The following is a 139,401-nucleotide window of genomic DNA, read 5'->3' as shown; positions in this document are numbered from 1 at the left end:
CCTTCTACACCCAGGTTTTTTTGAGGGTTTTTACCATGAAGGAATATTGAATTTTCTCAAAGGCTTTTTCAGCATCAATTGAAATAATCATATGGTTTTCATCCTTCATTCTGTTGATATAATGTATCACACTGACTGATTTGCATAGTTGAACCATCCTTGCATCCAAGGGGTAAATCCCACTTGGTCATGATGAATAATCTTTCTAATGTATTGTTGAATTTGGTTTGCTAGTATTTTGTTGAGGATTTTTGCATCAACATTCATCAGAGATATTGGCCTGTAGTAGTTTTCTTTTTTGACAGTCTTTCTCTGGTTTTGGAATCAGGATAATACTGGCCTCATAGAATGAATTTGAAAGTATTCCCTCCTCCTCTATTTTTCAAAATAGCTTCTGCTCTTTTTCTTTTCTTTTTTTTTTTTAACAGAGTCTCACTCTGTTACCTCAGGCTGGAGTGCAGTGGCACAATCTCAGCTCACTGCAACCTCCACCTCCCAGGTTCAAGTGATTCTTATGCCTCAGCCTCCTGAGTAGCTGGGATTACAGGTGTGTGCCACCACATCCAGCTACTTTGCTGGGATTACAGGTGTAAGCCACAGCACCCAGCCTTGGAATAGTCTGAGTAGGATTGGTATTAATTCTTCTTTAAATGTTTGGTAGAATTCAGCAGTGAAGCCATCAGTTCCTGGGCTTTTCTTTAGTGGGAGACTTTTTATCACAGCTTCAATCTCATTACTTCTTATTGGTCTGTTCAGGTTTTGGATTTCTTCCCAGGTCAGTGTTGGTAGATTATATGTTTCTAGGAATTTATCAATTTCTTCTAGATTTTCCAATTTATCAGCATATAGTTGGTCATAGTAGACACTAATGATCCTTTGAATTTCTGCAGTATCAGTTGTAATGTCTCCTTTTACATTTCTGATTTTATTTATTTGGATCTTCTCTCTTTTTTTCTTAGTCTGGCTAAAGGTTTGCCAATTTTTTAAAACTTTTTGAAAAACCAAATTTTGGTGTCATTGATCTTTTGTATTTTTTTTCAATTCAGTTTCATTTATTTCTGCTCTGATCTTTATTTTTTTTTTCTAATTTTAGGTTTGGTTTGCTCTCGCTTTTGTAGTTCTTTAAGATGCATCATTAGATTGTTCAGTTGAAGCTTTTTCTTCTTCTTTTTTTGATAAAAACACTCATAGCTATAAAATTCCTTCTTAGTATTGCTTTTGCTGTATCCATTATCATTTGTTTCAAGAAGACACTGATAGATTAGCTATGTGTCCAGCTGTTATATTAAGAGGATGTTTAGAGAGCTAATAAATGTTTAGAAGTAAGTTATCAATAAGAACATAGGAAGGCAAGTAAGCGAAATAAAATTAAGTGATTTTCAGGAGGAGAAAGTTGTATAAGAAAGAAGATGCCATTATACTACACTATATTGTTTTGCTATGGAAGCAATATAGTGTACTACATTGCTATATTTATGCTGGCATATTAATGTAACATTCAATATATATTTGACCCAAATATGACATGATTTGAGGGAAATGGAGTGAGAGAAAGTAGAAGAGTGTATGGGGCTGGGTAAGAGGTTAGTATAAATATCCATTTTCCATGGTGGAATGTCATGTCAATAGATAATGTCTGAAATGGGAAAGCCAAGAAATAGCAGTACAAATGTGTTATTCAAAATATAGAGTTTAAAACCGGAAAAAATAGCTTAAAGAGTTGAAAGTGAATGCCTGTGGGGAATGTGAATCAGAGCATGGAGAGGTAGAAAAGAGGCCTGTGAACTTCCTCACAAGCTTTGTAGTACTATTTTACTTTATGTGATGTGTTATTTTGGTTAAAATTAATTTGAAAATAACAATGCACTCAAAAAATTTGAGCAATACAAAATGGTACTTACCCAAAATTAATTTTCTCCCTTTTCTCCGTAGTCTAAGGTGGCACATTCTCTCTAGTTGTAAACATTCTAGTGTATATTCTTCCCGACATTTTTCTCTGCACACGAAGATATAAATCTAAGAAAAACAGCAGCTTAGGGGTAAGTAGTTATGACGGTTAATTCTGTCTGTCACCTTGGCTAGGTCAAGATACCCAGAAACTTGGTTCCAACACTATTCTAGATGTTTCAGTAAAAGTATTTTTTGGATAGAATTAACATTTAAATCAGTAGACTTCGAGTAAAGAAGGTTGCCCTACCTAACATAGATAAACCTCATCCAATCAGTTGAAGGCCTTAAGAGGAAGAAGTTCCTCAGTGAAGAGGGAATTCTGCCTCCAGGCAGTCTTAGAACTCAGATAGTAACTCTTCTCTGATTCTCTAGTCTGCCAGTAGACCCTGCAGATTTTGGACTTACCAGCCATATCATGTAAGTCAATATCTTAAAATAAATCTCTCTTTCTGTACACACACACACACACACCCTATTGGTTCTGTTTCTCTGGAGAACTCTAACACAGTAGTGTTTAAGGACATACAGAGAAGGGGCTTGAAGGCTGGGAGGAATGAGTCTGAACTAAGAAATCTGGGATATACTCTAAAGTCCTTCGAGAATGGAAATATCTACTGGTTAGATATTTTCTGTGATTGGAGTACAGAAAATTGCATAATAAGGCTCATAATATGAGGTACATTTGTGGAAAATTTGAGTTTTAATAGTAATTTGAGAGATGACATACTGGTAGCTATTTTACATTAGTGCAGCCGTAATTCTTTCAGTCAAGCCAAATATTTAAGAAAAACGAGAAGCTGCAATAATAGAAAGTATTTCAAAATCAGACAAACTTGCTTTCAAATCCCTGAGGACAGAGTTACTTTCAAAGGCCTACTCTGTCTTGAATTTGCTGTATTGTCTTGAACCGGTTATTTCTGTAATCTTGTGTTACCACATTTATAAAAATGGGGGCCGGGTGTGGGCCGCCTGTAATCCCAGCACTTTGGGAGACCGAGGCAGGCAGATCATGAGGTCAGGAGTTCGAGACCAACCTGACGAACATGATGAAACCCCATCTCTACTAAAAATACAAAAATTAGCTGGGCATGGTGGTGCATGCCTGTAATCCCAGCTACCAAGGAGGCTGAGGCAGGAGAATCACTTGAACCCGGGAGGCAGAGGTTGCAGTGAGCCAAGATCATGCCATTGCACTCCAGCCTGGGTGACAGAGTGAGATTCCATCTCAAAAAAAAAAAAAAAAAAAAAAAAAAAGGATAATTATACCTCTCTCATATGGTTATGGAGGTAAAGAAGAGGATGTATATGAATGTAAAACCCACATTCAGGTGGGCAAGAAGTCGTTAAAAAGTAATGAATATTAGTTGCTTCCAAGGAGCAGTTTAAAGGACACCAAGTCTTAAGTGACTCTTCCTGACAGAGAGAGCTTAATATCCCTCTCATCGTCGCACGGGAGAGGTGGAGGGAAAAGGAGAGAGGAGAAGGGAGAGGGCAGAGAAAGAACACTGATCACCTGAAAATAATACAATGCTACTTTGAAAGAAAACGTAGATGGAGTGTTCAAGTTAGTGAGGCAGAGACCTCAGGAACAAAAGGGGATTATACTTACTTGTTACATTTGTCATTTGTCATTGTATGTGCAATGATGTTAAATTTTTAAGATTTTAATAGCCAGCACCAGAATGTCTGTTAGGAAGAAAACGGTCTTTATTTGAAAATAACTTGATTGGTTACTCCTTCCCCACTTGGAGCACAGCCTGGATGTCAGCAGTAAACAAGCCATCAGAGAAAGGGGAAGCTGTCAGGAAATGAAGGGAGGAATTTCTTGTGTGTTTGTTTGTTTTTTCTCCCTCTGGATAAAAGAAACGAAAATGAGTAAAGGTCAGAGAAAAGGAGGGAAGGAGAGAAGCCAGCAAGATAGAAAAAAAGCCTAGAAGGAGGTGACATGAATCATCAGTGAACCCTCAGATAGTAGAGTAGCTAAAAAATGTGATGCCTCATACATTGGAGTTTTGTTAGATGTCACTAAGCTAAGATGGTAAGATGGGCTCTCATTCGTGCATAGGTATTTTATTCTCAGGGGCATATATTTTAAAGACCCTAGAACAGAAGGTGTTGCCTGAACCCCATAAAGTCCCAAGGAACCTACCAGTTTTCAATGAATTCACTTTTTGAATCTGATTTATTTTTTTTCGTTATTATACTTTAAGTTATGGGATACATATGCAGAATATGCATGTTTGTTACATAAATATACGCGTGCCATGGTGGTTTGCTGCACCCATCAACCCGTCATCTACATCAGGTATTTCTCCTAATGCTATCCTTCCCCTTGCCCCCCACCACCCGACAAGCCCCAGTGTGTGATGTTCCCTTTCCTGTGCCCATATGTTCTCATTGTTCAACTCCCAGTTATGAGTGAGAACATGCGGTGTTTGGTTTTCTGTCCTTGCAATAGTTCGCTCAGAATGATGGTTTCCAGCTTCAACCATGTACCTGCAAAGGGCATAAACTCATTCTTTTTTATGGCTGCATAGTATTCCACTGTGTATATGTGCCACATTTACTTTATCCAGTTTAACATTGATGGGCATTTGGGTTGGTTCCAAATCTTTGCTTTTGTAAATAGCGCTGCAATAAACATATGTGTGCATGTGCCTTTACGGTAGAATGATTTACAAATTCTTTGGGTATATACCCAGTAATGGGATTGCTGGGTCAAATGGTATTTCTGGTTCTAGATCCTTGAGGAATTGCCACACTGTCTTCCACAATGGTTGAACTAATTTACACTCCCACCAACAGTGTAAAAGTGTTCCTGTTTCTCCACATCCTCTCCAGCATCTGTTGTTTGCTGACTTTTTAATGATTGCCATTCTAACTGGCATGAGATGGTATCTCACTGTGGTTTTGATTTACATTTATCTAACGACCAGTCATCATGAGCTTTTTTTCATATGTTTGTTGGCCGCATAAATGTCTTCTTTTGAGAAGTGTCTGTTCATATCCTTTGCCCACATTTTGATGGATTGTTTGTGTTTTTCTTGTAAATTTGTTTAAGTTCCTTGTAGATTCTGGATATTAACCCTTTGTCAGATGGGTAGATTGCAAAAATTTTCTCCCATTCTGTAGGTTACCTGTTCACTCTGATGATAGTTTCTTTTGCTGTGCAGAAGCTCTTTAATTTGATAAGATCCCATTTATCAATTTTGGCTTTTGTTGCCATTGCTTTTGGTGTTTTACTCATGAAGACTTTGCCCATGCCTATGTCCTGAGTGGTATTGCTAGGTTTTCTTCTAGGATTTTTATGGTTTTAGGTCTTATGTTTAAATCTTTAATCCATCTTAATTTTTGTATAAGGTGTAAGGAAGGGGTCCAGTTTCAGTTTTCTGCGTATGGCTAGCCAGTTTTCCCAGCACCATTTATTAAATAGGGAATCTTTTCCCCATTGCTTTTGTCAGGTTTGTCAAAGAACAGACGGTTGTAGATGTGTGATGTTATTTCTGAGGCCTCTGTTCTGTTCCATTGGTCTATATATCTGTTTTGGTACCAGTACCATGCTGTTTTAGTTAATGTAGCCTTGTAGTATAGTTTGAAGTCAGGTAGTGTGATGCTTCCAGCTTTGTTCTTTTTGCTTAGAATTGTTTTGGCTGTATGGGCTCCTTTTTAGTTCCATATGAAATTTAAAGTAGTTTTTTCCAATTCTGTGAAGAAAGTCAGTGGTAGCTTGATGGGAATAGCATCGAATCTATAAATTCCTTTTGGCAGTATGGCCATTTTCATGATATTGATTCTTCCTAACCATGAGCATGGAATGTTTTTCCATTTGTTTGTGTCTTCTCTTATTTCCCTGAGCAGTGTTTTGTAGTTCTCCTGGAAGAGGTCCTTCCCATCCATTGTAAGTTGGATTCCTAGGTATTTTATTCTCTTTGTAGCAACTGTGAGTGGGAGTTCACTCATGATTTGGTTCTCTGTTTGTCTATTATGGGTGTGTAGGAATTATTGTGATTTTTGCACATTGATTTTGTATCCTGAGACTTTGCTGAAGTTGTTTATCGGCTTAAGGAGTTTTGGGGCTGAGATGATGGGGTTTTCTAAATATACAATCATGTCATCTGCAAATAGAGATAATTTGACTTCCTCTCTTCCTATTAGAATACCTTTATTTATTTTTCTTGCCTTATTGCCCTGGCCAGAACTTCCCATACTATGCTGAATAGGAGTGGTGAGAGAAGGCATCCTTGTCTTGTGCCAGTTTTCAAAGACAATGCTTCCAACTTTTGCCAATTCAGTAAGATATTGGCTGTGGATTTGTGATAAAAAGCTCATTATTTTGAGATATGTTCAATCAATACCTAGTTTATTGAGAGTTTTTAGCATGAAAACTATCGAATTTTGTCAAAGGCCTTTTCTGCATCTATTGAGACAATCATGTGGTTTTTGTCATTGGTTCTGTTTATGTGATGGATTACATTTATTGATTTGCGTATGTTGAACCAGCCTTGCAACCCAGGGATGAAGCTGACTTGATTGTGGTGGATAAGCTTTTTGATGTGCTGCTGGATTCGGTTTGCCATTGTTTTATTGAGGATTTTTGCATTGATGTTCATCAGAGATAATGGTCTGAAATTCTCTTTTTTTTGTTGTGTCTCTGCCAGGTTTTAGTATCAGGATGATGCTTGCCCTATAAAATGAGTTAGGGAGGAGACCCTCCTTTTCTGTTGTTTGGAATCATTTCAGAAGGAATGGTACTAGCTTCTCTTTGTACCTCTGGTAGAATTCGGCTGTGAATCCGTCTCACCCTGGGCTTTTTTGGTTGGTGGGCTATTAATTACTGCCTCAATTTCAGAACTTGTTATTGGTCTATTCAGGGATTTGACTTCTTCTGGTTTAGTCTTGGGAGGGTGCATGTGTCCAGGAATTTATCCATTTCTTCTAGATTTTCTAGTTTATTTGCATAGAGGTGTTTATACTATTCTCTGATGGTGGTTTGTATTTCTATGGCATCAGTGGTGATACCCTTTTTTGTCATTTTTTATTATGTCTATTTGATTCTTCTCCCTTTTCTTATTTATTAGCCTAGTGAGTGGTCTATTTTGTTAATCTATTTTGTTAATCTTTTCAAAAAGCCAGCTCCTGGATTCATTGATTTTTTTGAAGGGTTTTTCGTGTCTCTATTGCCTTCAGTTCTGCTGTGATCTTAGTTATTTCTTGGCTTCTGCCAGCTTTTGAATTTGTTTGCTCTTGCTTCTCTAGTTCTTTTAATTGTGATGTTAGGGTGTCAATGTTAGATCTTTCTTGCTTTCTCCTGTGGGAATTTAGTGCTATAAACTTCCCTCTAAACACTGCTTTAGCCATGTCCCAGAAATTCTGGTACATTATGTCTTTTTTGTCACTGGTTTGAAAGAATTTATTTTTCTCTGCCTTAGTTTTGTTATTTACCCAGTAGTCATTCAGGAGAAGGTTTTTCAGTTTCCACATAGTTGTGCGGTTTTGAGTGAGTTTCTTAACCCTGAGTTTTAATTTGATTGCACTGTGGTCTGAGAGACTGTTATGATTTCCGTTCTTTTGCATTTGCTGAGGAGTGTTTTACTTCCAATTATGTGGTCAGTTTTAGAATAAGTGTGATGTAGTGCTGAGAAGAATGTATATTCTGTTGATTTGGGGTGGAGAGTTCTGTAGATGTCTATTAGGTGCGCTTGGTCAAGAGATGAGTTCCAGTTCTGAATATCCTTGTTAATTTTCTGTCTCGTTGATCTGTCTAATATTGACAGTGGGGTGTTGAAGTCTCCCACTATTATTATGTGGGAGTCTAAGTATCTTTGTAGGTCTCTAAGAACTTGCTTTATGAATCTGGGCGCTCCTGTATTGGGTGCATATATATTTAGGATAGTTAGCTCTTCTTGTTGCATTGATCCCTTTACCATTAGGTAATACCCTTCTTTGTCTTTTTAAATCTTTGTTGGTTTAAAGTCTGTTTCATCAGAAACTAGGATTGCTTTTTTTTTTGCTTTCCGTTTGCTTGGTAAATCTTCCTCCATCCCTTTATTTTTAGCCTATCAATGTCTTTGTATGTGAGACGGGCCTCCTGAATACAACACATCAATGGGTCTTGACTCTTTATCCAATTTGCCAGTCAGTGCCTTTTAATTGGGGCATTTAGCCCAATTACATTTAAGGTTAATATTGTTATGTGTGAATTTGATCCTGTCATTACAATGCTAGCTGGTTATTTTGCCCATTAGTTGATTCAGTTTCCTCATAGTGTCAATGGTTCTTACATTTTGGGTTGTTTTTGCAACGGCTAGTACCAGTTTTTCCTTTCCATGTTTAGTGCTTCCTTCAGGAGCTCTTGTAAGGCAGGCCTGGTGGTGACAAAGTCTCTCAGCAGTTGCTTGTCTGTAAAGGATTGTATTTCTCCTTCGCTTATGAAGCTTAGTTTGGCTGGATATGAAATTCTGGATTGAAAATTCTTTCCTTTAAGAATGTTGAATATTGGCCCCCACTCTCTTGTGGGTTGTAGGGTTTTTGCAGAGAGGTCCACTGTTAGTCTGATGGGCTTCCGTTTGTGGGTAACTAGAACTTTCTCTCTGGCTGCCCTTAACATTTTTTTCCTTCATTTCAACCTTGGTGATATGACAATTATGTGTCTTGGAGTTGCTCTTCTCAAGGAGTATCTTTGTGGCATTCTCTGTATTTCCTGAATTTGAATATTGGCCTGTCTTGCTAGGTTGAAGAAGTTTTCCTGGATAATATCCTGAAGTGTGTTTTCCAACTTGGTTCCATTATCCCCGTCACTTTCAGGTACACCAATCAAACGTAGGTTTGGTCTTTTCACATAGTCCCATATTTGTTGGAGGCTTTGTTCATTCCTTTTCATTCTTTTTTCTCTAATCTTATCTTCACACTTTATTTCATTAAGTTGGCCTTCAATCTCTGATATCCTTTCTTCTGCTTGTTTGATTTGGCTATTCATACTTGTGTATGTTTCACAAAGTTCTTGTGCTGTGTTTTTCAGCTCCATTGGGTCATTTGTGTTCTTCTCTAAATTGGTTATTCTAGTTGGCAATTCCTCTAACCTTTTATCAAGGTTCTTAGCTTCCCTGCATTGGGTTAAAACATGCTCCTTTAGCTCGGAGGAGTTTGTTATTACCCATCTTCTGAAGCCTACTTCTGTCAATTCATCAAACCCATTCTCCATACAGTTTTGTTCCCTCACTGGCGAGGAGTTGTGATCCTTTGGAAGAAGAGTCTTTCCGGTTTTTGAAATTTTCAGCCTTTTTGCGCTGGTTTTTCCTCATCTTCTTGGATTTATTTACCTTTGGTCTTTGCTGTTGGTGACCTTCAGATGAAGTTTTTGTGTTGTCATCCTTTTTGTTGATGTTGATGCTATTGCTTTCTGTTTGTTAGTTTTCCTTCTAACAGTCAGGCCCCTCTTCTGCAGGTCTGCTGGAGTTTGCTGGGGGTCCACTCCAGACCCTGTTTGCCTGGGTATCACCAGCAGAGGCTGCAGAACAGCAAAGATTGCTGCCTGCTCCTTCCTCTGGAAGCTTCGTCCCAGAGGGGCACCCAGCAGATGCCAGCCAGAGCTCTCCTGTATGAGGTGTCTGTTGATCCCTGCTGGGAGATGTCTCCCAGTCAGGAGGCATGGGGGTCAGGGACCCACTTGAGGAGGCAGTCTGTCCCTTACCACAGCTAGAGCACTGTACTGGGAGATCCGCTGCTCTCTTCAGAGTCAGCAGGCAGGAATGTTTAAGTCTCCTGAAGCTGTGCCCACAGCCGCCCGTTCCCCCAGGTGCTCTGTCCCAGGGAAATGGGAATTTTAACTATAAGCCCCTGACTGGGGCTGCTGCCTTTCTTTCAGAGATGCCCTGCCCAGAGAGGAGGAATCTAGAGAGGCAGCCTGGCTACAGTGGCTTTGTGGCATTGTGGTGGGCTCCAAGTCCAAACTTCCAGGGAGCTTTGTTTACACTGTGAGGGGAAAACCACCTACTCAAGCCTCACTAATGGCAGATGTCCCTCCCTCCACCAAGCTTGAACGTCCCAGGTCTACTTCAGACTGCTGTGCTGCCAGTGAGAATTTTAAGCCAGTGGTTCTTAGCCTGCTGGCCTCCGTGGGAGTGGGATCCACTGAGCAAGACCACTTGGCTCCCTGGCTTCAGCCCCCTTTCCAAGGGAGTGAACAGTTCTCTCTTGCTGGCATTCCAGGTGCCACTGGGATATGAAAAAAAATTCCTGCAGCTAGCTTGGTGTCTGCCCAAACAGTCACCCAGTTTTGTGCTTGAAACCCAGGGCCCTGGTGATGAAAGCACCTGATGGAATCTCCTGGTCTGTGTGTTGTGAAGATGTGGGAAAAGCATAGTATCTGGGCCAGAATGCACTGTTCCTCACACACAGTCCCTCATGGCTTCCCTTGGTTAGGGGAGGGAGTTCCCGATTCCTTGTGGTTCCTGGGTGAGGTGACGCCCCACCCTGCTTCTGCTTGCCCTCTGTGGGCTGCACCCACTGTCTAACCAGTCCCAATGAGATGAACCTGGTACCTCAGTTGGAAATGCAGAAATCATCTGCCTTCTGCATTGGTCTCACTGGGAGCTGCAGACCAGAGCTGTTCCTATTCTGACATCTTTCCCAGGATATCCAATCTGATTTCTTACTCCTTCTCAACACACATATTTTCCTACAACTACATTTAAGCACATAATCTACCAAATGCACTTTTTCATATCATGTTATTACTACCATCTTCTTCCATCTTCTGTTCCCCAATTCCTATAAAGGTTCAGCTCAATGGCCCCTTCTTCCAGGAAGCCTTCTTGATTATTCCAGCTTAGAGCTATCTCCTGGCCACCCTAATGTCTTTAGGATATATATATCACTAATTTGATTTCTTATCCCTATCTTTTCATATGTATACATTTTAGGGAAGGCGCTTGTAAATTTACTAAAAGTAACTGAAAATGTCATTGAGTTTCATTGCTTAATGTTATAGAGAAAAATGACAAGGAAGTTGCCTAAGCTTTTCCACTTTTTGGCTATGTTTTATGCAGAATTATATCTAATAATAAAATCTGGTTAATTTTCATTTCTTTGAGTTTTCAATAATTTTGTGGCACAATGCTTTGGCTAATGCTTGAAAATGGATCTTCATCATAAGCATGGGCTACAAAACATTTAATTTGCGGCAGATAAGACTCAGGCTCTACTAGTGTGTAGAGCATACCCATTGTGCTTATTTATCAAATGCTCAGTGAATTGTCTCTTTACAAAGACTCCCGATTAGCACTATGTATAGTTTCCTAGGCACAATGTACTTTTGACTGACGGTTTTCAATCAACATTGCATCCCTTTACACACAGGGAATGAATCAAATTATTCTGTTGCTGTTTCTATAAATGTAAAAATGGAATTTTGGAGCCATAAAGCTGTCTCCACAAACACTTTGTCTTCTTTTTCTTGGTTACTTTTTGTTTCACATCACTTAAGAAATCAGAGTGACCATGGCATGCTGTGCTCTGTATGGGACATATTTTTGCTTTATTTCATTGGTTGAGCACTGTATTGGAGTAGCACTAAACAGCACTATAATAGTGCACTACTTGGGAGAAACATTATTTTTTTGGCTAACTCCATTAAAAATCACTGAAAATTACAAGTACAGAAATTTTAAAAAAGAATAAAGCTATGAAAATGGAACACCAGTGTTTTATGGCATATGAAATGCCCCTCTCACACAAAGCACATAAATGTTTAACCAGCAAGAAGCATCCTTTTAGGAGGCTGTCACTATAGCAGGTATGCTATAGTGGCTGTTACCAAATAGAATGCAGTGGTTGTTACCGAATAAAAATGATGACGTTCTTTTTTGTGTGCCCCATCTCAGGATGTGGAGAAGAAAAATGAACAACAGATGGCTGTAGAGAAACTATTTCTATGGACCTGTTCTTGTCTATTACTCTGGGAGAAATACCTCTGCTGTTGAAAAGCACTATATGGCCACAATCCACATCTTGACCAGTTGTTTCAACCTATCCACATCTTGACCAGTTGTTTCAACCATTTGTATGCATAAAGATGATATTGGACATTTAGTAAAATGCACATTCCTGGGCCACTTTGCAATAATTTCTTTTAGAGATTTGGAGCAGAGCCCAGGTGCCTGGATATTAACTATCAACTAAAATGATGTGTTCTTGGACCACACTTTAAGAAACACTGCTTTGGATCTTGTACAACATAGACTCTAGGTTCTCTATGATGGGAAATGGAAGTAATGATGAGTTTCCCACAATATTGTTTAGGACCTGAACCAATCTGTATTCTATGGCAGCTTATCCTATCTGAAGCAACATGTTGAACTAGTGTAGGAGAATTTCTTTTTCCTGTTTTTTTTTTTTTTTTTTTTTTTTTTTTAGAAGTAGTCTCCCTCTGTCACCCAGGCTGGAGTGCAGTGGTGCTATCTCAGCTCACTGCAACCTCCACCTCCTAAGTTCAAGTGATTCTCCTGCCTCAGCCTCCTGAGTAGCTGGGACTACAGTTGTGTGCCACCACACCCAGCTAATTTTTTGTATTTTTAGTAGAGAAGGGGTTTCACCATGTTAGCCAGGATGGTCTCAATCTCCTTACCTCATGATCCGCCAGCTTCAGCCTCCCAAAGTGCTGGGATTACAGACGTCAGCCACCGCGGCCGGCCAGGAAAGATTTCTAATGCAAAAATTTCCAGGAACAAAGGTTCAATATAAGAACAGCTTACTAACGGCAGTTGGTTCAGTACAGGAATGTTTGATATTTAGTTTCAAGGTCTGTGGCCAATTTTACAACTAGTAAAACAGCAAAACACTGCAGCACTGTGTTTTCAGTGATTCAATTGTGTGCCCAAGAAAGTTTCTCTTTAATTAAATATTCAGCATTTGAAGCAAACTGAGAAAGTATGAATGGGCAGGTTGTTGCAGACATCGAGTCTTTACAATAACTATTACTTTCTTTTTATTGGCATAGTTCTATTCATTTGACAGGTTTGTATTATACGATTGGGGCACAACTCTAGTAGCATCCTTACCAAGATAGTGGGGCTTATGTTTCTACTCACCATGACGTTGTAACAAAAGGGCACTGGCTTTGCAGTTAAAAGGTCCTGAGCTTGAATCCTGGTCTCTTTAGCTGTGTAAACTTGGACAAATCACTTAGTCTTATTATGTCTCCTTCACTGGAATTTTCAGAGAATCATGAAATCATATATGGTGATGACCAGGCACAGTAGTAGTGAGTTCTTTCCTTTTCCTGCTCTTACTCTTTTCCTTAGTGATAACTCCTTTCTTGATTGATATAGCAAGTTACCTGAACTAAAAGACTTAGGGTCGTTTAAAAATCCACCTCCTTCTTCATACTTCTTATCCAATTAGTCACCAAGTATATCAACTCTGCTCCTAAAACCCTCACTGACTGCTATCTCCTCTAATAGGCCTCTAAATGTGATGTGTCCTTTAACTAGAATGTCCATCCTCTCTATTCCTCTACAAAGAAGACAGTGATGTTTCAGGCTCTGAGTGTCACAAAGCCTTTGATTATTCAGTGCAGCACAGTCTTCCCCAGGGTAACAAGGAAGCTGAATGACACAGTGCCACAGTCGAGACTATGCCCCGGTGCACCTTGGTTATTCCCTGTGGTTGTGTTCCTTCATCTGGATCACTGCTGTAGGAGTTACAGAGCAACCTTTTAACAAGAGCTCCCAGTAGAGTCCTGAAGAGTCACCATCTTTAATGTATATAATCAATACTTGCCCCTTCCTTCTTATGCTGCTCCTAAGGCCACCTGTGCAAAAGGAAAAAATAAAAAATAAAAGCCCACTGCCAGCTTACTCCTCGGGTAAGATAAACAAATCACTCCTTTTACAGACACTATGAGCTATAACACATTGTTTCAACTTGACTGAAAGGAGTTTTGTATGAATTTGTTTTAATTAAGGGAATCAAGATACAAAAAAATAGCTATGTTAATCAGAAATGTGGATGCTTGGAAAAAAGGAAATCAAGAGATATTTTCAGAGAAAAAAATTTATCTAAAAGTAGAAAAAAAAGAATGATGTATGTAAGAATGAATAACATCTCAAAAGATTTATCTTAAAGTGTAACTACCCTATCTTCTTACCTTGGTTCTTCCAAATCATTTCTGAAAGCTAAACAACAGAGACTACACATTAGAAAACCAGTAAACATTAAATGATTTTCAGAAATTAAGATATCTGTTGTACATGTTGAACCTAGATATTAAATAGTTATACAAAATATAAAGTAATGATCCAAAAACAAGAGTCCTGTTGCCTTATTCTTGCTGCTGTCAACTCCTAGAACTGTCTTGAAGGAGTGATGCCAATTATTGACAGCACAGTTATAAAACCAGCAGTGGCAAACTTAGAGCTAGTAGGAAAAGAAAACCAGCCTGCTTGAGACCCTGGGAGAGGTTCATTGTGTATGGCCTAGGAAATCTGCCCTCAAAAGGGATAAACACATTTAGGACTTCCCAGAGATTAACAGATTTATTCAAATATTTGCCGAATACAAGGCAGTTTGATGAGGTTATTACAAGAGTGCATTCTAGGATTCAGGCAGAGCCATGTTCCTTCTGCAACCTCATGACAATGAGGCATCATGACAATTTACTTGACTGCTCTAATCTCCCTTTTTTTGTAGGTTTTTAAAAAAGTTTATCTATGGCCAGAAATACTTATGCCCAATAAATAAATAAGCTAGCTATGACAAAGTGGAATCGTTTCAGTTAATCAGGAGATTAAAGCAAGAAAAAGAACTGGATTAGTCAGATTGTCTAGGAAATAGGGTTCCTTTTCTGAAAATGAAGACTTGAAGGAGCTGTTTGATATTGTGTTTGTTTATTTTTATTTTATTATTTATTTATTTTGTTTTTTGAGATGGAGTCTCGCTCTGTAGCCCAGGCTAGAGTGCAGTGGCTCGACCTCCGCTCACTGCAAGCTCTGCCTCCCAGGTTCACGCCATTCTCCTGCCTCAGCCTCCCAAATAGCTGGGACTACAGGCACCTGCCACCACGCCCAGCTAATTTTTTTGTATTTTAGTGGAGACACGGTTTCACCGTGTTAGCCAGGATGGTCTCGATCTCCTGACCTCGTGATCTGCCCGCCTCAGCCTCCCAAAGTGCTGGGATTACAGGCGTGAGCCACCGCACCCGGTTGTGTTTGTTTTTTTTACAGTCATTATCTCATTCAATCATTATAGCAACTCTACAAAATAAGTACTATTGACATTTGCATCTTACAGATGAAAAATTGAGACCAGAGAGTTAAGCAATGTTCCCAAGGTTAAACAGCTAGTGTGGATTGGAGAGCCCAATGCTCTGTCATGCTACATGCCCAGTCTTGTTATCAACAGTTTCCCCTCAGCAAATTGTTTGCTTCTCATAAACTGGAAACAAACAAACAAACAAAAACCCACCAAAAATCTTGTTAAAAGCTTGAAGGCAACTATCAAATCATTCATTCTCTCTACAGAGGATAAAACTAAAGATTTAATTAATACAATTAAGTGGATTACACTGTAAAAAAATACAAGGATAAAGGAATTAAATGATTAGATGAAAATGACAGGGATGGCCAGCGTTCTTGAGGTCTAAAACAAAGTTTTCCTATTAATAAAAAAAGAAATTCAAACTATACAGATGGCCCAAGATAATATGAATCCAAGACCTGGTTTACGTATCTTTTAATTTTAAACTTGTAAAAGTCTTCATGTATTTTATGTCTATAACCTCAAAGAAATAGCAACAATACTAAATGTAGAAACAAATTTGATGCAAAACATTGCCTCTGTATATTTCTTGATGTCATATTTTAAGATACGAGTTCACACGTCTGTAGTCAAAAGTCCTCTTCCTCTCTCCCACAGGAAATTATGCCAGGGAGTGGGAGACACCTGGCTGGCCAGGCAGAGGATCCAGAAGTGAAGGAGGGAGGAAACAGAGGGAGAGGGAAAGAAAATTCTTAGGCTGGGTTGAGTTGAGAACAGTCAGAAACAACTCACAAAATGACTTCAGAAGCAGTGGAAACTGTGCTTAGGTAAACCTTTCGGTGATAGGCTTTGGAGAATTTGAGTTTCCAGGAGAAGAAACAGACCTGAAAGCCCCAAGTCCCTGGACACAGAGGTAGGAAAATCTCTCTCAAATATGCTTTGTTAGCATAATTTGTTACAGGTGTAAAAATGTATGTCATCAAGTTAGACAATGAATATAGAAAAATGACAACCCTGTTTCCAAGGAGCCTATTTGTAGCCTAGGATGAGACAAATACAACATCTCAGCAGTCCCTAGCTATGGAGGGGCTGCTGGGTTTACAGGGAGTGGAAGCAGAAAAGTACGGACGTGGAGGAGAATGTTGACTCTGCAAGCATCTGACAGCTCCCAACTCCTTGGTGAAGGCAGCTTCATGTGAAGTGAGGCACCCCAGGTCCAGGGGTGGTGGGAGCTCCACCTGCTGCAGCAGCCACACCCTGTGGGTTCTCAGGGCTACTCTGAAAGTCAATCAGAGAATGTCAAAGCAACCACATTTTAACAGAAGGAATATGGCAGTTGGGAAGTTTCCAAGCAATCAGTCCTCCTTTATTTGAACTAGAAAAAGAAATTTTGGGGACTGAGGCACAAAATAACTACTAACACACATTCTGACTGGCTTCCAAGGCTTGATGGTCTAAGGAAATAATATGTTACATATGAGTATAGATAAGTCTTTAATTCCAAATAACTACTAAGTATTTATTGAGCTACTACAAAGTTAGACAATATGCGGGACTCTGGAGATGCAATGAAGAGTGAGAAGCTTTAGTGCTTGAGCTCATGTACTTCAGAAGTCCAGGCAGGGAAGACAGACAATCAAATACTCATACAAATGAGGAAATACCCTAATGACCGACTGAAGTCATTTCTATTAAGGGAAAAAGCCTGGTTATAACATATAACAAAGGAAATTGGTTAAGCAATGCTCCCAAGGTTAAACAGCTGGCAACTAATTGGGTTGATGAGGTTGAGGAGATTTCTCATTTTAAAATCTTTTATACTGATACAATAGTATGTAACTAAACTATTAACGTTGAAAGTTATCCAAGAAATCCATCCAATATAGTAGATAACCTAGAGATTTTTACTTTATGGAAGGAAAAAAATATGCTTTGGATAGATTTGTTCAGAATAGCATTGCTATTTAGACCAGCCTCTAACAAGCAATATTTGGTAAATCTTATTATTGTAGTTTTCAAATAGTACATGTTGTTATGTTATGAAACCAAGGTTGCTTAGCTATTTCCAATTGTAGTACCCAGTTGTGGCATGGAATACTTTATTAGTTCTCTCACAAACCTCCAATGGGGAAAGCTAATATTGTTAAATGCATGCCCACTGAGAGAAATTTTACAAATTACAGAACACTACAGCTCAAACAGAATAACTGTATATTAATGAAAGAAGTAAAACTTATTTTAAAAATGAAAAAAATATAATTTCCATATTGAATATGCTTTAATCTTTGAGAAAAGTTAAAATGTGATAATCCTTAAAGAGATTATTATCAAATACTGCTATGTAAATGTCAAGGAACTATAACCATATTTTCTCATAATAATACATTCAGAAACACTGAAGAAAATAAAACCGATTAAAATAAAGAGGGAACTGCTGGTTGGAAACAAAAATCAAGTAACAGTTTTGTATTTTAAGCTATTGCAATAATAATTGACTGAAATTTTCTCTCATGTTAATTTATGTGAAGTTAAAATACTTCTATATTTAGCTCCATCTTTATCCTTTAAGAATGGAATAAACATTGCTCTAAGGAGACAATAACTTTAAGAAGTTTTCCCCAGTTGCCTATGGATATTTTTTTCAATACATTTCCAAGTTCTTAAAATATTTCTATCAATTTTGGAAAGATTTTGCCAAGAAAAGTCTGCAACATTTAAAACAGTATCATTGCTAACTCTGGCTAAATGTCCTTAAGCAAGTTGTGGATTTCAAACAATGCAACACACCACAGCCAGGAAATGATGATCTACTGCCCACTGAATTTCTTTTCTTTATCCTCCCGATAACAGTATACAAGCCATCAGTACTAAATCTTATCTTCCTGTTAGTGGCTGAGCTTAAAAAGACACGAAAGACATCTTGAGAGCTTGAATGGAAAGATCTTCTGGATAATTATTATTTTGGCAAAAACGAGAATGTTGGGCTCACCTTTGCAGCATGTCACAAAACACCTATAACTTAGAACTCAAGGATATATTGGAATATCAGGTGCTCTGTCAGGATTGCACATATGGCTTGGGAATGTCTCGTCTAAAGCATTGCTACTTGAAGCCCGGCCCTAGCATCAGCAGTTAAGAATACAGATTTGTGACCCTCACCTGCTGAATTAGAATCTCTCAGATGGGGCCCAGGGATCTCTGTTTTAACAAGGTGTCCAGGTGATTCTTAGTCTCACTGAAGTGCTAGAACTTCTGGTTTAAAGGACTTCTGGGTGCTGGGTTACAAGGCTTGCCATGGACAATCAGATTATGTTTGTTCCCCCATAACAGCAACATAGACACCACATGGGAACTTGTTAGAAACGCAGACTTTTCTGCCCCAGCCCTACAGAATCAGTCTACATTTTAGGAAGGTCCCTATGGGATTTCAAGTCCAAGTTGGAAACTGAAAGGATGCTGATCTCCTGTTTTCTGAGGGAGTGTTCCCCCAGGGGCCTGTCCTGTCTAGCAGTAGCTACAGTGCCCTGGGCCTCTCTCCCCTCTCCCATACCAAAATCCTTATTTACCCAACAACGTGTTTCAGGCAGGCGCAGGGACAGGAAGTGATTTCTATGAGCTAATAAGTTTTAGTGTATAGTTACTGGTAAAATTCAATGTGCTTTGAATTCCTATAATATTGGCATTAAAAAGATCTCTGGAGATGACCATATATATATATATATATATATATATTCTATAAAAAGCCTTTATCTCATGAGGCTTTTCTTAAATTGATACAATAATTGTACATATTTATGGGGTACAGTGATATTTTGATACATGTATACAAAGTATAATTAACAGAGTAATTCAGAGTAATTAGCATATCCATCACCTCAATCATTTATCATTGTGTTGGGAGCATTCAAAGTCCTCTTTTCTAGCTATTTGAAAATATACAATAAATAGTGTTAACTATAGTCCCTCAAGAATGCTATGAAACACTACACTAGAACTGATTCTCTTATCTAGCTGTAATATTTTATGTCTGTTAAGCAACCTCTCCCTATCATCCCTTCTCTCCTGCCCTTCCCAGCCTCTAGTAACCACTATTCTACTCTCTACTTCTACCCTTAAGAGATCATGTTTTTTAGATTACATGAATGAAAATGTGTATTTCTTATGGCTAAATAGAACTGCATTGTGTATATATACCACATTTTATCCATTCACCTACTGATGGACACTTAGGATGATTGATGATTCCATTATCTTGGCTACTGTGAATAGTGCTGCAACATGGGAGTGTAGATATCTCTTTGATATACTGATTTATTTTCCTTCAGATAAATACTCAAAAGTAGGATTGCTGAATTGTATGGTAGTTCTATTTTTAGTTTTTCTGAGGAACCTCTGGACTGTTTTCCAGAATGGCTGTACTACTTCACATTCCCATCAACAGTGTGGGAGTGTTTCCCTTCCTCTAAATCCTCGCCAGCATGCATTGTTTTTCATCGGTCTGATAACAGCCATTATAACTGGGGTGAGAAGATATCTCATTATGGCTTTGATTTGCATTTCCCTGAAGATTAGTGATTTTGGGCACTTTTTCATGTAGTCATTGGCTATTTGTCTTCTTCTTGGAAAAATGTCTAGTGAGATCATCTGCCCATTTTCAAACTGGATTTTTTTTTCTGTCATTTTTCCTTGAATGACTCTCTAATGTGAGATTCTAGGCAGAGTGAGAAACTGGTGGAGTAACTCAAGGTTTTGTGGGGGCTGGATTTTTTATATTCTACAAATCAGACATGACTATATTGACTCCTTTCCTTTATAAACAAGAAATGATTGCACAAAGAATTCACCTCCAGTGACCTGTCACCTAGATTTTCTTCAACTATCTGATAACCCCAGACCAGTATGAGCCCAGTATTCTAGGTGGTCTAGCCAGTAACACTGCAGTGGTTTCAAGAGTCCAAAAATTAACTTAAATATACACCTAGGGGTTGGGGTGATTTTGAAAGTCCTATACACATCAGCACTTTACAGTACCCTGGAAAGTCCTGGAATCAAACACTCCTGCCTCCTCCATCCACCCTATGCCCAAATCTGGAAATCCAAGTTTCCAAATATTATGATTATAGGATGGAGATGGTGGCATGATTTTTAAAGTTTTTTAGCCAATTATAATACACAAGTTTTTAAGCCAATTCTGATAATCACTGACCAGTTGTGTTTCTGTTCATAAAGTTTTCATGCATAATTCAATGGTGACTATACTGTTATTACTTGAATAAGACATATAGTACAAGTTTTCTATATATGAAATGCTACCATTTTATACTTCAATCTGATGCATGCATGATTTGTTATAATACAAGTTCTGCATCTAAATATAGGTCCAAGCATGCAAAATAAATAGCAATTTTAATTTTGGTATTCTCTTGCATTTTGCTAGTAACTGTTTTAAAATTAAACCATTTAAAATGAAAACACAAGCTAAGGATGGCTTCATTTATTACAGATTTCTTCATCAAAATTTACTGAACACCAATAATGCACTAAATACTACAGCAAAGAGGCTGCTGGGATTTGGGCAATCATTTATCTTTACCTAAAGTTTGAAAATCTGACCAGGTACTTCTACTTTGATTTTTATGATTTAAACTGAAACACTGGTAAACAAACTAAGCATGAAGCCTATCTTCTTGAATTACAATTGTTTACAATGCACCTCAATGATATGAGTAAGCCCTTCTAAAGTTGAGATTGTGGCAAATTTTTACAACACGGACAATAAAGGAAAAACAATTTTTCCCTTTATATTTATAAAAACAATATTGCCAAATAAAGAGGAAATTATATTTACCCATAGTTCCTTTTTTTCTGTGTATTCTCTTAATCTTTATTTTCCAACCTTTTTTAGAAAGGTTATTCTCTAACCTTTTTTTCTATGTATTCTCTTAATCTTTATTCACAAACATACTTTTTACATAGTTGTAACCTGTGTATTCATACAATTTAGAGGAAATCACTATTTAAGGCCTAATATAAAGAATTTATGCAGACTTCTCTTTAAGGAAATTATACAGTGTAAAACTTACACCATAATCCTCATAGACCTAAGAGTTTCAACCATCAGACCAAATTACAACTTCCTTTCCTTCCTTCTCCACTTGAGTAAATGAACTAATACGAGGCTCTCTTTAGTATGAGTTCACTGTCCCTAAAAGAGTATATGTAAAATATTGTTATCTTCTTGGTTGCTTAGCATTGTTTTTATGCAATCATTATAAAATCTTAAAATTATGAATTAACGCAGATTCTCAAATCTGCATAAAACAATTTGAAGTTATTATCAAATGTCTTTTGCACAAGTAATTTTAGTACTTTTTCCTGTATACACTTTGCTTTTTAAGTTTTCTGGTATAAACATCCCCATAGTAACTTAACCAGCTATCTCATCGTTCTTATTCCACTCTTGTTGAACTTACTGAATAAGGAAGGCATTAATACAAATGACAGACTTCTTCAAAGGACATCTGCATCTAAGTACACCATAAACACCAAAGGAAAGGCAGCATTATCTAGGTAGAGTAGGGTCTGCAATTAAAGAAGTACCAGTCTGGTTCCACCATACATCGACTGTGATTCATCTTGGTCCTATAGTTTTTGCCCCATGCAATTCAGGTTAAGTCTACTGTAAAAGGAAGATCTTATTAGCATTCTAATTCTTTGTGGATGTGATGGCAAAAAAGCAAGAATATTCATAAGCATTTCAACATCCTCAGATGAAAGATACTGGATTTTTTAAGCAGAAGATTTCATTTGTTATTAATATTCATTAGGATAAATACTACTTATTACTAACTTGTCCTACTAAAACATCTCTGTATCATTCTGGTTAAAAACTATAAATGAGTTTACCTTTCCAGTATGTTTCAAGAACAAGTCTGGAGAGCATGCTAAACTGTTTTCATTTAGTGACACACTGACATCTAGTGGAGATTTATGGTGTGCAAAAGGATATCACACACCCAAAAATAACCACAGTTCTGATGGGGCAGAAAGAAAAAGCACCTTTTTGTTTTTCATGCAAGGCATCAAGAAAAAGATTTTTAAAAGATTAAATAAATGTACATTTCTTGTACACTTAAGTTTTGCTTGTTCAATTAGAAACACTGGCCAATTCACAAAACATAAAATAAAAAGACGGAATATTAGAGGTGGGAGTGGTGAAAAACTGTTTCATGTTGTGGTTTGAGAGATCCCAAAAAATATCCCACTAATTCAGAATCTAAAGGAGCAAGATGTAATTATGTGCTCACTTCCTATTTACTTTTTATAGTGAAAGCAGGCAACGGTGGAGGGAAGAAAGGAAGAAGGAAAGGGAGGGGAGGAGAAATGAGGGAAGGGGACATAGGAGGCAAGCCTTCCAGGGTTTCCACTACATCCCTTGAATTAACTTCTGCACCTCCTTGTGGTTAGAATTTTATTAATTCCAGAAGGAAAGCTCCTTTAAGCATATATGTAAGCTATTTGGCATGTCACTAAGCATTTATTTAAACCTGCTCATTTAATATACTGTATTTACTTTGGAATAAAAATATAAAACAAAATGTTTCTATTACCCTGGGCTTTCCCAATGCCTAGCACCATCAGTAAAAACATGGCTTCTGTGTTTGCTTTCTGTCCTTCCACAGGTAACAAGAAATAAATGCTAAGTGGCCCCAGGAGGAAGTCAATTTAACATCTGCATATTTTATTTAACATATAATTATTTTAATTAGGTAAGATTAACAATTATTCATTGGAAAATTATCACAATCATATCAGGTACAGTACAAATTAAATCTAAAACGGTGTCCCCTCCTCCCCTTTAGTGAACCTGGGAAGGACTCAGAGTGCCGATGGTGTATTTGATATACATCAGCCTATTTCCTTGTTTTCTATTGAACTTCAACCACTCGATGGAACTTCTTTACACCACTGTTTAATTGCTTCATTATTCCAGTGAGCAGGCAAGGCTGAAGAGGAGGAATTCTGGAAGCTGGAATAAAGAATTTATATTTGTACTGCTGTGTGCTTAGCCTCTGGTTCTGGAAGACCTTTCCACCACACCTCTTCTGAAAAAAAAAAAAAAAAAAAAAAAAAAGAAAGAAAGAAAAGTGAAAATATCTTACTGTTGGCCTGGAGGAAACATGGATCTAAAAGAAATCCTCGAGAACTAGGAAACGTATGATTTTTCTCGCGAAGAATGTGTATGACGTTGTTCCTGCCACACCCAGAATGCTAAATTCTTTAATTCACTCTTTCAATTATGTCTGGAAATAAGAATCATCATCCAGAAATCATTAGACCAGCTCATCTTCCTGCCTCAGTCTCCCAAAGTGCTGGGATTACAGGCATGGGCCACCACACCTGGCCCTAAAATAATCTTAAGGCAGCCATGTTGCTTAATTATAACCAAATGTTCTTAAATAAATATGCACCATTGATGGTGTTGTTAAATTTTTAAAAAGAAATATACTCACTTATTTCCTTCTCAGCAATTAATAAACTTCAATCTTCAGAGCCCAGAGACAAAAACAAACAAACAAAAAAACAACAAAAAAAGATGCGACACAACCTATTAGCACAAGCAAAAACAACGTTCTAACAGTGAAGCTTCATGCTGCACTCAAATGCATAATTATCCATACAATTTAAAATTGTATATTTTATTGCTTTAAGTCTTTCAGATACTTTACACTGCCCACTGTTTTACCACGAAGTAAATTTTCCTTTCACTACATTTCTGCAGCGTTGTTCATTGTTTTTAGTTCAATTACATAGTTGAGAAAATTCAGGCCCAGAGAAGTAAAAAGAAAAAAATTCCTCGTTACAGAGCAAGGCAGCAAATAAGGCATTTGAAAGCTTACTCTATTACAGGCTGGTGGTTAAATTAATTAAACTATTCTGGCTCTGGAATTCAGTATTCTAAAGAACCAGAAGTCAGATTTAAAATATCAATTATTATTGAAGTGTTTTACTCACTAAAAAACTATTGTGATATATCAATGACCTATAATTACTCCAAAAATATAACTAACATTTAAAAGTTGTGATCTCCATATTCATTTCTTTCAAGAGAAAGTGTCAAAATGTGTTAGGCCCCAACCCTTGGTAATTAGTTTTTGTATAAGTGTAATATAGATTTCATTGGGTATGCTCTACAGATGGTGATTCTAAAGATTTCCCAGCAGGATCCCAACTTTGGAACTAAGGCTGCTGTCCCTACAGTGCAGAAGCAGCAGATTCCAGTGATTCTCAGATAATTCACTAGTTGTTTGCGGGGGGGGGGGGGGGGGAGGGGGCACGTGTGTTTGTGTATCCTCCTAAATACGTCTTCTAATTCCATTTTCCCAGGACACGCTGCCAGGTCCTAGACAGGAAATGAGTCTTCCAGACATGTCCAAAGTTGCAGATTCTAAGAGGTGGCTATTCAAAGATCAGTCCATGAGCAGGTTACATAAAATGAATCTAGAGATGTGGTCAGAGTACTTGTGCACAATATATTTAATCTCGGAGAAAGAATTTACAGTAATATTATAGAATCAATATCAATATTCCCACCACCAGAATCAACCACTTTTTGTGATCTTGACTTCCCTGGAAATGTTAAGAAAATAGAGACAAGTCTGACTTACAGAATCTGAGGAAACTTTATTGATCTCTTTATCCTTCCAGCATTATGAGAGTAGGCAATACAATGTTTTAACCCAACCAAGCTCAAAGGAGTAAACCTTTTTCCTGAACCATAAATGGGCTGGATGTTTCCTCCACATTATAGTACCATCTCCTAAATCATCCTTTATTCACCTCCATGACAATAATAACCCACAACTCAGTGCAGGATGGAGATGCTTTTGCTGTTTCTCTTCAGAGGTCCTCACTGGAGTGTTCTTATCTTCTTGTGGGCTTCTGGCATCCTGTGATATTTAACACTCAGTGCCTCCCAAATGACAACAACATGGTTACATAAATCCTTCTTTGAAAATACACGAAGAGAAAAAATACATTTCTAGCTAATGACTAAGAAGCCTCTAACAAGCTGCAAGTCAAAAGAAACAAATAATTTCTAATTTTAGCTAACAATATATAGGATTTCAGAGATGCTATTCCCTAAATACAGACTTCAGAGATACTATTCATGGCAATAGTCCGGCCAGGCCTTAAATAAGAAAATGCTGTTTTAGCAAGGTGCCTGAGGAGAAGCATTAACAACATGAAACAGGAAAGGTGACCAACATGAGATTTAAAATTCTCTGATCTCTTAAACTCACTTCATTGAAAAGCCTTCCCTCTGAGCTTAACTAACATCAGCCTGTTAACTTTAAATCTGAAAAGTTTGGGCCCATGTTTAAATGTGGCCAAACAGGTGACCCTTGAAGAGCAACACAGGGGGGTGATGCCACACAGTGGAAAATCCCACACATAGCTTTTGACTCCCCAGAAGTAGTAGCCTACAGTGGACCAGGAGTCTTACTGATAACGAAGTAGGTTAACACATAAACAGACTAATATCTACATATATTTTATGCATTCATGACATAACTATTTTAAAAAATATTTCTAGGGTACATGGTTTGCAAGTTTTTTCAAATTGTTACAAATTTCCAAAAGTTTTCTGATACATTTATTGAAAAAAAATCTGCATATTAAGTGGACCTGTGCAGTTCAAACCCGTGTTGTTAAAGGGTCAAATACACTTGTAAATCTTACTGGAAACATATCACTATAATAAAAATAAAAACATGTGGCACCATATGTCAAACTGATATACAGTACTTATCCCGATTATGTACTTGCCTATGCCTGTAGTGTCATTTTTTGAAGGTACTTACATATAGCTAACATGTAAGCTGAAACACTTCCAATACTCGAATTCAGCAAAAAAAAAAAAAAAAAAAACCCTCAAAAAAGTATAAAGTTGCCCACTCATCAGTGAATTATTTTGAACTGAACAGAAGGCTCAATTTCAGCACTGCCAAATGCTCTTAGGCACAGAAGCAATGCACCATCTGTCTTGAAGCACCAAGTATATCAATTCACATTTAAAATACTGGTGTGCCTAGCCAAGTATCTTAAGCAATCCATTTTCTGATGCTTGATTGAAACTTAACATGGCTAGCAACAAGGTTACATGGATCAATACTTTCAACTGCTAGTAGTAAAATTATAAAAACGTCAGGGCATCAAAGAGTTGTAGTCCTATGAACAGAAAACCTTGAAGAAGAGTTGGTGAATTAAGGAAATGTTCTCAATGAGTCACTATCACTTTCTCTGAGGAAATATGTTTCAGTGATATACGGAACTGCTGCCCCTGGTAAGAGTGACTCTGGTATTTCACTAGGAAATGAATGCATCCGAAGCTGCTACTGAAATAGATACTGCTTCATCCAGGGAGTACACTGATGTAATGACAGAAAGTGGAGTGTGGAGTTTATTCAATAAACAACAGACAACCACTGAAGTTGAAGCAGGGACTGTCCTGACAAACAGTTTACTCTGGGAAGATTAATGTGATAGTGGTGTGAAGAATGGGTTGGTGTTGTTTGGATGAACAAGAGGATAACTTTTAAAAGATTCCTTTAGATAAGGAATAACCAAGGGCCTGAATGAGACAGTAGGAGTGGAAGGAAGAGAACAGAATCAAGACATGACTTCCTTCAGAAATAAGAAAAAAAGAAAGCAACTACCACTCTAAATGTGAAATATTCTAAAGCAAACTTGTCCAACCTGCAGCCCACGATGGCTTTAAATGCAGCCCAACACAAATTAGTAAACTTTCTTACATTATGATATTTATGCATGGGCCATTTCTTTAGCTCATCAGCTACCGTTATAGTGTTAGTGTACTTAATGTGTGGCCCAGGACAATTCTTCCAATGTGGCCTAGGGATGCCAAAAGATTAGACACCCGTGTTCTAAAGAATATTATTGTAATCTGCTTATGATAGTTAAGAGTCATATCCTATTTTTTTTTTTTTCAGATAAAAAGTACAGTTGGGCTTAAATGTGCAATAATCACAGCAAAAGTATTGTTCAGAAAGACCCAATCAGGAAAAAAAAAAAAGTTTCACTTCTAAGTATTTAACTCTTGGCTTTCTAAGTTAAGTAGTTAAACCAATTAAAATTCCAACCTCTTTGCTGACTAGTTTTTCAGAGAAAAGCAAAAAATGGCCCCACTTCTTACATATCAATCTTGGGAGGCAAGAAGTCAGGACAATAGCAGGGAAAGGTAAGCAGAAAAAAAGGTGTGAGCCTTGGTCATAAGCTGTGACTGCCTTATGGATTTTCTGGAAATGAAATCTGATCTTCAAATTCCGTACTTCCTGAGTGAGGTACAGTCCAAAGGGAGAGAAGGCCTGTAACTGAGTCTTGCCACGGGACCAATGGTGGAAGTGAGGGTCACAGAAATTGGTGTCACTATGTCCTTCTCTGACCACCACATCCATAAAACAGAACAGGGAAGAATACTCAGTTTTCTAGAGTCATTTTTCCTCTAGCAAACTCAGGGACGTCATCTGCCACACCATCCACTGAGGCTTTTCCAAAGCTCTGTGTAACTCACCTTGGACATCCCTCTTCCTGACTAGACCATGATGACCTCTTTGGGAAACACAGCGTAACTATTTTTGTGTCCAGCATTTAAAGCAGTATTAACTTTCAGCAAATAATTGAATTTCTCTAGTTAAAATTGGTGTCAAGGTAGATTCTTCAATGACTTCAGGAAAATCACTTGAATGAAACAAAAATTAAGGTGCTAAAGATTCAAACAACTGCTAAACCATACCTGATGAAAAAGAGGAGCCATTCGAGCTGATATGGATGTTTTAATTGCATGTTCATTAACATGTTAACTATGAAATAAACGAAAGGCTCATCCAGATAGACAACTCAATCATTCATTTTTACACTTGACCACAAACGACTAGTTACTCTGCTGGACATTAATGGGTCACACAGATGTATGAACTGTCGTCTCCCCATTCTCACTTTCAGCCAATAACATCTCGTTTCATGGAGGAGTAGAAGCTACCAAAGAACTTCCTACTAACCACATCTACCCTCCAATCTCACCTATGCCCATGTCCTCTGCAAATTCACAACAAGGGCCAAACACCTCACTTGTACTAGATCCTATCCCCTCTTGCTTATCTAGGGGAACTCAAGAATTTGGTGAATGACAATGCTGCTGTAAGCGCTGGATACTGCACTTCCCAAAGAGCTTCTGCTCTAGTCAGGGAGAAAGACATGTCCAAGGTAGTGCAGAGCTTTGAAAACACCCTGAATAAATTATGTAGCAGATAACTTTTTCAAGGACACTGCTCCTCCTCCCCTACACCATCCACTTCCTCCTCTCTAATCTTTCCTATCAATATACAAACATGCTGTAATTTCTCCCATCTTAAAGAAACTCCAACTACTCCCTACTTCTCTATTTCACTGCAAAATTGTCAGGAGTCTCCAAGTTCTCTATTCCTTGTTACTTTATTCTATCAAGCTTTAATTTCATTGCTCCAACAAAATTGCATATAAAAGTCACCAATGTCTAGGACTCCTGAGTTGCTAATGGCTATTTAGGTCCTTATTTTATTTGGCTTATCAGTAGTCTCTCATGGGGTAGATCATTCCCACCTCCTTGAAACTTTTTACTTCCCTTTCAGGTTATCACACTCTCCTGATTTTCCTTTCACTTCTTGAGCGTTCCTTCCTGGATTACTTTGCTGACTCATCTCTCCTCAGCCTCCTAATGCTGGGAGTGCCTAGGCTTCTTTCTTCTCTAGCAGCACTCATTCCCTTGAGTGATCATAGGTCTCACAGCTATAAATACCAACTACACACTCATGTGTCACAAATATACATCCCTGGCCCAGAACTCTTGAATTCCAAATTTGTATATCCAATCTTGCACTTCCATTTGGATGTTTAATAGGCATTTCAAACTTAACCTGTCAAAAACTAAGCTCATAATCTTTCTCCCTATCCTGCTTCACCCTCGAGTTTTTCACCTTGGTTAATGACAACTACAGCCTACTAGTTTGCTCAGGCCCTAAACTCTAACTCCTTTTTCACACCACATATTCAATCTATCAGCAAATCTTCTTAGGTCTATTTTTAACCAGAACCTGATCTTTTCTTACTACTTACACTGCCACCACCCAGGTTGAAGTCACTGGTATCTCTCACCTGGATTACTGCATTAGCCTCCTAACTGGTCCCCCTGCTCCCAATTCCTTAGCCCCACAGCAAGTTTTTCTCTGACTGATCAGATTCTAATAAATCATGTCCTGTTGCTCGTTGGCTAAAAACAGCTTCCAGTGGTGTCCCATCTTATTCAGAATACTAGCCAAACTCCTTAAAATGAAATACAAGACCCTATGTGATCTGCCCACATGTCATCTTCTTGACCTGGCCTCCTATTCCTCTCCTAGTTGCTCACCTGCTCCAGCCCTCCTAAGCACTTGCTACCTTTTGAATGCATTGGGCATGCTCTTGTTACAAGATTTTTTCAGTAGGTATTCCCTCCGCCTGTAGGACTCTTTTCCTATGTGGCTTATTCCTCACCATCTTCAGCTCTTGACTCATTTTTTAGGTGAGGTCTTCCCCGACTACCCTTGTTATAACTGTAATTCAACCTCCCCTTTCTTTCTCCCTCACTGCACACACTATTTCCCTCCCCTACTTTGTTTTTCTCCATAACACTTACCATCTAACATACATATATGTGTGTGAGAATGTGTGCGTATGCACACACACACACACACACATATATATACGCTTTTAAATTTTTTTGGTCTGTCTCCTAGCAATTGAAAGTAAACTCCATAAGGGTAGGAATTTTCGTGTGTTTTATTCACTGCTAATCCTAAGCACCCAAACCAATATTCCAGTGTACACAACTAATAACTTACTGAATGAAATAAATTGGATCCCTTATTTCTAGGGGCTCATAATTGAGATGATATACATACACAAGTAAAACATTATATATGTCCTTAAAAAAAAAATAACCATGGAAGAAAAAACATGGTCTCTCATGCATATTTAAAATGATCTTCACCATTTGAGAGTTGTGTGACCACAGCAAGAGTTTAGCAGAAGGCTAAAAAGTGCTCTTCAAACGATGATAAAGGAATCAGGTAAGGGGTGCCAGTGAAAGCCCTACAGTGTTATCCCCTCATACCCTTTATCTCATAAATTACTACTCTTCTTCATCACTTTGTAGATGAAAACTTGAAATGCTCATATGAAGACTTAACTACCCCAATCTCAATCACTAGAGAATCCCTGACTTTCCTTACAGACCTGGGCCCCTAGTTGTCAGGACTTAGTACCACACACCTCTCGGCAACCCATTCCTTCACAGATTTACCTTTTCCTTCTCTTGGACTAAGGTGGGAGCAGCCAACATATCTGAGTTTGCTAAGCTAACTTAAGAAATACTCATGGTGTGAGACAAAATAGAAGTTGTTGAAATTATACTTCTGAAACTAGGGCGCTTCTTACCCAGTTACCTTTCAATTCAGCCTACTGGCAAAGAAATAACATGGGGCAATACAGAAAAAACTGACCCTGTGACTCTTCATCCTACTCCATTTCCCTTTTCTCCCAGAAGCGAGAAGTGAAAAACACACACACACATACAGAAAACAAAAAGACTTGAAAAATATTTCAATAAACGACTTCCAACATTCCAGAATACTCCATTCCACATTACCAAATGGTATACTAGTTCCCTTTCCCTAAAATATTTATCTTAAAAGATTTTCTCAAAGGCCATCAGTTTCCATTTCTTCTATTAGATTTCCTTAAAATACTGCAAGCAGATACATGTATTTAGTTGTTTTCTTTTTACCAATAAAAAAGGGCAGGAGAAATATCCATTAAGAAGACAGTAATGATAATGAGAAATTATGTAAAGTTTGTAGGACAGAAAATATTCTGGTGAATTTAAGGAAAGTTTAAAATTACAAGATTAAGTCAGTCTCTATTTTAAACACATTGTCATTAAGTAGGTTATATGAATAACCCATTGCTATTTCCCATATTTCAATTTAACAGTTTCAAATTTAACAATTTAAATATATATGGCACCAACCACATACAAAGCACTGAATCAACATGGGGAATTAAAGGAGACATGAAAGATATGCTTTGCATGGTCTCTGGATAACCTTATGGAGAAGACTTACACCCATGATATAATTATCATTCACTCAGCAAACATAAATCATGTTACATATTGGGCTAGATACTGAAATAAGGAGACACAAAGCATAGATATTATCCTCCAAAAGCTCATTATCCAGAAATATGGATATGGAATAAAATTGAATAAAATGCCAAAACACATGCTAGAAACACAGGGTACTAAGTGTTTAGTTTAAGATAATTATTTTAAAAGCATCAAATAGTATTAAGTATATTTAATATATATAGAGTAAAACTTACTAAATATTATACTAATATTTTCATTGCTAAATCATCAGGAACATCTGTTCAGTTTGTCATTCAATAAAAATGGATATACATTAGCAAAGGGAAAAGTCTATCTGGACAGGGAAATGATAAACTGTTTAAGGATGTGAAAATGTATTCATCTCTGTATGTATCACAGTGCCAGAAAGAACCTTGTAATTAGCAAACATATAAAATTTGTAGAGCAGATAAACTCAAAGTGAAGATCAGCTAAGGAGTTATATAGCATAACCACCTTTCATCTCCCCCTACCTCCTTCCAAAGAGAAAAAAGAAAAAGGAAAAAGAATTCCTGGCTTTAGGGCACACATTGTTGAGGAAGGCACCTGGCTTGTTGTTGGCACTTGGAAATATGCATATACTTGATTCCCTTTTATTATTTCTGGTGTTTGTGAAGACGGCATCTCAGAGAAACAGACCAACAGGTATGTGAGAGCAGTGTAACAGAAAGGTTTCCATCAAAGGAACTGGACTTGAGATAAACTTTAGGGATTAGAGATTGGAGGGTTTGGGGAAAAAAGTTGCTTTTAGTGACCTGTGTTTGGAGGACTTGCATAATTGGCTTTAGCTTCACCAGATTCAACAAGGTAACCCTACAGATACGAAGATATAGTGTGAACTTAAATTTCTGTAAATACATGTCAATGATAATACCTACATTTGTCAAAAATTCCTTTTGCTATGCATTGTTCTGTTTACTTCAAAATATATCCAGGACTAGGTACCAACGCTCTGCTGCCTAATCATAGTTTAATCACTCTTTCTCATGTATAGTTAAATTAACAACAAAGACTACTAAAGACTATTTATACTGTACTTGTGCCTGAATCTGGGTAATCTATTGCTTATTTTTTTTCTTTTCAAAACTTAGCTTTTCAATATATGGTCTTATTAATATATTGGATGTTGCTATTTAAAAATCACCTTGGGCTTCCTGTTACATGAATTACCAGAACCACAGAAGCTGAGAGCCCAGCAGGTGGTAAACTGAAGTAAGAGAGATACTGCTGGAGTTCCAAGGACATTCCCTTAAGAGAAATGCTTATGAGTTTAGGAGCTCTCGTAAGAGAGTCAGGGAGAAAAAGAAGGAAGTGAGGCTTTTGTGTGTATGCCTTAGATATGATAGGTATACACCTTACAGGATCACTCCTCATTTCTAATTTAACAAGATTGATTCTGTTCGACAAAGACAAAGGCTTTAACATTACCTATTACTATCAGCAACGCAGTTATAAATGCTACTCCTAGTCATTCATTTTATAGCCATTTTGAAAGGTCTATCAGTTTACTCTGTAGAAACATCCCATTACCCATTGCAGATACACATTTAAATCACTGAAGAACTTTACAAGAAAAAATTGACAAACTAGTTAGAAAAATTTTGTTTCATTTCAAATAATGAATATCTACTAAAATGTAATTATAATTTTTACTTGGCTATTACTTGAGAAAATTTAGTAATTTATTTAAATATGAAACAAATGAATTTATTTGTATATTGTATTTACCTAAAATAAAGACCACTAACTGGAATATAAGTAGATAATGCTTATGTAGAACCATTATCTCACTCTAAGACAATTTATAAACATTTGAGAAAAATAAATGACGTTTCACATCATGCCATAATTCTGTCCAAAGAATTTACAATGTAAATGTTAACGAAATTGTGTTAATGTGGTGCACGTATATCACTATAATGTAGGTTACTATCTAAAGTCACAGGACTGAAATTGACTTAAATCTTACCATACAGTCACATTCTTATATTGTTGTAAGAACACTTAGACAAGTTAGTGGGGCAGACTCCAAGTTCTTTAAGTATGCATCAGAAAACACCACCTTATTAAATGCTTGCTTTATTTATCAATATAAATTTTCTAATGTGATTATGCAATATATGGTTAAATAAATTTGAAATAACATTATCTCATTTTCCAAATTGATAAAGTGAAATCTGTGATGTTGAAAGTATTTCTATGACAAATATCTAAGGGAGAATACAAACCTACCTACCTCATATTCATTGCAAACAGCAGTTATATTTTGTAAGGTTCCATTTGAGACTAAAATAAAATATTAAAATGAAGATTTGCTAAAATGCAATATTGTACTTTATAATTTCCAGAAGCTATAATCTATGAATATCTACTTTTATAGGGAACAGTTATAACTTGTGTGTGTGTGTGTGTGTGTGTGTTCAATATAAAGTTGTGATGTTATAAACAAAAACTCCACGGGAAAGCATGAAGGTGCAGGGGGAGAGGAAGTATCGTATTGGCTGTGTAATATAGAGCAAGTTATTTAAACTTGTCTATGCACACTGTCAGCTGTCAACTAAGATTCATCAGTGTCTGCTCTCCTAAACCTCTTTAGGTGTCTCAAATGAGATAAGGCACATCAGTGACTGAACAGTGCCCTGGCATGCAGTGGCTCTCATGTCATAGGTTGATCTACTCATTAGAACACCAAGATACTACTAGTCCACTTCAAAGAGTAGCCTGTTCCCTAAAAGAAAAAGCAGGACAAGCACAACAAAATTTACAAGATTAAAACTACTGAGCTTGAGGGTCAACAGAGAAGAGGGAAATTATCCAATCAACTCTTCTGTCTCATATATAAACAAACTAAAACTCAAAGAGTTAAAGTGTCTTATTTAAGGCCACAATGGTAGTTTGTGGAAGAGCTGCAAATATTTTAAGTAACCAATTCCCTCCACTTTATCCCACACCAGTATGGACACAGCCAACAAGTAAGCAAAATAGTTTGGCGGTGGTAATTAGGCTCATGGTAACTAAAGGAAGTCTAATCATAGCATCCCCAAACATCCCAACATTCAGTATGATTCAAGTTTTTCTAGCACCAAGAGAGAAGTTTATTACTCTAGGGTGTAGAATGTACAATTTTGGCAGTGGAGGAAAAACTACGGTTGATAAAAAACCTTACAACTTAAACGGTCTCCGCTTGCATCACATTGACTTGGACTCCATTATAAATTATTAGTTAGGTTTTCACAGAGGTAAAGTCTGAATTCTTCAAAATAGTACCTTTGTATAGTGCTCCTCTGTAATAATGTTGGGGGTGGGGAGTTTAAGTGAAAAACAGATATGTAAGTGTAATTTTAATTTTACTCTGATATAAGACTTCTACTGACAAACAGGAGTCTGCTATTCTAGTGACACACACAACTACACGTTTTACTTTATCCGGAAGCATTTTTATGTTAATATTTTCACTCTATACATTTTTAAGATGATACTTCATTTCCATATTGAGGACTGGAGAAGACATCTGCCCCATATACCACAACCTTGGTTACATGACCAGAGATGATTACCTTAGTCACAGGGAAACAAAACAAAACACCACCACCACACACAATTATACTCTGTTTAGCAAATCTAAATATTGCAAAGTAATTCTAACTTTCAAGAAATCTAACACTTCAAAATTACAACTAGAAAGAAGAAATTTAACCTTCTAAAAACCTTACAATTTGGTATTTTACCAATTGAGAAATAATATCACATCTGTACACTAACACAGTTCTAGTCTACCTTCAAGGCAGACAAAGATTTCTGTGTTCAACTCTGCCTCTGGCTGTATTTGCTGGCCACTTGCCATAGTAAGAATGGTAATACACAACATGAACATTCAAGACCAGGATTAGAAGTAAAAAGTGCATCACAGACTAGCTACCACATCAGTTACCATCTGACAATATTGCCCAGTGCTGAACAAAAATCATCAATTTGGAAGCAACATGTTCCGTAAGATATTACCAGACTCCTGAGTGAGCGAGCCAGGATTTCATATTCTTTTTGGCTTAAACATCATATTACCGAAGTACAACTTTACGTGTTTGAGACCAATGGGTCAAAATCCACTTTTGATTATTTAAGGTCATTCTTTCAATAACAAAGGAAAAAAACTCTATGCATTTAATAGGATTTTAAATGTTTTCAATTTAAGAATGGGTTTATTTGTGCTACTCTTTAGTAATCTTCATAGCCACATTTTTATTTCATCAACAATCATCTCAGATACACTTTCTAACAAGACTGACTTAAAATATTACGACAGGAAACTATGCCTTCAGGAGCATGTTTATTGTGTTTGAGATGATACATCAGGTGCTCTCTGAGCTACAAAGGGTAAAAGGAAATCCTCTCATTACAAACTGACAAAGGTAAAAGGTAAAACATTTTTCACAACAGCATGAACCACATACTCAGAAATAGATCTGGGTTTAATACAAATGACATAATTCCTAGTCATCTACAGCTACTTTTATAACTTCATACAGATAATGAATTAGGCTAAAATGCACTATAATATTTGGTAGACTTCAGGACCAGTATCCTTAGTACATCACAAAATACATTTTGATATCCCAAAGAAGCAAGACTTGCAAGTAGGCGTTTTAAACATAACTAATCTACAGCTACAAAGTTCTACTCTTGATAGCATTTACCTTTTTGGGGAGTCTCCCAGGCTCCAAAGGATAAAAGCAGAGTAGAATCAGTATAACATATACACAGAAGTCCGTATTGTAAAGGCTATAAAGATTTGCAGCACAGTGAGAAGATGCCTTCTGCTCCTTCACACTGCATACAAATTATGTGAATTATGTTGCGTATCTCTTGGTCCACTGTCTGGCTATCCTGTCGTGTTCTGCTCTGTTGGTCAAATACTGAGTGGCTATGCTTCCAACCAGAGGATCCGCTGGAAAAGCAGAAAGAACATTAAAAGCTATTTTGTGGTATCTTCTTCAAGGTATAGTTCTAATATTCTATTAAAATGAAATGCTTATTTTTCAGCAGTATCTTCATATATAATAGCTAGATTTTCAAAAGAAAAAGTTTAAAGTAACATGATCATATGTATATTTTAATATTCAAGTTAGGAAAGTCCCCTTCATAAAAAAAAATGAATTTTGAGCTATATATAAAAAGTTAGATTTGACTTTTATAAAAGATATGTCTTCAATATACAAAAACTATTTTGTAATTTTGGCCTTTCATTCAAAATGGAAGTATACTAGGTGGTTATATTTCTGCTTATGAATAGTTCAAAAATGGTTAATTTTAAAATAAAACCCCAGTCTTACAATACCATGCTATTTCAAATAAAATGCTTCCTTCATTCTGTGCCTGATATGACTCTAATCACTATCAATATTTACACTTGAAAACTTACTTGCCATTTTGTTTTAAGTAGAATTCTGAACTAGAGAGTGAACCTGATATAAATTTTTATTTTGATGTTTAAAAACAAAAAAAATGTACATATGGTACAATATTTGAATTGTACCAAACCATAGCCAGTAAAAAAAAAACTATCTTCCTTCCTGACTCCAACTGCTCAGAAGTTTCTTTCCCTGGCAAACAATTGTTACCCATTTACAACATTACTTCCCAGAGTTCTTACATGCACTGACAAGCATTTAGAATATTATGTTGTGTATATGTATTTTTTCCAGTGCCTTTTATACTTAATATATCTTGAAGATATTTCCCTATTAGTTCATATAGAGTTGTCACATTCTTTTAAAACGTTACATCTATTAATGGGCATTGAGGTTGTTTCCAATACTCTAATAAAGGATACCACAATGAATATCCATCTGTCACTGTCTATTGCATATGTATCTCTGCCGAGCATAAGGTAACAACAGTAACAGTCTTTAGTGACTTATCAAATATTTAGAAGTAAGTCAACTTAAAAAAAAAAAAAAGGTCACATAACGAAACAAAATGTGTGAAATTTCAGGTCTAAACATCACTTTATCAAGTCAGCTACCCAAGTTTCTGAAGTTCACATGTGGCAGGCATTTTTTAAAGTTATGAATTATACACAAATGATTTTATCTGAGGTTATATAATCATAATCTAGTTCAATTCTCATTGGCTATCATTTTAATATCCATTACTACTACACTTAATATAACTAATTAATTCAAAAAGGAAGGGAGAACAAGAAGCCTTCTATTATTAAAGTAGTTGCCTAAAAGCATACAGCAGCATGGAAGGAGCAGGAATAGGAGGCACTGGTTTCAGAGACATTGCTTTACTCTTGTTAGAAGTGGTCTGTGCACCTAAATACTTTTAAAAGTAGAGATTCCATTAATGATGGTGACAAAATAATTATAGAGTGGTATGCCATTAACAAATTAAATGAAGGTATTGAGAAACTTTTGGCCTAGTCTACTTCAAATGGCATTGGTAATTTCCTCACAAACTGTTTTATGGGGATCTTTCTATGAATAACATTTACCTCTCAATCTACATTTAAAGCTAACTTTAAAAAAAAAAAAAAAAAGCACTCGTTTTTGTAGCCTTACTGTACGTGTTAACAAAGATTTGCTTACCAGGGTTGCAGTCTGTCAAAAGGGAACAAATAGACAGCAAAACCTTTGAAATAGTCAAAGCGGGACTCCAGTTGTCTTTAAGGATGTCCAGACAGATGACTCCCTGACTGTTGATGTTGCAGTGATAGATTCTGGTGCGGAAAGTAACCTAAGCACAGTCACATTAAAAACAGAAGGAAAATGAATGCTGTATTACCAACTAAAACACTAAAAAAAAAATGAAGGGTAATATATCATAGATGATACTAAATTATTTGACTGGAGCTAAACTTAGATTAGGTTTAATAACAAAATTAAATGCTTTTGACTCAGTTGAAAAAAATTTTTTGTTTTTACCCTGTATAGAAAGAACTAAAGTGAGGAACTGATCAGTTATACTTAAATAACTGATACAGTAATTCCATCTATGTGTGTGGGTACGTCTGTTTGCATACACATCCACACCATATACAACTGTGTGTGTACACATACATACAGAAAGACAGAAAGTGAGGAAGAAGAGAAATGTTTTGGTGCCAAAGGTAAGAGGAACTGATGAAGATTTTTTTTTAAAACATAAAAGTTACATCAGTTTCTTAGTAGAAAAGATCAGTATCAATTCAGCTCATTTCTTACCAAACGTTAGAAAATACTGGAGGATTTAGAAGACGGTTGGTAAAATCATTCACACTACCTGCCTTTCTGTTTCTTAGCCTTTTATTTCTACAGCTGGTTCACTGTCTTGTTAGGCTAAAATATTAAAATAAAATAAACAAGGTTTTTAGCTACTGGATAAAGGAAACTAATATATCCCTGAAATGTGTGAGAAAAGAAGATAAATCATAAGAACAAACACTGCCAAGTCTCAAAACAATCACAAACACTAATTGGATAGCTAATTCACAATTGGAGTTGCCGAGAAAAAAAAAAATTTCTGATCATTTGAAAACTAGCAGTGTACTGTGAGCACAAAAGTTGAATCTGGGAGGAAAACAAATGCTCTCAAAAGTGTCTTCCTGAAAAGAATGCATGACAGGGAGGGGGTAGGGGACCAACACACTAGTTTAGTGGGGGAGGAGGAGAGTATGCCCCTCTAGAACTGCTCTGACCAATACAGCATATACTAGTTACATGTGCATATACAGCTCTTAAATTGTGGCAAGGTGAATTGAGACGAACTAAAAGTGTAAAATAAATACCAGATTTCAAAGAGTTAGTACCAAAAAGAAAATGTATAAGATTTCATTAACAATACTCTTACACTGATTACATGTTGAAATGACAATATTTTGATTATGTTGGGTTAACCAATATAGTATTAAAATTGTTTCCTTTTATGTTTTATGTGGCTATTAGAAAATTTAAAATTATACATGTAGATTTTACTATATTTCCATTAATGCTGCTCTAGAATATAGAAATAATTTATGTTCAGATCACTGACATTACTGCTCAATACATATGTGATTTACAAATATATTTTCAGCTATAACTAGTGAACAGAATAGCATTCATGAACAGATTTCTATTAAATATTTATTATCCTTCAAGAAGCTTAACTTTTCCAAACTTCAAAAAGATTTAGCATTGCAGAGAAATAATTGTTCTAAATACCAAGATTATACCAGAAATCTTATTTTTCATTTGTCCAACTATAGATCTTAATGGTTAATACTGTATATCTTAGCAACAGAGTGAACACTAAAGAATTAGATAATATATTGCAATTTCAGCAAAAAACCAACATGCTAAATTTATAATCATTATATTCATCAAAATTACTGGCAAATCATATACAGTACTATATAGTGTGAAATTCTTATATTAGTCAATTTCTGTTTTTCATTAAAAGGTGTCCAGGAAAACTTAAGAGTCTTTTTCTTCAATTAATCTTCCCCATATGCAAAAATAATTTCAAGATCTTACATGCTGATGGGACCACACGGTAAAGCACTTTAAACACTAACAGCTGTAATTGAGAGTAAATGGTGTCTGCGGTTTGGGGTAAATACCACTAGATGGCACTCCTTACCTTGTTAGACAATACGTTACTGAGAAATAACCCTCTTTTATTCACAAAATAAATCCGTTTATGTGCACATATACATATACACACAGGCTACATAAATTTTAAATGGTACAGACTGCAACATAAATTTTTTAAAGTACAGAGAACAAAAGTTACCACGTTGGAAAAGAAAAACATTTCACCATAGTTAAGGGCTATGGACTTGACAATACACTTTCCCCTGCTATGTCAGACATCTCTGTAACAACAGCATAATAATGCTCATGGTTAATTCCAGTGGTTTTTACCTGCTGACTTGACCATTGTAGAAACAGAAGTTAGCGGAGGGAGCCATTCAAGTAACTGTTATATTTAAGCTTTGCAAAGTTGACGGTCATTAGAAGGCACAACTCACCCCGTTCTCTGTTATCCATCTAATTCATACTTTAAATGAACTCAGAGCCAACAAAACTCAGGCATTGTTTCCATTACTACATCATACCCACAGAAGGTACAAAATGAGTTTACTAAATATTATTAGTTTCCCTCTTCTTGGCTATGAAGTTTTTGCTTATCTATAAAGGTATTCAGCACAAAATTCACATTGTTAAACCCTTATTTCTGGAAGCTGTCCAACAGTTTTACTTTTTATCCTAATACCTTCATTAATACCTTAATAGTTAATTAAGGTATTATTAATTAAGGTATTAATGAAGGTTCATAGGATCTTCTCCCTCATAAGCATAAAATTTATCTGCTTTATTGATGTGCAAGGTATAGTTTTATTTACAATTAAGAATTAAACTCTTTCTGTTTATTACAAGTTATTTGTGAAAGGAGTCAATTACTGTTTTAAAATTCTTGATTATGTGAAAATTTCCATATCAATCCATGAAAAGCAATGAAATCAAAATAACTGCATCAATACACATTTAAGTTCTAGAATAACCGATTTTAGAGGAGAAGGATTAAATACTAAAGAATGCACTTCAAGCTTCTTACCTTTGGTGGCTTAAATGGATAATCTGATGAAAATGTGATATCCAGAAAAAACACACCACCTTCATATACAGAACCCGGTGGACCAAGTATAGTTGATCTCCATTCATAAATGTTATCTCCTTTAGGCCCAGCACTATTTAAAAGAAATTAAAAATCAGTATGTACATATATTAGCAATGAATGTTAATATCCTAAAACCAGGGAAGTATTAAAGGTAAATTAGCAATCTAGAGCAATAAGAAGTAAAATAAGTATAAAAGAAATAAGCCCCAATGTGTTTGCATGTGCATGTGTGTATGAACTTATTTGGAAATATTATAAACTTACAGAGGAAATTCAAGAAAAGTACAAAGAAAATTGGTATAACTTTACCCAGTCTCCATTAGCATTCTGCTCTGCCCCATTTGCTCCTCTCTCTCCCCGAAACACACACCCCTCTAAACCTGCAAGCATGCATAGAGACATACTTTTTTCTGAGTCATCTGAAAGTTGCACACGGCCTTTTCCCCATAAACATGTCAGTGTGCATTTCCTAAAAATAATCTCCTATAAATCACAATACAGTTACAATTTCAGTAAATACATTAATACAATTCTTTAAACTACAATTTGTATTATAATGTTGTCAACTGGTTCGGTAATACTCTTTTAAAAAATTAATTTTTCTCCGATGCAGGACCCAGTCTTGGAACCATGTTATTTCCTGTGTCCTTATTCTCCTTTAATATGGGTCCTTTCCGCCTTTCTTTAACTCTTATAACATTAACGTTTTTTGCAGAATCTAGTCTTCTTTTTTAAAAAATGCTCATCATTTTGAGCTTGCCATGTTTCCTCATGATTTGATTCATGTAACGCATTTCTGGCTGAAATAGTATGTAAGTGATGTGTCCTTCTCATGGTATCACATTTGGAGGCACAAAGCATCTACCTGTACCTCATTGGTGATGTTAAGTTTCATCGTCCAGACAAACTGCTATCCAATTTTCCTACTGCTTAGTTACTATCTTTTCCCTGCAACCAATAAGCAATCTTTGGACAGACACTTCAAGACCAGGCAAATATCCTGCTTCTTATCAAAATTTCTTCCCAAGATTTAGCATCCATTTGTGATTGCTATGGTTTGATTTGTCCCTGCTAAAACTCAAGTTGAAATCTGACCCCCAAACGTGGCAATGTTGGGAAGTGTCGGGGTCAGAGGGGTAGATCCCTCATGAATAAATTAATGCCCTCCCTCAGGGGTGAGTCCTCACTCTAGCAAGAATGAATTAGTTCCCAAGAGAACTCATTGTTAAAAAGAGTGGCTTTCCTTGGTTTCTCTCTCTTGCTTCCTCTTGCTTTGTGATCTCTTTGCACTTGATGCCTGCCTTTCCACTGTGAGTTGAAGCAGCCTGAGGCCCTCAACAGATGCAGATGCCCATCAGGTGAACCAAATAAACCTCTTTTCCTTATAACCTACTCAGTCTCAGGTATTCTGTTACAGCAATAAAATCATGATTTTCCAATTCTAGAACTTTCTCTACACTTAACAATTACCCCTTAGCCTCTTCTCCTGCCTGTACGTATGTACAGAAGTATTACTGGTATGGTCTCATTTTTTCCCAATGCTTTATAAGTCATTACTGAGTTTAATTATTTTGATACCCAAATTATTGCAGATTTGGCCGATGGGGAACCCTTTCAAAATGACTCCTATATCCCTGCAACATGTTAGCATCTTTTTTTTTTTTTTTTAAGCATTTCCTTCCTTTGGCATAAGGAATCCCATCCTTGGAATCAGCCATTTTTCCAAAGAGCCAGGATTCCTTTCAGTGCGAATGTTGTAAGAAAAACCAAGATCTGAGTCCTAGGTGCTACTAAGTCTTAGTTACATTTTGGTGCACTGCGCTTAACACACCATTACTTTATAAAATACAAACAAGAGAGATAGTTCAAATAAAATCTAAACTCATAATTACTTGTTGGTAAGACGACTCATACGCCTTAAACTCTCCTCTAATATATTTTACTGCCAGTTGATAGAAGAGCTTGGATTCCCACACCAAATTCTTAGTTCTTAAATGTGCTCTCTTCCCACTTATCATGCTATTTGCCATCGGACAAAGTGTACATTTAACTATAGGACAAAGTGGACATTTAACTATTGCAGGATAGTAAATAACTTTTCCTATTGTCTTGGAGTAGACTAAGCAGAGAAGCTATGGTAGTATGATTACTTTGCTGTACCCAAAGACACCTAGTTTAGGACAAGTGAGGGCTAAAATCCAGTCCTAAAATCCAGGTAGTGTTGGCTACCTGTCTGGATTAGGGGCCTCTTTTCATTCTCATAAATGTACCATCTGTTAGTCAAAACATAGGGCAAGATGGGAAGGGGTCAGGAAGGGACATGAGCAGTTGCAGGGCTGAGTCCACTGTAATTTAAACAAACCGTATTAGAGGCTAGCAACTGACCGACGCTCTCTGTCTCTTCCACTGTCTTGGAATCATCCATTTTTCCTTCTCTGGTGAGTGATGCCAATAAGAATCCAACAATGCCATTTCTCCCAACTTTATTATTATTTTTTAAAATCTCTATTTCTCTCTCCCTTCGAGTTTCCATCTCAATCATCTTTCCTTTACAGCAAAACTCCTTGGAAATCTTATCTACATCTGCTATCTTCAGTTTCCCTCCTCTGTTGTTACTTGAACTCATTCCAAACAGGCATTTCCTCCCATTACTCCACTGAAACAGCTCTTATCCAAAGTCACCAATGACCTCACCACTACACCCAATGATCATTTCTCAATCTTCATATTATTTGACTGGTCCAGCAACATTTGACACAGCCAATCACATCCTCCTTGATACACTTTCTCTTTCATTCCTAGAATAACATACTTTGTTAGCTTTCCTACATTTCCTGGCCCCTCGTTCTCACTCTCTATTCCTATTCCTTATCACCCTAAGCTTTAAATATCACCAGTCCTCCAGAGCTAAGACCTTACACTCTTCTCTTTTCTACCTACATATACTGTTTTGGTTATCTTATGCAGTTTTACGGCTCCCAATAGCACCAATATGCTCTTAACTTCCAAATCTGTAACTGCAGCCTAGATTTTTTTTGCTCTGCAAGACAATGTCAAGAGAACAAGGCAGGCAACAGTCTTGGACAAAATATTTGCAAAAGATGTACCTGATAAAGAACTGTTATCAAAAATACACGATGAACCATTAAAACTAAAGAAAATGAACACCCTGATTATAAAATGGGCGAAATACCTGAACAGATACCTCACACCAAAGATAAACAGATGGCAAGTAAGCGTACGAAAAACTCATGTCATTAGGGAATTTCAAGTTAAAACAAGAAAAGCATGCCACTACACACCTATTAGAATGGCCCAAATCCAAAACACTAACAACAAATGCTGAAGAAAATGTGGAGTAACAGGAACTCTCATCCATTGCTAGTGGAGAATACAAAATGGTACAGGAAATGCAAAATATCTAGATTCATTTTTATGCATCTGGATGTCCACTTTGGAAGACAGTTCGGCAATCTTGTTACAAACATAAACATATCTTACCATAAGATCCAGTAATCACACTCCTGGGTATTTACTCAAATGAACTGAAAACTTATGTCCACACAAAATTCTGCATGCAGATGTGAATAGCAGCTTGATTCATAACTGCCAAATCTTGAAGGTGATCAAGATGTACTTCAGTAGGTGAATGGATATATAAACTGCGGTACCTCCAGACAACGAAATATTATTCGGTGCTAAAAAGAAATGAGCTATCAAGCCATGAAAAGATATGGATGAAACTTAAATGCATATTAGTAAGTGGGAGAACCCAATATGAAAAGGCTACATACTGTATGACTCCATCTATATGACATTCTGGAGGCAAAACTACAGAAACAGTAAAAATATCAGTGGTTGCCAGGGGTTAGTGGGGTGGAAGGGATGAAGAGGCACAGCACGGAGGATCTGTGAGGGAGTGAAACTTTTCTGTATGGTATGAATGGCGGATATGTCACTATATATGTGTAAAAATCCATAAAATGTACAACATCAAGAGTGAACCCTTATGAAAACCAGGGACTTTGCATGATGTTGATGTGTCAATGTAGGTTTATCGATTGGAATGTAACAACTATACCACTGTAGTGTGGGACAATAATAGCAGGGGTGGTTGTGTGTCTGTGCAGGGGCAGAGATACAAGGGGTTTTCACTCAATTTTGCTATGAACCTAAAACTGCCCAGAAAAAGCTATTAATTTAAAAAACACAAATTTTAGAACAAGCAAATATTTATATATTAAAATAAGAGGTCAATGTTTCTGTAAGTAATGGTTTATAAAAAGAGTTACTAACTTTTATAAACGACTATGTTCCAAAAATTTGTTCTGAAATCAGGTATTTTGGAACTTGAAACACATTTTGACCATAGAACTAAGGTGGTTTAAATCCTGGTCCACAAAATTTATTTAAACTATTTCTTCTATAACATTAAATAAGGTACTGTATATCTGCAGTAAAAAATACTGAAAAGTATGATATACGGTTAGACATTTTACAACTACATAAACCAGAGTGCCTTCGAATTGACCACTCTGGCTCTCAAAGTTCATGTAGTTGGCAGGTATTCACTCTGGCCTCTGATCTTTTCCTACTCTTTCAAACATATCTTTATAAACCAAGGAGAAAAGAGATGTAAAAATGAGGAAATTCTGGTCACAAAGAACGAGAGGAAAAGAAAAAGATTATTCCTGGAAACTTAAAGGGTGGTGAAACGACTAAGAAATGACTAAGAGGGAACAGCATTGTAAAAGTGATGGCGAGGTGTCCTGTGCACAGAGAGGCACATGGAAAGCCCACCAATCAGCCAGATAGAAGAGAGGTAAGGATAAAAGAAAACCAAGGTAGAAAAGTGACCAGCAAGCATTTCACAGCAGATAGGAAAATGGAAGACTCCTGGAACAGCAGAGGCAGAAGAAGCAGAACAAAGAAAATAAAACAAGGAGTCTACCCTGGCCTTAAGAGTGGGTAGACCTTTCAGCAAAAGTGATTAAAAACTAGGTCTTGATATGATTAGAAACTACAAACTGGGAGGTAAACAGGAAAGGAGTATTTCTGAGGCTATTGCTAGACAATAAAAAGGACTAGCCAATGTTAGTGGTGTTAAAATGTGTGAAAGTCAGGTGTTCTCAAGGATAACTGCCTGCACTGTTAACTTTCAGCACTCAACCATTTTCAGATATTTTTAAAATTCAAAATTTCTGAAAAGCAATGAGCATATACCTTAAACAGCTGGGTTAACGAAGATATTTAAATGCCACACAGACTCTAGCAAACGTGTCCAACCTGCCTTATTTTGCTGCTGTTGTTGTGCTGTTTCGTTTTATGCTTTTAACAGCCTAAAGCCATGGGTTTTAGTTTCTGTCTCTAGTGATAAGAGAAAAAGAGGATGAGGAAGGGGCTTTACTGGCCTAACCAGAAACAGAAACTTCAAGAACCTACGACTGTATTCTTTCCCCTGGACACCCCTGCAAAGTATTTTAATTAATTCTTGACATCACCAACATCCTAACTAAATGGGAGAATTAGTTACACCTTAATGATTGTAATTTAAGTATTACATCTTCTTATAGGATGTGGGTGTGTCAGCCACCTTTCTTTTCTCAACCTTAACAACTAGATAAGATTCACTCAGATTAATAATATGGCTAATAAAAGGAGACACTTCAGCACAATGATTCAGTCATAATTAGGTTAAATCACACAATTTTTACATTGTGCCAAACTATATGGAAATAACCTCGGTGACTCAGAAATGTATCCAGTGTCTTCAGACTCTATACAAAATAATTTTGTTTGGAAAACGTATTTTTGACTTAAAAACAGATACAAAATTTTAGGTACAATGCCACACTGCATAAAAAAGCAGTCTAGAAAACAGAGAATAGTAATTATAAAACTAGCTCATGTATTCACTATAAATACATATTTAAAAAGAAATTACATACAAAAGGTTACTCCATTAGGTTGGACTAAGTATTTTAATAGTCCTAAGAATTTGCACACATATTCTATTGCAAAAGTATACTTCAGAATTGGTATACTTAAAATGCATAATATTGAAAATTAAAATCAATCACTACTAATATCACCAAAATAAGCAATAACTGTTCCTAATGTTGATACGACTTTTCCCACAATGAGGCTATCAAGTTAGCATCTCAGTATGAGTAATAGGGGTAGGAGAGATTAGAAAGAGGAGCCCTTAAATTAGACCAATCTTTAGAAAAGACTGGAATGAGTTAGGTAATTAAGATTATAAATCAGTTCATTACAAACGTTTGTAGGTCAGTAATGCACATTTCAGGGATTAAGCTGCAACTCAGTAAGTACACCTAAGTTCTAAGAAGAATATTAAAAATGAGAAGATATCCAACCTAGCATTGTTTAAAATACTGAAAAAACTGCATAAAACCACTACGTCTACCAATAAGGAAATAGATAATTATACAGCAATTAAAATGAATGACCTATATTTTTCAGCAAGAGATAGCTCTCAAAAATAATGCTGAGTGAAAAAAGTTAAGCTGAAGGATTAAACATGTAATTTAATACCATTTATTCAAGTTTTAAAAACATAAAAAAGATCCCACATATTGTTTATGAATGCATACATACACCGTGAAAGTATGAAAACATATAGAAATCATGGACCAAAAATACAGGACAGTTATTGCCTCTGGGCAGGAAGGAAAAGGAATGAGACTGGGAAGAAAGTACGAAGAAACTTCAACTATATATAGTTTTATTTCCTTTAAAAAAATGTTCAAGCTAGAATACATGAAAGGATTACTGGATTATTACTCAAGTCTTACCTATTACTGTACGTTGAAACAAGAAAGAAGGAAGTTTCAAAGCACACCAGAGCTCTATTTTACTATTAACATAACTAAAGAAAGAAAGAACATTTTATGGAGTGCCCACTCTATGCCAGGTGCTTTATATCACATCTAACTCAATAGTAGTAATCCTGTTCGAGTATTTTTATCACAATTTCACAGATGAGAAACCGAGCCAGAAAGGTTAAGTGACTTGCCTAGGGTCGTATATGCAGAGCTAAGATTCTCTTCTAAAATGTCTTCACCACAAATTTGAAAGCAATAAATCCATACAAATATTTTTAATTACCCAGCTCCTGCCAAAAATAAAATGTAAACAGATTCAGAAATAAAGGTATCTAATCACGTACTAAAGGTGATTCTGTAATGGCTTCTACTCTACAGACTTTTAAATGCTTCAAATAATTTGGATTATTAATTCTTTGTTCCATCTCTGCTTAAGTGTCTACTCTAAGAGTCCCTCCCAAACTTTAGGATTATATTTCTGAAGAGAATCCCGTTGAACAAAACAGCAGGTGACAAGATGAGTTTTAGAGTCTTTTAGCACTTAGGATGTGGGGATGGGAGGAAAAACAAAATGATATAAAATTCAAGTTTTGAAAGAGTTGAAGAAAACCCGCAAGGTATCACCTTCAAAACAAATATGGTCATTTGCATTAAAAATCTACACTAGTATGTAACTCTTGCCTGAAACACCTTCAATAACTGTTCAGGAAATAGTGATCTGAGTATTGCCTTGTAAAGAAGTGGATTCTTTTCCTAAAATTTGTATTAAGCAGATTCTGATATGTAAGTTTTTGAACCATCCCTTACCAGCTTCACATCTTTTACATAAATTACTACAAATGCTTGTGTAACTTATTGGCCCTTTTGTAAATTACTGTGATGCCTGAAAGTAAGATTTTTGAAATCTAGTCTTCATTTTATATATTCAGGGTATGGCAAATAAATATATTTTTTCTTTCTGTCCAGCCCTAACAACCTTATCACATGGCCTACAGAAAAGTAGTAGTATTTCATAGTCTTTTGTTTAAAGGAATTAGATTGAACATAAAAATAAAATGGCTGGGTGTGCGTGCTATATACATACACATAAATTCAGTCTGCAAAACCATCTTCATTAAAGAATTAATAACTATTTCTGGCAGTCAGGTGTACATATAAAAAGACTGATGAAGTAAAAAAACTATGGCATCTGCCTAAAGGCTTCCATCTGCACAGATAATGCAATAATGCTTTCTTGATCTAGTAATTACCATATAGTCTTTCTTCAAAACTATTACTATAAAGCTTGTGCTTTGTCTATCTTAAGGCCTATTATGACAGTCATCATCCAAACACAGTCAAGTCTATTGTGTATAATCATAAGAAACACTTTGTAAGAGAAGAATTCTGGTACAGGTATTTTTCATTGCAAAGTACTGTACACTTATATAAATGTAGATGAAAACATTTCTACAAGTACAACCATACAGAAGGTGAAATAATTTAAAAAACACACACAAACACACATCCAAGTCCAGTCAGTTAAACAACATTGTGAATAACTACTATGGACCAGGCACTGGGATGCCCGGATAAACTGTGGGTGTGGTGAAATTAAATATCAACATCTGTAAGTACATTGTCTTTAGCTAATACTGTGGTCACAATTTCACACTTAAATCCCTTGTTTTTTATATTCACATTCATTGTGGTGTATAATATCCAACTTAGCTAAAATACCTACACTCAAAAAGCTGCTCTGTCCAGCAGATCCTTGACTTCTCTGCTAATGGTGACATAAAGAATATCTTTATCCTCTGAAGCTTCTTTACTCCCTCAGCTGAAATCTCCAGAAATCTCAACCCATCACCCTTTCTTCTCCTAGTTGCCGCTATTCTCTCAGCTGAGTTCTATCTTCACTGCCCAAGAGAGGGAGAAAAGGTAATCTTAGCAATGAGTTGTTCATTTTAACAACCTTATCAAGGCGGCTGGGGCTCAGGAATATCCTTAGGATGCAGAACAAATTTAATTATATGAAGTACATCAAATGCTAAATGGGCATGTGTGAACTAGGCGGAGAACACAGGTAGCTTTTGTAATATTTTTCTAAAGGAAAGCCAAACCTCTATATTGCTTTCCAAACTTCAAAAACTGTTTATAAGTGAACAGTTGTTATTCCTGAGTGTTTTAGAAAGAATCATATTTATTTAGGTTGAAAGCAATTAGGAGTTCACAATTAGGGAAAGCTATAATACAGACAATTAGGGTGAGAGGAGTGGCTGGGGAAATAACGTAGAAAAATAATTCTACTAACTAAAAGGGCAGACCTAGGTATGTGCTAGTGGTTCCCATGATTTTATCTTCCTACTCCTCTTCCCAAGAATGACCTCTTTTTGGTAAATGTGTGAATTCTTATGTAATCTCTATAACAACCAACCAGGAAATGGTATTGCTTATTAATCCATACTGTGCCTTGTGAACCTATGAATTTACTTTGAATCAAAAAAAGTATTTAAGCTTTAACAATATACAAAATACAGTACTTGTTAGATTCAATAAAGACACCTGAACAATGAGATTATGTGCTGTGTATTAATTAAACTTTTTTGTTTTTCAACATATATTTTAGAATCAAGGTGTACATGTGCAAGGTTGTTACAGAGGTATATTTTGTGATGCTGAGGTTTGGGATATGACTAAACTTGTCACCCTGGTATTGAGCATAGTACCCAATAGGTAGTTTTTCAGCCCTTGTCTCCCTTCCTCTCCTCTTTTATATTCCTCAGTGTCTATTGTTTCCATCTTTATGTTCACGTTTACCCAGTGTTTAGCTCCCACTTATAAGTGAGAATATGTGGTATTTGGTTTTTTTTTTTCTGCATTAGTTTGCTTAGGATAACGGCCTCTAGCTGCATCCATGTTGCTGCAAAGGACACAATTTCATTCTTTTTTATGGCTGTGTAGAACAAATTCATTCATTCATTAAAGAGTTATTGAGTGTCTACGATTTGGGGCTAGGAATCTGTACAAGAAACTAAATATACAATGGAGATTTCAGCCTAGCTGAGGATATAGATCTTAATCAAATAAACTCACAAAAAAACATAAAACAGAAAACGCTACAAAGGCAAGGTATTCCTTGTTGAATGCCGGGGAAATGTTAGAGAGATAAGGGAAGAGTCAGAGGAAGCAATACTTAAAAGATTATTTCAAATACCCCAGTGGGGGTTTATCAGGAGAAGCTGAAAGGAAAGGGCTGGGAAAGAGGACTTCAAAGCATAGGCAAATGCCCTGAGGCCATCAGGAACAAGTAGAAGGGCCTGGAAGCACAATGTGGCAGAAGGGAAGAGAACATGGGAAGTACAATGAAACGACCTGATGAGGGAAGCTGTAACAAATGTCTAGGCAGGACCTTGTAAGACTACATGAAGGAGACTTGTCTTTATATTAAAAGAAATAGGCAGCTATCAAAAGATTTTAAGCAACAAAGGGGGAGTGTTAAACTAATATGGACATTTTGCAAGGCCTCCTCAGGCTGCTCTGTGGAAAATGGTCTGGAGGAGGCCCGGAGGGGCTGTGGGTGTACCACTGCAGTAATCTGGGTGAAAGATGATGATAGGCTAGACTAATATGGTACCAGAGACAAAGAAGAGGGACTTGAGAGTTATTTAGGAGGAAAAAAACAAAACAAAACAAAAATCAACCAGACTTACGTTTTGAAATAGGACAAGTGAGGAAAAGGAGGGTTTCAAGAATAGCTTATAGTTTTCAGACTGCTATGACTGAGATAATGTATATGCCATTAACTAAGATATGGATGTTGAAAAAAAAGTTGGTTTTGGATACACTGGGACTAAGAAGTTTATGAGATATCCAAAAGATAAGTATGTCAAAGAGACAGACAAGTAAGATAAAGGGGCCTGGTCCTATAGATATAAATTTGTGAGACCTTGATACACAGGTCCTTAATGTCCTGCAGGTGGGATGAGCCAGGCTAGGTAAAGAGTACAGAGTAAGAAGGCGAGATGATACCTGAGATGAGACCACCACACCTAAGTCCCAATAATACATGTCAGACCTCTAACAGGTGTTTAACAGAGGGACAAAAAAGCAAATGGAAACAAAGCAGAGGAGAGATTAATTACATGAAGAGATATGGAAAGAAGCTGGGTTTGAAAAGTGTGTTAGACACTAAAGACGTCATCCAGTCATGTGGGGATCATACCAATAAACTACAAAAACTATCTGCATGTGTATGCTGGCAATATGAACTAACTCTTTCTGTAAAAATACAGAAGGAAATGCTAATACTGGTTACCTCTAAAAAGGATGTGGTGATCTGTAGTGAAAAGGAAGCCTAGTTTTCACCTATACTCTTTCCACTCTGAATAGTTTTCTGTGTAATTTTTAATTTGAAAAATAAGAGGGACAGGGGCCCAATAAGTCAAAACTGGGGCTATGGCTGAAGCACTAAGAGTGTTGTAAAGGCACTACAGAATAAAATCTAAACCATAAAGGATTTTAGGTAGGCAGAGTAATTTCTATGATATGCTTTCTTATCAAACCCCAAACTGGAGAACTCTGACAACAGAGATTTTCTAATTCTGAAAAATCAGATTAATAAGAGCTTTTAGAAATCTTGGCTAAGATTACTTAACCCTTCTTAGGTCTCTTCCCTCCCCCATTCTTTGCACACTGTACAGTTTAAGGGCTCATCCAAAACTGAAGCCATTTCGCCAATATATTGTAAATCTGAATTACAACTTAACCATATGTGACAGATCATCTTGTTTTCATTTTCTGCCTTTAAGACAGGCTATGATTAGGTAAAATACAACTAACAGTTGATAAATGTGTCAAGCTCTAGCCCAGTTTATCATGAGGCTTAAACTAAACACAGACTCTAAAAGCACCTGTTTGTCCATTAGTTTTTTTCTGTATGTTTTGCAGTTTGATATACGAGGGCAGGTATGGAAATGTATCTTCTGCTAGCAAGTATTTGTGTTTTGTGCTACATTTTTGTTCAGACCCTTAATGCCTACACAGAATCCCTGACCTGCAAAAGACTCAAAATTCAATAAATCTATTTCCTGCTTATCTGTGGCTTTATGGAAGATCTTTTTCCTTGGTGGACAATGTAATTACAAAGCTTCATACTATAGCTGGCACGTATGTGGGGTACTCAGTGTTACTGATTCACTCTTCTAACATTTACTGATTATCTACCATGTGCCAGGCACTAGTGGGTACTGAAAATACACTGATGAACAGAAGAATATACAAGGTCCTTGCCCTCACAGTGATTATGCAAATACTGAACAACACAAAATTATCCACATAAAATAATGCTGGATAAATACAAAGTCACTTATATAAGCAGACTATATTCCAAAAAGAGTGTAGGAAAAATAGTACTTAACAAATTGTTGTCTTTTTTTTTTCTGTCCCAACATATCCAAGGGTATGTGTATATTCCCATCAGTTAACACTGGCTCACTAAATTAATAAGGGAAGTGGAAGGGAGAGAACAGTGTGGAGAAAATCTCCCAGGTTATTCTAATAAGCAACCTTCTTAAGAGGTACCAAGTTAACTGATGTGGTTACTACATCTGAAACCATGGGTCCCAACCTTGGCTGCCAAATGTAATCACCTGTGGAGTTTAAAAACTTACCCAATACCAGGTCCCACCCCTAGAGATTCTGATGTATTAGTCTGGGGCTTGGTCTGAGCTTACAGAGCTTTAAAAACTCATCAGGTGATAAAATGCTCAGCCATGATTCAAAACAACTGGAGACGGGGAGAGCAGATATGCAGAAAGAATGGGAAAAAAAAGAATGAAAACAAGAAAGTATTCCAATCCTCAGATATGACATAATTGCCTGGGCTCTCTAACTGTTACTCCTATTGTGCAGAAAGATGTAAGAAGCTATTATAACTTTTGCCAAAACTCATTAACATCTTTAGATTGTGGTGAATTTATTGAGGTAATGCAGCTTTGCTGGGCTCAGCCAGGGGCATGCCAGCCTCCTTGGAAAACTTCCCTATCACCACCTCAAAAAGCTGTAATGATAATCAGCATAATATAACAGCTTTTTAAAATTGATCAAATGAGAAAACGTCTCTATAACCTTCTTACTCATACACAGCACAAGTAGTTTTGCTTACACATTTGTCTTTAAAAAGTAGATTATGACAGTTTAAGATTCTCAGCTCTTCCTGCTGTATGCTTTCTTGCCATTTCCCTCCCTCTCTTTCTGCTTATAAAGCAGCAGACTTAAAAGCATAAACACAAGGTATACTAGTAGAGGAAGGTAAAATCTTATTTTAGTGTCCTATGTAAACACTTAGTAAGTTCTCTGACTTTAAATTCTAACATTTAGAAAATTCTACATAATATGAAAAGAGAAAATGTATTATTAATTCTAGAACATTAACCAGTGCACCACTGACATTATATAACTACTATGCCATAAAATATTCTTAGAACTGAACAATTACTGGAGAGTACAGTAAGCTAAATCAGAAACTAGTGAGCAATTAAGACTTTTAACATAGTGATTAATGTAAGAACCATTCACAGGGACTTTAGGAATTATGTTACCATCTATAAGCATACAAAACAGCAAAAGATGCATTAAGAAGATCAATACACTAATCTAGTGACATAAAAAATTATATCGGCATAATAGTGGAATTATGTCACAAATCTTGAAATTACAAAAAGTAGTTTCTACACAGTAAATTAAAACTGAATCTTCCTTAGGATAAAGCCTTATAGAAAACACAATCTCCTATTAAAGTAAACCTGCATTCTATCTGTCACCTCTAGTATTCTCTATTACCACTAAAGATTCTTTTTTTCCACTTCTATCCCTTATGATCTGGGTTTGCCCTGAAGTGATATTTGGCATCCTTCTTGCCATACATAGTGCCATAGATAATACAAACTATACATATTTATCGCTTAGAGATGTCATCCTATTTTATACAAATTACATATAGTCAGTTTCTAAATTTTTAGTTGTAGCACTGTATATTTTGCACTATTCACTTTTTAAGTACTTATTGAACATTATACTTTTTCTGACCAACCGTCATCTCAAACTCAACAAAATAAAAACAATCTTTAACATAAAACCTGGCCCTGCCAAAGACCAGAAATTGCAGTACTTGGGAAAAATGTGGAGGGACAGTTATGCTCAAATACCACTAGATCGGAGGAGAAACACAGCTTTTTAAAGATTCTTAGCCACATGTATCAAGAGTCATTTGATTAAGTAATCCCACATCCAAGAAGCTATCCTAGGACAAAAAACAGAGACGTGAATAAAAGTTTTTGTAAAAGAAGGCTCAAAGCAAAATAACAATAGTGAAACTCAAAATAATTTAAATGTCCAACGAAATAACGGTTAAATCACTTACAGTTTTCAATCAATCATGATGTAGGCACTGAAAAAAATTGAAGATTTTGAAGACTGTTTAGTGACATGGAGAAATGTTCATGACAGATTAAGAAAGAAGAGTAGATCACAAAACTATACATACACACCAGTAATCATATTGTGTAAGCAATTTGTATATGTGTATACAGTATGTCTATGCGTATTTTAAAAGAGGATGGGTGGAAATAACATTGATTATGTCTATGGTGATTATCGTTAATTATTATATTTTACTTTCTTGTGTTTTTGTCTCATCAAATATTATACAATAATTCAGGTTAAGTATCCCTCATCCAAAATGCTTAGGACCAGAAGTGTTAATTTTTTTATATTTTTGGATTTTGGAAGATTTGCATATACATAATGAGATATACTGGGGATGAGACCAAAGTCTAAACACAAAACTCATTTATGTTTCATGTACATCTTATACACTAAGCCTGAAAGTAATTTTATACAATATTTTAAATAATTTTGTGCATGAAACAGATTTGAACACACTAAGCCATCAGAAAGCACTGTATCTCAGCCACTCATGTGGACAATCTGGTTGACTGGCATCACCATCATTCCTTACTCTTGAATTTATATGCTATTAGTAAGCATTCATTTTCTTATATTTATTCACATGTAAGTATTTAGTAAAAAAAATAGAACATACCATGGATATAATGAAAAAATGTGTTCGGGTTAACTTGTAGCATCATGTTGGAACTCAAAAAGTTTCACGTCTTGGAGCATTTCAGATTTCAGATCAGAGATGCTCAACCTGTTATATACTTTTATTTAAAACAATTTTTTAAATGGCACTTTCATTTATTTTTCTAGTTGTGCAGGCATAAAACTTGACTTTTAAGCTTCCTTGCTCACCAGACATCCTGAAAGTTCTTCTGAACAATCTTTCTTGTAACAATAAAAGAGGAAGCAGTAAACTGTATTGAAAAGGCTTGGAAATCACACAAAATCTAAAATCTGGTTGCATTTACCAGATGTGTGACGTTGTGCAAATTACTCAATTTTTCTCCATCTGTATGTGATGGCACCTGCCTTTGGGGTTATAGTGAAGTTGACAGCTCCTACTATTATGTAATTTTCTTTATCACTATTTCCAACCCAGATACTTAGCACATTTGGCCTGGGACTCAATTATGGATGTTCAGAATTGAAAGGTCTTTAGATATCATTTAGTATGGGTCCCTAGTCTTACAAATGAGGAAACTGAGGTCAGGTGCTTGCTCAAGGCTCCAGAGCTAATACGTGGCAGAACCTGAATTCTAACCTGTTCCATGACTTCCAGTTTGGCACTCTTTCACCAGCATCCTTAGAAAACTTCTCAGGACTTTGCTCATGCCATTTCTTCCTACCTCCCTGATGACTACTGCCTCTTTCAATATTCTTTATCTGAATTCAATTAATAAATAGAAGGCCTTCCCTAATTCCAAAAGGGACTTCTCCCTCTTTTTGAACTCTAGTACAGATTGCTGTTTGGCTTTTTGATTAGGTCACACTGATGGGGGGCTAACCAGAAGAGCACAGCCACTTAAAGTCAGAAAACTTTAAACACGTAAACAGCCTCTGAAGGCACAGAATATTAACTGATGCTTCACAATACCCTTGAATTAACAAGGAAAGACTGAGCAACGCTCAGCACATATTCTCTGATTCCTAAGACAGGCAAACATTAATTTTCAAACATCTGGAAAGCTTAGAATGACTGATGGGGATAGGGTAGACTTAAGAGATGTGACAATTAAATGCAATGTGATATCCTGAAACAAAAAGGACATTAGTGGAAAAACTGGTATAAAGCCAGGAGTTAGTTAATATTAAGTTACCAATATTAATTTCTTAGTTTTGACAAATGCAGAAGGCTCCACAATTATATCCTCATTTACACTTGCTTTCCAGTCTAAATTAGGGTAGGTATATCACAATAATGTTTATAGTCAACAGTACTAAGGTCTGCTGAGATGACTCTCCACACTTTGTGATGGCAAGGATGAGGTGTTTTGACTCACACTCCACTGCTCTTCCAGACCACGCTGCCTCCTGACAGTGGTTTGGTTGTCATTCAATTCACCTAGTGAAAGCACTGGCCAAAAATATAATTCTTATTTGACAAGAGCTTACCACAGTTTTTGTGAGCAGTGTGCAACATCACACCTGTAATCCCAGCACTCTGGGAGGCTGAGGCAGGCGGATCATGAGGTCAGGAGTTCGAGACCAGCCTGGCCAACATGGTGAAACCCTGTCTCCACTAAAAATACAAAAATTAGCCTGGCATGGTGGTGCGTGCTGTAATCCCAGCTACTGGGGAGGCTGAGGCAGGAGAATTGCTTGAACCTGGGAGGCAGAGGTTGCAGTGAGCCGAGGTTGTGCCACTACAATCTAGCCTGGGCGACGGAGAGAGACTCCATCTCAAAAAAAAAAAAAAATTCCTTATGTTGCACACTGCTCACAGAAAATGCTGACATGCACTTTAACAATTAAAATAGATCTATACTGATCATCTATATAAAAAGTAGTATGTTCTAAGCTTCTATTACTACTGTTCAATGCCCCTATGAGGAGAGGTAAAGGGCTTTGGTTCAAGTGCTATTTGACACTCTATATGAAGAAAAAAAAAATCTATCTTTTTTTTTTTTTTTTTTTTTTGAGACGGAGTCTCACTCTGTCGTTAGTAGCATGATCTCGGCTCACTGCAGCCTCTGCCTCCTGGGTTCAAGCAATTCTCCTGCCTCAGCCACCCAAGTAGCTGGGACTACAGGCACGTGCTGCCACACCCGTCTAATTTTTTTATTTTTGGTAGAGACTGGGTTTCATCATGTTGGCCAGGATGGTTTTGATCTCCTGACCTCGTGATTCGCCCGCCTGGGTCTCCCAAAGTGCTGGGATTACAGGCGTCAGCGACTGCACTCGGCCCTGAAGCATTTCTTTGGAGAAAAGGAAATGTGCTGAAGCATCAGAAGGAACCTCTAAGAGTCTACTTATGAAAATTCAAGTCTTCTGCTTTTCTAAGGTAAAAAAATAGCTCATTTACTGCACAGTCTAACTCTCTGGATCTAACAATATGACAGTAAGGAGAATGATTTTATAAAAATTCCAGAAACTGTTAAAGGACATTTTAAACTATGATTATTTTGAATACCATAGCTACTAAAAAGTGATTTCCTTTGTCACCAGACTAAACTGTTTTTCCAGTATTTTTTACCTATGATCCATCTGAAACCTCTAGTGATTACCCACCTTCATCCTATAATTTGTAGTATACCTTATACTAAATAGAAATTACATTTCATTCTAACATTAAATGTTTAGATGTTATAGTTCTTTTATATATCTCAAAGCAGCCAGTATAATGCTTTCCACATAAGAGTTGCTCAATAAATGCTTCTTGAATAAATGTCAACCATGAAAAAATGCACTGTGGCACAAAATTGATACTTTATAAAAAATTTTCCTATCCACTAATATTTATTTTATGTATATCATAAGCCAGGCACTGTAGTAGGGATAAAAGAAATAAATGCCATCTAATTGAATTTATTGTTATGAAAATGCTAAATGCAATACAGTGTAACATGTGCAGAACTAGAGACAGGTCAATGTCCCGTGGAAGGATGAAGAAGGATGTATCAAAATTGCTTAACTGGGTATATCAGAAAGCTCTATGAATATATGACTGTAAAGCAATCTTCCATTTATCCACTAAGAAGAACGCAAACATATTTTCCTCCCCAATTTAAGTATATAAATTTTTAGGAATGTCAAGGAAACAGTCAAATGGCCACTTAAAATAATTATTAGCTACAGATATTAAAAATCACCCCATGTGGTAAATTATAAATAGTCAGCCCTCTGTACCCATGGGTTCTACATACACAGATTCAACCAACCACAAACAGAAAATATGCAGGAAAAAAACTAATAAGAAATCACACAAATAAAAAGCCAATACAGTTTAACAACTATTATTTATATTGTATTTGGTATTATAAGTAATCAAAGTATACCAGAAGATATACATAGGTTATATGCAAATAGTATGCCATTTTATATAAGGAACTTGAGTATTTTGAGAATTTTGGTATCTGTGAGAGTCCCAGAACCAATCCCCCAAGGATACCACGGGATGACATTTTATGAAAATTTTATTGAACTCCTAGACATCAGTGTCTTTGTCATTATAAAATTATTGAGATGAATTTTTTTGACTTTGCAAGTGACACTATTAGAAATTTTATCATGGCCAAAATTAGCATTTGTACACTTGTTTTTTTGTAGAGATGGGAGTCTCGCCATGTTGCTCAGGATGGTCTCAAACTCCTGAGTTCAAGTAATCTGCCCACCTCGAAATCCCAAAGTGCTGGGATTACAGGCGTGAGCCACCACACCAGTCCCTGTACACTCTTAAGACAATGTTTTTACATTCGACCACAGGCATTCTAGTTATAAGTCGCCCTCCCAGCCGCTCCAGGAGCCAGAATGCTCGTCTGCACCCACTTTCTGAACTAAAAGTATATTCATTACATTTTCAATGTAGCCGTTTATTGTATTTTTCAAATGTTTTTAATCAGCTTTGAAGTATAATTTATTTATAATAAAATTCACCATTTTGAAATAAACACTGCTAAGTTTTGACAAATGTATAGTCCTGTAACATCACTACAACCATGATATAGAGCATATCCACCACCCCAAAAATGTTTCCTCGTTCCACTGCAATGACCCTATTTCCAAAAAAAAAAAAAAAAAAAAAAAGGTCACATTCTGAGGTACTGGAGGTTAGGACTTAAACATACCATTTTGGAGGATGTAATTTAACCAGTAACACTGAGTCACATGGTAGTAAGTGTATGTTTATAGTAAGAAACCCCAAAACTGTTATCCCAAGTGGCCATACCATTTTGCCTTCTCAATGGTAATGTATGAGAGTTTCAACGGCTACACATCCTTCCTCATCCTGTTTTTTTATAATTATTTTAACCATTCTAGTCAGTATGTAGTTGTATTTCATCGTGGTTTTAATTTGCATTTTTCTAACGACTAATGATGTGTAAGCACCACTGTTATTCATACAGCTTCATCAGTAACATCTCTATTCAAATCTTTTGTCCATTTTAAATTGGTTTGTCTATTAAGATATAAGACTTGTATGTTAAGACTTGCATGTTCTGGATACAAGTCTTTTATCAGACAGAGGTTTTCAAATTATTTTCTCCCTTTCTGTGATTTGCCTTTTCATCTTCTCAACAGTGTCTTTTACTTTAAGTTCCATCTGCCAATTATTTTATTTCTTGCTTTTGTCCTAAGAGATTTTTAATTAATCCAAGGGCATAAAATTTTGCTCTTACGTTATATTCTAGAAGTTATAGCTTTAGCTCCTACATTTAGGTCAATGACCCATTTTGAATTAATTTTTGTATGGTCATGTGTCACTTAATGTTTAACAACAAGAATATGACCTCAGAGATGTGTCATTTGGGGATTTTGTCATTTTTCAAACATCATAGCGTATTTACACAAAGCTAGATGGTACAGCCTACTACACACTTAGGTTATATGGTATAGCCTATTGCTCCCAGGCTACAAACTCATACAGTATGTTATTATATAGAATACTGTAGGCAACTGTAAAACAATGTGATTTGTGTATCTAAACACACAGGAAAGGTACAGTAAAAATGATATAAAAGATAAAAAGTGGTACACTTGTATTGGGCACTTACCACAATGGAGCTTTCAGGACTGGAAGTTGGTCTGGGTGAGTCAGGGGTGAGTAGTGAAGGCGTAGGATGTATCTGTGCACTACTGCAGGCTTTATAAACACTTAGGCTATACTAAATTTATACAAAAATACTTTTCTTCCACAATAATAAATTAACTTTAGCTTACTATAACTTTTATTTTGTGCTTAGAGACAAGATCTGACTTTGTCACTCAGACCAGAGTGCAGTGGTATGATCATAGTTCACTGTAATCTTGAACTCCTGGGCTCAAGTGGTCCTCCCACCTCAGCCTCCCAAGCACCTGGGACTACAGGCATATGCCACCATGCCCGCTAATTTTTAAATTTTTTGTAGAGATGGTGTCTTGCTATATTTATTGCCCAGGCTGGCCTCAAACTTCTGGCCTCAAATAATCCTCCCCCCTCAACCTCCTAAAAGTGCTGGCATTACAGGTGTGAGCCTGGCTGTAACTTTTTTACTATGTCAACTTTAAATTTTTTTTTAACTTTCTGATTCTTCTGTAGTAACACTGAGCTTAAAACACAAACACAGTGTATAGCTGTACAAAAATATTTTCCTTTGTATTTGTCTATAAGCTTTTTTATTTTTAAAAGTTATTTTATTTAATTTTTTAAACTTTTTTTGTAAAAACTAAGACACAAACATACACATTAGCCTAGGCTCACACAGGGTCAGGAGCATATATATCACTACTTACTTCCACCGCCACATCCTGTTCCACTGTAGGGTCCTCATGAGCAATAACATACACATAGAGCTCTCATCTCCTATGATAACAATGCCTTCTCCTGCAATACCTCCTGAAAGAACTGCCTGAGGCTGTTTTAGAGTTAACTTTAAAAAAATAAGGAGTACACTCTAAAATAACAATAAAAAGTACAGTAAATACATAAACCAGGAACATAGTTGTTTATTATCAAGTATGTACTACATATAATTATATGTGCTATACCTTTATACGACTGGCAGCACAAGTTTGTCTCCACCAGCATCACCACAAACATGTGAGTAATGCACTGTTTGACGATGCTACAATGACTACAACCTCAATTAGGTGACAGGAATTTTTCAGCTCTATCATAATCTTCTGGAACCACCATTATATATGAGGACTGTTGTTCATCAAAATGTCATTATACAATGCATAACTATGGATGATGTGAGGTAACAATCAAGGTTCAATACAGTAAGTCTTCGCTTAATGTTGTGGATAGGTTCTTGGAAACTGCAACTTTATGTGAAATGACATATACTGAAACCAATTTAACCACAGGCTAATTGACATAAACAAGATTTAAGTTCCTATGTCATATTTCTGGTCACAACATCACCAAACTTTACTAAATAAAGACCAAAATATTTCTAATATCAAGCATTGAAATAAATGTGAGCTATACATACAGTTAAGAAAAGTTAATAAAAAAGAAGTTAGAGTATTGTTTACCCACTTATTCCAGTTCAGGGTAGAGGGTGGCTGAAGAATTTCAGCAGCCCAGGGCACAGGGTGTGAACCATCCCTGGACAGGATGCTCCTGCATCACAGGGCACACTTTCACATACCCCCCACACCCCCTCACTCACTCAGGTGGGGACAATTTAGACACACCAATTCACTTAACATGCACATCTCTGAAATGTAGGAGGGAACCAGAATACACAGAGAAAGCCCACACAGACACGGGAGAAGACGCAAACTCCACACAATGGCCCCTGCCAGGAATCAGGTTTTTTCCTCATGAACGTTGTAAGTACAATACAATGTTGAATGAACCATTATTCAAGGACCTGCTGTATTTTGTGTATAGATACTCAGTTATTCTAACACTTTATGTCGAAATCCTTTCCCTACTGAATTACCTTGGCATTTCTGCTGAAAATCAACTGACCATTTATGTGTGGATCTACTTCTGGGCTCCTTATTCTGTTTCACTGATCTATATGCCCATCCCATGCCAATACCACACTATTTTGATTACTCTATGTTTACCCAGTACGTCAGAATCAAGTAGTATGAGTCCTCCAACTTCGTTCTTTCTTTGCAAAAATTAGAATGTACAAGATGTTGCCTGTTGCCTGCTGTGAGCCAAGTCCTTCATTCTGTCCATTTCAATAAGGAATTTGGTATTTCAAACATACCACTCAAGAAATCAGGATTGACTTTACTGTTTGAAGAATGCACTGTACTGACATCACTTACCACATTGGAGGCTTACTTTATACCTATAGAGTTCAACACCAAACAAAATAAATCTTAAATTCTGAGACAGCTGGCCATTAAATTATGAGTAAAATTCATCATCAGCTTATATTACCTATTATGTGACCTTCCTCTGTTCCTGTGGTAAAAACCCTTGGGAACAATCAAGTACAACTATATATCAGGGGTGTCCACACTAAAAAAAGAATTGTCTTGGGTCACATATAAAATACACTAACATTAATGACACCTGATGAGCTTTAAAAAAATTGCAAAAAAAATCTAATAATGTTTCAAGAAAGTTTTCGAATTTGTGTTGGGCTAGAAAAACGTCCTGGGACGCATGTGGCCCACAGGTCGTGGGTTGAACAAGCTTGCTATGTGTCATTACTAATATATTACTAATGAGCTTAGCATTACATGCTTTTTGCATGTTTATTAAAATATACATATATAATATTACTAAGTAATATATAATACATCTACTGAAAGTAATATATATCACTAGTAAGAGTAGTTATTACTATTTAAAAAGTAATTCATATTTTTTATAAATACATTTTAAAATAAAGAACATGGTAACATTTCCATGACAATGACAAAAGCTGTGTTTAAGTTCAAAAAGAAAAATCAGCAGCTGACAGTACTACTGCAACCCTTGAAAGAATAGTTCAGAAAAAGGAATATACATTTATAGCCTTATATCATGCAAATCATAGTATAATAGGTGTAGGTTTTACTTTGTAGGTTTCACTTTTTACAATTCAAAAGGTTATCCCTTATATAGAATGCATATAAATATTAAAACAAAACAGTTATTTTGCTGTAATGTACATTAATTTTAAAATATGAATACTAACCATAAAGCACCTAAGTGATCCAAATAGTTTACAAATGACTTGTATATTATATTTATTATGTAGCTTTTCCAAGGTGGATTTTGCCATTTATCTAAATAGAATCACCTAAAATATTAGTTGTCTTTCCCCTTTCTCTAATAGTTCCTAAATTAAAAGTATCAAACTAATCTTCCCTGATGTTAGTATTTCATATTCTTCAAATATGTTAACTTTTTAAATTCTTCAAATTTTTCAAATTCTAATTTTTTTCTATTACTCAAATCATTTCACCTGTTGAAAGCCACATTTGTTCATGGAAACTTGTTCTTTAGAAACTTTAATATAAATAGAAATGAAATAAAATTCAAGGTTCACACTAAACTTTAAGCTGGACATAAAATGGTATTCTGACACGCTAGTTCCAGGAAATTTCTTTTCATTTTAATTTTTTTTATTATACTTTAAGTTCTAGGGTACATGTGCACAATGTGCAGGTTCGTTACATATGTATACATGTGCCATGTTGGTGTGCTGCACCCATTAACTTGTCATTTACATTAGGTGTATCTCCTAATGCTATCCCTCCCCGCTCCCCCCACCCCACGATAGGCCCCGGTGTGTGATGTTCCCCTTCCTGTGTCCAAGTGTTCTCATTGTTCAATTCCCACCTATGAGTGAGAACCTGTGGTGTTTGGTTTTCTGTTCTTGCGACAGTTTGCTGAGAATGATGGTTTCCAGCTTCATCCATGTCCCTACAAAGGACATGAACTCATCCTTTCTTATGGCTGCACAGTATTCCATGGTATATATGTGCCACATTTTCTTAATCCAGTCTATCATTGATGGACATTTGGGTTGGTTCCAAGTCTTTGCTACTGTGAATAGTGCCACAATAAACATACGTGTGTCTTTATAGCAGCATGATTTATAATCCTTTGGGTATATACCCAGTAATGAGATTGGTGGGTCAAATGGTATTTCTAGTTCAAGATCCTTGAGAAATTGCCACACTGTCTTCCACAATGGTTGAACTAGTTTACAGTCCCACCAACAGTGTAAAAGTGTTCCTATTTCTCCACATCCTCTCCAGCACCTGTTGTTTCCTGACTTTTTAATGACTGCCATTCTAACTGGTGTGAGATGGTATCTCATTGTGGTTTCGATTTGCATTTCTCTGATGGCCAGTGATGATGAGCATTTTTTCATGTGTCTTTTGGCTGCATAAATGTCTTCTTTTGAGAAGTGTCTGTTCATATCCTTCGCCCACTTGTTGATGGGGTTGTTTTTTTCTTCTAAATTTGTTTGAGTTCTTTGTAGATTCTGGGTATTAGCCCTTTGTCAGATGGGTAGCTTGCAAAAATTTTCTCCAATTCTGCAGGTTGCCTGTTCACTCTGATGGTAGTTTCTTTTGCTGTGCAGAAGCTCTTTAGTTTAATTAGATCCCATTTGTCAATTTTGGCTTTTGTTGCCATTGCTTTTGGTGTTTTAGACATGAAGTCTTTGCCCATGCCTATGTCCTAAATGGTATTGCCTAGGTTTTCTTCTAGGGTTTTTATGGTTTTAGGTCTAATATTTAAGTCTTTAATCCATCTTGAATTAATTTTTGTATAAGGTGTAAGGAAGGGATCCAGTTTCAGCTTTCTACATATGGCTAGCCACTTTTCCCAGCACCATTTATTAAATAGGAAATTCTTTCCCCATTTCTTGTTTTTGTCAGGTTTGTCAAAGATCAGATAGTTGTAGATGTGTGGTATTATTTCTGAGGGCTCTGTTCTGTTCCATTGGTCTATATCTCCGTTTTGGTACCAGTACCCTGCTGTTTTGGTTACTGTAGCCTTGTAGTATAGTTTGAAGTCAGGTAGCATGATGCCTCCAGCTTTGCTCTTTTGGCTTAGGATTGTCTTGGCAATGCGGGCTCTTTTTTGGTTCCATATGAACTTTAAAGTAGTTTTTTCCAATTCTGTGAAGAAAGTCGTTGGTAGCTTGATGGGGATGGCATTGAATCTACAAATTACCTTGGGCACTATGGCCATTTTTACAATATTGATTCTTCCTATCCATGAGCATGGAATGTTCTTCCATTTGTTTGTGTCCTCTTTTATTTCGTTGAGCAGTGGTTTGTAGTTCTCCTTGAAGAGGTCCTTCATATCCCTTGTAAGTTGGATTCCTAGGTATTTTATTCTCTTTGAAGCAATTGTGAATGGGAGTTCACTCATGATTTGGTTCTGCATCTGTTATTGGTGTATAAGAATGCTTGTGATTTTTGCACATTGATTTTGTATCCTGAGACTTTGCTGAAGTTGCTTATCAGCTTAAGGAGATTTTGGGCTGAGACAGTGTTTGATAATCCTAAATTAAAGCACTTGCCCATAAACTGCAGTGGTTCTGAATCAGTTGGGAATAAGGAGGCATATTTAAAAATTACATTTTTTCAACTTTGTTTTCTTTGCATGTCCAAATTACAGTGTTTCAAAGAGATGGTAAATTTTTCTTAGAAGAAAATAAATATCAAGTTAAAAAATCTGGAGTTAAGAATAAAGAATAAGAATAAAGAAATGGGTCAAATGAGACACTGACAAATGAGAAAGTCCTAAGATATAAAGATATTCAAAAATACTAAATGACTCAAATGTTTCTTTGAAACTTCATTATCTTATCCATGCTATCTACTACAGAGGTTCGTTAAATAGGGGCCATTTGAATAAGTTAGTCGAATGACTTTTTTGTAACCCATGTATATAAAAGGATAATATATATTTTTTATCAGATAGCAGAAGCTGGCTCTCCAGAGGAAAAAAATATTACCGATTAAAAATTAATGTTGGATACACGTTATTTTATGCAATTGCTACCAGGTGAATAAGACCATATCCTATTTTACTTTTCCTTTGAAATAATGATGTTCACTTTAGCCTTCATAACATACTACTTCAACAAAAAAAGTTAATTTTGCCCTCTAAACCCAAGGAAAGCTAGGCATAAAATTTGTTCAAAGGGAGACTAGCAACTTTTGCTTCTTCAGGGAATAAAAACCTCAGCAAAGTGATTATCCACAGTTTTTGGTCTCTAGATTTTCCTAATGGAGCACCTCCTTGAAGCTGGTTTTCCATTGCAGAATACTCTTAGATTGTAAGAACAGGCTACCTGGCATTTCCAAAATGGCATTTGTGAGCCGGACAAACTTTTGAGTTAAACAGAAGCAACTGGCATTTTAAAAGTCACTAGTCTGGAAACATTTAAATCAGGAAAGGAGCTGATTAAAATTAAACTGTTTCACAATCATTGTCTTATAGAGAATGAGTTAAGATTATTAACTTACGACTTCTTTTTAAGTAAGCACAGTAAAGTTTCAGAACCACTAAGGATATAGAAATAGTGTATATCCTCCAAAAATGGGTGTAAAGAAGGAATGGAATTATGAGCAAAACAAAACAAAACACCAAAACTAATAAGCAAACAGTCCTCAATCAATCAAAAAGGCAAGGCAAGGAGGAGGGGCGCAGAAAGAGAAAAACAGAAAGTAGTCGTTAAGTAAATGGTAGTAACAAACCCCTATCATAATGAATACAAACAAACCAAACTCTTGAAAGACGTCAGACTAAATAAATAAAAACACAGAGTAACGTGGTATTTTAAAATGACAAAAAAACAAAAACGGTAAAAATATATGCTACTGAAACACAGTAAACTTGCTCTACATAATAAAATAGCCTCAAGGTATAGCAATACAGCAAAGATTATACAGCAATATATAAATAAAAAGTAATACAGCAAACACATTTCTACATATCTTGTTTTGTTTTTGACAACCAGAGGGAAAAAATGAAGATACAGAATATCTGAACCACATAATAAATGAACATGATTTAATGAAAACATAGCAAACCCTATATGTAACAATCAGAGAAGAGATATTTTTCTCAAGCACACTGGACATATGTATAAAATCTAACAATACATTAGGTCCAAAAGCAATTTTTAACAAATTTTTTAAAAAAATAGTATGAGAGGCCACAAAAATCAGTACTTAGAGGTAAATGTACAACTTTAATGTTTGTATTACAGAAGAAAAGCTAAAAATTAAGAACCCAATCTAAAAAATTACAAAAAGAACAGCAAAATTAGCTCAAGTAAATAGAAAAGGTAACAAAGGTAATAGTATAAACTAGTGAAACACAACACAAACACAAAATAGTGTCAATAAAAACTAAAATTTTAAAAAAATTTTTGGGTCAAGACTAATAAAACATAGAAACCTTGTGACAAGACAGAAAGACAGAAATAACAGACATGAAAAAAATAAATGCTGTAATTCCTAGAAAAATTCAACCTACTAAAAAGAACAGACTAAGTGAATACTGGTTATACAATATAGAGATGGACTTGTAGTTAATTTCCACCTTTTCCCCACCTTATCCCAAATACAAAACCACCAGGTCCACATAGTTTTACAGGAGACTTCTATCAAATTTCAAGTGAGATCATTCCACTCTTAAAACACTTCTGAGAATCAAAAATAAAAAATAAAAAACTAATTTTTTTTCTCTGAGGCCAGTATTAAAAACAGGCTAATTCGGTGTAAGAAAAAAAGAAGCCAATCTCAAATCATGAACACACATGTAAGACTCTTAGTAACAAATCATATCCAAGACTGTACATATTGAAAAAAGATAATATATATTGCCAAATTGGAAATGCAAAGTTAGTCTGACATTAGAAAAATATACACATTCTGAGCTGAGATCGCGCCACTGCACTCCAGCCTGGGCGACAGAGCAAGACTCCGTCTCAAAAAATAAATAAATACATACATACATACATACATACATACATACAAAAGAAAAATATACACATTCAATTTATCATATTAATAGATTAAAGCAAAACCATATGATTATTACTTTAGTAGATAAAGTATTCATTAAAATTTAATGCCCAATGAAGAGTTTACATAAGGCCACCACCACCACCACCAAAGACAACCAAAATACTTTCATGGAAAAATAAGAGGAGCCAGGTGTGGTGGCTCACACCTGTAATCGCAGCACTCTGGGAGGCCGAAGCAGGTGGATCATGAGGGTCAAGGGATCAAGAAAATCCTGGCCAACATGATGAAACCTGGTCTCTACTAAAAATACAAAAATTAGCCAGGCATGGTGGCGGGCGCCTGTAGTCCCAGCTCGGGAGGCTGAGGCAGGAGAATCACTTGAACCCTGGAGGCAGAGGTTGCAATGAGCCGAGAATGCGCCACTGCACCCCCACCTGGCGACAGAGAGAGACTCCGTCTCAAAAAAAAAAAAAAGGGACCGAATTAATTGATAAAGAATACCTTTTCAAACACCCACGCCAAACATCAATATTAAAGATGACAAGTTTATACCGCTCCATTTAAAATATGGAACAAGAAAAGAAGCTCAATTATGACTTGGTTGTCCTAGACAGTAAAGTAAGAAACAGAACTTAAAAAAAAAAAAAAAAGATTGTCTACAGATAAAAATCAAAGAATGTAATGTATAAGCAAATTATTAGAATTAAAAAGAACATTTATACAAGGTTGCTAGATAAAAAACAAGTTTTTAGATAAAACTTACAAAAGCATCAAAAATATTAAACTCCTAGAAATAAATTTAGCAAAAGATGTACAATACTTGTATACAGAAAATTACAAAGCAAAATCAGAATTAAAGAAATCCTAAATAAATGAGGGTGATACAGTATGTTTATGAAAAAGAAAATTCAACATTTTTAAGAATTCTACTTCTAATTTCTCAAATTCAATAAAATTCTAATTAAAACCACAAGAATACTTTTCCAAGGAATTTGATAAGCTGATTCTCATTTTATATGAATGCGTCAGGCAGCTCCTAATGAAAATACAGATACTTGTCCTACTAGATAACAAGACTCATTAGAATTATAGTAATTAAAACTATATCATGTACTATTTGTGCAGAGATAGACAACCTGATGAATAGAACGGAAGAGCCCAACACAGAACTAGGCAAAAAAAGAATCATGAAATGGCAGATGGCACTCTAGCCACTGGACTATTCAATAAAGTTACTAAAACAAATAGTTATCCATATGGAGAAAAATGAAAGTGGACTACTACCTTACCCTTTTCAAAGAATCAATTCCAAATAAATTTGAAACACTAAGGGCAAGCCTTTGAAAAAAAAATAAAGATATCCTCGAGACCTTGGGACAGAGAGTAATTTCTTAACCATGACACAAAAAGTGCTAATCATATAAGAGACTGATAAATTTAACTACCATTTAAATTCAGTTCTTTTCACTAATATACCATAAAAGAACCAAGTAATTAACAGAGAGATTTTTGCAACATATATGTACAAAAGGCATCTGTATCCACAATACATAAGAACCCCTAATAAAACAAAACTGGGGGCAGGGGGACAAATAACAAAAAAAAGGCATTTCACAGAAATGAGAATGGAAGATAAACATAAAAAAATTGTTCAACCTCATTATTAGGAAATGCAAATTAAAACCATGATGAAATACTACTTTTATACCCATAGATTAGGAAAAATCAAGAAGTCTGAAGATTGTCAGAGTTGATAAACCTGCAGCACAAAGAGAACTATTGCACTTTGCTGGTGGAAATGTGTATCAGTGTATCACCAATTTGGCATTATCTTGCATGGTTGAATATGCACGTACTCTGTGAGACTCACCTATTCCACTCTTAGATATACAATGAAAGAATTTACTCACATATTACTAGAACACATGTTCAGTAATCTTCACAGTATGATTGTTCATAGTGACAAAAAACAAAATAAACATGGAACACCCAATATACCCTACTACAATGAATACAAGTATATCCATGTAATAAAATCGTATACAGCATGAAATTTAACTACAGCTACATGCCAAGACTCAAATAAATCTTGAAACAAGATTTAAGAGAAAAAAGTATAATTACATTATAATAATTACATTAATAGGTAATTACATTATGTAATGTATAGTGCTCAAAATTAAACAATATATGCCGTTTAGTAATACATTCAGAAACCATTATTTTTATAAGAAGTAAGGAAATGAATGAAAACATCTTAGAATAATGATCACATCTGGGTGAAGGGAAATAGAGTGACTGAATAGGGACAGACAACATATAGAGATTCAATGATACCATCTAGTTTTTAAGCTGGGTGAGAAATCATCAGTATTGTGTTACTGTTATGCTTCAAAAAATGTTACATGTATTCTTTTCTATGCATTATGCAGTACATGATTGATGATAAGGGTATACTTATATAGTAAAAGAATTTACTTTTTTCTGTACAATCAAATGACTAGGAAAGTAGAGTTATGGCAATGTTAAGAGTGACAGCAAAGGAAGCTTAGCTGAACTATATTCAGTTTCAATACTTGATTTTAAAAACGACACTAGGAGAGAATTTGGGCTTTTCTGTTACTCTCAAAGATATTTAAAAGATACAACATGCTGCAGCACTCTTGCTTCTCACAATTACATACTGTTTTATTAAGGACCTTCAAATTTAAAACAAGCACACAAAATTTCTAATCTCCATAATGCTTGAAAGACAAATTTAAAACTACCCATAAATAAATAATTATATTTTTAAGTTAAATCTCAAGAATTAGATAACTTTACATCTAAGAATTCCTGGGATCTTTTTATTTAATGGGTCAAATAGTTCCTATTTCAAACTTATTTAGCATTTTTAATTATGATTAACTATGTCTCTCATTTAAAACAAGAGGTTTGGATGACCATGATATATGATGCAGCTACCAAGTCTCTTATACAGAAAAGCAAAAAGCAGGATATTGTAACTATAACACTTTCCCACACTTGTTGAGGTCCATCTTTTAGTCAAAGATTTAACTTATGCACAAATGCGCAAACATAAATATACATACATATATACGTTACAAATCCGGAATTCACATAAGTCATAAAATAGAGACCTCTTATTTAAATGGCTGTAGACCACATTTTAACACAGGTACAGACAATCTGAGTAAGTTTTTAATAAAGATTATTAAGAACATTCCTAGTAGTAGGATAAGTTAGAATAAAGTTAAGATACTCTGCGCAATTCTCTGCACAAATTTTTTTACTAATAATTACCTTCATGAAGAGATATTTCTAGCTGATTAGTAAAATCTACATAAAAATTTCTAAATGCAAATTGCCTGAATAACTGGTTATCAATCATATATTTATAATAACCACAGAAATTACACAAAATATTATATGATCAATAATCAAAGTTGGACCTGAATATCAATCATTAACTGTTTACTGATGATATCTGTTCAATAGATCTAATATTGCCATTAGCATGTGTAAATTAAGTATAAGTATAATAACCATATTGACTGACACAAAAGTTGTATTTAGGCAGTCCAGTCGAGGTAATGAAATCTACCTGAAGTAATGGCGGAACAAATCTCATACACGAAAGGGCCAGAGTCAAATATTTAAATTAATGGCATTAGTGAAACTTTAACTAATCTCCAGATAATCCCCATTATATACAGCTTTCACCCCTCTCTCACTTTCTGTTTCCTCAGCCTTTGGAAAGCATGTATCAAGGATTAAAAAAAAAAAAATTGTTGAAAGATCTAAGAACTAGCTGACAGAAAATACAATACACAGAGGTGTCTCTGCTCTACCTTCAGACAAACAAGATAGAGAAACCAGCAGGAATCAAAATGGTCTATGAGAGACTGCAGTTATTTGTTAAGGGAATGGAAATGAAAGAGTTACCTAGGGTTTATTCATTATCTTCTGAAATTGAAAAAAAAAATCAGATTACAAGAAAATGCCATGACAATCTACAGAATATGTAATCTATATTTGCTATACTAAACAACTGGTTTTTCTGTTTCTATGAGAATATCTAAAGTATTAGCTTCAATCATTATTTTCAAAATTTAACTTAATCCTCCAAAGGGTTTCAGTGTGTTTTTTCATCTTTTCCTGCTGTTTAAAACTATTTAAGTATTCATTATCCCAACAGATTTGATTCTACGCAAAAGCCTCCCCAAATCTACTGTCATTGTATTAACTGCTCTGTTGACCCTGCAAATGAGATCAAATTGCTTCTTGGTATTACTCAACATTTAACGTATGTTTTGAATGACGTTAAAATATTTTTACAGTTTTTAGACAAAATGTGATTACACGTTTATGTGCAAATTTCCATAAATCCATTGCCTGCTCTTTAGAAAATTTGTTTCCATATAAAGTAGAGCTATCTTAGAGAGTTTTAAAAACAAAAAAGAAAGGGCTCTACATTGACATTAGAATTGTTCTTATAGAAGACTTGGTATGAACTCAGATTTTTCTTTTTTCTCTTTGAAGACTAACAAATTGTCACTGAAATGATTCTTCACTGCTAATATATGCAGATGTGACTGTAGAAGATTATTAATAGCCAATGATATGATTCAAATACAAAATTAATAATGGCCCTATATTTCCCTCATTTCTGAGACAAGTCTAGTAACACAGGACGATGGTCATTTAAATGTAGAAAAAAATTAATATGTGGTATTTTACAACTATTAACAACTTAGACAACTCTTCTAAAAGAATACCCTTAAATGCCATATATCCCAGGCAAATATACCTGTATACACAATAAATAGGAAAAGGAAGTATCAAAGTTCTCTTACCTAACAAAGCTAAATGTATTTTAACACAAACTGTCAGGGAAAAAAATAGATAATATCTTCAATGACAAAATCAATGTTATGACACTGTGAAAATTACATTTATTTGCATAGTGGTAATAAAAGCATTTCTAGAAAGCAAGACACTCCATTGTCTTATTAAATGTTAAGAGCAAGGTTTCTGTGGTCTATTTAAGACAGTAGGCTAGTGGATATGATCAGGAATTCAAGTATAATTGTGCAAAGTAGTCTGGTTTCTGGACAAATGCCAAGACCCACTCTAATCCTAAACAGTACTTCAAACCACTTGTGCCCCTAGAAATTATTTGGTATTTTTTACTTCTTGAGAATACTTCCAACTTTCGTCCCAGAACGTATCTCCATGTGGCTAACTAAAGCCACATGAAAGGCTTACAGTGAATTCTAAAAACCTTTATTAACAACTTTTTAAATTGTCTGTCCTGTCAAACAGATCATAAAAGTTCCTTTGCAACTGTTCTACTTTTATTAATAGAGCTGATGTGAAGCAGTATAGTAATACACGGGAAATTCTACCTTTGAAATTGCTACATTTGAATTACTACAGTTCAAGCAATATTACCTAAGTTAAAAAAAATCCTTATTTCATTTCTGTGATGCTGGAGATCACATATTTGGTTTTTAGTGTGTAGTTTTTCATTTATAAAATAGTTACATCAATACCTTTATAAAAATAGATTACTCAAGGATAGAATCTAGATGATGAGCATATTAGTCACTAAAATTTTCAGCTTTATTGTATGTTTACACATTTTCATAATAAAATGTTAAGAGAAAAATAGATTACTGTAACACTGATTCATATCTACATAGCACATCACCATTACATCTTAATAATCACATATATTAAAAGTCAAGTTTGAAAATAAATTTAGAAAACATTCAGAATCTAATTTATAGCTCTGTTACAATTTTAATTTATTGGAGCACTACCTAATCTGCTTATTGCTTGTTTACTCCATGATGACTGGAACTCAGTTTCCAAAATACTTGACTGAATTTTCCTTCCTTTTTGAAAATGTTTCTGGATTTTTTTTTTGTACAAGGTGAGTGGATAATAGGATGGTAGAATGGTAGGATGAAGTCTTACTTTTTCGTAATCTGGTTTTAACATTAATTCATAGCTCACTTTAAGTTTTACTCTCACATAAAGTGTCAATCATTTTCTGAGAAGAGTCAGTCAAGAGGCTAATCTTGGAAGAAGACAAATGAAGATATTGATGAACTTTCTAAAAAATCCTTTGGGGACTCAATGCTGAAGTCTTCATATGAATTTCTGGCTCACTCATAGTGAAGGACTGAACATACATGTTTACCTGACCTACAACGACAGTATCAATAGGAAAAAAATGACTAACCATATTAGTAACAAACATGAGTACTGGGAGAGGTTACAAATGCAAAATAAATATAAAACACAGGTATTCCCATTGCTTTATCACTTGTGACAGTAAGGAGTAGGGAGAAATAAAGAGTCTACTTAAATTAAGGATAATAATAATAGTAGTAATGATTATAGCTAACATTTATCGAGCACCAACTTACGTGGAGGGCACTGGTTTATGAACTTTCCATGTATCAATTCATTTAATTCTCACACCAAAATTATCAGGTAGATATTTTATCATCGTCATTTAAAAATTAACACACAAAGAATTTAAGTAATGAACCTAAAGCCACACATCTGGTAAGTGATGGTACCAAGATAGAGTCCATGCTCTCAACCCCTTTGCTATATTGGATGCCCCCCAATTTTTATGCCCAGAAATCCTTCGAGGTTGTCAGAGTAGAGTTACTTAAAGAGCATGGCTACTGTTCTATCAGGCAGCTGTATTAAAGAAGGTAAGGGATGCCTCACACTGGCCGAAATTCCTCTGTCTTCTTATGCCACAAAGCAATTCATGATTCCTTTAAGTAGCAGACTCCTTATTATCAAATGAAAGGTGAAAGCATTAATTTTAAGTATTTGTAACAAATATCATTGATAATGGAGTTTTTGTGGCAATATACATTGTTTGAGAAATCAGAAGACAAAAGTAGAGGATGTTCTATTTACTATGAAAGATTAAGAAATTCAAGATAAAAGTAACTAAATCAAATTTTAACAACTAAAATACTAACTTAATCCAAATCATTTTCTCACTATTCAGCATACAGTCAATTCTCATTATTTGGGGATTTTGTGTCTGTGAATTCACCTACTCCTAAAAATATAAAGATGGTTCCTGATGTTTCTACTTAATGATTTTCAGATGTTAGGATGGGTTTATTGGGGCGCGGCCCCACTGTAAGTCAAGGAACTCCTCACAACTTACTCATGTCGGGGTTATGGTTTCTACTGAATGCATGTGATTTCTACTAAATGTATATTGCTTTCTCACCATCGTAAAAAACATTAAGTGGAACCACTGTTGGTTGGAGACTATCTGGTTTATTACCAGCATTAAATGTATTTTTGACTTCCAGTAGTGCTTATCAGGACATAGCCCCATTGTAAGTTGAAGGACATCTGGTATTTGTAAGCCAAAAATCAATACTAGGGGCTTTTGCAGTCATTTACAGACAATGTGCAGAGTGGAGAAAAATTTGAGTCCCAGCTGAGGTTGAACAAGGCAGCACTCTGCCTTCTGTTTCAGCTCTCTTTCTGTAAACCTGTGGGGTTTTTTTTTGTTTTTTTGTTTTTTTTTTTGCAGCCTACTTAGTACCATGCTTTTTGCATTTTTGTGCTTTTTGTTAGTAATTTCATTGTTTGAAATGGTCCCCAACATAATGCTAAAGTGCTATCTAGTGTTTCTAAGTGCAAGAAGGCTGTGACATGCTTTACTGATAAAATACATGTTTAGATAAGCTTCCTTCAGGCATGGTTATAGTGCTGTTGGCCACGAGTTAAATGTTAATGAATCAACAATATACATTGAAAAGATGTTTTTCAACAGAAACATAAAATAGTTATGTATTAATTTACATAATTAACTAGAAGATCAAAAAAAGATAATCTTTTATTTCCCCTAGGAGTAATGGTTCAGTATTCGCTAATTCGGTGTTTGACAACTTTATGGAACATAACACCACCGAGAATAATGAAAATCAACTGTGTTTATTTTTCTAAATGTTTGATAAATATTCCTGAAATAGAGCTAGCAATAATACTAATCTTATTTTCTAGAGTCTAACCAAAAAGGTTACATTTCCTATAAAATAACTATTAACATTCATTAAAAAATGGCCATCTGACTCCTAAACTTATAGTATGTTTGCCATAACAATATTAATCATAGGACATCAAAGTTTAATGTTCCATTTACTTTCCAATATTACTGTTAATGCTATCTTATTACATCTGTACTGCATTTTACAATTTCCAAAATGTTAACGTACATTATTATTTTACCTTCACAAAAGTTTTAAGGCAGAGCAGTTTTTACCCTTAACAGTAAAAAAGTGACCAAAAGGGAAAAACTGGTGGTTTCACATATAAGGAAGACTAAGGTCAAGGATTCTGGGCACTTTTACTCTAAACTTTTAGATGCATTTAAAAATCACTTAAGAAAGCAAAACCCAGGAGTATTTTCCAACCTACTTATAATCCTTGAAAAAGATAAAATAAAAACAAATAGAAAGCTAGTCTGCAAAAGTATTAAGAAATCCACTGGTCAAAAACTGCTAAATTACTTTATATGGTTCCATGACCACAGACATTAATAGATATAGTACATTTAAAAGAAAAGTTGGGAAGGAAGGAAAGAAGGAAGGAAGGAAGGAAAAAAGGGAGGGAGAGAGGGAGGAAGGAAGGAAGGAAGGGAGGGAGGAAGGAAGGGAGGGAGGAAGGAAGGAAGGGAGGGAGGAAGGAAGGAAGGGAGGGAGGGAGGAAGGAAGGGAGGGAGGGAGGAAGGAAGGGAGGGAGGGAGGAAGGAAGGGAGGGAGGAAGGAAGGAAGAAACGGAGGGAGGAAGGAAGGAAGGAAGAAACGGAGGGAGGGAGGAAGGAAGGGAGTATATTTAAAAGAAAAGTTGTAAAGAAAGAATAAAAGAGAAGGAAAGGAAAGGAAAGGGAGAGAGAGAAAGAAAGAGAAAAAGAAAGGAAGAGAGAGGGAGGGAGGGAGAAAGGAAGGAAGGGAGGAAGGGAGGGAGGGGAAAAGAAAAAAGAGGAAAAAAAGAAAAGAAAACAAAAAAAGAAAAAAGAAGAGAAAAGAAGAAACACTGTAATGGTGAGGTTATCTGGATAATCAATTTTTAACACTCGGATAAAGACAGAAAAATGTAACTTAAATGAATATATGACTTCACAAGGGAAAACAATACTCCATTAGGATTAATATCTTATTTGTCAGCAAAAACATCACAATCCTGACTAATCTCATGTTTCGTAGTCGCAACTACATTACTACATGTGAAAGCCCACGAAGACTGGTATATTGCTGTAGCTATTATCCTATTTCTGTAAACCACCTTTCCCTGAAATAATTACTACTTTTCACATATAGTAGGGTAAGAAATGATTGACAAAGTATGTAATAACCCTTTCATCAGTTTCAAATGCATACACAAATATTGAAACGTGTCCAACTAAAATATTACAAAACAGGAAGGATAAAAATTCCCCTTTCCTATCCTCTACCATTCCCTAACTCTAAAAACTTAATAAAAAACTTAATCCATCCAGTCACCTACAACCATATCACTAGATTTACCCATGTCAGGGAAATCCAGATATAATGAGGTGAATTTCAAGTTGTCTATTTTTTATGACTACCTTACTTTTTTCCTTATGCATTACATATGAAACCCACTTTAACCATTTACCTTTTTTCCCTTAGCTCTATATGAAGGCTAGTTTAGGCATTCCCTCTGAATCCACATTATGGCTTTTACTTGAACTTAGACACAAGAAACAAAGAAGTATTTGATAAGATTTGCTCAGCAGATGGAAAAGTCGTAGTGGTATTATTGAAATGACTATGAATTAAAAAGAAAGGAAATAATTCTAGTTTCATTACATTATTATTAAGGATCAAAATCTTTTAATCAACTGTGACAGCTTGAATTGTAGGCCCCTAAAAGATAATGTTGAAGTTCTAACCCCCAGTATCTCAAAATGTGAGCATATTTGGAAACAGAGTCACTGCAGATGTAATTAGTGAAGATGAGGTTATACCAGAGTATGGTGGCCCTTAATCTTTATGGGTTATGTCCTTACAAGAAGAGAAGAGAGACAGAGATACTCAGGAAGAAGGCAGCCATGTGACAATGGAGGTAGAGTGACGTCAAAAACACAAGCTAATAGAGGCAAGGAAGGATGCTCCCCCTACAGATTTCAGAGGGAGCATGGCCCTGTCCACATCTTATACTGGAGAACTAGCCTCTAGATTTGTGAGACAATAAATTTATGTTCAAAGTCACCCAATTTGTGGTACTTGGTTATGGCAGCCCCAGGAAACTAATACATCAACCTTCCCACAAAAACAGATAAGAAATACAATAGTCAAACTCAGAGATGCAGAGAGTAGAACACTAGTTGTCAGGGGTTGAGGTATGGGGAAATGGGGAGATATTGGTCAAAAGGTACACAATTCTAGCTATGCAAGATGAACAAGTTCTGGAGATCTAATGTACAGCAACGTGTCTACAGTTAACAATATTGTATCATACACTTGAAATTTGCTGAGAAAGTAGATCTTAAATGTTCTCACCACAAAAAAAGGAAAAAAATTAAAAGAAAATGGTAAGTATGTAAGGTGAAGGCTACGTTAACTAGCTTATGGTGATTATTTCACAATATACATGTATCAAAATATACATACCAAAATATCAAGCTGTATACCTTAACTATATATAATATTTAAATTTGTCAATTATCTCAATAAAGCTCATATTTTTTATGTTTAAAAAAACTAATAGTAAGTAGACTTTTTAAAAAAATCACTGGTACATTGTGTTCCCCAATGAAAATAATTTTTGAGATAATTACAAATGAAGCTCCCATCTCCTGAGAGTTTTCTAGTTTCTATTATTCCTTCAAAATGCAAAACAAAAATAAAATATATGCTGTGGTTTCCAAAGTAACAAGATGAAACAACCGCCAAGTTAAAAATGACACTGAACACTGAATTTTGAAAGTTTAAAAGTTTATATTACAGGTAGAAAAAAGATTAATGCAAGGTTAATATGCTTCTGAGTGACATTTATGGGCAGCACATTTTGAGCACTGGCTGAACATGTTCCAATGATTTAGCGTCTATCAACTAAGAATTTCAGGGACCCGTATTCTCATAAATTTTAGAGCTAGGCCGGGTGCGGCGGTTCACACCTGTAATCCCAGCATTTTGGGAGGCCAAGGCAGGTGGATCCCTTGAGGTCAGGAATTCGAGACCAGCCTGACCAACACGAAACTCTGTCTCCACTAAAAATACAAAATCAGCCAGGTGTGGTGGCACATGCCTGTAGTCCCAGCTACTTGGAAGACTGAGGCACGAGAATCGCTTGAACCTGGGAGGCAGAGATTGCAGTGAGCGGAGATCACACCACTGCCCTCCAGCCTGGGCGACAAGAGCAAAACTCCATCTCAAAAAAAAAATGTAGAGCTAGAAAGGAACTTAAGAGTTGTAGTATTTCCAACTTCCTTACTTTACAATGAAAAATCTGAGAGCATGGAACCTAGATCTATCCTGACATCCAACTCACGTAATTGTTTATGAGGAAAATAACACTCCCCTATATAAAAGGCATGAGCTTTTCTAGACCCTCCAGACACAGAAGAAAATAATTATACATATTTATTATTATACTATGGTCATTTGTTAAGATGTTACCAACTCTATGAAATCAAAGATGAAGAGTCCTGGAGGACTGGGAAAGTGTGAGGAAGAAACCCTAACTCCTTCAATTAAAATGACTTCCTTCAAGCTCTTCAGAATCAGCTCACTAATGGAAAAATAAAATAAAAAAAAAACAGAAATTGAAACAAAATGCAGGGAGATCAGCAAATAAAAAGGGCACAGTTTTACTACTATACTCCCCTGAGTCCTCGGGCACAAAAGCTCATCAAGAATAGATTAACTGCACTGAAAGGTAGATAGGTATCTGCACCCAGATAAACTGTACAATCCTAGGCCAAATATATATGTATACACAGATAAAAATATTATCTTCCTAGGTCATATATATATATATATACACACACACAGATAAAAATATTAAACACATGTGTAAACACAGGTGCTTATATGTGTGGATATGTATTTATGTGTATACAGGTACATCACCAGAATGCATTCCTCCAAGGTGGACAGAATCTCTAAACATAAGTAGTGTTCTTTATATTTTATTGGCATAAATTGCTACTAGAGTATAACTGTTTTTATTATACATTCAAGAACATTCATTTTAGAAGATAGCCAGCAGTACCAAGAAGAGTAAAGAAAATGAAAGTCCCACAGGCATAAGTGAAGCCAAAGCACAATCACTGTAGCAGCCCCATAATGTAGAGCTAGGTTAAAAATACAACGAAAACAAAATTAGGGTGGTCTTCTAGGTAGAAAGAGAAAGCAGAAAGTAAAGGCACTGTGAAAAGAAATACAGAAAAAAGTGAGTCACGCTCAGAAGACTGAGCTGGAAGATGATGGCTGACATGAAGCTGGGATTCCTCTAACCAAAAAATCCTGTAGCAACAGGGCCTTCATCAATCACTCCCTTTAAAAAAGCATCTTAAACCCCCTATCCTGTAGTTAGCAGATACCCATTTTAGTTCGGAGCTGAAAGACAAGGTAAGCCCAAAGCATACTAGATCTAACTATTACTTAAACAAATTAGGAAACAAACAAAGAAAAACAAAAAAACCTTTTATGCTGTTGTTAAATAAGCAACATATGACACTTCCGTATTAAAAAAAAAAAAAAAAAGGATCAAGGAAGAGTCCAGAGTAGGAAGGCATAGATGAATCCAGTCTAGAAAAAGCTATATTTCCCAAAAGGATGGTATGCATATTACCGCATTTCCATGAGGTGACTTTAGACAATACACATACACACTGTCTTCCCTTGGAGAAAACTGCTCAGAATTGTCACATTCGTAGTCCACTTTCAGAAGAAAAAGTGTTGGCTTAATCCAGGAGGGATCATGCTTGGTTCCCCCCCTTCTCATGCCCCTAACTCAAAAATTACCATCCCAACCTCAGACGCAACCATCTCTAAGGCTTCACTTCTGAGCCCCCTTTACTGGTTCTGCTCTAAACTCGTCCCACTGGCCCCTCCTGGACCTCAGCCTTTACCTGCACACATCTATTTCCAGGAGTCTTGACCACTGTATCCCACTTTAATGTAAACTTCCAGCCCCTGTGATTCTTCCATACTTCCCGATCCCTATGTCCTTCCTTCAGGCTTTAACCTTCTCCCCACTCTCAGGGAATGTTCTATCAGTCTCAGGCCCTTCTATAACCCAGGTTGCATTCCTGGCCCAATTCTGTCTCCACCTCCAGTTTTCTCTTTTAAATCAAATCCAGCTGCTCCTCACTCTCCCTACTCTGTCTGTGATATAAAGTTCTCAATCAGATGGGATCAAATTGCCAGTTTCAAGCACAATTCTTGGAACAGTTATGGCATTTCCAGGCTCTGGCTTCTAACTTAAAGAGGTTCCCTCTCTCTGGGCCCTTGGTCCTTCCTATCTTTCATATATATCCACCCCGCTGCCCCTGAGGGGAGAAAGAGTTCCTTATCTTTTCAGACTTTCATACCAATTTTTTGTTAAGTTTTGTTCTCATTTATCAAGCAGTTTCCTTCTGAAATATATTTAAGTAAAATATATGAATACACATTTAAAGAAAAATATCTAGTAAATCATAGTAGTCGTGAGACTGATAGGGCGACAGTTGTTAAAGCTGTACAAAACTAAGGTTTGGGAGACACTAATGCTTTGCAAAAAGAATCAGTTTGGGGGTCAACAGACTTGAGCTGGGATTCTACCTCCATTACTTATAAGCCAGGTAATTGTGAAGTTATCTAGGCTAAACTGTAAAATGAGTCTGACATAAGCAGCCTCATAGGGTGTTACATATTAAATAAGAAATATTAAGAAAATGATACGACCTGCCACATAGTTGGTGACCATAAATTTGAGTTTTTTTATAGCTCTGACTCCAACCCTGTCATTTTTATTGATAAAGACAAAAAGGTATTAGCCAAGCATGGTGGCTCATGCCTGTAATCCTAGCACTTTGGGAGGCCAAGGAAGCAGGATCGCTTGAGCCCAGGAGATCAAGACCAGCCTGGACTACACAGTGAGATCCTGTCTGTACTAAAAAATTTAAAAAAAAAAATTTAAACCCCAAAAAGGTATAAAGAAGGTAAAGGTTAGTGTCTTGCCCAGGCTCACAAAGTGAAATCAGTGGCAGATTCAGGGTTAAAATTCAGTTATTTGAAACCGGGCCCACTACATTGTTCACTAGTATTTATTTCAAGGTCTGCCATATGAATGCCAGAAGTAGCATGTGGTTACTTTATCTTTCTAAAATTTCCTATAACTTTATAAAGCTAGTTGAATTGAACAAACTTTAATCTTCATGGCTAACTACTCTGGACTCATTCTCATTGCTCTAACATGCTCCATGGTACTATATAACAGAAACAACATTTGCTGGTAAGAAGAGTACCCAGTTTCTAGTTTGGGCACTTGCAGCATAGTTAGCTATCAATTACTGAACTAGTGACTTAAGTTTTGTGGGTATCATCTCTAGTATATGGAACAAGGACCATGTGATCGTTTTAGTGATTATACTCCAGTCCAGGCTTCTGTGCATTCTTTTAAGATTTTCTCTTACCATTCACCTTTGACGGAATTTGTGGTATTTATTTTTTAGATGTCGATTTTTCCTAGTGACTTCCTAAAACCAATTAACTTGCTTTTATTCCATCCTTATCTGTTACTATAAAAAATTTAAAGTAAAAAACTGTCTTATTTTTATAATAATTTAATAATAAAATAAAAATTTAAAAAATAGACATTTTTCCAAGAATTCTGATACTGTCTTTTAATACTGCATTTCCTCCAGATTATACTTTTATAATTTATTTCACCACTTGGTCTTTTTAATAAGTAGTCTTTTTGTTTTTGTTAGTCTTTATTGCAAAAATCATTAAGTACTATCATCTATCCCTACTTTGTCTCAGTAAACACTGTAGTTATTGACAAAATGTTCTAGATGTATTGAAATAAAAAAAATGCAAGTCACCAATTTAGTTCACAAAGAACACATATAAGCGATGTGATAAAGCCCTCATTTTAAAATGTCCTAATGTGACTATATGTAGGCTTAAAATATTGGGCCATAAATGCTGTTTCAATTTTTAAATATGTTTTTGCATGTCCTGAATTTTATACTAAATTCACATGTATAGGATTCCACCCTTTTTGTTGTCTCCCAGATCCTTACCATAAGCATATAAAAGTTGTGAACCCCTTCCATCTTAAAAGGGAAAAAAATATTAATTAAGAAAAAAACAACTCTGTACTTCGTTTTTCTTTGCAGCTATTGACCTCAGTCTCTAATGCCTGCTTGACCACACATCTTAAGGGCTGCTTCATCAGGCATCACCATTCTCTTCCTTCCCACTCACTTTTCACACCATTCTAAATTGACTTCACTTCCACTTCAATAATACAGTGGGAAATTATAGTTAATAATTTACTATATATTTCAAAGTAGCTCGAAGAGAAGATCTGTAATGCTACCAACATAAAGATAAATGTTTGAGATGATGGATATCCCAATTATCCCCATTTGATCATTATACATCATATAAAGGTATCAAATATCACATGTATCCCAAAAACATGTATAACTATATCAATAAAAATTTAAAAAATAATAAAACAACTCTGCTGAAGTCACCTCCAAGAGACAACAATCAATAAAGATTATCCAGTCCTCAACTTACCTGGCACACCTATGAAATACTTTCTACCTCAGGTTTCCATGACATACAACCTCTTTGTTTTCTTCCAATCTCTCAGGTTAGTCCTTCTCAGCCTTGCTTGCTCATGTAGCCCTCTCTAATCAATCATTGAAAGTTGACCTTAGCCTTCTCTAATCAATCATTAAAAGTTAACTCTTCTCAAAGCTTTTTTCCCCTCTTTTCATCCTCTCCGTTTACACTCACCTAAGTGAACTTTATTGATACATACTGCCATCTATACACCTAAAATACTCAAATAATTTCCAACCCAGGCTGCTTCTCTGAGCTGTATCAGAATGAAATGTAGCCAACTAGCAACATTCCATTTCAACTGAATATCCCTTAAGTAACTCAAACTCACTTTGTTCAGAAATGAACTTAAAATGTTCCCCCACCCACCACAACCACAACCATTGAAAACAAAAACTAAAACTTCCATCTTTACACCCTCCGGGATTTCCTATCTCCGAATATGGCACTGCATTTAATACTTACGTCAGAAACATGGGGATCATCCCTGACATATACATCTCCTTCACCATCCACATCTTTTCAATCAATAGATGCTATCCATACTTCGGCACATCTTTTGTATTATGTACTTCTTACAACCTCCACTTCCACTACCATCAAATCCTTCTAGACTATTAGAAGCATGTTACTGATCTCCCAGCATCTGCTCTTGCTCTCCCTTCTGTAGCAAACTGTATTTTCCAAAAATGACCACATCAATAATATTGGTCCAAATGCTTTTTCAGAACCTGGCCATTCCCCCATGAAGAAGCATGGTCTATTTCTGCTCCCTTTGAATTTGGGTGGAACTTTCTGATTACCTCCAACAAAAGCAGAAGTGATGCTGTATGAATTCCAAGCCTAGGTCAAAAAAAGTAATGAGGATTTCATCTGCTGCACACATATACACACACATGAGCTCCCTCTCTTCTTCCCACTTCCCCTGCTTCAGAATATTCGCTCTTGAAACCCAGCCATCAGGTTTATAGAAGTCCAGGTTACATGGAAATGTCATCCTTCCCTCCCTCAGGTCACTTACTCTAGAGGAAGTTAACTGCCCTTTTATGAGAACACTTAAGCAGCCTACAGGTAGGCCAACAAGTCAAGAAACTAAGGCCATTTGCCAACAGCCAGTGAGGAACTGAGACCTTCTGCCAATAGCTTTTTATGTGAGTGAGCCACCTTGAAAATAGATCTTCCAATCTCATCAAGTCTTCAGACAGCTACAGCCTGCTGATACCTTAACTGCAATTTCATGGAAGACCCTGAACCAGAACCACCCAGCTAGCAGCTACTCCTCTCCCAAACTCTTGTCTTACAGAAAGTATGAAATAATAATGTTTTCTATTTAAAGCCACTAAATTGTGGGGTAATTTGTTAAGTAGCAATAGATAACACAACTCCTATGGTTCACTATCATAACACTCAGTATTTTTCCTTTGTTGCACTTAACATATTTGCAATTTAAAAAAATTAATGTAGTCAGCCAAGGTGGTGCATGACTGTAGTCCCAGCTACTCAGGAAGCTGAGGTGGGAGGATTACTTGAGTCCAGGAATTCAAGGCCAGCCTGAGCAACATAATGAGACTCCCATGTAAAAAATAAAAAAATTAATGTGCATGTCTTCCTGATCCCTTGTTAGGAAGGACTATATGGGAGTGGACAAGGCCTGACTTTGTCCACTGGTATATTCTAAATACCAAGCAATGTCTAACACATAGTAGGGGCTCCATAAATATTCAATATGAGAAATACCAATACTTGTTAGTATCTCTAAATTCATGCCTATACATGGGTTAGATAATAAAACTTTACTCTAATGTGTGATGCCACCAAATGGTTTAACACCATAATTCAAAACCTAGATTGTAATTACAACTAAATATCTGTATAACTAACAACTAAGGATATGGGATATATGTGTATTTTGAACTATTAGCTTACACAGAATATACTGCACTCATTTTACTCAGTCAGACATTCCAAACCGGCTTCATAGATAACAAAGAGATTACTTTGTGGCCATTACATGTTAAACCTCTCGTGTGCTTATGTGACAATGTGTGGTTGTCAAATAAATGACTTAAAATCAATTACACTCACAAACCTGAATCCATGAGCGACCTCATGTATGTGTGTTTGTGTACACCCACCTAGCCACACACATCCCTTGACATTCTTTAAAGAGCTATGAAAGTACCTAAAATACATAGCAAACTATCTAGAAAATAATGTAAATAAGACAGCACTGATTCAAATGACAACCGTAACTGACCAATACCCTGTCAACTGCATAAGACAAAATATTTGCTTGTTATATTTGAAAATTTACAGTATATACTAGTACATGTATACTTTGTTATACATGTAGATTTACTGAACTAATCAGTGTTGCTAATGTAGTAAGTGTTGACGCAAGAAAGGAACATGAATACTATTAAAAAATGTCATCACAAGTGACAAAAACCTGGAGTTGCTGACTGATCATATTGCCCTCTCTCAAAAGAAAACATCAATTAACTTGTTTCCTTCCAACCTAATAACTGAGCACTCTACCTTGCAGTAGAGCAAAGCGGAGCTATGCTTCCACATAAAATGATGGTTTAATTCTGAGACACTAAAGTGACAGGAAAATATGATACACTCTATGGAGTCCATTTTGCCTAACAACCCTCACTCAGGAAATTTTAACACAAATAAAAATCACTATTCTTAAAGTGAAATTAAGTAACTGGAAAAAATGTTACAGTCCATCCTTATCATTTGCTCTTCCTAAAATCAGTTAAAAGGAGGACACATGGTTCATTCATTTTAAAAGCCAAAATAAAAACAACAAATAATGGTATGATCCAATTTCTATAACACTACTTGCCAGAGGACCTGAATGATTAAATTGTTACAGCTCACACAAGGCTGGCATTAAGCTGGAAGTTAAAAAATAGAAAGACATTACCTAGCAACTAACAGTTAAAATGGCACTTCTATACCATCGTTCCTGTGCAGCCAGTGCATTATTTTTCTTAAAATATTTTTGACTTAGTTTTGATTTAGGTGCACTGGGAAGAGTACTGGACTTGTTATATGGGTTGAATGTCCCCTCCAAAACTCAGGCTGAGATTTGACTGCCACTGTGACAGTATTAGGAAGTAGAACCTCTGAGAGGTAACTGGGCTGCAGGAGCTCCACCCTAGAGTGAGTTCATTATAAAAGACTGAGTTTGGCCCCCTTTTGCCCTTGTGTGCAGTTATCTCTCCCTACCTCCTTATCACCCCTGTTTTCTCCCCATCACCTCTCTGTCTTGAACTCTGCCATGGGATAAGCAGCATCCTAGAAAGAAGGTCCTGCCAGCACCCTGATATTGGATTTTCTAGCCTCCATAACATGAGTCAAATAATTTTGTCCATTATAAATTACTGTCTCAGGCATTCCATTACAACAACACAAAACAGATTAAGACAGGACTGAAGCCTAGAAATCTGAAATGTTGTTCTGGCTCTAACTAATTAAAAAAAAAAAGTCAAGACCCTGTGCTCAAGTCACCTAGTCTCTCTTTAATTTTATTAAGTGAAGGGCTTATATCAGGTAAGTCTGTGAAAGCTCTGGCTGTTGTATGATGTGAAGTTGAAGCTGGCAAGCCTTCAGCAGGAAGTTTTAATTCAAGACACTCACTAGTAAAGAAATCAGTAGGTTCATTTTTCAAAGAGGTACTCAAAGCACACATAAAAGTCTGAGGCAGATTTGAATGTTGCCAATAAACACATCCACGCAAAATGTAAAAAAAAAAAAAGAGGAGGATATAACAAAAACAACCAACAGGAGGTAAATATTTTCAACATTCTATAACATCAGACCTCTTCTTAGCAAACATTTTTGCCCCTAAATTGATTGTATCAGTCACAGGCTGTTTTAGTTATTCTGAAGTCCCACCAGAAAACACTGTTTATACAAATGTAGAAAAAGTAAAGTATAAGATGACATTTGGAAAAATTCTGCTATCTACTATTTTCCTTTTATATCTACCTGTGAAACTCAGATCATCTTTCTTACATTAGAGAACACAGATTCAGGAGGATAGGCAGAATCTATAAATATGCAAATATCCCTTTGATTTCCCTGATTTCTTCTACAGCTAAGAATATCAACCACTACTCTTCAGATTATAAGACTGACATGCTGACAGCTGCAATAAGAGCGCGACTTGTACACCCACTACTCTTACCAGCTAAAGTGACCACCTCAAAAAAATAATCCTTCCCAAAAAAATAATCTGTATTGAAAATACAGAATATGACTGACAAGAAATAGTATCATAGTAACATATTAACCCTGTAACTAGCTGACACACCTGAAATTAAGCCTACTGATTTATCTGAATGAAAAAGAACTATAGAGAACCATAATTAATAATATAAAATAATAAAGCTAGTACAAATACATATTTTCCAATTATTACACCATTATGGTAGGAGTAGTAGTATGTGGTGGACTTTCATCTTACTTTGTTTCTGGTTAGTAAAACATTCCTGCAATCAAGAATGGGTAAAAACTGCATGTGACTAGAATCTGTTCATACTTGCAACCACATATCTGGGTAGCATAAAACAAAGCAGAAATAGTATTTAAAATATCAAAATACAAATATGCCTGAGAAGAATAAATGAAGAGTAAAAAAAGTATTAAAAAACTGGAAAAGTTAGCTTATCAAGAAAAATAGGCTATACATTAATAGAAAAAGCATTTATAAAGTATATAGCTAAGTGCCAGTGCACTTTATTAATACAAACTTACATTCTAGTTATCAACAAATCCATAAAATAGTACATTTTACATTTCATAAAGGAATTAGTCTTAGCTTGTACTTTACAGTACGGGAGTCAGAAGAAATTGTCACAATTATCACTTAAGTAGAAGTTAGAAAAACAAACACTAAAATAAAGAAAATAGTATGTTCACTGACCTCAAGCAGTGAAGTGTTTATTTTGGTGTATACTGAAATATATTTGGTTATCTGAACGAAAAAGAACTATATAGAGAACCATAATTAATAAAATATAATAAAGCCTAGTATAAATATATATTTTCCAATTATTACACCATTAGTAGGAGTAGTAGTATGTGGCGGACTTTCATCTTACTTTGTTTCTGGTTAGTAAAACATTACTGTAATCAAGAATGGGTAAAAACTGCATGTGAATGGGTAAAAACTGCATTTTTTATTTTGGTGTATATACCAAAATAAACAAAAATGGTAAGATAATTTAGTAATTCAAAGTTGGTTTTATAGATAAATAGTATAAAAGGTCACTGATTTTCAGTTATTTGTTTTATAATGTGTCCAATCTCTTAGCATCAAAAATATTACAGACCTGGGGAAAACATCACTCTAGCATTACATTAACAATTACTAAGGAAGAAAATCTGGGACTAGATAGAACATTCTAAAGGAGAAGGACAAGTGACAAAATGTAGAAGAACTGGCTAGAAGAAATAACTACTTCTTTACCTTTTAACGATTTTATACAAATGGTTATCTGTTTATGTTGTTTTAGAATAAGTATCCTTAGCACTGCTATAATATTTAATGCATCAAGATCCAATGATGTTTCATTCAACTAATTTTACATTCCCATGAAAAATAAAACAAATTATAGCCTAGTCTGATAAAAAAAAAAAAAAAAAAGCACATACTGCAAGACTGACTTTGTCAAAGACTGCAACAGAGAATCATGGTCACTGTCTACAAAATTATTTCAAGCTTAGCTCTAAAGAAATTAAACCATCACTCTCAATAACTGTTTAACATTTGCTTGTGGGATACATACCTGACTTAGGCACACCCAGTGCTCTCTGACCTGCTCTAAGAATTCCCACTGACGTTCCCTTTAACTAATCCACTAAGGAAATCCTCCATCCTCCTCTCACCACTAGAGACTCCGCCACAGCCAGGCCTAATTCCTCTCTCGGCTAGAACCTGGGGCTGCCCCTAATGCTGCCCTGAGCTTGGCTTGGAACAGGGAAACCTTCCCTTACCCAATCAGGACTGCTGTATATATCCCGTTGGACCTCAGCCAGAACTAGAAATGCACATACGAAGCATCTATGACCACTTTAAGAACAACTTACAAGACTAGTGCAGTGTGGCAGTTAAGAGCATGAACTCTGGAGCCAGACTGCCTGATTTCAAATCTTGCTTTCACCTTTTACCAACCATGTGATCCTAGGAAGAACTTCTCTCTGTACCTCAGTTTTCTCACCTCAAAATGAGGATAACATTCATAAGGCTGCTTTGAGACTTACACTATTGCCTGCCACATAGTAATTGGTCAATAAATATTAGCAGAATTATTCGCACAGCTTCCATCCAAACCTCATGCAGAAGAAACAAAACATCATAAGCAAAATAACATACGCCTGATTGGCACACCCATCATATTTGTCTATACCGCAGAGATCCCATAATGTCACAACTGCTTATTTTATCACCAAGGCCCAACTTTAAACTGATTAAATCTCAATACTTTTCAAGTCCTACTTTTTTAAAAGCCAGATTAAAAAGACAATTCAGAATACAAAGTACTGTATTTGTTTGGCTTTAATTTCAGTGGATGCTTGAAGAATAAGGATTAACAAACTTTTCCTGTAGAAACCTTCCTTGATAAGGGTTCAAGACTTCATTAAATGTTAGCTGTGGCTATTTATACATTTAAAATAATTAAAATTGAATTATAAATTCAGTTTCTTATTCACACTAGCCATATTTGAAGTGCTCGATTTCCCACATGTGGCAGATATCAAGCCCTTCTACCATTGTGGAAAGTTCTCCTGTCCAGCACTAGTGTAGACAGAAACCTGCAGCAGCACCTTTGGCTCTACTGGCCTCCATTCACTGTTGGGCCCCCTCCACAGTCTTGGCAGAAAGAATACATTGACACACTCGCCCTTCCAGGATGGTAACTCTGGAGACCAAAGTTCAACCAATGGAAGGTCAAATGGTTCCAGCTCCAATTTCCATCTCATTAGAGAACAATGTTCTACAGCTATTTGCCCAGGTATTTCCAAGTATAAAGAAAGAAAAAAAAAATTATACTTAGTTCACAGTTTTACTTATCTCCACTTTCTCTTCTTTTCCCGAGTCCAGTCTACTCTCTTATATTTATAAAATGATGAAAGTACTCACAAGGTCTGATTATCAATAGGGAGCAACATGTAGGGCTAAGTAATTGCATGGAAAACACGCTAGCCTTCTTTCTCCCCAGGCCATACCACCTACTGTACAGATGAGGGAAAAGGATAAGGTAGCAAGCTATTTTAATTAGGCTCAAAAATTCTGAAAACCTGCAGGGTCACTTCTTTCTCTCAGCTTACTCAAAGGGGCAGTGGGCATTAAGATCTGATTTATCCAAATTGTAATCCCATAGTTACGAAATCACTAATAAAGTCACCACAGACTACTGGAAAAAAAATACGATTAAATTTAGGTCAAAGGAGGTGGAAGAACTTTGAAGGACTGGGAGATGAAAGAGACCTGAGACTGAATGGTTCAAAATATTACCTGCTCAGAGATGCCTCAAGCTAAATTATTTATTTCCTAACATTTCCAATGCAGTATCTTGCTAGAAATATTAGACTGTTAGGTATTATAAATTCTGCATGGCTTTTAAAGTAATTTTACTCTGAGAAATTGAAAATGTTTAAGTAATTTTAGTAGTATCTTACTTTAAAAACTGATCTTTCAAAAATCAGTCTTCTCTGAAGTATCAGAGGATCCAAAGGGTTTCTAACTAATATTTACTATTTGCAAAACACAAATGTTTGGAGGTTGGGTTGCTTTATGATGAAAAGACCCAGAGAGGGTTGTCAAATTTAGCAAATAAAAATACGGAAAAAATCTCTCTGAAGTCTTTCTTACAACCACATATGAATCTATAATTATCTCAAAATCAAAAGTTTAATTACAGAAAAACAGAAACTACTCAGTTAAATTTGAATTTCAGCTAAAAGAGAAATATTTAGCATGTTCCTAATATTTAACATGCATATAAGTATGCTCCATGTACATTTGGGACACACTTATAAAAATTATTGTTTATTTGAAATTCAATTTTAATTAGGTATCTTGTATTTTATCTGGCCATCCTAGATCCAGAAGTAGTATCCTTCATGGAATCTGGAACAGCAAAAGGTGGAAGGCAACAAAATCTGACATCACAAACAATATGAACAGAATGCATATACATTGAACAGGGAGGTGTGCCTTTACTTTAAAACAAGTGAAAGTATGTCTATTTAAGCAAACTCTATGGCCTTAAACCTAATGCCAGCTCAAGGGAATCTTGACTGGGGAATTTTTTCTGTACTATTTGTGCTCAATTCTAGCTCTCACTGTTTATTTTATCCTGGTGATACGAATTCTGACCCTACAGACTTTTGCCTCCTTACCCTCTCCAGTTCTGCCTTGTTGTCAGAATAAGAGACTCTGGAAATGTCTCCCAATTCTGTTCCTCAGAAGGACTAGGCTTGGACCTCCTTGGTTCCAACTATGACAGCCTCCCAGTCCTTAGCCCATAAACTGGTGTTTACATCAGCAGCTCTTGGCTTAGCTATAATTATACACATGAGCCAAAATCTGGGCTACAGCCTCTTCTAAGAAATTGCCAGAAGCAGTTCAAGACTACCAGCTGAGCTTTAACCAACACATAAACCTGTGTTTGGTAAAGCCATTTGAAAAACTAATTAACCCGACCCTTTATAAACATCCTTGCCATTTCACAACTCAAACAAAGGTAACTTCAGATTCATAAAAATATTAAATACATATACAAAAGATTAAAGCTAAAAATGTAGGTCTGTTAAATAGAAAAAATATATAACTATATAACCATAACAAATTATTCAATAGATAACAGGAAATTATAAACCAGAAGAATCGAACCCAAATGTCAGTAAGGTGCCACACAGGTAATATAGATTAGTTAAGTGAACCATCATAATAGGAAGAGGTAAGGACTATGGGGAAATAGATAATGCCTATCAGTCCAAAAAGATACATACTAATTTTGCTACTCAGCATCAGCTTCATTTATTTAACTTGTTGTAACCCAGTTCACCTTTGCACCCCTTCTCACAGTCTACATGCTTCCAATGGAATTAATGCCATTCCTATCTTGGGGATAGAGCAGTGGCCTAGGCATGAACCATATGGATATAATATACTCAGCTGGAGTTAATGAAATGCATTAGACTTCTGATGAAAAAACTGGGGCCAAGATTCACGCTATTTCACACTGCATCTCAATCTGAAGAACATAGCTGGGAGGTACTATTAGTTATCTTATGATCACAAGGAGAAAGTCTGTCTAATCATGGAGTCAACTAAGAGGAAGGAAAGCAAGCAAATGGAAAGGTAAATCAGATGCTGACAGCATACCAAATGACAAATCTACTCTGACTTTATCAGTTATGTGAGCCAACAAATTCATGTTTTACTTAAGCTGGTTTGGTTTGAGTTGTATGCCGCTGCAACCAAATAAGTTCTGATACAAGCATTCGAAGTCAATTTTTAAAAGTAACTTACACACAGTGCTGAGTTTGTCTTATAGGCTGACAGTATGCAAGTATATGCAAATACAAGTTTTGGGTTTTACTTAAAATCCTTCCAAAATATTTTCTTCGTAAGACATTGTCTGTCTGAAGATTTATCATACAAACACTAGCATTCAAAATTACATTTGGCAAAAGGCCAAGAAACAATAAAGGCCTTAGTTGTCACCTACTACGTATATATATATATTACTTTTTTCACAATATAGGAGGCTATGATGCCTTAGCCTTCTTAAAAAGAAACATGCTGTAAGCACGTGCAAAGGACATATACATAAACTGACAAGTATTCCTTGTATTAAACATATTTAGTCCCAAATCAAAAGTTACTTAACGCAATTCTTTTTTTTTTGAGATGGAGTCTCGCTCTTCGCCAGGCTGGGGTACGGTGGCACAATCTCGGCTCACTGCAACCTCCACCTCCATGTTTCAAGTGATTCTCCTGCCTCAGCCTCCCGAGTAGCTGAGACTACAGGCGCATACCACCAGGCCCAGCTAATTTTTGTATTTTTAGTAGAGACGGGGTTTCACCATGTTGGCCAGGATGGTCCCGATCTCTTGACCTTGTGATCTGCCCTCCTCAGCCTCCCAAAGTGCTGGGATTACAGGTGCGAGCCACCACACTCAGCTGTATTGTTTCTTAAGCTACAGCTAATCAGGTAATTTTTTGCATACAAATAAGAAATTTAAAATATTAACATTATGTTATCAAGTTTTACAACTAGAACTACTACACACTACACCATTGGTTTCAACTCTAAAAATTATAATTTCTGAAAGTTGCTTTGAGTCAATTAATTTCAAACTCTGTGTAATACAGAGAAAGTGAAGAGAAAAGCAAAGTATTATGCTGTACTGATTAATTTAACTTCACAGTATTAGATATTTCTTAACTCTCCACCCCAGCCTCTCCAAGACCTTCCCACACACACATTCACACCTGATGCAGGCAGTGTGATGAAGAGCATGACCTTCAGTCAGACAGACCTAAGACTGAATCTTGCTTCCATCATTTATTAGTATGTCTTTAGACTAGTTATATAATTTCTGAAGGATTTATTCTTCTCATTTCTAAAAAGATAGTAACATCTTCCTGAGAGAATGCAGAAATATCAACAATACATGTAAATTACCTAGAATAGTACCTACCACACTGAACAAGTAATGCATTTGAAATCATATTCAAATGGGCATGCATAGCTGCAATTAAGTGATACTTGTAACAATTCATCATATAAGGAAAAAGTAAATGGCAATGAAAATGTCCATGGCTAGAAGTCTTAGAAAATACAGTCTGGTTCCACAGTGTACCATGTGCAAACAAATAAATTTTGTTTTATAAAGTTTTATAATATTCAAATTCAGTGTTCAAAACCAGCAAACTGACTTATGACATTCGGGTACTGAGTAAAATCACAATCCAAAAATCCAGAAACTAACTACATCTTAATTTATATCAAATAAAGTCCAACTGTAATTAGATTGTTTTTAAATCTTGCGACAGCATCATCCCCCCTGGAAGTTCTTCAAAAGTAGACATACATAATTTGATTTAAAGTTATTTACAAAGTACTTCTAGAAATGTCTCAAGTGAGAATACCATATTTGCTCATTAGAGGTCATCTGAAACATGAGTACTGCTAATGGCAAGATTGTCTATAATGTGATAAAGCAGTTAGAAATACATTATTAGCTCATGTTTGCTTAAACGCTGTTAATATAAAAAAATTAAACTCATAACAAATAACATTTCATCTCAGAACACCAATGAAAATATATTTAGGCTAATATAAGCTCCTTACTAAATAAACTCCTCTATCTGGGAATACTAATTAAGCCACATATATTATACTTCCTGTCACAAAAGTGATGTTCAGGACATACACTCCATTCTCAAAAGGAACAGAGAGACTCTCTCAAAACAAAAAGCACACATGTACTACATAAGATACCAGTAACAAAGACACATGGGCAGAGAGATGTGTTTCAAAACAAAAACCCTTAAAAAGAAGCCTGCATTTTTGCACCGGGTGTTGAGTTTTCTTTCAGACCTTTCACATCTAGTTATCTCTAGCCAAGAAAGGTTGTCCATCTTTTCACAAACTGGGGTGTGCCCCAGTTCTTGAAATCTATGCACAATAAAAAGAGGTAAGAGGGAACAAAAGATAATCGAAGATAAGTGAAAGAACACAGAGCAGCAATTGTAAATCTCTGCTAATACGGTAGCCACTAGCTACCTGTGGCTATTTCAAGTCCTTAAAAGGTGGTGTATATTTTAACACTACATTTCAAAAACACTGTACAAAAAAATTATGAAATATCTCATTAATTTTTATATTACATTAGTAATTTTTCATATTTGAGTTTAAAAATCTTAAAATTCATTTCCTTTGTTTTAAATTCTAATGTGGCTACTAGAAAACTGAAAATTACATATGTGGTATGCATTACATTTTTATTGGAAAGCACTGCTGTAAATCATGGCAATCAAATCTATGAATTTAGAGGGTTTTCTTCGTTCGTAATCATTCCTAAGTTTGTCTTCAAAAAAAGTATTGTGAATTGATAGGTATCTGCCAGCTTAAACATTCTCTATGTACTTTATCCTTCTATACTTTTTCATACAACCTCTTAGGATGCCTTACCTAACGCAGTGAGCAACAGAAAATAAACATTAATGAATAATATAGATTAAACATGAAACTAGATCAAAGGGCATTATATTGTTAATTGTGTACTAGTACTCTTATGCAGCCAACAAGTGATACGCATACATTTTCAGTAAAAAAGAAATCCATTAAAACATTCCAGATGTGATCGGTAGGCCAGCCATAAAGTCAACCTCATCCCTACTATTTCATTTGCCAGCAAATGCTAGGTGTGGAAGGCCATATGTATTTCTAGCTAATGCCAACTAGGCTTCTAAGATACTGTACTGTCTGCTGCTTGGGATATTCAAGCCCTTCAATCTCCATATGCAACAGCTGGAAAACTACAACTTCTTTGTAAACTTCCATTATTAAAGCAAAGACATGTACAAACACATTTCTTTTCGTCAACAAACACTTAATAGTAAAGACAGTCTTGCCATTTCAGAGGATTAAAAAATAATAAAAATTTAAAATCCCCTCATCCATACTTGAAAACAGTATATTAACAGATATGAAAGGTGAACTGCATCCAGCTTGTTCTCTTTCTCTCCGCCCTCCCCAATTTGTTACCCAAGTCTCTATAACCACCACAACTGGTTATATGCTAATCTGTCACCTTCGAAATCCCAGCTCCTCTTTTCAACACCCTGTAAAGATTTCCTATGGCCTTTACATGTAAGAATCCTTACCTTCAGTTTTGACAGGGCTCTTAGGCCATTTCAGGCTCCTAATCTCCTTTATTTTTTTCTTCACTTTTCTGCCTATTCCTTCTCTTATGCTTAAGCAAACCTACTTATCTGGTGCTGTATCAATCCATCCCTTCTCCAAAATGTCTCTTTTGTTGTATTTCCACTTCTTGATGTCCCACCCTCTACATTCACAGTTGGGGGTGTGGGGGGTGGAGGACTTCTGGGACTCAAGGCAAAACATAATTGTATGTTTCTTTTCCCCAGCCATTTAAGAAGCTCGAAAATTCTACTTTCGAAATCCAAGCTCTCAATTTTCTGGAGGCTACCCTGTATTTCTCTCCCACCTCTTTCCTGATTAAGTGACATATTTTACCTCATTTCATTTCCTCACTCTAATTTACATTAAATGTAGTAACTCATGTTTCTAAAACACTAGAGCTTTAAAGGAACTCTGGAGTACAGAAAACCAAAAATTCTTAAGCATTCTTCTGAAGTGGTGGTTCAAAACTTTCAACAGGTTTCTGAAAGAGTCCAAGTAATGCAAATTGTCCCAAGTTGTTTCCAATTTTTGCCTCTTTAAGAGTCAGTGTGTCATATTCTCCATCTCATCACAGTAAATCTTAATATCTTTATTACTGATATGAGTTGATGATACACAACATACATTATTTGTAATGTTGATGCAAATATTTTAAACACACATCAAATGCTAATGTGCTTAAAATTTTGTTCCTTTTCAAAGCACAAGAATTCTTACTTTACATAACAGTTTCAATCAATGCCTTTATGATTTTGCTTATGAATTTAAAAAGTTACTCTCACTTTGGAAGCCCGAGGTGGTCGGATCACGAGATCAGGAGATTGAGACCATCCTGGCTAACACGGTGAAACCCCATCTCTACTAAAAATACAAAAAATTAGCCAGGTGTGGTGGTGGGCGCCTGTAGTCCCAGCTACTCAGGAGGCTGAGGCAGGAGAATGGCGTGAACCCGGGAGACAGAGCTTGCAGTGAGCTGAGATCAAGCCACTGCACTGCAGCCTGGGCGACAGAGCAAGACTCTGTCTCAAAAAAAAAAAAAAGGTTATTCTTTAAGGTCTAATCCTGGCCACCACACTATACAACTCAGGGGATACCATTTATACTATACTTACTCTGTGCTGTGCTATGCTGAATACAGAGTACAGTATGAATGGTACCCCCTGGAGTTGTACAGTGTTAACATTTTAGATTCAACCAGTAATATATATGCCTATTTGCAAAGTTTTCCAATAGCTTAACCCTTTACAAAATGTAAGATTTTCATCCATCTTATGTTTAGATTACAGAAGTTGTGATTAACAATTTTTTAAATCACTATTCATGTATCCCAATGTCACTTAATAATCTTAACCCCATGTTGTAGAAAGCTACTTTAATAGATTTTTTAAAGAGGTGTTTGTTTTATAATACACTGAGTCTTATTCTGAACACCTAGTGAACAAAACTTTAAAACTATAAATATGTATGTATCTAATACATCTAGAAATTGGGTTAAATGCCAAGAACAAAAATTGCAAAAGGCAGCTGGAAACACAAAACAATCATCAAACTGTATTAATATTCTTTATTCTGTATCACTCATCATTGCTATTTGTGGGCCAGAACCACTTTCAAAAGTATATCTTGTTATTATAACTGGTTTTAATACTTCATTTTTCAAAATGTTCTTTCATAAACATGCCTGTTTATTTGTCCATATAACTACTTTTTATATCATTATATGTAACATATACCAGTTACATAATATCTAAAACACTTAAGAACGATGAAACAGGTATTATTCACATTTCTGAGAACCAGAGGAGATAACTTGCTCAAGCTTTTACAGTTACTCAATTGTAAAGCCAAGACTTGAACTTCCATTTGTCTAAGTCCAAAGCCCTTTATCTGAGTCATGTGGATGTCCTTGATGTACAACAAGGTCTGTTTTATATTTTGGTTTTCTTTTTTTTTGGGAGGGGTGGAGGGCGGGAGGGTGCCTATAATGAAAAAAAACAAAAAATAAGTATGGCAAGGATGTGGACAAATTGGAACCCTCATATGCCGCTGGTAAAGTAAAATGGTACAGCTTTTGTGAAAAGCAGTTCAATGTTTCCTCACAAAGACAGAGAAATTATCATATGACACAGCAATTCCACTCCTAGGAATATACAGTGAAGAAATAAAACGACGTATTCAAACAGATGTGTATTTGTGAATCCTTCACAGCAACACTATTCACAGTACCCAAAAGGTGGAAACAACCAAAAGGCTCACAACTGGTGAGGAGATAAACTATACCAAATGCTTTTTTTGGTATTGTGGTATTTCTTGAAATGTTCAGTTTTTCTTCCTTAGCCTACTGTGGAACGTCAGAGTACTAGGAACTGCCATTCTTTGCGGTCATGTAATACCCTTTGTGGAGGGGTATTATTCTCTTATCATAGTAAATAAACTCGACCTTTTATAATTTTCATATTCTTGTTCATCAGTGAGATTAGATAACTGTCATTTAGCAGTACTGGTGTTATGTTTGGGGATTCATACTACATTTGCCTCAAAACAAGTTTGAGGTAGCTTCCCATCTTTTCTTATGCTCTAGAATAAAAGACACATGGGACATTTATACCACTTACACATTTAAAACATCTTATTTGCATATCTATAGAGAAAAGTAATTTAATAAACATTAAAAAGTATAAATTGAAAAAAGTTATTTTACAAACAACCTAGTTAATTATGGTTTTCAAATGAATCATCTGTTGATTATCTGAAGGAACTGCCGTTGACGATTTTTTTATTTTACTCCTTTTTGGATAAAAACGTATCTGTTGCTTTGAGCTCCTCCAAAGTTGCATCTTATTACGTTCTGATTTACTTCCACTTTCAGCTGTTTGCACTACAATTTGATGCTTTCTCATTAAGTCTTTAACTACAGACATGCTCACGCACAGGGCCTTAATATTCTTGTATAGACTTCCCCCGCCCCCACATTATTACCAATGGTGATTTTGTATTATGAGGTAGGGTAAATTATAGGGGGTGCTTAGATTAAGAAATGACTAGCCACTAAAATCAAGTAGGAAACATGATCTTAATTTTTCTTCCATAGCATCACAGAGGATAAATGAATTTCATCATCTCCCCCTGCCCCTTCCCCACTCTCCTTATCCCAACTAAGACCATTAGCCTCAGTACTAGAAACAGTACTGCTTCTCACACTACTACCTGAATCCTTAGACATGCCTTCTTAAAATGCACATTTAGTAGGCCATCCTTGGCCTACTAAATCAGAATCTCTGCTTTGGGTAATTGTTGATTATACAATCTCCTGATTCACCAAGTCCAACCAGAACACCACCAATTTATAGCATGAGGGTAAAGTGAACCTAAAATTTATCATACAAACTCGAGTATTTCTAAAAGTGAAAGGAAATGCTATTAATATTTTTGCCAAGACAATAGATGTAAACCAAGGAGTACGGTCAAGCACAGTTGCTGTTGTGCTCTACACTTTTGAGTCTGGCAAGTTTCAGAACTACTTTCAACTAAGTTAATTAAAATTATTCTCATAGTTAGTGCTACGGCGTTTTACTGAGATGAAAATATAAAGAAATATAAGAGCTATACCCAGTCCTAGTGCCCGGTTCAGCTGGGATGAAAGGGTACATGACAAGAGGCAAAACCAGTGAATTAAATATTAGTAGTACAAATGTCTCTCAAAAGAGATATGTGCAGGAAGGGCTTCACAAAAAGATGTAACGTCTGAAACAGGCTTTAAAAGATCACTACCACTTGAAGGATGAAAGCCATCCTAGGCAACGAGAGATGTAAACAAAGATGCAGAATCTAGAAAACCCAACTTTTACTCAGGTAATAGGAAACAATACTTTTGCTACAACATAAGACTTTTCTACATAATGGAAGAAAAAATAAAGATAAGATAAAAATAAAGATAAATTAACAGAGCTAAATGCAGGTAATTTTGATAGACAACCACTAGGATTCTAAGGGAAATCCATCACCAAAAAGCAGCTGTGATACAATGTGGCATGAGAGCCTAGGGGAGATGAGAAGGGATAAACGAGACAAGGGTGAAAAAAGAATATATATCACATACATGAAGAAATACTAAATACTAAGGAGAGTGGGAGAAAGAAGACACATTTCAAGTACATCAGAAAAGAAGATGAAATTGAAGAGAAAGTGCGCATACAAAACAAAAAAGAAACAGAATAAGTCATATGAAAAAATACTAACAGCTAGTATTACCAAATGACCTTTCTAAAATAAAATGAAAGAGGAAAAGCCAGATAACAAAAATATGAAAGAAATATAAGACACAAAAGTGGACAGAAAAAAAAATAAATAGAGATAGATAAATGGGAAGCTGGATAGTGGATAATAAGTAGAAAAAGAGGAAAGAATTAAATGAGCTTAAAAAAATCTCTTAGAAAAGGAAAGGTTAAATAATTGAAGAGAGATTAGAAGGGTAAAAAAAAGGTGTAGTTTGAGGCAATGGGGTAACAGAAATCCTTTTAAGAACACAAGTTTCCCTGTAAGTGAAAAAAAAAAAATTCATTAATAATAAAAAGATCAAAGGGATACACAGAGTCACATATTTATAAGAGCCATGTGTGCATACATACACATTAAGCTCATGCACAAAGTTCAAATGTACTATGAGAGTTCAGAATTGCGGGGAGGTGTAAAAACTAAAGGGCTAGAGGAAGAAATTTTTTTTTGTTTATCAGACAATTACATATGCAGTAAAAATCACACAAATGTATCTTGGTCAACATACATTTTATGTAAGAAACACAACTATTACAAATTATTATATATTACTCAAAGTAATGCTATATAAAATTGGTTTCTTACAGCATTATGATTTGCTATCACTACAATGTGGAATCTAGGCCAGTAATTTGCAAGTGCCAAGTGACAGCCCCTCCCCTCCAAGATACCTGGAAATGGGGGGGAAGAGGCAGGTTTTGGTGGCCAGAACATAGCATTTAGTCAGCGGAGTCTGAGGATGTTCAGTGTCTTCCAAGTCAAAGCACAATCCAGTCAAAAATAACCAAGATGCCCCTGATGAGAAACACTAAACAAAGGAGGCTGCTTCTTGTTTATTAACAACAGGATTAATTTTTAAGTTCAATTATTGTGACAAATTAATTTGATTCTGATAAAGGTTTGCGTTCTACCTTAAACTACCCCCTCAGTTTAATTCAAAACTTAAAGCAGACCTATAGTTTTAATAAAGATCTCTCAGTTCTCCTAATGCCAAGACTTAATTATCTCTGACAACTGACAAGGAAGTGGCTAGGAGAATGTCATGTTTGAAACAACAGCTTCAATAAGTATTCAGTTTTCAAAATAATACCTAGAGCAATGGTTAAGTTGAATGTATGTACTCGCATTGTTATACACCAAATAGGTCCATATGACTTTTACCCTCTAAGGTCTCCTAGAGCAAAGCAATTTAAGCTGAAGTTTTTTTTTAATTAAGAAATTCTATAAAGATGATAACAGCAATATACTGAAGTACTACAATGGGTTGAAATACAATTATGAAGTGACAATCATTCTGAAAAGGATACTAGGACACCAACTCATTATTTTGAAAAAGAAGAAAAAACTGGTAAGACAACAAAATTAAGCACATATCTTACCTTTACCATGTAACTTACATGACTAGGTAACCAAATAGGAGATGAGAATAAGTTCCTGTTTAGAGCTGTATTCCGATGGCTGCTAACATCACAGAAAAACAACCAGATCTTAGGTGCCTTTTGATAGAAAAGCACACCAGGAGTTTTGTTTTGTTAAAACAAAACAAACAAACAAAAAGTGGTAGTTGTCAGAAAAAAAAAAAAAATCCAGCCTGAATTTGATCAAGCCTCTTGATCTAACTCCCAAACATACAAGAAACACTACAGATGAAGAAAGATATTAAACTATACCATAGAAAGCCAATAAGCAAAACAGACTCTAAGGAAACTCAGCCCAGTTTCTTCAATAAATAAATTGCAAAAATGAAGACAACACTGAGGAGAACCTTATAGATTAGAAAAAAAGGAAAAAACCTGAGTATAACTTCTGATGCCCCCAAAAACTTAATAGCCTATTCTTGACCTGAAGCCTTACCAATAACAGAAACGTTTTGTATGTTACATGTATTACATACTGTATTCTTATAGTAAAATAAGCAAAGGAAAATCATAAGGGAGATAAAATACATTTACAGTACTATACTGTATTTATCAGTATTGTAAGCTTGTCTGAAATGGCAGGCACCTACAGCTGCAGATCTCAACCTACAGTACATGTCAAGCAATTACAACTTTTTCTTGTAAAGTCATGACTTTTCTCTGCTTCTTGGGAGCATTTCCAGCATCACTAGTGCCACTAACACCATGGGTCCCATGGTGTTATTTACAGTATTGCACGAAACACAGTAAAATACACAAGAGAACCAGAAGAAATCACTTTTTACCGCAATACACAATTTACTGGAGTGATGAACTGCTTATACAGAAATGATTAGCATCACATAGTGTTTTAAGAAGATACTTGCAACACTAGAGCCCACTGCAACAGCAACAGGAGGTGGCTACAAAATTACTGCAGTAATACAGTATGTTATAGTTAATTTTATGCAGTTACGATTTAATATTTACATTTACGATTCTCTTGACTCCAAATGGCACCATGTATGGTCTGTAAATGACTGTGTAAGTTTTGATAAATTCTAACTTTTTATAATAGGTTTGTGTGTATCTCATAGTAGTAAATGATAAAACAGACTAGTACCACATATATTTTGTGGATTCTTAATATTTTCCTAATATTTTCACTATTTCTAGGCTACACCATTCACCTGCAAGTTTCTTTCAAATTGTAAATCTCTAAATATTTTTCCAATATATTTACTGAAAAAAGTCGTGTATAAATGAACCCACTCGTTCAAATCCATGCTGTTCAAAGGTCAACTGGACTTTATTTGTACCCTCACTCAAATAACTGTGGGGAAGGAAGGACAACACCCATTTGTAAACCTAAACAATGACTGATTAAGGAGCTACTGAAAATTTTTAGGCATGCTGATGTCACAATGGTTAAGTTAAAAGGAGTCTTAACTTTTGAAAGTGCACAGTGAAATACTTGCATGTTTTAAGATACAGATGAAATGATGTCTGAGATTTTTTTAATGTAATAATGGGAGGGTGAAATGGACGGAGGCATAGATGAAGCCAGATTAGCCATGATTAGGTAACTACTGAAACTGGATAAAGGTTATATATATGGGGGTTCATCATACCAGCCTGTTTACTTTTGCATATGTTTCAAGTTCTCCAAAATTAAGAAACCTCGGCAGAAGGGAAAAGTGATAATTGCAACGTGCTTATTTTAGGGTTTTCAAAAGAAGAAAATGAGTATTTGGCATCTTCTAATGGAAATGTGGATAGTAAGCACCTGGGAAGATGAGAAAAATGTCTTTTAAAATTTTACAAGGACACTGGTGTAAACATAAAATGAAGAAAAATTAAAGGCACACTAGTTAAAACTGCCATTGAATTCCATATAAATTACATGTCTCTGAGTTGTGTTCAAAGCCTTCAAATGCCAGGTTTCTTCTCATTGTGATACCAGGTAAATTTAGTACAAGCATATATATCACATATCTAACAAATAACACCAATACCCTAAGAAACAAGTATGAGGCAAGAATAAATCATAAAGCCAATGCCTTATGGTACCCTCTATATTTTGTTGTTGCTACTGTTTAAATTAAGAAGACTACAGAAAGCAATAGGAAGCCATAAAAAATATGTAGCCACAATCTTCTGAGATTGATTCTCTTCGGGACCCTGAATAAATGGATTCTTGACCTACTAAAATTTAATGTGAGAAAATGATCTATTTGTAAAGGACCTATAAGACTGTAAATGGCAAAACTAACTACAAATAACCATCCTCAGAAAGGGAATAAACAGTGTTTATAAAAAGTGAGACGCATGGATGTAAAGGGGGATCATGATGATGATTTATAAGTGAAGGAAAATAAAATAAAAAGGTAACAAAATTCATGTTTCCCTAGGCCTTTCATTCAGACCAAAAGATGTGGAACTATACTCCCAAAAGCAATTTTGGACTAGAGATGTCTTTATTTTTCCCCAGACAAGCTGGAAGTTAAACAGAATGACAGAGTATATTTGCTCTGGAACACTAAAGCAGCAAAAAAACTTTGGAATGGCATAACTAGTCCAAAAGCTTCCAAAAAAGGCAGACTACACCACAGTTCCTTTCAAAGCTTCATTTGTTGTGAATAACCATAAAGTTAAAACAATTATTATATACATCAAGGACCAAAAAGAAGGAACTGGGATTTTTACAAATTGAATGACTCTAAGCTGATCCTCACTATTGGTATTACTTTATCACCACCTACCGACGGGCACATCCAAAACAGATGTGATAAACAAGCTTTTGTTATTTCTCTATACACCCTTATAAAACTGATAGAATGTCAACAGAGATAAAAATCCCAAGGCTTTACAATTTAACTTTACTACTGCATTTAGACAAGATGCAAGGCACATATTTGATTCATAAAACTCATTAATGTCATCAATTTAAAATGAAATATATAAATGTGGTAGGTTGCCCTGAGAACATTAGTTCTGTTTTGTAAAGTGGAGCAGCCACTCTTCCAAAGAGACTCACTGGAAAAAGCAAATCCCAGCTTGATCAACATGGTGAAACCCTGTCTCTAATAAAAAAAAATAAAAAATTAGTTGAGTGTGGTGGCACATGCCTACAGTCCCAGCTACTCGGGAGGCTGAGGCAGGAGAATTGCTTGAACCCGGGAGGCAGAGGTTGCGGTGAGCTGACATTGCGCCATTTCACTCTAGCCTGGGTAACAGAGTGAGACTCTGTCTCCAAAAAGAAAAAAAAGTCAGGCATGGTGGGGTGCGCCTGTAGTCCCAGCTACTCGGAAGGCTGAGGTGGGAGGATTGCTTGAGGCGTATGTTCCAAATGTCAGAGCTACAAGATACAGAGATATAAGTCAACACAGAGAAGAGCTGCCCAAGATAGTCCCTGGACCCACAGTGGTCTTCACATGAGTGAGAAATAAATCTTTATACATTGAGCCACTGAGCCTTCTAGGTTTGTTTGTAATCACAACACAACCAGAAAAATTTAATGTCTCCTTTTATAGTCTAATTGCACTTAAATAATGCAAGGCAAAATACATCCAAAGTATTAAGTATTACTTAATACTTGTGTTTAAGTATTAAAGATTATCTTCCTTTCTGTGTAATACTGTGTATCTAGAATGAATGGAATGATTAAAAGAGTATTTGAAAGCAAAGTGGAAAAACAACCCAGTAAACAAAGAACAACTTAAAAACGAGTAGACACTGATAGTTTCACCTTAAGAGAAAAGAACTCTCAAGCATACGAGTTACAAAACAAAAAACCCAACAAACCAAAAATAACAACTGAGAAACCAAAATCAGCTATTAGGAAACAGGTAAAAAAGAAAGCAAAGCAAATAAAAACACCCTTTCATCATGAGTAGTAAGTAATTTCAGTCATGGTCACGTAACAGAAGTAGCAGAGCAGTCCCTACCTATCTGTGCAGTTCCACTTTCCACAGTTCCAGCTACTCTAGGTCAACCACAGTCCAAAAATATTAAATGGAAAAATTCCAGAAATAATTCTTAAGTTTTAAATCGTACCTCATTCTAAGTAGCATGATGAAATCTCACATTGCCCTGCTCCACCCCACTTGGGCTTGAATCATGCTTTTGTCCAGTTTATCCATACTGTATATGCTCTAGTCCAGAAGTGTCCAATCTTTTGGTTTCCCTGGGCCACAGCAGCAGCAGAACTCTCTTGGGCCACACATAAAATACACTAACACTAACAATAGCTGATGAGCTAAAAAAAAACAAACAAACAAAATCGCAAAAAAAATCTCATGTTTTAAGAAAGTTTATGAGTTTGTGTTGTGCCACAATCAAAGACATCCTGGCCACCAGGTGGCCCAAGGGCCGCAGGTAGAACAAGCTTGCTCTAGTCACTTGGTAGTGGTCTTGGCTATCAGACTCCACAATCAAAATCCGTTATAGACTACTGCAGTGCTTATTTTCAAACAACCCTCATTTTACTTAACAATGGCTCCAAAGCCCAAGAGTAGTGATGCTGGCAGTTTGGATATGCCAATGGGAAGTTGTTAATCTCTTGCTGTGCCTAATTTGTAACCCTTATGTAAACATATCATAGGTATGTATGTATAGGAAAAAACACAGTATATAATCAATACTATCTCAACTTTCAGGCATCCACTAGGGAGTCTTGAAATGTATTCCCCACAGATAAGGGGGAACTATTATATAGGGCCATAACTGCTTATCTACAATTCTAGAATCCCAAAACTCTGAAAAAAAAGAAAAAAAAAATCAAAGGTTTTTTAATAAGGTTGTTACAAAATAATTTGGTAGCAACCCTAAATCTGAACTGACTTGAAACTATTTGTAGCTTCTACTTATCCCACCTGTATGAATATTAATACATTTTTGGTGTGGAAACAGTAACGTCGAGAAACAGTAATGCTGTGGAACAGATTACATAAAGTACCACAAACACATCATATTACCTTTCTAAAACATGAAAATTTCTGCATTCTGAAACACATCTGGCCCCAAGGGTTTGAAATAAAGGATTGTGAACTTGTAAAAATTGAAGTAACTTGTGTATTGTCATAATGATGAAAATAAAACCCAAATGAAGAGCACACATTTCTAACCTGTGTGTAATTCAATGTCAAACTGAATTTTGATGACTGTCCAATGTTATTTCTCCATGATGTTACTTTAATACTCCTAGTAGAACATAATAGATATAACCAGCCTAAAGCTAGATCATGCAGGGATATAATTAACTGGCACAAGACCTAAAAGAAATAAAATACTGCTGTAAGCATTTCTGGCCTCAGAAGACCATAATTTAGCAAGTACTCAAGGTAGTCATTCCTGTGGTTTCACATAAAAAATAACACACACGTATGACAAATAATATAAGACATATGTAAACTACGCATAGAAGTAGCAGGAAGTGAAGAATCAGCTGAGGAAGGTGTAGGTGAATATATTAAGGATGCATCACTAATAAGACAGGAAAACAGTCAAAAGCAAACTATTCAAATATGCAAGAGGCAAAGTACAGGAACAAATATCTATAGGAGGGTCTCTCAACTTCAGCACTAGACATTTTGGCCCAGATAATTCTTTATTGTGGGGGTCTGTCCTATGTATTACAGGGTATTCAGCAGTATCCCTGACTTCTACCTACTAATGTCAGTGGTAGCCCCCTTCTCCTTCAGTTATGAAAAGCAAAAAATATCTCCAGGCATTACCAATTGTCGCCTAGCCTGGTGGCTGGGGAAGGGGAGGACAAAAATTGCCTCAGTTGAGAACCACTGATCAAAAGGCAAAAGAAAGATTAAAAGTTTGAAGATGTTTCAGCTTCCAGATTCCAATTAAAATGCCCAAATATACTTACCTGTCAAAATTGGTAAGTGGAAAAAAAAAATCACTTTCTATTTCTCTAGATTTACAAGTGATTTTATTACGTTTTTATCTCATATTGATAGGGAAGAAGAGACTGAAAGGTCAAGTTCTTCATTCTCAATCTGAATGTCCTTACACTCTATGCAAGACTTGCTGATTTTCCTGAAAAGTAAACATATCCATCTGTTGTTACAGCAACTCATTTAAGGAGAGCATAAAGTACTAATTGGTTATGAGAGGAATATGACTGGTTATGAGAGCATGTAGCTGCAAAGTAAACATATAACTTTTTTTAAAAGCACATGCTGTTTTACCCACCTTCTAATTACATTATCTGCATTGAACTTAATAGATCCTTAATAAAAATGTGAAGTTTAGTGGGAAGAATATTATTTTCAGTTGGTCACTCTTTTGGAAAATGTTTCCAGTCACACAGAGTACTGAGTATTTCTGCTACACTGGCACGTATGGAGGAAATAACTAGGCCTACTGTATCAATTTCCTCTTATAAGCAAAAACAGTAGCTAGGTAAACTTTGAATAAGTTATTAAATAGTAAGTATCATAATTATGAAAAAGGTAAAGAATGTATAGGATATTTAATAATTTTCTCTGAAGTCATTGTTTTGCCTGGAATTGCTATTTCTATGTCAATTTGAGAGACTTCAATTTATTTATTAATAGACCTTCACATGCAAAGCACCATGTGAAGTAAGGAAAAGATACAAAAATGAATGAGACAATCTCTCCCTTCAAGGAACACTTGCTCTTGCAGAAAGCAGACAAATATTATAATACAGCATGAAAAAAGTACTTTATTACAGTTGTGTTGAAGAAACTATTGGCTTATTGAAAAATAAAACGTCAATTTGCTTTGATCATAAACCATTTAAAATTATCACTAACGCCCAAGTCCCCAGAAAAACCCTCATGATTTTTGAGGTTTATGCTGATGCCAAAATGAATTTATTAACAATAAAACTAATACTACAAACTATCTGTAGATGACCACCCACGGCATAGTGGGATGAAAAATACTTTGTCAGAGTAGTTCTGTATTTATCTGTTTTACAGTCGAGCTTCCAATTAAGATTTAATTTTTATAAAAAGCGGGTTCCAGGACCTTTTTTTTGAAGAGTTGAAAATAAAAGGACTACATAACTAATGAGATACAATCTTGTAGCAAACACTAAAACAAAAACAATCAAATGTATTAAGTAAAGAAGAAAAAGCAGTCTATCTACATGTGTGAGAGTTTAAAACCAAGTACTCTATAAGCAACCAACAAAGCTAATATAGGGATCACATGTTATTTCAATTATTACCTGCTTTCATACGCCAATTAGAAAAAAGCTTTCAAAATTTCTCCTTAGTTCACAGACATGGAAAGAATGCTATGGGGTTAGGTAACGCAGGTAACAGCAATCCAGAATGTGAATTTTACAACTGCTGATATAATCCCATTTACGGTAAAATCACAAATTCTTCTATTTTAAAAGGGGAAAATATAATCATTACTCATCTAAAAATTGTTTATTATACTTTACTGGACAATCATAATATTCTCTATTGAATTAAATATCATTAATCTTATGCATGTTCCTTTAAAAGGGATACAGTATTTGTTCATCTATGCCTGAAGTTTTTAGGCTAATTTTCTTTTTTACACAAGTTCCTAGGAACTGCTTTTACTGACATTAAAAAACAAATTGCTTGTTATGTACTTGTACTCAATAATCTGGTGAACTGACTAAGATAAAATTATATAAGATGTCAATGCACTAGAGAAAATGCCAGCAACAGTGAGAGCACATCGCTACAGGCTACACTGTCTCTCCCATTTTTATCTTGCTATGGCCACTTTACTGACTCGATTTACACTGCCACAAAACTTAAACACATTAATTCATTTAATCCTCACAATAACCCTGTTATAAAGGGGGGTATCATTTTAATCCCCACATTACAACTGAGGAGAAGAACTGAAATATTCCAAAATGTATCTAAGGTAATAACATAGAAAGTTAGTGACAGAGCATGGATCTGAAACCAGACAGTCTTGCTCCAGTACCAGCACTTTTCAAACCTACTTATATATACAATTCACCAGGAATCTTGTTAAATTCAAATTCTGGGTTGGGGGTTGGGGGAAGCAAGAGTCTGCATTTCTAACAACCTCATCTGTGACGCAGATGCTGACAGTCAGCAGCTCACTCTTTTAAGTAGCAAAGTTCTAGTCCACCCTAGAAAATGATGGAAAGTGGTAGCAACCCTCAGAAGAAAGCAGAATCTATCCTCAGACAATTAGGCTAATGAGGAATCTAGAGATTATCAACTACTGGTTTAGAAACAACTGCTTCTTTTATGATTTCATTTTTTTTTATTTTTAAAGAAGAAAGTCAACGAAATTACCTGATCTCAGGTTTTGCTAGTCAATATATTAATACTATTAACTTGAAACTGTAATACATATCCCCCAATATGGCCTTTCCCACATCAAGAAACTATTTATTAATAAAAATACCCCCAAATATCTTCAGTATAGATTCAATCTGAACATACACTCTTAAAATATTCGTCAGTATATTTGAGCTTCTTCCTATATGGAAAGAAATTAGGGGTTAAGTTAGAAATCCAGTACCTTTCTAAGCTTTTGCTGTTTGCACAAGTGGTGACTAGGAGAGGACAAGGACACCCTCTGGGAAACAGATGGAAAGTAAATATCTTAATAACACATCACTAAACAATTCTAGTCAATAATTCTCTCTAAATACAAATAGGGAAATGCCCATAACACAATTTCCCTTGACTCTCATTGATGTATAAATTATTTATACTTTATGTAAACAGCATAAACTGAAACCAATAAATAAATATATCCCTATGTTTAGTACACTATGGCCCATGGCCCTCCAATACCTAAAACCATTTAAAATAACATCAAATCACTGGAAATAACGTCATTATCAAACTTTTACACTATCGGGAAAAGAAATATCAATGCTATCAAAATATATTAAAACATGTATAAAGCCATACACAATTCAATTAAATCTATCTTAAGATCACCATGGGTATGTATGTACTAGACATAACTATATACTAATTAAAGAATATTTCATTAATTAAAACACAGGAAGGGATTTTAGAGAAATCATCCCAGTCTGAATAATTTTGGTTTTGCTGAGTTTTCTTGTGTTTCATTCAACTTTTTCCTGAATGTACACAGATATACTTTACATTTCTTCCCTGAGGAAGAATTAAATCTGTCATGTACTTTGACAAGCTTGTAAAAATCATATTCAAAACTGTAATGGAATTCTGATTAAATAACTACACACGAAAGCCAAATGTATTAGGTTTCATAGATCTCAGGCAATATGAATTCACATATTCTAGAATTTATGAATATAGATTCCATTTTTAATTACAGCATAAATTAATAAATTTAAACTGTACAATCACCGTAAAGCTAAAATTCTCATTTACGCACTTGTGAATTAAAAGAACATAACACCACAGTCTGTCACAGATCTGACATGAAGGCAAAAATACAATACAAATTCAGGCTTTTTATATGTCAAAATTCTAAAACACCTTTACTAAACACTCAGTATTCCAATTCCTACTCAAGGACAAAAACTAGGTCTTCTTCCACCCAAAAGAATTTGAAGACAAAGTATCTGGATATTTTACATGTGAGGCATATGGTAAAACACTGCCTCCAAATAATAAGAAACCACTTATCCTGGTTCCCTACTAAGACATACTGTATGTCTGTTTTTCACATACCACAGCCACACATAAACTCATCTATTAAAAGAACCTGAGAACTGAAAGATGTCATTTGCAGTAGTTGATAGTCATCACAGGTTGTGACAAGGGAAAGCAGGGATGAGGTGTTCCATGTTACTGTTCACAGAAAGCCCAAAGTTTTGATGTTTCACTAGTCTAATCACTAAATGAGGAAGCATTATTTCAAGGACTTAAATGAAATCTGGTATATAAAGAGAAAGACAAGTGAAACCTCCTATCTCATTGAAAGATTCTACTCCCTCTAAAATAATCCTCAGTGACCTTGAGGAAACATTCCCGAGTTAAACATGTAAAGTAGATTTCTTTGGCAACTGCAACACTAGGCTATTGCTCTGAGGGCACTTAACACATGTCTACTAGGCTCTCTAGATTTATGCACATACATTAGTTTGTTTCATTTGCAGACAATCAACAGAAACCTTTAAAACTGTTTGACCCTACATGCAATTTTAAAACATTTAAGAGTTCTGAATTGATAGATCTTTACATTTTTCATAATGGGAAATATCAGAATACACTCTGCAAGTTAAGTGATTCTTCCAGGGAGCAAATTTAACTTGACCTCCCTAAATGGCTACAGATTTGACACACCATTTAGAAGGCTGGAGGGAAAATACTTTGATTTACTTGTTTTCTAAAGCGGCACTGTTCAATAGAAATACAATGCAAGTCACATATGTAATTTTAAATATTCTAATAACATATTAAAATAGTAAAAAAGTGAAATTAATTTTAACATTTTATATAGCCAAATATATCCAAAATATTATTTTAATATTAATGAACTTTTTTTAAGTCAATGCAGTATTATACATTCTTTTGTTGTACCAAGTTTTCAAAATCCAATGTGTATAAATTTTACCCTTATAGCACATCTCATTTTGGACTAGCCACAACTGAAGAGGCCAATAGCCACATGTGGCAAGTGGCTACATTACTGGGCAGCATAGCTCTTAAGTAATACTTTGAGATCTCACATACCACCATCTCCTTAAAATTAGTTTACATTCATGTTTCCTGTTTGAACTGAAATTACAAATACAAGCAAACTGTTCATTCAATGGATAAATCAGGATCAAATCACCTTATCTGAGGATCCAGTTAACATACACAATAAGAAGCAACTGGATTATACCCTATTATATCACAAGCAGACTTCAGAGACAGGGTCTGATCATCCCAAGTGAACACAACTTGTAGCAAAAATACAGGTTAAACATGAAAACATTGTCCTATCAAACCATAAAACTGCCTAATTTCTTGCAGCCACTAGCATTATTGAGCACATATCTCTTCACAAACTATCTACAATACTGTTTTCTATGCGTGTTCAATTTTGTAAGCCATAGTCATTAAAAAAAGAATAGAGCGCTATACAAATGAAATGAAAAAAATTAGAGAAAAAATAATCAACCAGCTACTTTTAATGTATCTTATACCAACCAATAATCTTAAATTCATCTACCTGAGTTCCACTAAAATGAATTCCCACAATTCCAATTCATTTACTGCTTTTCATACACATATTCCAACCACCAAAATCACTAAAAATGTTCCCAAGCAATTAGGACATTTGCTTAAAACGTAAATAATTCCAACAATGCATTCTGTAGAAAACGACCACTAAAACCATTAGCTTAGCCCATAAAATTTGTCCTTAAGGCTAGTAACTGAATAAATCAAACAGAACCAACTATATGCTTATTTACTGCATTTACATTTTGTAACACCACATTCAGCAATTTCTAAATGTGGAAGGTCAGTTCAGATTGCACACACAAGCAGTAACTTTAAAGCTTAGCAAAATTTTAGAAGTTTCTTCAGTATACTTCTGAATAAACACCCTCTACAGAAATACATCAGAACAAAAATCAGCACCATTCATATGAATATCAGAAGCACAAAATCAGTATATTCATAAATCCACAATGTATACTTATGCTAAAAAGTATTTTTTCTCCCAATTTTATCTAGTTCACCTTCTACAATTTTTGTTTAATGCACTTGCAAAGCTGTAAATAAGCAAATGTTGTCTCCTCTGCTGCACACATATCCAGACAATACATCAATCTCTTGGTATTTTTCCACAATTTGAAACCAAAACAACAAAATTCATTTCTTACCTGCAATTAGGAGGAGGATCAAGGGTTATTTCAGCTAGCTCCTTCTGAATTCTGTTAGTGAAATGAGAAGAGACAAAAAGGATTTGAGATAGTCTACAGAATAACCAGGGAATTACACTGCCCTCTACCACCATGCAGTTAAATGCAAGGCTGGCTCTGCCTTCAGTAATGCTAACATGGCTGCTTCCTCTTTGTTCTCAGAGGCATAACCCAAATCCCTTAACAGAAACTTTGCAGCTTTTTTTCTCACTTGCTGCTGCAAACAAGTAAGTCATTTACACTTGATTGGAGAAATACTCATCCACTAGTACTCAGTAAAGAATATAATATCTATTTCAAAACACTTTTTACCAAAGAAATTCTCTTTTCAAGCTTATATGCAAATGAGACAAAAAGGGAGGAGGGAAAGCACTGGAATATTTGACAAGGACTTGAAGTGACTTTTACTGAGGTAAAAATTAACAGGCTACTGCAAGAGCACATTAACAGTTCTGACAATATTTTATCTGTCAAAAAAAAGTTTAAAATTTACAAATATCTTTACTAGTGAAAAACTTTCAAAGACTACTTGACATTCTAATTTAACCATTTCTATTTTCCCTGATTTTAGGTACAGCACTTAAATTTAATAAACATTGAGAGAAAGAGGAGAAAATACATAGGCCTGAGTTAAGGGGGAGAAAAGCAGTTCTCTGATTTGATTCAAATTTAAGATGATTTCAAAACTTTAGATGTGTCTAATATGTTCCGCATCAACACTATACCAAATTGAGAATTTTAAATTATGTCAAAGACTGCTGCCATTCAAAAATATTCTCAAGTTATTAATACTTCATTACTGAGACAATAAGGGTGAAAATCCATAGAAAAATATGAGTATTTATGAATCACCATAGAATGCAATATTTGATCAATTTTTATATTCTTTTTCCTTTAGTTATCAATAAAAATTAACAAAATGTCAAAATTGGTTAATGCTGTAAACATTATACATTTTATGTATAATTACTAGAGTTTGTGGATATTCCACTACTACTACCACTGATAGAGTCTCATTGACAGAATCTTTTTTTCTCCATCAGAAAACATAAATCAATAGGAAACAAATGATCTTTCACTTACATCCAATTAAATATGTTTCTCCTGCTGTTGAGTATTAACTTGTCAAGCACATCCACAAGTTTCAGAGTGAAGAGGCCCAAGGACAATGCAAGTTTTCTATCACTAGTGACACCTCAAATTGTAAAGGGCTACTTTTCAGTTTGATTTGCCCTCACAAGCACAGGAAGGGATAATCATAATTTAACCAGGAAAGTTACCTGTGATACACGATTTAAAGTCATGTTTTGTAAAACTGTAAGCAGATTTGCAGCACAATTTTAAATCTGCTTTCAAATATAGCAAAGGCCTGAATTTGCAAATTTTCTAGCAAATATGATCATTTCTGATCATTAAGTTTCATGAAGAGAGGCACTGCTAATCTCTGGAAGTGTCAATTTCATTAAAGAAGATTATGACTCATAAAAGGAAACATCCCCAAAGTACCATCTAATTTGGGTTCACCAAATTTTCCTTGCCAACTCCTTAAACAATCTGTCAGAATGTTAGTCTAATCTCTACTCAAGGACACTCTTAACTGAAGTTACCGAAGTACAGAATTAAGTTTGCTTAAAAGTATAATTCTAGTAATGTTGCTTACATACCACCTAAAGAATGACAACTCACTCAAGTACAATTAAACGGATAATGAAGTAAATATTTCTGAACTATTGCTATTGAGTTAAAACCAACAAAAGCGTCCAACCACCTGGAAGACAACCTGACAAAGTGTGCTGGATCCTTCTTTTACACATTACCTTTTAGCACTAGTGGATAACTTAGCAGTGGTTTTGCTAGAGAGTTTGGTGTTTTTCTTCTGCTGGGTGGCAGAAGGTTTTCTTTCCTCTTGTTCTTCAGGCTCTGGAGCGGCTGGGTCTCGCTGGTCCGCATCTGAACTGCCACTGCTGGTGCTGGGGCTCTCATCATCGGACCTTTGCCTATCACTGGACATCTTGGTGAAGTTATCTCTTGGAAAACTTTTAAAGAGAACGGGAGGAGGAGGAGAAAATGTTAAATCTAGGAAATAAACCAACAGCATTTTCTTCTAGTCATCTAAAATCGTCTTGTAATGAAAAAGCTTCAAAAGTGTTCACACTTATTTCATCGTACAACAGAGGTACAGGGGAGGTGATGTGTCACACAACGCCAGCGTTCAGGGATTTGCCGAACTCAAGTTAGAAAACCCACTCACATTTTTTTCCATCTCTTGGACAATCTATCAATTGTCTACTTTCTCAGAAGGCATGAAACAGATTTGCCAAGGAACTTAGGCAACAAGCATTAATAACATATGACACACTGTAAATAACAGATCTCGCTGAAAAATGTTTAAAAGTCACTAATAACGTCTAAATATTTACACATTGACATTGGTCAAAGCTACCAAATTCCCTTTCCGAGAGGAAAACACACCCTGTTAATCGCCCATATGCTTATTTAAGGTGGCGATTCCTCCTCAGTGCACGTAAAGCCTTTAAACACAACACTTGGAAATTTAAAAATCAACTAACGAGCTGCTCTAGCTGTTTCCACGGCCAGCAGCGAAGATTCATCCGGCCAAGACCGAGCTGCCACCCTGGGAAAAGCAGAATTCAAACTGCACCTTCTGCAAAGCTCCCAATGCCACCAAGGTTCCTCGCTCAATTTTTATATCACGGACCGACATTTTGTCCAAAATAACGAAAAAAATAAGAAACCCAGAGAAAAAACAAACAAATAAACAAAGCCCCAAGAAGTGCAACAAATTTCCGCGCCCGCGGAGGCGAGCCACGGCCGGCGGCGGCGGCCACGCAGCTCCGCGGCCCTTTGTGGGGAGGGCCGCGCGGGGGCCGCGGGTAGCGCTCGCCGCGCCGGGCGCCAAGTGATGCGAGCAGCCCAGCCGGCCCCGCCGCGGCTCGCGGACACCGGCGGCGCGGGCGCCCGGCGCGAACAAAGCTGCCCGCCCCCGCCCCCTCCCCCACCGCCGCCGCCGCCCCGGCCGCCCCCAACGCGGCCCCCCGGCCCCGCCGCCTTACCTCGGCCGCCCGCCCGGCCCGCTCGCGCGCCGCTACGGTGTGGGGGAGGGAGAGAGAAAAAAACCCTTCCTTAAGGAAATGGAGGCAGCTGTGGGGGGGGGAAGGGGGGGGAGGGAAAAAAAGAAGCCGAGGAGGCTCTGGCCGGGGAGTGTGGAACATTGAAAGTCGGAGGGGGCTGTGCAGTGCCGGGCTCCGGCCGGAGGGTGGCGCCGCCCAGCGCCTTCGGAAAAAAGCGGGGGGTGGGAGCTCGGCTGGGCGAGGGCGCGAGCTCCCGGCGAGGCGGAGGGGACGCGGGAGACCCCCGCGCGCTGTAGCCTCCCGCCGCCGCCGCCCGGCGAGGCTCCTCCCGGCCGCGCAGTCAGCAAGTTCCGAGGCGAGCGCGGGGGGAGGGGCGGGCGCGGCGGCGACGCGCGTGCTCGCTGCTTGCCTGGCGGAGGGGCGCGCGCCGCCGACGCCCGGCGGGCGCGAGCCGTTCCCGCGCGCTCCCGTGCGCGCTCTCCACACCTCCCCTCACCCTGGGGGTGCACGCGTCCGCCCGCGCGCGGCCAGGACAAAGAGCGCGGCGGGGACCCGGCGGGCTGGCCCCTGCCGCCCTTGGCCGCGGAGCCTGTGCCAGAGAAGGCGGGGGCGCGGGCACCGTATCGCGGGGCCGCTGTGCCGCGGGGTGGCTTCCGGCCTGGGCCCGCCTCCGGGGCGAGGCTGCCCATTGGGCTACCCGCGTCCCCAGGGCTGGTTCCATCTCATCCGCCTGCGCGGGGGCCGTCGTGGCTCCCGGGGCCCCAGTACCTGGGCAAGGGCCCTGGGCGCGTGGTTGGGAGTCCCCCGCCGCCCCGGGAGACGGGAGACTAATGGGTGTTGTTGACGAGGCCAGGCACGCAGGCGGAGAAGAGCTGCCACTTGCCCCTCGCGTAAGCTGGAGGAAGGGACAAGTTGGGGTCCTGGGAATTGAAGAGGGTAGAATGTATTTGGAGATTAGGGGAACAACCTCTATTTCTTTTTGGCTCATAGCTTGCAACTGTCGCTGCCAAAGGGAACTGTCCTTCGGATTATTTGAAACCTTAAAAATCCAAAACAGTGTTTAAAATGTCCCGCTCAACATTCTTAAAAGTGAAGGAGAAGAGTTTGGGGTTGGGGGGTGGCGATGAGAGCTAAAACATGACACTTTTCTGCGGGACTCTTCTGTCTTGCACATGAGGAGCCAGTTCTGGAAAGAAAAGTCCTGAGTGATGTTGAGTCAGAATGTCCACCCAGAAAAGCTTTAGGTGGAGATAGTGACAGTTTTGTTTGTTCTACCATTCTTTTTGCAGTCTCCAGGTGGACTCTGCGGTTTTTACCCCGCGGCACAAAGTAGCCAGAATACAAAAACTTCCTGTTTGCCACCCAGACCTTCTCCAGCTACTGAGAACTTGTTCCGGTGATGGAGCCTCAAAGGAATTTGTGGATTCCTCTCCCACAAGTGTCTAGGGGCAGGGGTGCTGTGAGAATGTGCAGTTCACAAAGGGAGTGAGAATGGCAGTCAAAACATGTACAGAGTTAAGGGAAAGAAGAAAAGACTGAGTGAGCCAACGTATTTGCTTACTATTTCTCCTAATAGAAAACTTTTGGTAAAGGCTTGATAGCAACTCTAAAGAGTAAGTTACATTTCCATAATTTTCCAAAGACACAGTCATTCAGTTAACTTTATTGAGGGCTATATGTTGCTAGGTGCTGGACATACACTCATTCAATTGCTGTGTGACTAAAGCCAGGTCTCTACTCTGTGCTAAGAGCTCCTAGTCCAGAAGGGGAACAGTTCATTAAAGTTCGCTAGGTTCATAAGTAGTAAGGATATTCCACTCAGAATGAACAGATAGAATATCTCATGCTTCAAAAAAGATCATGGTCTGTGTGTGGACAAGCATTTTGATTTGGCTGGGTCAAAGAGTGCTTGTGGGAAAAGCTTGTTAGTGAAAATAAAAGCAGAATTTTCCCCCAGCTTTACACGATGTGATGTTACAGCAAAAGCCAGCCAATTTGGAGTTGAAGCTTTGCTTTGTTTGGAATGGGGAGACAGAAAAGGAAAGCTGTATGTTAAACATGGGTTCTTTTAGGAAATTTAAGAACAGAAATAGCCTGAAGGCCCAAAGGCCAATTGCTGATAGGATTTAGTGGGGTAAGGAGCTTAGGGGAGAAAGATATTTAGTTGTTTGGTAACATCTTCTACAGAAGAAATAGTATTGGGTTGAAAAGCCAGGGAAGTGTATTCTAATCCTCATTCTACGAAGTTCATATGACCTCAGGCAAGTTAAGTTATTTCAATTACTTTTATGTAAAAGGAGATTGTATCAAAGGTTCTAAGTCCTCTCCTGCTCAAAAATTCCATGATTCCGTGATTCTTTGGCGAATTTGAAGTCATGGAGTTTAACTTAACATTCACCCAACAGAATATTTAGGATCTACTAACTGCTTGGGAAACTGGAGTGAAACATGGGTCATGCTCTTAACCAAGCTCAATTGTGCAGTGGGGCAGCCAGAAATGTAGCCTGCAGAATGAGAAGTGCTGTATTAAAGAAGTAAAGAGAATGAGAAAAGAGCATTACTAATCATCAATTAATTAATAATGGAACTATTAATTCAGGTTGGAATTGTGGGGCATGAGGTAAACGTCAAAGAAGGAAACATTAGATTGGTCCTGGAGACAGCACTAGGGCCAGTGATAATGTAGATATTATAGATAATGCTCTTGGCAAAATACCTGGAATTTGGGTGTTCAACAAATAATACCTATTGTTAAAGTCACCGTAAAGATAATGAATGGCTCCATAAGGTTAGGGGCAGTAGTGCCCTGCCCCTACAATGTGAGGTGCCTGGCTGCCTTCATTCAGCTGACTCAAGGGGTTGCTCAAATGATTTCAGCTCACAGCTCCTCTCCCAGGTGACTTGGCATCACCTCCACCAGAAGTAACTTGTAAGGTATAAATTGTTTCTAATGTTTAGTTCTTCCTTGCGTGACAACCTGTTTTGTAATTATTTTTTCTCTCTTGTTTTTGCTATGTCAATCCTTGAAATTAAGGATCATGTTTCACAGGCACTCTTGGAAGCATACAAATTTGACCTAATGCAATTATTTCATAAAATATAAAAAGGGCCCTTTTCCCATAAGGTCCCTCAGAATAGTTCCACAAGCACACACCAGCTACCACAAGGAAGACTGTTTCCTCTCAGTCTCTTTTATTTTCTCTTGTTGGTGTGGGGTCCTGCCAGCCTCTCACAACCCTGAGAAGGGCAGTGGTAAGAGGGAAGATGCCGAATCCAATTGCAGTATTACAATGATTATCTCTTATCCCCTTATCCACCAAATGTTGTGACAAAAAGAGGCCTGCCTAAGGGCAAATAAGGCAGACCCCAGAATCCTTTGCACCCCCCTAGTTTGGGAGATGCTTTTTCCTGCGCCTTTTAATGAGTCTCAGTGTTATCTGTGTACATAACTGTGAGTATGTATAACTAAGAATTTCACAGGATCTATCACTGAGTTACCTAAGAAGTTTCTGAATTGAATGATTATGTAAGCTGGGGTATAGACCTCTACTTATCCACCATGACCAGCAGCATCCCTCACACATAAAAAATGTAGAATAAATATGAATTTATTTTGTTGATTTTAAGGTACTTTGTTTCCTTCCAGTCAATAACTTTTCTAAGAGTCCCTTCATTTTTACTGGCTGTTTCTGATGCTTTCCAGTTACTTGTATCCTCAGTTCTCTGGCTAAGAAATTTTCTTTCTCTACCCATAAAGACTGGATTGGTTTACTAGGAAGGTATTTCTTGGCTCAGCCTTAGTTTACACAGCCTTGTTTGTCATTGTTAGTCCCAGTGCCTTTGGACCCCCAGAATCCAATGTGCCGCTTGACATCTGGGTGCACTTCCACTGCATCCTGAGGGGAAAACCTGCTGTGTGCTACACCAAGGGCTGGGCCCTGGAGTTGGAAAGGTGCATAAGCCTTGGTTTGACGTCAGATAACTCAGTGATTATTTTCTGTATTTCTCTTTTGAGATAACTCTCAGGGAAGGTATATAACAAAAAAGGCTCATGTCATGGTAAGGAGCCTGTACACATGAAACAAAACCGTGAGCACCTTAGTATGTCAAAAGGCAAAAATTTTTAAAGAAATATTTAACATTATAACAAAAATGTAGTCTTGCTAGTTATCTAGAAAGGAAAGTTGAAATGAAATATCTATCAAAATAACAAAAACAATTTTTAGTTATTATAATAATTCCTGGCAAATTGTTTTTAAAAAAATCCCTTTGTCCATTTCTAGTAGGAATGAAAATTGGTACATGTTTCGAAAAGGAATTTGGAAATTTTTTTCAGGAGCCTTAAATGTGGCCATACCCTTTGACCAGATTTCTCCATTTCAAAAGAAATGTACTTTAAGGAAACATTCTAAAAGTGAGAAAAATGATACTGAAAAATTGGAAATGTCCAACAATATGCAAATGATTACACATACTGATTCACCCACATAATTAAATTTGCCATTATTAAAATAACAGTTGTGAAAAGCAAGCTAAAATACAAAAACAGATTATTATAAAATACACTTAAGGTAGAAGTTTGTCTATTTTAGTTACTGGGAAATCAGAGCCTGCCTCAATACCTCTCAAGGTACCGAGCACAAAGTAAATCATCTATAAATATTTGTTGAATGAATATGCATCATATTTTTACAATATGCAAAACAAAAATGTCTGAAAACAAAAGGTTGACCAGTACCTAGATTTCAGAGTGACTATGAATATGAACAACTTTATTTTCTTTTTACTATATTCAGTGTTTTTCTAGTTTAATGAGCAGGTACTACTTTTATGAGGGGAAAAAAGATGTGAATAAATGCAGAGGTGTAGATTTGGCAAAAATAAATGCTGTTTTGTTTTAACAGTTTTTTAAAATAAGTTCTTACATAAATTAAAAGAAATGATGAAAGTTCAAGCAGACTGTTTTAGAATTTGTCAGGATTTTAAATTTGATGTAAGAAAAAATAGGGAAACCAATTTTAAATACTGAAAAAAGCCACGTGAAGAGACTCCACATTAAATAAAACAATAAGCTCTGGCTCAAGGACAGATAGATCACTGAAAAAAAGTAACCAAGAATTAGATCATTTAATTATGTAACAGATGAGATTTTACCTAAAACATACAGAAAAGAAGTATTATGCAATAAATGACTGAGATAACTAGTTACCAATATGGAAAAGGTCACTTAAAATCATGCCTTATTTCATACATCAACATAATTACAAGTGAATTCAAGAGTTAACATTTTTAAAAGTCACTACTTCAGAAAATTAGAATAATTTGAGTACATGATGCAGAGAGAGAGAGTTAGGATATACTATGCTAAAAAGCAACAACACAAAAAATTACAGGAAACAACGCATTTGACCAGATACAAAAATTGAAGCCTCAATATGCCTTCCTAAAGGAACCACGTACATGTAGCAAGTTGAAACAACAGGCTAGATAAAATGGTTTGTATAATACTATGAATAATGATTAGTATATATCACATATAATTCTGAATAGGCTTATAAAAATATCAAAATAGTTAAAGAACATGTTAGAAATTCGAAGTTATTAAGCTGTATGTAAAAATATTTATCTTTGCCTTTAAAAATATAAGAAATATATATTAAAATGAGGTACAACATTCTTGCCCTCAAAATTTGCAAATCTAAAAACCGTAATGCCAAATACCTGGAGGAGTATTATGAGAAGGGCACTTTCCTATATTGCTGATGGCATTGTAAATTGATATAACCTTTTTGGGAAGCAATTTGGCAATGTGTTACAAGAATCATAAAAATGTTCATACTCTTTTAACCTAGTAATTCTACTTCTGGGAATCTATCCTAAGGAAATAATCCAAAATATTTTTTAAATGCTATATGCCTGACAGTGTTTATCCCAGTATAATTTATACTATATAAAAATGGAAACCACTCAAACTGTCCAACATAAGGACTATGCTTGGTAAATTATGGTTCATTCACTCGATAGAATATGATACATGAATATAAAATGGTGAGTATTATAACTAACAGTTTATCAATTCCTCGTTGTCGGAAAATCCTTTTCTATGAAATCAGCTCATGTCCTGCCTAGTTAAAAAGACTAACAAAAGTGTCATACATCATTTTTTTAACTTATATTTTTACTTAACATTGTCACTTAAATTTTTCTGAGATGTCTTATAGCATCTTCTGTAAAATCAGGTTAAATGTATCCTTTCTGCTTCAGAAAACAAAGTTGTATCCATGATGGTTGAAAAATGTATAATAGAGATTTGGAAGAAATATGCAAACAATTATTTTGGAGTAAGTAGCCTGATTGCTTGTGATTCTGGCTACCTCTTCCATATTGCATAAATGGTCATCTAATTAGAAAAGACTCAATAAGGAGTAGTGTGCTTTCTTTTGGGGCTGCAAATAAAGTAGTTTAATTTGATATGATAATCAGGCTTATGTGCCAGTTGAACATCTATATAACTAAAGTAGTAAAACAAAATATTTTTACAGAATGTTTCTGTTTCAAGAGTAAGACTTTTAGTGTTATTCAGGTCCATTTTAAAGGCTCATTATAATTTATAAAGATCTCAAAAATCTTTTATGCCTAGTAAAATATCAAAGTGTATATGATTTTAACTTCTCTGGATTATAATATCCCAAAATAACTCAGACAAAGTAAATATCCCAGAGTAATGTGAATGAGTTAAAAAAACAGTGATACAGAATTTTCAAAAAGAATATATGTTCTGTGTGGTAGAGGTAAGGAACATCTCCAACTTAGATTCATAAAGGAATGACCACTTAGTATCAGTACTAATAATCCAGAAAAGGATGTTGAGGTACTAGACTTTTTCTACCGATGAAATTAAGGATTAGAGACAATAAATCACTTTCCTAAAGTCTTAAAGGTAGCTCTTGACAGAACTGTACAAAGCACTTTGGAATTCTATGCCCATTCTGCTATGCTGTCATATCTACCAGGGCACAGAGTCCAGTCTCCCAAGTCACCAGCTCCTGTAGAGATTGTCAAAAGACTGTCATCAGAAAGTTATTATAACTTTAACAGTCTTTTTGCATCTTTGTTCATAAACATGAAAGAGACCTTCTCTAATATGGTAGTATAAGTTCAGTAATCCTGTAATAATCATTCTCTATATAATCATCCTATATATTCTTGATAAGACTTATCACAATTTATAAGTAAATATTTATTTGTGTGATTATTTCTGCAATATTTTTCTCCCCCTACTAGAAGGAGGGAAGGTCCCATATCCATTTTTTGTGCCTAAGACAGTAAATTGGCGTACGTGGCATATAATATTTAGTAAAATAATTCTTGAATGAGACCAAGTTACCTTCATTCACACTCAGAGAGAGCCAACTGAAGGAAATGTTATGGAATAATAACAACAAGAAAAATTATCTTTTCACACTGCCTAATATATTTATGGAGCCAGTTTCATTAAAGACAGCATAGGCCAAGCATACAGGAATCGAAAGGTATTTAGAGAAATTAAAGGACAGTAGTTTCATACAGTGAAATAAATTAAAGATGTTTGGTATATGACTCTAACCTCTGAGATAAATGTCAGGGAGAACAATGACCACATTTTCTCACCCAATTTCTAATAAGATCATGGTCAGAGAATGAGTACTGGACTGTAGACTTACGCTATTTTCTAAAAGTGTAGCAGGGCAGCACAGTTTTTCTAACCTGCTTAATAAAATGTCTGCGTAGAAGAGATCAAGTTCTGAGTTCTATAAAGCTAAAGTCTGGCAGTTAAGATTAAAATCAATCACCTCAATCAATCTCAGACTCATTGGCAGAGCAATTTAAAAGAACTGATGGAAAATAAAACTGTTATACATTTGGTCCAACTTTCTCTACTACTTTATCAAGACATCGTGGTCATTGACCCAGAAACCCAGCATCTTAAGTTTAAGTCCTAGTTAAAATGCTTCAGCCTTCTAGATGCCAGTTTCTTTATCAGTAAAATGAAGAGTCTGAAAGTCCTTTCCAATTCTGGAATCCCTATGATTTATGCTCTTGTTTAAATAAATAATGTTGAACACACTGAATTAACTAACATGGTTGTTAGCATCTTTAAAAACAGAAACAGCAACAACAAAACTAACAGTGCTTAAAGGCACCACTTATGCCAGTGATGATTTAAGTCCATATGTATCCACATGAGTCGATTAACTGTTAAAATTCAATTTAGCTTTTAAAAATTAGAATGTCTTTCTTATGTAAAGGATACCATAACCAGCGCCACCTTTTCCCCATTATTTTGGCTATATGAACATACGTGTATCCAAACCAGCTGTCAATTTAAATGGGAAAAAATACATCAGCAATTCAAGTTGTTTAGAATTGAGTAAAAAATAATTGATGTCATTTTTCATTTTTAATAAGGTTGTTTCTATCATGTGAGATTTCCACTTTCTGGTTAGATTAATTCTAAACTTAATTTTTTTCTTGTTCTTAGAAGAATTTCTTAAAAAACAAAGTTATTACTACCTTATGGCTACTCTTGCTATACACACAAAAAGTCCCGCAAAACTGAACTTAGGAAATACAATTACATGCATATCTGAGACTTTATTTATTCATATAATAAATATAATAAAGTCCTTTTAAAGGACTTTGTATAGTACAAAGGCACTAGAGTGATATGTGCCAAACAAAATAGGATGGCATCTCTGCTCTAAAGGATTTATAATCTAGGAGGATAGTTTAAGAGGGATGGCCTCAAGGTCTAAAAACAGGAACTTCCTACCTAAAAAACAATGGCTGAATTTCACTTACCTATTCTTTAGGTAATAAGTAGCCCCTTGGAATTGTTTTGCTACCTTCAAATGCATTAGAGAGTAGGCCAGAGCATATGAAAGGTAGATTTATATACTGACTCAGCAAACAAATATTGAGTACCTATTCCACAAATGAAAAAACTGTGTTTTGTAATATCTAGTCCTGCAGAGAGAAAACTGTATTTTTGAATGTAGGTGACATGTCCATCAACACACACATGAGCACACGCATGCAATGCACACAGAGCAGTCTCTGAAGAAATAGGGACTAGTTGAGTAGATAGAAAACAAGTTCTAAGGATAATTATATGGTGGTTAAATAGCAGCAGTTTAATTATTTTCACATTGTGGTAGGTTATCTTTTTTAAAAAAATAGAATTCAGAATTCAACCTTTCAGCTGGGATACTTCAGATGTTGGACTCTCTCACTCACTTGCTACCATCACAGTTGTATCCCCAGTTCCTAGCACCCTGTTGGAGCTTAGTAAACATTTGTTGAATAAATATAGCAAACAAGTCTGTAGCAGTTACTGTTTTTTATGCTGTCTGTTATATACATTGACTCAGGTAATACCCCCAATAACCCCAATTATTATATGTTAGTAAATACAAATGAAGAAACTGAGGCACAGAGAAATAAAGCAACATACCCGAGATCACATTACATGACTAGTAAATGTTGGACTGTGCCCCAAAACACATGCTCTTGGCTGCTGTGCTCTGCCATTTCTGAAGAAAAAAGTGGCATTCCAAGTGAAGAGATGAGAAAGAGGAGAAGAAATTAACAGCATCATTGGCCCCACAGTGGCATGAAAGGATTGAGATGTCTAGGACAGCCTGGAGGTGTTGACAGCCAGTGAAGGGTGGGGAAGTGCTGTGGTTTCAGGCATCCCCAGGAGGTTGCTTTTGGACAGCCTTTGGATAGTGGGATTGACAGTGACTGTCCAATGAGGAAGAAATGTGTTTAAAGAAGCTCCTGTAAAAATCAGAAACAATTTGTGGTCTTCCCGGGCAATTTTTCTTCTACCAAACTCTCTCTAGTTCATTCTCTTTATGACATTTTCTTTCTTTGTCCCTTTCCTCTACTATCCCATTTAGGCGATTATAATGTTGAGCTAAATTTTAAAATATTTATTAAATCAAATGTCTATATCGTCACACACTCTCTCCACTTCCATTAGAAGAAAACAACTGAAGTAACTTAAAAATGATTTCTTATTGGTGAGGAACATGGAGGTCAGTGACTCTTAACAGAAGAGTAGTGTCCCCAAGTGGACTATAAAAAGTAAGAGATTATGAAAAATAAATCTTGGTACTCTGTCACTTCAATATGAGAAGATATGGCCAAATCTTAAATACAAAGCATTTCCTATTAAAATTTAACAATTTATTTTACATTTTTTTAAATCCACCATTTAGATTTAGGAACATTGATTAGACCCTTCACTTTATAACGGGAACAAGAAGTTCATGTGTGCCTAATGTAGGCTGAGGGATAGTTTATAGAATGCTGAAATCTCTGAGTTTCTGTAAAGAACACTAAATCACTGATAAGCTGTTATTTGTGCATTTAACTGTGAGTATATAAAAATAATTGTTAGTTATTTAAAGGAGTTGTCTGGGGAAAATTCCCAGCATCACCAGGCATCTGTGTCTACTGTGGCACAAATAGTGTTTGGACTAATGACTTAATCTGAGTGTACTTACTCTAATCGAACAGAGTGCAAATATATATATAATAGGTATACACATACATATATACATATAAGTGTGTGTGTGCACAGATGGTCAATTTGCTACAGGAACAAGCACTTGTTTGTTAAAGACACTACAAATGAGGACTGACACTGCAGCAATCTCAACCACATAACTTGACAAACACATGTAACTTGAGTACTGCAAATATTAAGTAAGTTAAAACCAATATCGGGGACTGACATCAGGAGCACATGCACAGGCTCTATATTGCCTAGCTACAATGTGTTTTAATGTGGTATGTGCAATGTAAAATCCGGACAACAGGGATCCCAGTTTAAAGAGATTGATTTGGGGTGAGGAAAGGTGATATGGTATTCATCTCTGTACAGCTTCTTAAAACTGATTTACTGCAGTGGCTTGTGGAAGTAACAGATGTTTATTTGAATGAATATTCATTTGCTGACATCAAGTCCCAGTAGATGACACTTTCCTCTTAAGAGGTCATATTTTCCTCTTACAGAGTATTTGCTATTGTAGTTGCCAATTGTCTGTTTAGAAGGCATAATATTAAAGGAGCTAGGTAAAGTGGAGTATTGATGTATAATCTGAACCAGAGGTAAATGTGCTAGTTAGAAACTGCAATAATGCTACATATAAACATCATAGTGAGTTACCTTAACTTTCTTGACAGCATCATGACAGCTTCTCATCAACCAATCATGAATTTTCTTTTAAATTACCTTATTAGTATACCACTTGAGCTGGAAAGATATTTATTTAAGAACATTACCAAGGAGTCAAGTGACTTTAAATAACCACAGAAACCAAATAAAGAATTTTATTGTAAAGAAGCTTTACAGATTATAAAGTTACATGTGAATAGAAAGTATTATTTGGGGGCCAAGCTGCATCTCTACCACTTGTTATACAAAATCTTACTTTCTTCTATGTATATTTTTCAAGAAAACAGTAATATCAGAAGTACAGATAGCCTGTTACTGTCTGTTTGTTTCATAAGTTCATGCATTGGGGCCAGCTTATCATACCTAAAGTTACTTTGGCTCTGTAAAAGATTATTTTGGCAGAAGTTTTATTAGTGTATCAAATTGTCTTTTAAGAAACTTGGCCAGGATTACTGCCCAAGATGGCAAGTTATAAATTTTAAACCTTTTTACTACACACTCCCACCTACACCCCCAAGACAGTAGTAGTATTGGATTTTATGGTGGTATGATCCAAACACAAATTTGTTATATAATTCTAAAAATAAATAAGATAATTTTAGGAGCAAAGTTATAATCAGATAAGGATCTGGTTATATTTTTTGGTTCATGAAATGCCTAGCGTATTTGGCAACATAACTAAGTCTCCATTATCTATGGTGTTATAAGAACATATATAATATACACAAAGAAATCTGTAGCTAATTCAAAAGTATCACTGTTAAGCTATTTGAGTCAGCCTTCTTTCTCAAACTGACAGATGTGTTTTTGATTATCTAACTCTTCATATTAGTGGTTGTCAACTTTGGCTACACATTAGAATCATCTGGGGATGATTGAGGAGCTTTTAAAAATCCTGATGCACAGGCCATACTCCCAATCAATTAAATCATAAGCTCTGGGGTGAGACCCCAGCATTAATATTTTTTTAAGCTCTCCTAGGTGATTCCAATGTATGGTCAAGGTTGAGAATCATTGCTTTATGTGACTTAGTGGTAGGAATGTGAAGAATCAGTACTGTGGAAAAATGGTAAGAAAATAATATCTACTTGCTAAATTAAAGAATGAACATTAGTGACTGTTCAAATTGCCATAGACCAGTGATGTATAGAAAGAGATTATTAGGCTGTTTTTTTTCTGATTCATTGAAACATCCTAACTTCAGTTCCATCTATTGCATGAAAGAATAAATTTACAAATTATAGAAATGTGATCTGAAGTACACCAGTAAATCACTTGCCCCTGTATTTTAATGTGTGATAACTATTTTTTCCTATAGATTTCCTCTGTGGTCATATAAGAACTATTTTTAATTTGTTTAATCATTTTTCAAAAAAGTGGTTTTGAAGTATAATATACACATTATTGTGTAGTCATGAGGCAGAATGAATAATTTTCAAATGGGTAATTGGAGGTGGCAGGTGTCCTTGGGAAATTGATTTTTAAGCCATTCTCAATTTAGGGAAAAAAGATAAATCTATGCTTTCTACTATTATTTCTTAATTATATTCATTTTCATAAAGTATGTTTTCCTGAGGTATCTTAGAGTTATCCAGTAAGAAAAATGAGTTATAGTAGAGATACAAAAATACCCTCCAACTTTAATGTAATTTCAGTAAGTTGGAAGCAGTTATTTATTTGATTAGATATAATCAATGTAGAATATAGAAGACTGTCTAGTACACTGATTAGACTCAAACAAACCAGGACTCAAAACCTAGCTCTGCCCCCTCCTAGCATGTTTCCTGGAGCACATCACTTACCTAGTCTAGAGTTTCACTTTTTTCATTTATAAAAGGATTATATTTACATCGTCTGTGTAAGGTTGTTAGTTGTGGGAGATTAAATGGGGGAAATGTTGACAGAATTCTTACCATAGTGCTTGGCATGTAGTAAGCCCTGAATAAATGGTAGCAATTTTTAATTATTCAAACAGATTTTTTGAAAACCTGCTTTTTTTTTCTCCCTGGGAATATATGTCTATTTTCTGTAACTACCCATGGTAGACCTTTGCTATTTATTAGGCTATAGGAAATCTTTGCATATACTTAAATTTAGGCATCAGATGGCAAGGAGAGTGTCTGTTTCTGCACAAGTGTGCACTCATAGCTGTGCGAGTTGAGTGCATAATCCACCAGGCTTATTCACTAACTGAGGAACCCTGTCCTGTGCACCAGACAGGAAACATGTGCAATGTGTTTCCCAGCAAAGCAGAAATCACCTCCCATCCAGAACCATCTCAGTTACTACCAAAGAGTGGGAATCAAGAATCAACATGTTCTAACAGTCTCCGTAATATATAATGTCATTGATTCTAACATGCACATTTTAACTTCTCTCAAATAAAAATATACCTTCCAATCAATGATGTCTTAAATCACTCTCAGCCAGGCAGCATTGGTGATACAGTTGTCATTGCCTGTGACTGCATGAACTTGGCCATAGCTCTTCATATTGCTATGATGTATGATAAAAATATAAGTCCAATTAAGCTTAAGAAAATTCTTTCAATAAACATAAAGTAACAATTCTAAGTAGTAAAAAAAAAATCATCGTAGTTTAACTGGCAGTGACTTTTCTTCCATAGTAGCACATAAAATAATGATTCATTATTTGATTAGAATCAAATTTTTAATTTGATTTAATAGTGAGCTATTGTTTAATTGACAATTTTTCTTAGAAGTTTATAAAATAATGACATACTTTAGAATCAAATTTTCAATTTTATGAAATATGATAAAAGCACATACAAAAAAACACTAATTTTTAAGATTAGTCATATTTATCAAACTGTTGAATATGATTGTTAAATAACTCAATTAAAATTTTAATTTAATAATAAAATTCTTAAAAATGGAAAAGTGAGGCAGAAGTATAGAGTCAAAGAAGGAGATGTGTTTTGAGAAGGACTCAATTGCTGTTGCTGGCTTTGAAGATGGAGGAAGGAGCTATAAGTCAAGGAATGTGGGAGGTTTCTAGAAGCTGGAAAAAGGAAAGAGAGAGTTTCTCCTCTAGAGCCTCCAAAAGTGAGTGAACTTTCTTCTGGTGAGATCTACCTCAGGTGTCTTAACCTACAAAAGAGTAAGATAATACACTGTTGATGTAAGTTTGTGGTAATTTGCTACATCAGCAATAAGTAACTAATACAATTAATAAGGTAGAAAAATTCTTGTGATTATCTGCATTAGGTAAATGGTTACTAAACTTAGGAATTTAATAGACCAGTAAAAGTTCCAAAAAGTGCTGGAACCAATTGCTAGCTTTTAATTTTACTGCCTTATTCTAAACTTATTGCTTAAAATTATAACACGACAGTGGCATATATAATTTTACAAGATAATAATAGAAATATAAGAGCAAATACATAAATAAATTTAATTTTGAAAAAACTCATTACATTGTCTTTATTTTTCTCACTTCATCCAAGGACCAATTAAAAATATCCTATGCCAGCCTCATTCTATGGTCAGGCATTTGGAAACTATATACTGACTGCATTTTGTTTATTTTAGTGTGCAGATTTTGGAGTTGCCTAAAAATAGGGAGATTGACATTAGAACAACAACAAAACATCCTCAGATTATAAATTCCTAGTAAAAAATTCCCAGGGGTTTGGAAAATTTTATTCAATGATAACATTATCGTTACTTTTGCGGCAACTTTTTTGATTTCCCCTATCTTTTCTTGCTATGTATCCAAAACATGTTGTATTAGTTTCCCATGGCTTCTATAACAAATTACCACGAATTTGGTGTCTTAAAATAACAAATACTTACTCTTTTATAGTTATGCAGGTCAGAAGCCTGAAATAAGTTTCACTGGGCCAACACCAAAGTATTGTTGGAGCCATGCTCTTCCCAGAAGCTCTAAGGGAGGATCTGTTTCCTGGTCTTCCAGCTTCTAGAGCTGTGGTTCTTGCACTCTTTGGCTCATTACCCCATTACTCTTTCTTCAAAGCCAGCAACATAGCATCTTTATTTCTTTTTTTTTTTTAATTTTTATTTTTAGTTAGGGAGTACATGCTCAGGATGTGCAGGTTTGTTACATAGGTAAATGTGTGCCATGGTGGTTTGCTGGACGTATCAACCCATCACCTAGGTATTAAACCCAGTATGCATTAGCTATTTTCCCTAATGCTCACCCTCCTACCCCCACCCCCTGAAGCATAGCATCTTTAAATCTCTCGCTCTCTCTGCTGAGATAGTCACATGACCTTCTCTCTTCTGTGTCAAATATCTCTCTGCCTCCCTCTTACAAGGATATGTGTGATAACATTCAGAGCCCACTCATATAATCTAGGATAACTCTCCCATTTTAAGATTCTTAATTTAGTCATGTCTCTAAGTTCTCTTTGGCATGTAAGTAACATTTACACTTTCCAGGGTTTAGGACCTAGATATTTGGGTACGATTATTCAGTCTGCCACTTATGCTTAGGTTCTATACATATTGCCCATCTGTTGTATTTACTTTACATTTATTCTGAGTTACCCATTAAAGTTGTGACACATTCTAAGATGTCTAGATCCTGGAAAGCCATGTCTATGACTACCAAAAAAGGGAGCCATAACACAATTAAGAAGTTTTGATTAATAACCTATTTCTTGTGTACAGTGTCTTTTACAGAAAGCCTTCTCCTAGGTAGTTAAATAAGAGCTACTCGTGAATATGCCACTTGATTTTGGAACATTCTCTGAAAACTCTGGTGCAAAAATGACACTCAGATTGCTAGGGCAGAACAGTCTACTGAGAACGCTCAACAGATGCTCAGGTGCCCCTCCTGTCATTGCAGCAGCTTATTCCTGAGATCGGCTGTTGCTGAGGCATATACAAATATAATTTAAGAGAGCTTTGAGGGCCTCTTCTTCCCTTCTCCTAAATTGCTGTCAGGCAACTGGAGGATCCATTACACTGTGGGAAAAAAGGCGTAACAAAACAAGTTGGCAAACTCAATCCTGTGGTGGACACTGGCCGTTCTGTTCAGACCATTGCTGTTGCAGTTTGGTAAACAGTATCTGAGTGACTCTGACCTACCCAACAGCCAATTAACTGCCAAGGAGGAACATGGGTGTAGGGCGGATTTGTCTTGAAGTATCAGTTCCTATTAAATAAGACAAACATTTACTTGTCTGCCTAGAAAAGGAGAGATATTCTAAATTGGTGGTTTCAGATGCAGTTTCAGGTGCTATGGAATTCAGAGGTACCTCAAGCAAGGATACCAGGGTGAATGGAACAGACAGAACAGACCCAGCTCTGGGCCATCTATCCCAGGTTTACCCAGAACAATCTCACTTGTATCTGTTTTATTTATTGGGGTTCTTTGTAAGTTTTTGTTTTTAAAAATGATTCAACTGCTATTTTTAGAGTAAAAAGAAACTCTAAAGGAACACAGGTTATTTTAGCTCTTGTTTTTGTAAACACACAGATTCATGCATGCAGTGAAGGCATACTTGGAATACAGTGGTTAGGAATTAAGATGTTGGAATCAATGGACCTAGATGAAAATTCTAGCTCTAAAACTTGAATCGTGTAATACTGAACCTGTTTATTTCAACTCTTAGTGACAGATTGACCTTACACCTCTACAGTGGAGATAATAACTGCCTACTTTCTCACAGGGGTTTTGTGAGGACTAAAGTATATCTTACCAGTAAAACTTAGTCCATTTAAATTTAGGAACAAGACAAGGTTACATGTCATCTCAGCTTGTGTTCCATATTGGGTTGTAGATTATATTAGTCTATTTTCAGACTGCTGATAAAGACATACCGGAGACTGGGCAATTTAGGAAAGAGGTTTAATGGACTTACAGTTCCATGTGGCTGGGGAAGCCTCACAATTATGGCAGAAGGCAAGGAAGAGCAAGTCATGTCTTACATGGATGGCAGCAGGCAAAGAGAGAGTTTGTGCAGAGAGACTCCTCTTTATAAAACCACCAGATCTCGTGAAACTTATTAACTATCACGAGAACAGCATGGGAAAGACCTGCCCCCATGATTCAGTTACCTCCCACTGGGTCCCTTCCACAACATGTGTGAATTCAAGATGAGATTTGGATGGGGACACAGCCAAACCATATCATTCTGCCCCTGATACCTCCCAAATCTCATCTCCTCACATTTCAAAACTAATCATGCCTTCCCACCGGTCCCTCAAAGTCTTAACTCATTTCAGCATTAACTCAAAAGTCCACAGTCCAACATCTCATCTGAGATAAGGCAAGGCCCTTCTGCCTATGAGCCTGTAAAGTTGAAAGCAAGTTAGTTACTTCCTATATACAACTGGGGTACAGTCATTGGCTAAATACAGCCATTTCAAATGGGAGAAATTGGCAAAAACAAAGGAGCTGTAGGCCCCATGCAAGTCCGAAATTGAGCACGGCAGTGAAACCTTAAAGCTCCAAAATGATCTCCTTTGACTCCATGTCTCACATCCAGGTCACGCTGATGCAAGAGGTGGATTCCCATGGTCTTTGGCAGCTCCTCCCCTGTGGCTTTGCAGGGTACAGCCCCCCTCCCAGCTGCTTTCATGGGCTGGCATTGAATGCCTGTGGCTTTTCCAGCTGCACAGTGCAAGCTGTCAGTGGATCTACCATTCTGGTGTCTGGAGGACAGTGGCCCTCTTCTCACAGCTCCACTAGGCAGTGCCCCAGTAGGAACTCTGTGTGGGGGCTCTGACCCCACATTTCCTTTCTGCACTGCCTTAGCAGAGGTTCTCCATAAGGGCCCCACCCCTGCAGCAAATTTCTGCCGGGGCATCTAGGTGTTTCCATACATCTTCTGAAATGCAGGCGGAGGTTTTCAAACCTCACTTCTTGACTTCTGTGCACCCATTTGTTTGTGCATATCATTTGTCTCACTAATCATAGGTATGTGATTAAGGTGATTTTCTTTCCTTCTTCCTTTCTGAAAGCCCAGACAAAAGCCTGTTTGACATCGACTGGCCCCAGTAAGTAACCAATATCTAACCAGAAATAGCGTTAAACTTGGCCAGAATTTGGTGACACAATAAAATATCATATCCTGCTTGTGAGAGTATAAATTGGTTCAACTTTTTGGAAGATCATTTGGTAATGTATCAAGAGACTAAAAAGGCATAGCAATTTGACTTTGTGCTCACATCTGATCACCACTTTTGGATGAAGTGGCTTTATGTATAGAAGTGTTTATCACAGCAAGATTATAAAAGAAAAATGGAAATAACCTAATTATTAGGTTATTGAAACATAACCTAATTATTAGGTTATTGAAACATAACCTAATATATGGTTATGGCAAACATAGGGTAAAAAAAAGCAGAGCTTGAAACAGTGTATGTAGTGTGACCTGAAGTTTAAAATTATTAGTACAATAAGACCAAACATTTAAAAATTATTGAATGGAAACTTAACCATGCAGCTGTCACATCCATATAAAGAGATTGCATCCTTCAAAGCAAACCATTTACACATATCTGGTTAATTCCTTTGAATAAATTCCAAAACATGTAAATGATCCAGTATGAGGTATATTGCCATTTTTATTTTTTAAGTGTTTTATGTTACACTTTCAAATAGTCATCCAGAAGCATTATATCAATTTACATATTTCCCTTGTAGGCAAGCCAATTTCTACTTATGTGTACCTGTCCTACAAGGACTTCTTTATTTTTTTAATTTTCCAAATTATCTACCTTAAATGTGAATGTTTCAAAAATAAAAAATACTTACACATATGAAAAATGACTGTAAATGTATATTGGAAATGCAGATCAAATAAGTTAGAATATCATTTCCCTCAACAGTGATTGTTGGGAGTTTCCTGAACCAGCATAAGACCCACATATCAACCAAATATCTGTCTACCTACCTTTCTTTCTTTAAGTGGTTCATGTTTCTACTTGCCTGTACCATCCACCTCATGGTGAGATGGGGCTCCCAACCTAGTTCCTCTAGCCTCTTCATTTCTATCAGTGGTACTATCTTTCTCTCCCACTTGAAATCTTGGTACCATCTTTGATTTCTCCTTCCTTGCCCACCACATGCAGTTGCTAAGTCAGAACATTTCCTAAACCTTTCCTCTGTCCTTTCTTTGCATTTCCATAGCTCCCACCCTAGCACAGGTTTTTATTACCTCTTTTATACAACAGATACGTATTGTGGACCTACCCTGCACAAGGCATTATACTGTGGCAATATAGGATAAATGCTTTCACTCCTTCACAGAATTTATAGTCTAACAAGGCAGACAGAGAGTAAATGACAAATTGTAAAATTAATCATACAACTACAATTGTGGTAGTTTCACAGATGAAAGAAAAGTTATAACAGCAAATAACTAGAGAGACAGATCTAGTCTGGAGGGCTCAAGTGAAGATTTCTTGAAGAAGTGCTATTTACCTTGTGCTCTGAAGCAGTGCATTAACTAAGTGAAGCAGAGAGAGCAATCTAGGCATAATGGAACAAAGTGCTGAAAGAAACTGAGGAGGAAAGGACCTGGGGCATTTATGATGCTGAGTCAAAGCCAGTTTGGGTGGAGCGCAGAGAATGGACTACCCTGAGGCTGAAAAGGTAGGTGGCCAGATCATGTAGCTCTTTGTAGACTATGTACTAGATTATAGCCCTCAAACAGCTTAAAATTAGCCTCTCTGCCTCCAGGTTAGAGCCCCTTCAGTCACTATTACCCACAACAACTAAGACACACTTATTTAAAAGACCTGTTGGAACATGTCAGCTTCCTGACTAAAAGAAAACAGAAAAACCATTAACAGCACACAAAAAATCTTTACTTAGTGGCTCATGATTGCCAGTGGACTCAAGTAGACTCCCTGGGCTTAGGTATGGGTTGAACTGTGTCTCCCCAAACTTTGTATGTTGAAATTCTAATCCCTGATTCCCCAGAATGTGACCATATTTGAAAATACAGTTGTTGTAGGTATAATTAGTTAAGATGAGGCCATGCTGGAGTAAGGCAGACAGCAAATCCAGTATGACTGGTACCCTGATAAAAAGCAAAATTTTGGACACATACAGAGAAACAAACACACACACACACACACACACACACGGGGAGGGGAGGAGGAAGGGAGAATGCCATGTAAGACTGCAGCTGTGCTGCCACAAGCCAAAGAACTAGCAACAGCTAGGAGGCCTGGAACAGATCCTTCTTCACCTTAAGCATTCTTCTCTGCTCATCACAACATCCCTTTCCCAGGGGTCTCAGAGCTTTGGAAAACTAAAAATCGATCTCTGTAAAAAAGAATTAAAGAATTTAAGCCTGAGATGTATATATATTAAAGGGTGTTCAATTAAAAAAAACCCATAATTTAAGAAAAGATACAACAAATAATATGTGCCTTTCCTATTATAGGTCTAATTTTGCTATTACATACAAATGAAAAAAATGAAGCTAATAGCATGAAATTGGCTTTAAACAGGATAGGAAATTTCTGCCATGCTTCAGCCAGGGATAATAATCTATATTTTTTGCTGGTTTTTCAAGCTATAGGAGATGTACAATTCTGTCTTCCTAAACAAATTAATATTTATTCATTAAAGTCTTAACAGAGGTAGAAGCTTAAATTTTCATGGGTATATTAACTGTTAGTTTATTTTAAGGAATCACATTGAACCACCTAGAGACATACGTTAGTTTATAAGTAGAGTATGGTTAACTCAGTAATTAAAAGTAC

At 36.1% G+C, this 139,401-nt stretch overlaps 1 protein-coding gene across 3 annotated transcripts; it reads right to left on the bottom strand.

Annotated features, from left to right (window-relative positions):
- Window positions 1-35,799: 35,799 nt before the first annotated feature.
- Window positions 35,800-118,591, bottom strand: UBE2E3 (ubiquitin conjugating enzyme E2 E3). 3 transcript variants are annotated; one of them, XM_034954600.3, is made up of 6 exons: window positions 118,453-118,591; window positions 117,196-117,414; window positions 115,340-115,390; window positions 41,069-41,201; window positions 38,080-38,227; window positions 35,800-36,434 (listed from the first exon to the last, which is right to left on the bottom strand). In XM_034954600.3, the coding sequence occupies exons 2-6, from the start codon at window positions 117,387-117,389 to the stop codon at window positions 36,337-36,339; spliced, it is 624 nt and encodes a 207-aa protein (XP_034810491.1). In that variant the 5' UTR covers window positions 117,390-117,414; window positions 118,453-118,591; the 3' UTR covers window positions 35,800-36,336. The 3 variants fall into 3 exon arrangements, with proteins under 3 accessions (XP_034810491.1, XP_003823596.1, XP_003823595.1); XM_003823548.6 differs by lacking the exon at window positions 118,453-118,591 and adding an exon at window positions 117,949-118,380; XM_003823547.5 differs by lacking the exon at window positions 118,453-118,591 and adding an exon at window positions 118,041-118,179.
- Between the last annotated feature and the right edge of the window lie 20,810 nt (window positions 118,592-139,401).

This window comes from Pan paniscus, chromosome 13, assembly GCF_029289425.2.
Source record: "Pan paniscus chromosome 13, NHGRI_mPanPan1-v2.0_pri, whole genome shotgun sequence".
NCBI lineage: Eukaryota > Metazoa > Chordata > Mammalia > Primates > Hominidae > Pan > Pan paniscus.
The sequence above is the reverse complement of the archived record's forward strand: the minus strand, read 5'-3'. Positions and strand labels throughout refer to the sequence as shown.

Coding starts and splice junctions, on each gene's coding strand:
- UBE2E3 (XM_034954600.3), bottom strand. CDS start 117,389: ATGTCCAGTGATAGGCAAAGGTCCGATGATGAGAGCCCCAGCACCAGC. Junction 41,202..115,339: donor GATCCTCCTCCTAATTGCAG/GTAAGAAATGAA, acceptor TCTTTTAAATAG/TGCTGGGCCTAAAGGAGATA. Junction 38,228..41,068: donor ATCCATTTAAGCCACCAAAG/GTAAGAAGCTTG, acceptor GACTGTGCTTAG/GTTACTTTCCGCACCAGAAT.